Below are 134,018 nucleotides of genomic sequence, written 5' to 3' on the forward strand. Positions count from 1 at the left end.
TCTATCTATCTATCTATCTATCTACCTCTCTCTCTCTCTCTCTCTCTCTCTCTCTCTCTATATATATATATATATATACATATATATTTACCAGCAGTCCTGAGTCCTAAAAAAAAAAAAACACAAAAAAGACACAAGGGGGCAGGATAGATATACCCTGGCCCCAAAGGCCTGGTGGTGGGGTCAAAAATGTGTTTTTGAAAGTTTGCAGTAAATGCCATTGCAAATGTTTTTTTTTTTTTTTTAAACAAGAGCGGTCTTCGGCACTTTTGTTTAAAGCCACCTGGGTGGTATAAGTCCCTTGAGTAAAATATTTGTATTTTTGGGAGGAGGGCACGTGTGGGCCACCACAATGGGCAGATTTCATTCTCAGGGACCACATTCCCTGGTGCCTAGCCACATTTCTGAAGGTGGAGGAGGCAGGGCAGCCCCCCTCCTAAGGCCAATTTCAGCCCCCGGTACCCATCCCCCCAGGTCTTGCCCATGTATGCAAAGTAGAGGGGGGCCACGCAGCCCCCCTCTCCCTGAGCCATAAATGGCCCTGGGACCCAATCCCCCAGGGCCGACTCAGAATGTGTCCTGAGGTGCCCAATACCGGGACATTGCGGTTTCCTGTGTTTGCTCTCGGATGTTGGGGGCAATTACAAATCTCCCGGCAAGCGAGACCAAACACGAAGTCAGCTCCCAGCTGGCGGGAGCTTTAACAATATGCTCCTGCCAGCTGGGAGCAGACTTCAGATCTGTTTCCCTGCCACAGTGATGAGGACAGAGAAACAGATCTGAGTTTGCTTCCGCCCGCACATAATTTTGTCTTTAACTTTTTGTTTGAAAATTATTATTTGTAAATCAAGCCAAGATATTTAAATTATTGTAAAATTTAACAAAAATTTAAGTTGAGGATGTAATGCCTTATAATGTTTTATTTTATAAGTCCCAGGTGCATATTAATTATATTGAGTGATTTAGCATTTTATATTTTCCAGAGAAATGTTTAGAATACATTTTAAAAAGTAATAATCTTAATTAAATTTCCCTTTACTTTCCCATTAGGGAAAGCTTCATCCCAGTGGTAATAGTAACTTTATACTCATAAATTAAATTGCGGGCTGCTCCACCTCCTCGTTAGAGAGCATGGAGACATGTATCTCTGTCCCTAAGTGTAAATCTCCACCGAAAACTGGTGAGTAGTTGTAGGTATAGAGATACAATTAAGAATGTCTACATCTGTAACTTTTCCTTTGTAAACTGACCCTTAAGAATTAAAGTTTAAAATTTCCTATAGATGGATTTTTCCAGATTGCAAGAGGAAGCAATTTCCAGGCTATGGTATAATTTCTTGAGAAAGTTTTTTCACCATGCAAAGACTCAAAGACTTTACAAGCTGACTTGAACATTTGTCTTCTATTGGAAGTCAGTTTAGTGTGATCAGCATTGGGGTGGTAAGATCAGAAAATTGTGTGCCCGGATAGCAGGATGTTTAAGTGCAGCACCAAATATCGACCAAGAATGCGTTTACCAAAACTTGAGGGGGGCCAATCCAAAGTATATGAAGGGGCCACCTTAAGACTCACTTAGGAATTCTCAGGCCTGGGTACTGTGCTGAGGGGGCCCCTGTATCTCATGGCCTTCCACTCGAGGGCCAAGTGGATTCTAGGAATGCCTGATAGGAGCAAGTTCATGTAATCCACTGGAGAAGGAACTTTGGGCCATATGTATGAACACATTTTCCCATAGACACAGAATGGGCAAAACCCTTTGATACATCTGGCCCTTTGATCCCCCATAGTGGTCTTATTTGCTGTTGAGCTTCTTTTGCTAAAGCATTAATGTGAGTGTGCAGATTGGGGTTTCTATCAAGCATAAATTCAGAGAATTTGAATTTTCAGTGATGTAGGTCATGTAGCCCAGGAGGTGTGATTAATCGGGTAGAAAATCAGAAGGCATTCTACCTTCTGTGGGTTCAGTTTGAGATAATGTTGGATATTTCAAACTTGTAACTCTTCTAGGACTATAGAAAGATCCTCTGTACCTTCTGGCAATGCCACTTTCATATATAGCTGACTGTCAACAGTATAGAGATTAAAGGACATGTGAGACTGCCTCATGAAAGCACAGAGTGGTTTAATGTACAAACTGAAAATACTTTGGGAAAAGATTAACCTTGTTGGACACCTCACTAAAGAGAAAAGGTGTTGGGGACAGACTTTACCAATTTTGCCTGTTGAGCATCAACACCTTTGATCCCCAATCATTCTTCCAGTATCTTTAAGAGGGATGCATGAGTGACCGCATCAGATGCTATTGACAGATACGTAGAATGAGAAGCCAATGCTCTATTTTGTCTAGGAGAGAAGCACCTCATCAATTTTGTGTACCATTTCCCTCTGTGAGCTGCAGCTGAATCTATATCCGGTTGGAGATCATCAAGGAGATTGCTTGCTTTGTGCTCTTTTGTTGGGTGTTTTGCTACAAAGTTTTCCTGTACTTTGGCTCAGAGTGGAGTGTTTATAAAGGAAGGAAATTGGTTAGGTTTATTCGTAGCTTCTTAAAAAAGTGGTTAACACATCCGAGTTTTAGGCAGTTGGTGGAAACTCCTCCTTGTGATGGAGAAGCATTAATTGGGTTAGTCAAGAAAGGTAAGAAGGTTAATCTGATCTCTTACGCACACTAGTTTTTCAGAGAAGGGTCTGTAAACTGTGAGAAAGGCCTGCAATATCTTATTATGATGCTAATGTCAACCTTAAGTACTGCACAAAAACACAGTCATTACGTATTGTATTTTCTGGTGTCAGACTCAAGGGGATTGTCAGATACTGTATTAGAAAGAGATATTCTGTTTCGATCTTGTCATTAACGAAAATGGAGGATTTATCACAAATTTCTTTTGTGTTTGATATGACAAGAGCAAAGGGGAGATTTAGGAAACCTTTGATAATTTTTTACGGTCTCCTGGAAAATGTACTCTCCAAGTTGATTGGACTAGTAGACAAAGCTGCCTTGTCTTTGATTATATGATTTTTGTACCATTTTTGTTAATTTCTGAGAGATTCTAATTTCTGCTTGGGTGGATATTGGTGTCAAATGTGTTCCATCATCCTGAGAGTTTTGTGCTTTTCCTGTAGTTCTTTTAAGAACTGATGACTGAACTTTCTGCTGTTTCATCAGTTCAGTTTTAATGGGGTCAATTCTTTTGTGACATTGGTCCGTGCCACATCGTTGTAACAGACAGCTCAGTTTAATTCAGATTCAGTCAATGCGTTCTTTACTTTGGAAGAAATCTAGAATTTGAAGATATCAAAACTAATGCCGTTGAATCCTCGGACACACACTTTTAGTTATTTTGTTTGGCCCCATGACAATATTCTGATACCCAGCAGAGCGACAAGTATTAAGAAGTGAGGAGTCCAGTTAACTTGTAGGGAGTCTGGGTAGTCAGTACTGCCTTTTTTGGTAATCAGATAGACAAATATGTCTCCCTTTTCACAGGCAGATGATGAGCAGAGATGCTCAAGATTGTTACTGAATATAAATATAGACATTTGAGAGACAGCTGCCTTCTCTGTGTTTTCCCACTGCATGTTAGCGTACCCAAGAAAACTTTACTAGAGTCAGAAGTGAATTTAAATGCCATGGTTTCAATGAACACAATGATGAAAATCAGCCATTTTCAAGCCTTTGGATGTGGTGGTTGATTTGTGAATGATAACTACACACGTCCTTCTTTTTCTTCTTAATAGAATTGAATGATCTCAAATCCTGGAGGTAGGAGGAGGTCAAGCGTTGGCTGTGAGGAGTGAGTGAGTCAGATTTTAGTCTGGAGTAAAAAGTCTAGGTCATGTGCTTGGCTGCAGGACTACAGTTTCGGAACCAACAGTTAAAAGAGAAATTCCTCATTAATGTGTTCGGGATTGAAGTCTTCAGAACAATTTCATTCATACTGGTCACTTTAGCTTTATTGCTGCTTTTTGTATGATCATAGTGTTTGTCTTCTAATGTGCCTGCTGGTTGGAACCGAGGAGCACTCAGTTGAGGGATCAAATGATCAAGATGTGGTGTAAAATAAAATCTGGCCTATGATGTCACTGTCTGAAAGGTCTTTAGAGGATCTGTTGGGTCCCAGAGCTACATTCCCACAACAATATTTCTGAATTAAGATCCAGTAGATTTGGAAGAAGGGAAGCTTGAAGGTGAGCTTTTACTCTTTTTTGAAGATCTGCAATGAATTCATATGAGTGTAAATTAAGTAGTGAGTGATTGACCTCCAGGCAACAGAGAGTACATTATTTTGAAGAGGTTTAATGTCAACAGCATTTATTCACTTCCACGGGGATTTCCGAGTGCCACAGAATTTACTTGAATTGTTAAGCTTCTCTTGATGTGATCTGGAACTGCAACATAGGAGGGAACTCAAAGTTACCATGATTTGAGCTCAGATTCAAACACAAGTGATGTTTTGAGGGGGCCATGTATGCAAAGGTTTGATGATAATGAGCAACTTCCATCTGTAAGTATTGCGTAAGATGGGCACAACATTGATTCTTGATCAGGATCACTTGGCTACAATGTCATTATTAGGACTAGGTCTTTATGAAATCTGATTAAGGCAGTGGAGAGAGTGCCACTACAAATGGTTTCATCAGCTGATTTTGGGGGAATGGAGCGGAAACAAGGCTGCAGATGGATTTGGCAAGAAAGAGAGTAAGGAAGTGAGAGTGTAATATATAAAAATAGGTATAGTGGGATTAAAAGGAGACATGGGTAATTTAGATGGAGAAGTAATGTTGTGAGAAAGCTGTTTGCAGAAAAGAACGAATGGAAATACAGTCTGACATTTTAACTTGATGATTGATCAGGGGGATGCCGCTAACATACTTCCGTGTGGGATTGTCTTAAACTCAGCAATATTCAGCTCTCTCTTGAAAAAGTTAAGTCATGCGAATAGGTAATGGAAGAAGAGGGGAAAATCTGTGTTCAAGCAGACTCTGTGGCCACAGTGATATTGGTGAGCAGGAAGCATTTTAATGATCTTTCTCATAAATCTGTGCTTGTATGTCTTTGCTGCCATTTTCAAGTGATCTAGATGGAAAGTGATTTTGAATGAGCTGCAGCCAAATTTGGTCAGAAGTTTAAAGTGGGAAAAGCTGTCTGAGGCGTTAATCTTGTCCTTGTTGGCTATGTGTCAGTGGAGTGTTAAATATGTGTCAATTAAATCACCAGTCTACTATGAAAAAAGCAACCATAAGCGTATAATGACAATATAAAGAGCTCCAATTGTAACAAGCATTAAAAGCAATTATAGAGTAATCCAATAGGGACCGCTGCCAGGCTCTTTACTTTGCCAATTGTTTTCAATGCTATCATAAATCTATATTACAAATAGACGGAGAGGGTTGCTTAGAGTGAGATGGTTGCAAGGTTAGGATTGCAAAAATGGAGAGGGTTGCAAAGATAGAGAAGGTTGCAATAACAGGGAGTGTTGCAAAGACCCTAGAAAGATGGATAGGGTTGCAAAGATAGGTAGATGTACAGGGTTGCATAGACACTGCAGACAGTTCTCAACACGGACAACCATAAATTTGTAAATTGATTAGAAACGCTATATCAGTTTGCATCATCTAGTTAGTCTCTCTTACCTTAAAGCAGAGAATCAGCAAGCAAGATTAACCACTCAACCCCAATCCTGGACAACAGTATTATTCAACAAATATATCAGCAGTCTTCTGCAACAGGGATCACATGATCATCAGTCAATCAGCCATTATTATTGACAATATGATGAACCAGGGCAGGGAAAATGAGTGACGGCCCTGCCCTCAGTAGGACGGTATAACCATCACTGTGACCCAAAGGTCATTTTAGGGTTTCCTTGTGTAAAGGTTGTTCTTATATGCTTCAAAAGGGAGGTGTTGCAAATACGTTTTTCTGGCTTCATTGGGTTCTGACCATGGTGACTTTGAAAGTCGTGACTGTCCTGCGGCCCTTTTCAAAGTGTGTTTGGGAGTTCCATCCTGAATGTGGACACTTAATTAAGACCTGATTGCCCACATAGATGCTTAAGGAACTTCCTCTCTGGTTGTGGCTCACATAATGGTTGACCTTTTCCCACCTTACTTGACAGGCCTTGGCATCTGAGATGCTGTATGATTTGTGTCCTTGATGAGCTGGTCAAAGAGGAGAGTTACAAGCATGCAGTGGGTGGTGCAGCGAGGGGTGTTGTGACAGACTAGGGTATCGATGCTGATAAGGTCTCTTTCTAGGACTAAGACCTCTGGCAGATGATGTGCTGGGACTGAGCTGCTGGTGGACACCAAATAGATATTTTTCTCAATGGTTGTTTCTGCACTTGTTAAAGGGGTAAGACTTCCCACAATTCAACCATGTTTTTTCTTGTGCGGGACACTGCAGAGTTGGACAAAGCTGAGTTGGATGAGGTTTGGCACCACGATAACTGCACTAGGTTTAGTTCGGTTTGGCGTCACTGTTGCAAGCTCTGTAATTTTTTTCCCTCATCGGATGGCATCCACTATTTCTCTCTTCACTGGGTGTTGAGGCTGATGGTGAATTTGGTTAGCCATGATTCCATTTCTTCCACCTGGCTATTTAATATGTTATGGAACCTCCATTGTATGAAAATGGCATCTAACAACATCCCTGGCTCACAGAGTATCAGGTCTTAAGATCAAATCATCAGCATTTGTTGAATATTTGAGCTCTTACTGAGTGGTCATCTGTGGATTTTCTAGTCATTTTACAGATGAGTGCAGTCTGGATTGAGTTGTGGGTTGAAACGAGTATCCAAGGCCACTAATGCCCTCTCATACTCAAGTTTATTTGCCCATTATGGAGGTTCTGTGAAAGCTTGAAGACCTCCTCCCCTGCGACGTGCGGGGGTATTGACGATTCACAAGGCCTTTCTTTTCATGGATAGCATGAATGTAATTCTCCATCGTGGTACTGTGGATGTGTGGTCCATGAGTTCCCTGAAATGCAAGCGAGTTTTAACAGAGACTATGATAGCTAGAAACCTGCTCTTGGGACTTCCTCTTGTCTGCCTTGAGAGGGATGGGGGTAGCTCCGCCAGGGGCTTTGCCTGGGATACCAGTGATATTCTGAGGGTAATCAGCTATGCCTTGGTGCAGTGGTAGATCTTGGTTGCTAAGTAGGTGGCTCAGAGCCATGTTGGATTTCCCAGTTGCCTGTGCTTTTGACTAGGCACTTGGCCTCTTGGCCTTTTTCACTCTTTGTCACCATAGAGCAGGTGCCTTGCAGTCAGTCAATTAATTGGTGAGCTGGGTTCTCTGCTTACTTTCATGTCATTCACCACATTTCTGGCTGATTGTCCTGTTTTGTATGTTTTCTGCTTTCCCTGAGGGACATGGCAGGAGTCTTGCCCTTTTCTTCCTCACTGGTTTCAGTTTCTTTATGCAAGTGTTGCTTTACTAGCCATGTGCCGTGTGTTATGGCAGCTGTTTCACAGGCCTGTCAGTGTTTGCAGCCCAGGGTGCCAAGAGCCACCTTCTCGCGGTGTTTGAATGGTGCAAGTTGCTGCGGTGCACTGGTACCTGGGCTGTGCCCTGCAGTTAAGTGATGAGGTGGGCGCTCTTGAGTCAAGTCTTGGTGGCCTCACTGGACCTGCTCAGGAAGGATTAGCAGCCCGCTGTACTTCCGTCAGCGTTACAAAGTCCATATTTTCTCCCAACCCCACAAGGATAGGTGCACATGTGTGTAGTTGGGAGCCTTGTCGCTAGTAGAGGGTGGTGAGTGGAGCCTTCATGAGAGCGATAAGGCCTACATGCACATGATAATATTGGGTTCTGTGCTGAATCTGAACCTGAGTGGTCCTGCCACCCTTTATTTAACCCCACTGGTGTTGGCTCCTCTGGTACTAAACCGAGCTGCACAGATTACACTCATTCATACCATAACATTGTATTTAGGCACACTCTGCATTTTGATTTGTTCCCCTTCAATAAGAAACAGTTGTGTGTGACCGAATAAAGAATCCATGTGTGTTAACGGCATAGGGAGTAAGTCAGACAGCCCCAGAAGGTCGGCACCAGACTGCTTCATGGAAGTGTAATCTTGCAATTCCATCGCAAGTCTGCAAGAAGATGCCATCACGACAGTTTGAGGAGGTACAACTGCATGCTCAGGACAGGAGATCACACTGAGGAGTGATCTGGTCAGGCCGAATCCAAGTGAAGTAACTGGAGAAATAGCTGAATTGCATCTGGCCTTTGTTTAGTGTATAAACTTTCTCCAGAGATCCATCTGGCACCATAGTAGGGGAGTCCAGGTACCAGTTTTGACAGTTTTGACAATCCTGCTCTCTCTGAGCAGTGCCCTTTGACAGCAGTGTCCTCTCAGAGCCCTGCCTTCTGATAAAGCCCTTCTGAGAGATCTGTGCCCTCTCAAAGCCTTTTGATCTCAGAGAAATGCGCTCTCATTGCTGACCCATCGCTGAGCCGTTCCGTCTCACTCCTTCCCCTAGGAGAACTATGTCCTGTGAGAGCCCTGCCCTCTCAGAACTGGTGCTTCTCAGAGTCCTGCCGTCTCTGTTCTCTGGCCCTCTACTCCCTAATCTGGCTACACAGTAGCCACAGACTAGTGATTAGAGTGCTAGCTGGTCACTGGCCAGGCCCTGCCCTCTTGGGTGTCGCTCACTGTCTCGCCCACCATGTCACTCACTTGCAAATTGTTGAACAGCGATGGCAATGGAGGAGATCCAAGACACCTCACTGGAGAGTTTGTGAAATGAGTGGACAAACTCCACATAAAAGACTCCCATGGAGCGGATAACACCATAGCAGAGTGCAGTCATCATGAACCCCGCCAGCACGATCATCCACCCCCAGCCCCCATCTTGAGGGGTGTAGCGGTTCGGGGACTCCATCAGACCTCTGGATTTCACCTGCATTAAAGAAAGACAAGATATCAGTCAGGTCACATCTGCACCATGTTATTAGCCCTGCACCCTAAATCAGGGGCATCATTAACACTCCATTTTGGCATTTTGAGGAGAGGGGGTGTAAAACATTTAAATTATTGTTTGCTGTACTTTTCACTTTAATTGGAGAAAAGAGCTTCCAAATAGAAGCCCATAAATGCTGCTGAAAGAGAAATAATATGTTTGTTCTAAGGGACACTGGTTGGGGGAACTAATGAAACAAGAGAGAATAAAAGGAGGGGAGGGGATGTGGAAGGGTTAGATGGAGAGAAGAGTGGAGAGAAGGATGGACAAAGAGAAGGGGTGGGAGAGAAGAAGGGGTGGAGAGATGGATGAACGGATAGATGGCAATTAGAGTTAAGGAAGTGTTGGGTTGAGAAAAAGATGGGCGGATGGATGGAGAAATAAGTGGGCAGGTAGAGAGAAGGATGGCTGGATGAAAGGAGGGAAGTGTAGCTTGGAAATGGAGAGCAGTATGGATAGAATGATGAGTGAATGATGAAAAAATGACAGGTATGGAGAAGACGAGACAGAAGAAATGATGCCAGGATGAATGTAGGAAAGAAAGGAAGGAAGTATGATGCTTGAATGGATGGAGGGGTGGTAGAAAGGAGGGTGAGAATTTGTAAAAACAAGTGGATTGAGAGAAAAGAAGGATAGATGGAAAAAGAAAAAGAAAGATGGAATAAAGAAAGAATAGCTGTATAAATGGGAAAAAAGTGAAAGAAGACTCAAGAGATTGAAGAAAGGAAAATAGAAATATGGCAACTCCATTATCAGGTGTATGTTCCCCAAAATATCAGCCCCCCCAATTTCCAAATATAGCTTTGTGCACCAATTATAGACTCTGAGCCCAAGTAAATGTGCTCTACACCTTGATACATTTGTCTTTCATTTATATGTATTTATTTAAATAGAGTTTTACCACAGTGACTCCCAACAGGTATATCTGTGCTAGAGGTAAGTTTCATGGGAGAAGCTGCTGGGAAGAAGGGATGGGCCTGGGTGAAGTTATACCCCTGTGTCTGCTGGGCAAGACACAAGCCAGGTCTTAATAATTTTTTCCAATATTTTTTGTGATTGGCTATTTGATAATAAAAATGGCAGCTAGTTGCACCCCTTTGCTGCACGGTAACAAACAACCCCAGTGCTTAATTTGTAAAAGAATAAGTGTTGGATCCGAAAATTGTTGTGAAGCCTATGGTTGATGCCACCGAATGTTGAAGGTACTGAATACCAAGGCTGCATAGTCTTGATTCTGCCTCCTGCCTCTTTCACCCACCACCGATCATTGCCTGCCCCTTTATCTCACTTAAGTTATTTTTCATCTCTGCTCTCCCTGTCATTGGTAGTCCTTCTTTCGCTTCCTCCTTCTGCTTTTGTGTTTTCTCTCTCAAAGTAGGATGATGAAAAATAAGGGCCGGTCCCCAAAAATAGGTGTCGGCGTACCCCACTTGCGGCCAGTGGCTCAGAGTAGGCAATGAATAGCTCTACCTCCAGCTCCTACTCTCCAGATTTAAAGGGCTTGCATCTTGTGTGCATTTGAGAAGAAACCTGTTTGAACATAAGCATAGAACCATCCCAGGAGAAATGCACATGTCCTTTAGATTCAATTGCTCTTCGACAAACACAATGTATATGTCTAAGCCCAATGGACAGAATTAGTCAAATATCTATTGATCTCAGCAGCTGGTCAACTGACCAGGATGCCCTTGCCACCATAACCTCAGTTTGGCTGCTGTTTATTTGGAGATGAGAGTTGTTCTGTATGTATACTGAACCATCTATAGGCTGTTCTTCATGGTCCATATCTTTAAGGCTTGATCTTTGAGAGCCACATGAACCTGCTTGGGATCTTCCTTCTAAAAAAGGAGGAAAACGACAGCAGCACCTTGCCTCTCAGCCCCTCCTCCACCAATCGTTGGATGAGCATGGAGTGAGAAACAGTATCAAAGGTGGCCGAAAGATCCAAACGGACCATTACCACGGCACGACCTACGTCAGTGGACGTTCATAAGTCTTCTAGAGCTGCTGTCAGGAGTGACTCAATAACATGACTGAGCCTAAACCTTTCTTGAAATGGATCCAGTAATAAATTGGCCTCAAGATGTTCTTAGAGCTGAAGATTAACTATGTTCTCTAACATTATTTTCACACCAGGAGCAATGAAATGTGTTAATGGTTAGCCAGTAACTTTAAGGCCGCATCTGAAGTTTTTGAGCAATGGAATAACAATGGCTTCCTTCCACTTATTTAGAATTTTGACTGCCTCCAATGACTGATTGCATAATTGGGTCGAGTGGAGTGGAATTATATCCTAGTTTAGTGTTTCCATTTTACAAGGGTTTACAAGAGAACCTCATTATGGCCCTCATTACAACTTTAGTGGTCTTGTGAAAAGACTGCCGAGGCCGCGGGCGCCAAAAGAGTGACTTGGAAGTGCACAAGGTCCCCTTTCATTTCAATCCTGCCTGCCAGGGTCCCAGTAGGGGGTGTGGCAGTCCTTTGTGTGAGAGCAGGCTACTGTCCTTTGACATGTAAGTGTCAGGCCCTCCACCCTCCCAGGCCAGGAAGACCCATTCAAAGTGCAGATGTATGCAAGTGAGGCTGAATATCCTGTATTTGGGGTGTGTCGGAGTGAATGCACAAGGGAGCGGTCAACTAAACCCAACCAGATGTGGATTGTAAGGCACAGAAGGATTTAAGTGCAGAGAAATGCTCACTTTCTAAAAGTGGCATTTCTAAAATAGTAATATTAAATCGAACTTCACCAGTCAGCAGGATTTTGTAATACCATTCTGGCCATACTAAATATGACCTTCCTACTCTTTTTAGATCAGCAGCTACCACTCAAACAATATAGGAGGACAGCCCCAATGTTAGCCTATGAAGGGAGCAGGCCTCAGAGCAGTGTAAAATCGATTATAGGCGTTTTACACTACCAGGACATGTAAACTACACAGGTACATGTCCTGCCATTTGCCTACACAGCAGCCTGCCCTATGGGTTACCCACGGCATAACTTAGGGGTGACTTATATGTAGAAAAACGGGAGTTTTAGGCTTGGCAAGCACTTTTAAATGTCAAGTCGAATTGGCAGTGAAACTGCACACACAGGCCTTGCAATGGCAGGCCTGAGAAAAGGTTAAGGAGCTACTTACGTGGGTGGTACAATCAGTGCTGCTGGCCCGCTAGTAGCATTTAATCTACAGGCCCTGGGCACATATAGTGCACTCTACTAGGGACTTATAAGTAAATTAAATAGTCCAATTGGGCATGATACAATTTTACCATGTTTAAAGGGAGAGACCATGTGCACTTTAGCACTGGTTAGCAGTGGTAAAGTGCGCAGAGTTTTAAAACAAGCAAAAATGAGGTCAGAAAAAGAGAAGGAGAAAGGGAAAAAGTTTGGGGGTGACCCTGCAGAAAGGCCATTTCCAACATATCCCACTTCCAGCCTAAAGCCAGGGTAGACTAATCAACACTGATGGACTTCCCTGCTTAAGGCAATAGAACATGGACAATGGCCCACTACTATAGGGGCACTTGCCAGTTCTACGCCTTTCTGACTCAGTGAGGCTCCTTTGTCTATACTTTCTGGGGCCACTGAACTGACCCATGGGGAACCCTTCTCATCACCTGAGGACCCCATCTGTGAAGCTCCTAAATTTAATTGGCCCACAGATGCATCCCAGTATGCAGACAGTACCACCATGGCCAACAAAATGATTTGGCCTGTTCCATTCCTTGGGTCTTACTTCTGTCCCCAACCCAGGAAAAACTATGTCCACAAGGACAGAAACAAACAGATGCCACTGACAGCTGTCAGTGTCAAGAGCCAGGCCCCAGACCATCCACTGCTAAGTGGAGACCCTGAGTGGGGCTTTTAAGGGAGCCCCCAAGGGGCTCCTGAAGCATCTCAGAATGTGGGGCAGTAGCCCCAGGGGTCTTGTACCCCTTCTCTATTCTTACCAGTTCAGGTGTGGGTCCCTGATACTGGTCTCTCAGCCTAGGGGCTGTACCCTGGGGCTGAACAGAGGACAACAGTGAGTCATTCCTCACCTTGCCTCCACATCTGGGCTCACATACTCTCCTCTGGGGAGTGGTACTGGCAGACAGCTGAACTGCCAGGGCGCCCTTAGGGGTCAATCCTCTCAGTTCTCCTGACACTAGGGGTAACTCATTCCCCAGAATGCAGTCACTGGGCAGCTGGGGACTAACTATGACCCGCCTCTGGGTCACCTCCCCACCCGACTCTAGGGACACCAGGGCCATGGGGCGGAAGAAATCCTCCCCAATGGCTGGAGTCACTCTACACGCCTGGCCGGTGTACTGCTCTGGGGACACTAGTCTTTCCACCGTCATGGTAAGGCTATCCCCTGTGTCCCTCAGAGCGGTGACTGGGACCCCATTCACTCCCACCTGGTGGAAATGACGACTCCCCCCCCCTCAGGGATCACCAGCTTAGCCTCTGAGTCCACCTCCCAACTAAAGGAGATGAAGGCATAGTATACGACCTGCCCCTGGGACTAATTTCCCCTAAGGCAACATTGGCCACCCCTGTAGAGGTCCCACCAGGGGGTGATTTCTTTGGACAGACAGAGTCCCCTTTCCTGTGTCCTAGCTGGGAACACTCAAAGCACTGGGGTTGGGAATGGGATGCTTGGGGCCACTGCCCACCAGAACCACCACGTTGTTTCTCAGATGGGGCATGGGAACCCTTTCCTCCCCTCTTACTCTGGGACTTGTCTGGGTCATCTCCAACCTTCCCTTCACTCTGTTGGGGGGAACCGGAACCACCCTTCTTTGGGTCACTCCAAGACACCTTTTTGGACACTCTGGTACTAGTCCAGAGGTCCGCCTTCTCAGCAAGCTTCCTGGGATCAGTCAGCTTACTGTCAACTAAGTGCTGGCGCAACTTTGTAGAACAAAGACTGAGCATATGCTCTCAGAATTAAATTAAAAAACCCTGTGTAATCATCTACTTTGCAGCCCCGCACCCATCCATTAAGTGCCTTACTAGAGAAATCAAAACAGTCTACCCAAGTTTGTGTGGAGAGTTTGGTGCTGTCTTTGAACCTCTGACGGTATTTCTCAGGAGTCAGCCCAAACTTGGCCAGTAAAGCAGCTTTCATTGGTGCATAGGCATTCTGATCATGCGGATCTAGTGTAAGGAGTGTGTCCCTCCCCACTACTGGTACATAAAACCACAAAACCACCCGCCATTGCCCCTCAGAGGTCCCATGAGTCCTTAGTGCAACTTCATAGGCAGCCAACCCCTTGTCAATGTCATCTCCCACCACATAACTTGGCACCACAATCTTGGGTATACAAACCTTCCTCTCCCAAACAGATCCTGCATGTATGCTGCCACCATCAATGCTGGACTCAGACTTTCTTGCCTTAATATCCAGCTCCTTGAGACTCAGTTCATGAGCCAACAAATGTTTATTTTCAGCTAAGGCTCTCTCAGTCTCAGCCTCAGCTCTTCTCTCCTCTGCTGCTCTTTGAGCTTTCCTTACCTGTGCTTCAATGTTGTTAGCTCCTATTGCAAGCCCTCTTTCTTTAGGCCTATACCATTGCTGCTTCAATTGAGGCCACCCACAGTCTGCAGTAGATTCCGGTTGTTGTGCTGTGTTGCTCCCAGAAATCAAGGTAATGACACCAACTTAATGTTTAGTTTTTCAGCTTCAAATTTCTACCAGTTTACAGAACGTTTTCAAACTTTCAAATTATATATATATATATATATATATATATATATATAAATATATATATATATATATATCACTAATCAGCTATTATTATTTAATTTTATGATCAGCTGTGGACCCCATAAATAGGTGTTGGGGGCCTTCAGTGATCCTCGGGCCACAGTGTAAGAACAATTGCTCTACGCAATGGTATTCACAACTCTGTGACTTGTCTACACGTCTGGAAGACTCAGCACCCCCATACATTGGGGAAAAGTTAACATGCTACCAGTCTGCTTGAAATATTGGCCTGATCAGAAAATGGTCTTGGCATGAGTAGAAGTGGCAGGGTCATCTTGATTGCTGCTCACGTTCAGGGATTTCTTTTTTTCATCTGCAAGGCTCTTAGCCTCACGTCACTCTGAAAACACTGAAAATGCACCTTTTCTGAGTCAGTCACCTGCCTAAACACAAAAACTCTGCCATCTTAACCATCCTTGCCACATTACTAGCCCTGCTTCTCTAGAAACAACAGAAATGTGACTACAGATACTGAATGCAAGCCTTACAATGTCTATAAAGTCTTTGCATTCCCTGGACAATCAAGTGATAGCGCCCCCATGTAAGTCTTATTTTGATATAAATCTCTATAGATAAATATCTCTTCAGCTTTGACTGCTGTCTTTCGCCTTGTATTACAGGCCCTTGATTGGTTGACTCAAACGCCTATCAAACACAGAGTTTATATTCTACAATCCCAAAGTGCTGTTTGGGTTAGCACACAAACTAGGAGCCAAAGGGGCTTCATTAGCCTGAATACTAGACTCAGAGAGCCATCTTCTGAAACCCAGAGAAAGAGTGAGTGAGTGATGGTGTGCTTATTTGAGTGTTAACAAAAAGAGAAATGTGGCATCACACACACCTTAGCATTTAGAAATGTATCACAAAAACACATGCTCATTCTCTCCTGCTCCATGTTGCTCTTTTTCTAACACTTTCTTTCTGTTGCACTGTATCTCTCTTCACTCTCCCTGCACTCTGCCTCATCACTCTCCCTCTCTCTGTTGCTCTGTATCCCTCTTCACTCTCCCTGCACTCTGTCTCATCTCTCTCACTGCACTCTGTCTCATCTCTCTCCCTGCTCTCTGTCTCATCACTGTCCCTGCTCTCTGTCTCATCTCTCTCTCTATCTCTGTTGCTCTGTATCCCTCTTCACTCTCCCTGCACTCTGTCTCATCACTCTCCCTGCACTCTGTCTCATCACTGTCCCTGCACTCTGTATCTCTCTTCACTCTCCCTGCACTCTGTCTCATCACTGTCCCTGCTCTCTGTCTCATCTCTCTCTCTCTCTCTGTTGCTCTGTATCCCTCTTCACTCTCCCTGCACTCTGTCTCATCTCTCTCCCTGCACTCTGTCTCATCACTGTCCCTGCTCTCTGTCTCATCTCTCTCTCTATCTCTGTTGCTCTGTATCCCTCTTCACTCTCCCTGCACTCTGTCTCATCACTCTCCCTGCACTCTGTCTCATCACTCTCCCTGCACTCCGTCTCATCACTGTCCCTGCTCTCTGTCTCATCTCTCTCTCTCTCTGTTGCTCTGTATCCCTCTTCACTCTCCCTGCACTCTCTCATCTCTCTGCCTGCATTCTGTCTCCTCTCTCTCTTTGTTGCTCTGTATCTCTCTTCACTCTCCCTGCACTCTGTCTCATCTCTCTCTCTGTTACTCAGTTTCACTGTCTTCTCTTTGTCGTCCTCTCTCAAAGTCTCTCTCTGTTGTACCTTCTGTTTTCTCCTAGTTCTCTTTCTCTGTCTCTCTTACACACCCTTTACTCTCCCTCTCTCTCAGTGATTCTCTTTCTTTCTCTCTCTTTCACTCATTCGCGGTTTGTCAACAAGGTGCATGACAATCTCGGGTTGTATCATACTTTATTGGTTACTTCTTTGCTTTATACCACCGGCTTTGGATCTGAATAACCTTGTAACAATGCAACGATTGTTCTGCCTCTTTCATTCTCCTCTAAGCGCTTCCTAGTCAGGCATGTGCTCTAATCTGGACCTGTGGCATTATACCATTCTGCAGCGGTGGCCCTTTCCGCATAAATATGCCTGCTGCATAATTTGCAGGTTTCATCACCAAACTTTGTTTGCTCAAACGTATCAAATGTTAATAAAAAACAGAGTGAAAGGATTTCGTGTAATGGCAGACCGTCAAAAGGTTAAAGGTTAATTTATGACTTTTCAATTATTGATTGCTGTAATCAGGTGTTGTTAAAACGTCGCTAATGAGATGCAACTTTGCCCACGCGATATTAATAGATGCCAAAATAAAAAGAACATTTTAAAAAACTGTTCCAGAATTATGCCGCATAATTTACCTTTTTCTTGTGGTTTAATTTTGTCAACCCTGTTGCATAATTCCACCGGCCATTCCAGTTATCTTATTTCCTATTTTGTTCTGTGGCCTCTTCGGATTTTTTCCCAAAACTTCTGAGTGTTCCTCTGACACTTCACAAAGTGCATTATATCCCTTCAGCCTCTCAATCTCACAAAATGAATGACGTACAGTCACCGGTTATAACCGCTCTAAAAAAATTCTTCCAAAATTGTGGCATCCTAAATCAATATCCTGCTAACCACCATTATTTAACAGCAGCCACTTAATTATAAATCAACTGCCTTATCAAAACGTTCAAGGTAAGTTACAAATGCAATTAGAAATACTCACTGTAATGTAAATCAAATGTAATTTTATCAATATTTTCACTATATATGTACTTAATTTACAAGCGGTAGATTTGAATTGCTACATTTAGAAATAAGTACATAGAATAGTAAAAAACAGAATGAAAAGAGAAGCTTAGATACAAGCGCTGATGGGTTCAGTGTCACGATATGTGCAAGTATTTGGGCAATAACCATTAAATAAGAATGAGGTTATAAACAGTCACTTGAAATGAAATAGATTTGAAAATGTTAACTCCAGTGCAATGTCAGATATGACGTACCCCGTATTTAAAACCGAAGCAAAGCTCTTCTGGAGGAGATGGCTGGTGCAGGTTCCTCTCTGTATGGAGGGTCAGCTGGACACTGATGTGAAGAAACGCTCCTCAGATCTGCCACCAGCCGTGGCGAGCTCTGGTCATATGATGTCTACTGGTTAGCTATTTATGGAAGGAAGATATAAGATTAACTGGCACCATAACCTTAAGGCACCTCACTTACCTTGCCTTGTGGGTCAGGTGGCGTGCACTGTCCTCGTCTAGGTCTTCATGTGGTCTCTGCAGATTAAAATACCCACTTGGTAGCCTCTTCCGGGATCTCAACACATTGCAGAATGGCGGGTTTCTCAAATCAACGTCCAGCCTTTTGGCGCTACTCAAAGAAAGAGGTAGAGTGCTCTGTACTTCATATCAGTGGAGAAAGCCACATTAGTGCTGCATAATATCTGGATCCAGCAAGGGCAGAAAATAAATTATTTTATTTTTGTTGTTTTTTTAGTACGCGCGCAACAAGGTTTCTTGACACTTGTATAACCTCAGTCTTACATAGACAAGTACCTACTTAGAGAACTAGGGAGTTTTAATCTCTTAATAAACTGTATAAGTGAGGGCTATGAGTGAAAAGACATAGGTGGAAAAATCTATGTTTTTCTGTAGCGGCCAAAAAGGCATCAATGGAGGTAATGCCCTAATCCATGGCCTTCCAGACTCCACGCTGACACCCTATGGGGGAGCCAGCATTCATGCTGCAGCACATCTCATAAAGAACCTAAAGAGATATGATCTCATCACCGCCATCTTGATGGAAGTCCATAGACTCCTATTGCTGGACTGTACCATCGTCAAAACCTGGCGCATCCTTCACAAAGCCATCACGGCCAGCACCCCGCTTACCCTGCAGACAACCTCATTATCGCTGATGGATCTCGGCACACCTGCAGCGAGACGGTGGACAACAAAATGTAAAAAGAAAAAACAAGGCAGCAGCCCTTTTCATCTGTTCACCCAGGATATTGAACAACTTATCCATATCCATCAGGTTTCCCCCAATCCTGCTCCAATGTAGGAAAAAGTTCAAGATTCAGCTCTTTAAGGATCACTGGATCAATCAACCCAGCTTCCCCTCCTCTTACCTTTAAGCTTGCCTTGGACCATGGACAGCGCTCTGCTGCCGTTTGGCTAGGTTTGTGCTATAGAAATACCATATACATCCATCTAGACATACATACATACATACATGTATATGCTAAATGCAGAAGTTCTTGTTTTGAGAACCCTCAAGAGGAATAGATCCTTAGACCTCAGGTGACAAGTGGACTTAAACTAATCACATTTGGCATCTATGAAATCAGGACATTGTTTAAAAACAGTCAGATAAATAATAACCATTATTTTAGAAGCTATCCTTAGATGCACTGGAAGCCAGTGTGATTGGTTGAAAACGGAGAAACATGTTGCTAATTAAGTATTCCACAAACCGAGTGAGCAGCTGTCTTTTGAATCAGTTGCAATAGTTTCAAAGACTTCAAAGGTGCTGACAAGGGTATGCAATTTCAATGAATCAATGCAGGATTCAATACAATTATTAAGAAATGTAATGTGCTGTCTGCTCCCAAGGAACTTAAGAATGTTACAAATTGTTTTAAGATGGAAGAAGCAAGTGCTTGAAATGTTTGTTACTTGAGGGACAAACGAAAGATTGGCATCCAGATAGATACCTATATTATGTACAGCGGTAGAAAGAGGCGGACAAGTGTCTGCGACATGGATAAGGGTCCATGAATGTCCACCAACATACACCTATGACATTACACATGCAGACGCAAACAGTAGGATGTCCTACTCCAAAATGTATGTTCATAATGTTACAATGCAAAGAGCGCTCCATGCAAACATTGGGATTGTGTGTAATAATGCACCTGCAACACAAACATTTATTACTGAGTTGTGTAATTGTACATGGCACAGTACTATGAATAAGGAATAAAGAAATACACCTAATCACATGAACCAGAAGAGAGTCAAACACCCAAACACATAAATGGTTGGTTGTATCAAAGACTCATTATCCACTTCCTCTCCAGAGGCACATTAACTATTGAGTCTGATACAGCAAGAGCCTCAGAAATGTAACTTAGGGATGATGCAGACACAAGCCTCCTCCAGGGCTGATCTCAGTGGGATCCCTATAGTTTTCCTCTACTCTCCTTTGGTGGAGCCGACAAGCAGACCTTGTGGCAGGAGCAGGGCCGGCTTTAGAGCTGGTGGCACTCAATGGGAACCTCTTTTTGTGATGCCCCCCATGACTTCCTCCATGGATTCTCTCATAACCACCCTCCAATAGTGCCCCTCATCTCCCCACAACCCTTCTCTCACATGCACTTCATATGTTTTATAGCATTACTCCCACCAGTGTAGGGTGTCAGAGCACTTGACATCGCACACACATTAAACAGAGAATTAATCATATGTGCGTAAACCAGTCTATGGGAATTGTTACGTAAAACCATGAGGATTACAAGATGTAGGAATCACATTGTACCCACATTGGTAGGAAGTATATTTTAGAGTTGTTTAGTCTGGAGAAACACAAACACATGTTTTAAAAAGTACCACACTGGTTGGGGTTGTCTGTAATAATAAGAATGTATTTCTACTCTTTTAGCAACTTTAGGAAAATGAAAGACAGGGGAAAAACATAACGTTCTTACCTATACCATGGAGTTTGAAAACAGCTTTTTGACGACCAATTCATAGGTCACTGTGCTATATTAGGTTCCCTGTGACACCCACTAAGCAGTAACCCACTGACCTATCCACATAAAATACAGGCCTGTGAGCTGCATGGTACACGTTCTTTGTGTCGGGTATATTAACCCTTTGCACTACTTTATGATGAGTCAAAACTGCCATTAGACAACTCTCCAATCTCTCTCCAGCTGGAACATTAATCACCAGAGTTATCATGACATTTTTATTGTTGCCTCCAAAACTGGTGGACACAAAGCAACTCTGCAGCAGTTGCTTTTAAACCCACAAATTATTTCAAAACACAGCATGCCAACAAAGTTCAGCCCCAGGTGTGGCTGCACCAGTCGCACTGCCCTAAAGCCCTCCCTGAAAGGAGTTCTCTGACACGGTGAATGTCATGGTGATGAAGAGACGCTCCAGGGGGACATCATGCAAAAGTGACAAGAAGAGAAGAAGTTTGTGAAGGAGGAGCACAGCAAGGTAAACATGGGAGATGCTGTGCCTGGTGCAAACCTGAGTCACATCCCTGCCTGATTCCCACACAGCACTGTATCATCAGCATCATACACCCCTAAATGCAGTACAGACTGTGTCTTCCAGAGACCACTGACATGCCAGGCAAGGACCATCATAACATGCCAGTTTTTATTCATATATTTGTGTTAAACAATATCTAGTTATCCCAGCGCCATGCTTTGTAATCAGCCTCGCAGGGCTAAGTGGCATTCACATATGGAATGGGGATCTGAATGCTGATGTTTGGCCAATACTCTGGGCAGAATAGCTTGGACTTTGACAGGGAAGTGGGCAAATTACCTGTTTATGTATAAATACATGGTATATAATGCCACATTTATGAAATGCAATTTAGACAGCAGCTGATAAACACTTAAAGCCTGTTTGAGGTGGGCAACCTATTGTCAAGTTGTGATTATAAAGTGAGGGAAGCTTTCTGATAAATCAGTGAACACCCAAGGTTTCAACCTGTGTTAAATGGGAGTTGATTTCCAAACATTGCGTGTGTGGAGGTCGCTACAGAGTATAGGAGTTCCTTGTATAGGAACTCTTACTGCACCTGGTGCTTGCGAACGTGAGCTCCATGCATTGACATTTTAGTTGTATCAAGGCCAATTTGCAGCTAGATGATGGTCTGCCTCAGGCCTCCCAGCTGCAGACATCTACAGATTTTAAAGTGAGGGTAACATACAGGCCAGTCTTGGTGTCTGAGCTGGACAGAGATATGTTAATGGCAAGAGTAACACTCTTGAGATTATGCTGAAAATATAAATAGTGTTGCCATCATTCTCAGCTGTGAAAAGGACTCTCAACTGATACTTGATAGAACATAGGGCCTTATTTAGAGTTCAGCTGTCAGGATACTCAATCACAAATGTGGCAGATGTCCCTTAATATTACAAGTGTATTATATAGCCTATGGCCTGTCCCGTCGGTCTGACTCCAGATACGGCTCATAATCTTGTTAGATGGACATAACACACTGTCCGCTGCTGTGTTCCCCATTGATAGCACTGGTGTGTTATCAACAACTCAGCGATCAGCTCTGATGTTTTCATTGTGGCAGCTACACCTGTGATTGCTTCGACTCACCGAATAGCAGTTGTGACAGGGCTGTACTTTGTTGGACCCTGTGATGCTTTGGCAGCACTTCTTAGGAATTAGTCTCACTCTAATTAGGGATTGCACTTTTTATATTTTTTCTTCTCAAGATATTTCAACATAAACACCTGATGAAGATTAATGCTTGTTCTTTTTCTTCTTTCTACTAGATTCCAAGGAGGAGGCCCATCCGCCGTTCCCTCGAGAGAAGCACAGTAAGTATTAATGAGTGGTTGAATTTCCTCCTTAGTTTGATATTTTCACCGTAAACACCATGAATGAGCACTGCAACTCAAAGGAGTGGAATGAGGAAAAGAAAGGTTTCTTTCCTTTTGGGTATGGGAGGAAAAGAAGAGTCTAAAGAAACGTATATGTTGCCCCCATAGGGTAGCAAGGCTTATACTCAGCCCTTCCACAACATGCAAGACATAGCCTCCCCTTCCACTTTGTGATTTCTCTTTGTTAGAACTACTGGGGAAGTGGGATAGCCGCAAGCATCTTTTCCAGTCCCCGCACCTGCCCACACACCTGACGGAGCCACACTCCTCCTGAAGTGTGGCAGGAAGATGCAGTTCCACGGCAAACGGCCTCCTGGGTCGTCTCCTGGTCTGCTTTGAGTTGCTTCCCTTCGGTCGTCTCCTGCTGCAGGTCACAGTAAAAGGGGCGGTTCCCGTTGTCTTCTTCAACTCCAGTCGACCCTCAAAGAATTTTGCGCGTCTGTTCTTCTTCCGGTCACTTGGCCCTGTCGTCTCCTGGCTCCGGCTCCAGTTGCCACCGTGAAAACACTGCCTCCAAGTCTGGCACCTGTTTTCTTCGTGACGCCAGGGTCAGTACCCGGAAGTTATCTTCTCGACGCTCCTCCTCTTCAGAATGCAAACTTCCCCTAAAGGGAAGGATACACGTCCTACAGGGGAGAAGAAGGACGTATTGAGATCGCGTTCTCCCGGCAATTGGGCTGTGGCTGACAGAGCCACAATTGGATAGGCCCTGTAAGTGGTGTATCCTCCTCATCTAGACGAGTGGATACAGCTCCAACCATTGAGGATCAGCTCTTGCACACTGGCTTAAAAGAATGTAATGGACATGTCCAAGATCACACAGATATTCAAAGCAAGTCGATTAAGTATAAATAAAGATACAATCCACATGTTGTTTTTTACATACAGAGGAAACAATACTGATAAAGAAAGATGATTTACCAGGGCTAAGAATATTTATTTAGTATACTTTGTTGTATATGTCAAAGAAAATGAAGGGGCAGTGAGCGAGCTCAATGGATGTTTTATGGTAGGAAAGGAGTGCATCATTGGAGACCTTCAAAGGTGTAATTACTAAGATATGTGTGCAGGTCCATATTTTAGTACCTAGGTATACCCCTGTACTGTTCAGTGGGGTGCAGTGTATCAGGCAGCCATTACTGCATTGAGGGCAGCTGTATATTGGAGTCCAGTGTGGTTAGTTGGTACTGAGCACACATTTTCATCAGAAGCACATGAGAAGTATTTCTTCTGGGTACTATTCAACTCTGTACAACTGGAATATTTCTCTACATTCACATATGTTTTTTAAAAATTATTTGTGAAATTTGTTCTTTAAAGTGGGGCACTTGGTCTCACTATCTCCGTGGCTGGAGTGGATCCTTTTGCCAGGGCTGCTTCTGGGTTCCAGGCCGCTGGATGGAACACAACACATCACTAACCAGATGCACGCCCACGTCTTGATGGCGGATGGGATGCAAAATAAAATGTCACACTTAAAAAAGAACCCTAATACAGGAAGTGCATGTAAAATATTTCTTAATGTTTTTAGCTAAATGTGTAGATGTTGCAAGTCCAAGAATAAGCACGGGATGGCACCATTGTAACATAAATGAAAGAATACGTCACTAAAACAAATAGTAAATGTGGGACAGTGGACCCGAAATAGCCACTGGATGGCAGCATTGTAACATAAATCAAAGAATACGTTACTAAAATAAATAATAAGTATGGGAAAGTGAACCAGGAATGGCCACGGGATGGCAGCATTGTAACATAAATGAAAGAATACTTCACTAAAACAACTAGTAAGTATGGGAAAGTTGGGAAAGTGGATCAAGTTTGCCACCTTTTGGCAATTATAGGAAATACAAGTGTACGATTTGCAGTCACTGCTGGTTCTTCTCCAGACGTGTACGTGTCCTTCGTCTGTTTCTGAAACATAAAAATAACTAAACTCTACCTCCGCACCCCGCCTACGGATAATCATTTGTTGCTACTTTCTTACGTCGTTTCCTTTTTCTTTTACGTGAGGGCTACTGTAAATTACGGTTTGTACAAACGAAATTATCCAGAAATACTTTATTTGGTTCAACTCGATCTCCGCGGGGCGTGGATGAATGCATCTGGGTTTTGTGATTTTGCGCAGGGTGCGTAACTTCCTTCGCGAGGGTGGAGGGCAGCAGGCGCGTGCACTGACATCCCTACGCAGGTATTTTTTTATTTTTTGGTCGGCGTGCACCTGTTATAGCATCAAAAAGCGAGAGGGAGCCGGGTTGGAAAGTTCCGCGGAACCAAGGCGACTCTACCCGCGGTCCGGGAGTGACGGAACGGCGGTGTGGCTGCTGTGGGCAGAAGAGACAGATATTTTCTTTCTGTTGTTAAGCGCGTGTGTATTTTTTTATGGGGTTTCGAGTTTATCGAGTTATTTGTGGCCAAATGGTTAAAGTCAGAGGCCTCGATTCCCAGCTGGCAGTATAATAATAATAATGTTGGTGCAGGGGTCGGAATTCAGAGCTGTGTGATAACCACCACACTTTGTTAATTACTGAGTGCATTAAATTACTCTCTCGTCCCCTTCCTGGACACAGACCTTACTTGTAGCTGCCAAGTTTCCCAGGTCCATGCGTGATTTGCAGCTCCATGCCAGTTTTTTTCCCTTTGAATTCTGGAACTTGTAGTCCTGCTTAAAATAAACCAGTACAGATTTCCCAGGCTTCAAGAACAGAACTGGTCTTGACCATCACACATGGACCAGGGAAACTTGGCAGGGATGCTTACATAAGGAGTGAATGTGCCAATTAACTACAGACTACTCTTTACGTCCTCTTTCTGTTCTCTATTTCTATTCCCATGCAGACAGGTGCCCACCTTCCCCCCTCACAGCACTTCCTGCTTCTTTTTTGTGTGCCATTTTTACTTCCTATGGGCTGTTTGGGAGTGTGCTCAGGGGAATTGGAACAAGAAATCATTGGTAAGACAGGAACTTACATTTTATACATCTGCCTTGTTAGAAGATGCTCTATTACGCCGTGGATTGCGCGCACTATGTATTTCATCCTTCCCCTTTAGCAGGCAGCAAGCAGCAGCTGCCTTGGTGTTTTGGTTTAAATGGGCAAGTACTGTCCAGTACCGAGTACCTGCACTTCTTCAGTTTGAAATGGAGAGTACCTGCACTTCTCCGCACTCCTACAATACATTTAACAGGAGAGTACAGGCACTTCTCAGGAGAAGACAGGACTTGTACTTCTACATTTCCATTTTAAGCACTGTATTATAGCCAGGGCCACTGGAATTATGCAGTTGTGTGGCCGTGGCAATTTTCACATATTTACAGATTTGCCACATAATCCATCATCTACTGCATTATCTGCTGATTCACAAAAAACATTGTATCTAGTTCAATTGGTTCAAACAGTGCAATGACACGTTTTGCCCCACAGTGAGAGGCCCTTTGCAAAACTGCACTGGTTACTTTTTTGTTGCTTATTGCTATGTTTGACAATTAAAGTGATACTAACAAGGTGCAACCGATGCCCAGACAGTGTTATAAAGTTTAAAAATGTTGAAATAATGAAGTAATATTATTGCAAAATGTGTCACATTGTGGCACATGATTTGCACTTTCCTGCCGCATATTTGACTAAACCCTGCCCCATATTTTGACCCCCTCATACCGCATTATTTCAGTGGCCCTTATCATAGCCGATATTTGAGTGGCTCTGAGCCACATGTACGTTTGTGTGGTTTGTTTTGCATGTTGTATTTAGTTGTGCTGCCACAATGCCCTCTAATTAATACAGGACATATCGCTGTTTGCCTTCTGCCATGCTTTTTCTTAGTAAGGTGTTTGCAGATGACACAGCTTGCTAATAATATTTATTCATTTACATTAAAATGTTAAAATTTACATGTGGCAGAGAACACAGACTCTTAAATTAAAGGTTAAAACGTTGAGTCTTCCTATCTCCATCGTCATGTCTTTGCTGGTATGCCTATATATTACAAAGAGATGCAATTAAAGAAATAGAAAAACAATGAGGAATTAGAAGGACTAGGTATAGTAGTTACAGAAGCACCACACGTATTCTTTTTTTAGCTCTTGAAATGTGTTAGACCTAGTCTCTGTAGAAAAAGAACTTGCAGTTTTTCTCCTTGTCTAGAAGGTATCCTTGTGTGACCCCGAAGGGTGCTTTGAGAGTTTCTGGACTTGTGTGTGTCACTCCTGTATTGCAACTGTTTGTTGTGAACCTGGGGAAACACACTGACAACACGTGACATTCTTCTACGTGTTGAGTTACTTCCATGGAGTCAGATTCAGAACCAATGGTGCTAAATGACCTCCTTTCTCTGATAGGGGTCTACAGCAGATGGTGAGATCGTCATCTGAAGCGTATAACTGGGAGGGCAGGTTGGGTTCTCCCGCATGTCTTGATGACATCATCCAACAACTCTGGCTTCCCTGTATCTTCTTCCTTCTTGAATTTGGTGAGGAAGAGAGTGACTTTTCCTGACAATCATTCCGTCCTGAGAGGAAAATATATGGTGATGGAAGATCTTAAGCCTTGTAGTGACGTGCCTCTCTTCTGATCTGCAGTTCTCTATGCAGGAAGATCAGTGCAGTATGAGCAGAGACCGGTATAGGACATTCCAAATGTCCATCTGTTCCTAAAGGTCCAGTGATCCCGTCTGGGGGTCATGTATGCTCAGCGAGGTCATTGTATGTGATGAGGCATAATTATGAGGCCCTTGCACTGCTGTTACATCATTTTTCATGATGCAACGGCAACGCAGACCACTAACTCATATTTATGAGGCCACTCAAACCAGTAAGGCAAGGCACCACAAATTGCTGCATTGCCTTATTCTGCATTAGGGAGGTGCTCCATGCGAACTGCAGTGGGTTTCCCACCCAACAACCATGGATTTTGACGCATCCCCAGATTTACAAGACCTTACACCTCTCAGGTGAGGTGCAGTAAGGAGAAATATCACTATTTCTCCTATTTTCCTCCTTCTATGTGTGCTGCAGAATAGAAAGAGGAACAACACTCCTAGGACTGTTTTGTGTGGGAAGATGCATCTTTGTTTATAGCCCTGTATGTGTTAGGGAGATCTTTATGCAGTTGATACTCCTACAAGTGTGGGGAGGCTTCTGCATTCACTGAGGGATTGCTGCATGTTCTGAATTCCTTAGTTACGCTTTGGAACCCTGTATGTACTGGCGAGTATTTCTTGTATATATACTGTAGGGCACAGTAAGGTCTGAGGGGGTCTATGTGTGCAAGAGACCAGTAAGCACCGAGGACCTCTTCTATGTGCTGATGGGAGCAGAGTGTGCTAAGTGACCTCTTTTGTCCCTTCACTCCCTTTATGTGCTGAGTGCCTGTATGCACTTCGGCTTTCTTTGTTTAGACGGGTCCATGATAATGCTGATGAGGCCGAAATGTCCTAAGTGGGTCCTTATGTGCTGGCAGCTTTCAGAAGCACCCATACAATATGATGAGCCCTCCATAAACCAGGGGCCCTTGTATTTACAGAGGGTCTCCAGGATGTAGGTAGGTAACACTGAAAGCTCAGGTAAGATGTACTTGTGCATGCTTGGAATACCTCCATGTACTGTGTAGCCATGTATGTGTTGTTGCCATTGTACGCTCTTCGGGGCCAATGTATGTGTTGAAGGCCCATGCAAATGTCTGGAGGCCCTTATATTCTTTTGGACGTCGGAGGATGCTGGTTTATTATGCTCTAACATCAGTAGAGTCTGCTTATAGGCCCTGCAGGACCCATGGGGTCTCAATGTGTGCTGAGGGTCCCCTGTACATGCTTGGGAACACTGTAACTGATGGGCCCTGTGCAGTCTGATGAGGCTGCATATCCTTAGGGGCTCTGCTTGTGCTGAGGAACCCTATATGTAATGGGGCACCTAGTATGTGCTTTGTGGCCCTTATGTGCCGAGGACCTACTGTAAATGTTGAAGGTCCCCTTTCTCTGCTGAGTAGCCCTGCGGGTGCTGGGGGGCATATATGAAACCGGGGATGTTTCTTCTGTTTGTTCCTATGGGTCCTGAAGGCGCCAGGGTCCCCATAGTGTTCCTCATATATTCATGGCAGTCCTGTATTTGCTGGGAGGCTTGTGTAATCTGTTATATCTATGGACGCTGTATGGTCAGTGGTGCCCTACATATGATTTGCACCTTGCATGAGCTAAAATCCTCTTAAGGACCAATGGACCTCATAGGTTGGGGAAAGACACTTTTGTACTTGGATGTCCTTTCTGGGATCCTTATGTGCTGAAGTGGGAGTTTTATATGTGCTGGACGGGCTGTCTGTTCCCCGGAGGGTTTTAATCGGGGGAAGAGGTGAGTTCTGTATGTGCTGCGTGTGTGTGTTGTGTGTAGAGCCTTTATGCGCTGGGACAAAACTGCATGTGCTGGAGGCCTGTATGTTCTGTGAGAGCCCTTTAGACCCTGGGTGATTACTATGTTCTGTGGAGTGCTGGTGGTATGTTTTTTGCGTGAAGGGCCTTTATGTGCTGGGAGAGTTCTGTATGTGCTGGTGGCATTTGCATTGTGTAAAGGACCTTTTCACGTGGGGCTCTTAGTGCTCAGGGATTGGATGTGGAAATGTTGGCAAGTTAGTCCTTGATATGAGCTTCTAAAGAATACAAGAACCATTATTTTTCCTATTGGAATGATTTAGAGGACTTTAATGAACCCACAACCCCCTACCCTTAGTGGCAGAAATCTCTTGTAACTTATTTTGACATCTGTGACCCCTGTGTGGGAGTACCTCAGCTCTAAGATTAGCACCACCAGACAGGACACAACTGGTGACTTCTCACAACCACTTGACTTGCTGCTTATTTCTGCTGATGACATGTCTCAGCCTTTGCTTAACCAGCTTTGCGCTACTGTCGGCGACTATAATTGCCGAATATATATCGGTCTACAAGAGTCCTTGTTGTACCTAATTGTACCCGATGAAAGTATGCTTGGACCCACCCTTTGCCACTGCTAAAATAAACTCTGGTGTATGACAATGTGTCTACACTGCTGAATAACCCATTTCTGGATTTTTTGGATCTTGCGGTTTCTAGTTTCTCTCCTATACTGACAAAAGTAGTGGGCAGTTTGACTCAACAGCTACAGCCACGGGCGGGCTTTAAGGGCAGTGCAGCTGGTGCAGCAGCACTGGGCGCCAACCTGGAAGGAAGGCAAAGACCTCAGGGGTAAGGGGGAGGGGCACTGTGTTTAGTAATGACTTAGGATTTAAAAGCACATGCTGCAGAGTTCCTTGTGCATCCAGATTTCAGGCAGCAATACAAATGTCAAATTAACTGTTGTGATTCAATGTTCTTTCTAGAGACAGAGAGTCGGAGCTGTGTCCAGTGACAGTTTTGACTTACAGTAGCACAAAGGGTTAATATGCCTGCTGCAAAGAACAGATCTGTATTTTATGTGGATAGTTGAGAGGAATAGCAAAGTCAGCCTTTACCAGTGCTTTAAAACAAAATATATATATGTGAGAGAGGGCCTATGGAGAGATGAGGGGCACTTTTGCTGAGTGGTAGTGATAAAATCTGAGGAGGATGTTGCAGGGGCATCAAAAAAGATTGACGCTCTTGGCACCACCACTAAACCCCGCCCCTAGCTACAGCATCCCCTCCTTCAGCCTTTTTGGGTGCGACCAAAACTATTTTGCATTTGGTTCGTCTCCGTCTTCAATGGCATGGAGAGGTTACAAATGATGGACTGGAAATTGGATGAAGATGATTATTAGTAAATTTAATTCATTAAGGAATTTGACGCATTGCTTTATGTAGTCAATTAGCCTTCCATTTACAGAAAATGTGGCCCAGTAACAAACACATCATTTAGGGGTCTCCAGAGGTCTCAGCTGCACCCCCTCACTTGCCCATTGCGACCCCTGGTACTGCCTTTGAGATCCTTGGCAACAGAAGTGGGACAATCAGTGCGGGGAACACCGGGCAGCTTGTCGTTATGGACGTTGGTTGGGGCTTCACTTTCCTTGCTTTTAGTAATTTTTTTAATTACACCAATAGTGAATACTATTATAATATTAGCATAATAAAAATGGGGTAGCTTTAGTGGGAATATGACCCTTCCTGAAAGCTGAGGTAAGTAAAAAAAAAAAGTGCTTTTATATGTATATTGTGTGCATGCTTGTGGGTGAGACTGTGTTTCTGTGAGAGACAGTATGTTGTGGGTTTCTGAGCATACCTGTGTGAGTGAAAGTAAAGGTCCAATGGCAAGTTATGTTTCTTTTGGTACAGCTTGGTCCAAACTGGGGTGGCATGGTGGGCAAAAAAATGATGGATTACGATGCGGCCCAAATGTTTTCCAGTGGCTGGGATTAATTCAATCATTCCATCCATCACCTTGCTGTTTATGCATTTACTTCCCTAAGTGCACCGGGTGTGCCCAGACACGGGTCCCGTGCTCACTGTGCCACTGGAACCAAGCTATACCTGGCTGAAGAGCCCTAACGAAGGTAAAACTGGTCTTGGGTTGCTTGTGTCCTGGTTCCGGGAGGAACTGACTTGGCAGGTCGAACTGGACTGTTCACATAGGGAGCTGGGTTAAGACTAATTTTTATAAGGCTGGGTCCAAACTGCTGTGGTATGGAGATAAAATTAATTATAGGTTGGGATGTGGCCCGAGTGATTGCCAGTGGCCAAAATTAATTCAAGCACTCCATCCATTGCTTTGTAGTATTTGTATCTGGTACCCCGGGCATTTTTGTGAATTGACATCCCCACCAAGTATTATGGGCTGCACTCTGCTTTTGAAGACAAATTTCAACACCGTAGCTCCCTCTCTATAATGTCACATATGAGTCGATCTATGAACTATTGCCTGGAACGCACTCCAGAGGGATTACTGCTGTGTGAATAATTCTGACATTTCATCCCTTACTCTTTGCTCTGTCCTGTTTTTACCTCTGTTTATGGTGTCAAATACTCTCTGGGTGCAGACACCACTCTCTTGTAACCATCTTGTAACCATTACATTGTGAAGGACAGCCGGTGTGCACCGTTGTCGATGTTGTTTTTGCCTGTTATTTGCTATTGATTCCTCCTGTGTGCATCATGCTCTCCCCCTCGAGGGTGCAGGAACGCCCCCCCTAGAAAAAGTTTGAGCAGATTGGAAAGATATATGAGTTGCTTTGATGATATAAGCCTGGGTTTCCAGTGTGTTTTATCCACAGAGTATCTGGGAACCATTGCTTGCACCCACTAACTACTTGTATTTTGTGGTTCTACCTCTCTGACTAGCAGAGTCGAGATATGTTCATTGGTTGGCATCAGAGTGTGGTGGTCTGTGAAGTGCGTGTCTTTAAAGTGCTGCCCTGTTCTTCACCAATGAAGTGTAGAACTCCAGGAGTGAAAACTCCTCGCAGGTAGAAAGAAAAAAGTTCTAACGACTAGTCATAAACTGAGGTCAAAGACTGGGGGCCAGACACCTGTCAGTAAACACACCTGGGCAGGCAGGACCAGCAAAGCCATAACTACAAAAGTACAGTCTTGGTTGCAAAAACTCAGGTTTGAGGAACAGACATGGGTTTCTTTGAGAGCTCCTTATCCCTGCAAAGGGTCATTTCCCCAAAGAGCGAAATTTGTGTTGGTTAAATTAAATTAAAAAACAACCCACCTAATTAGATTATATTAGGATTTAATTACAGAGGTATAATAATGATATCTAAGAAACACTGGAAACACAGTAATTACACTATTACAGTAACACCCTTGATGCTGCCATTACTGTTATTATAATTATATAGTGTTTATAGAGTGCACTGTGACCAGACTGGCACCCGGGCGCTATCGCACGGCAGTTTCAGTGCAGAGAGAGTAACCCGTAAACAACCAGAGGCTCATTATTTTGGTAACAGCCAAGTTTTCAGGACTTTCTTGAATTTCAGCAAATCTAAATTCGTTCTCATGGTGCCTGGGAGCTTTTAGTCCGTACCTGAGCAGCAGCAGTGGAAACAAGCATTTACAATGCAGCGGGTCTCCCGTTTACTCATGTTAGAGCTGATCGCGTTGTAAACTCCTAACCCGACTTTTCACCTATCGGGCAAAAGTGCATTTATGTACACAACCCGAAAAAGTGAAATTAACTATGTAAAGCACTTGACTTCTGCTAAGCGAGATCGCGCTCGTAAATTAGAGAAAAAGAAGTCCACGAGCCCGATGGAAAACAGCGAGCCTCGCATTTTTCTGTACTTGGTCGCTGCGCTCGAGGAGGGCTAGCCACCGGAAAAGTCATGACGTATGCTTGCCTTCGACTAATGAAAGCAAGCAGATTTTATTAGGCAAGCCCACGAACCAATAAAAAACACTGACGTGAAGTTGACAGGGCTCCGAGCCCTTTTCTAAATACAAAAGCGTCTCGCTGCGATATGCATGCGCGAGCGCATGCAATGCAGGCTCGACCCTAAAAAGCTTGGCCACCTTGCTGTATTTTACAAAACCTGGGTACCTGCACAAGATTTGCCATAGCAGACCGCAGGCGTCTCCTGGGGGCCATATTGTTTCAGTCTACGTTGCAGCCGTACAGGGACCATCCCCTGCAAGGCTCTTAGCACAATGCACAGAGACTTACAAAGAATCCCCTGTTCCACGGGAAGCCAATGAAGGTGGCATTGCAGTAATTGAGCTGGCTGAATATAACACCCGTGGAGTTAGTGACTTGGCTTGCAGCACTAGGAAAAGATGTCTAAGGCTGCAGAGGTAATGCAAAACAAACACCCGCCACTGTATTGATGTGTTTCTCAAGAGAGAGCTGTACATCAAAAGTGGCACCCAAGCTACGCACGACCTCCGAGGGGCACATCACCGCTTGAGTCGGAAAACGCCAAAGGGTTTGAGGTAGTGGCAGCTGAATCTTATTAAATAAACAACAGGGAAACTCAGTTTATCCCCATTTAATTTAAGGGAGTTAGAGTTCATCCATGTTATAATGTTGGTCATGCATCCCTGGAAGGAGGTTACCGCATCCTGCTGATTTTTTTATTAAAAGACAGATTCAGTTGCATACTGTCAGCACAATTGATCACCGGGATGTTCTACTCTTTTATCAGAGAAAACAAAGGTTGCCGATAGATACTGAATAAAACCGACTTAAGCGCAGACCCTTGAGCTGCTCCATGTTGGATGTGTTTAAAGTTCAAGCAATAAGGAGTGAAGGCCACCGCCTGGCTTTGATCATGCAAATATTTTCTATCCATTTTAACACAGGACCACCTACACCCAAAGATCCTGGTCTAGCACGTAGGGTGCTGTGGTTACCGTGTCAGACGCCGCCGACAGATCCAGCAGTGTTACCACTACAGACTGGTCCTTAACTACCAGTCGGCGCATCGCATCTGCCTCGCTCAGGAGGGCTGTGCCGTGGCCAGGCCTGAAGCCAAATTGTTCTTCCTCAAGTAAGGAGTGCACTTCCAAGTATTGGGATACCATCCTGCTAACATTACATTCCAGTATCTTCTCAGGGAACGGGAGAAGAGAAATAGACCCATAATTACCCAGCGCTGCCGAGGTTTTTTTTTGCAGGGGCGTAACTATGGCCTTCTTCCAAGTGCATGCACCTGCCCAGAACTCTAAGCTTGCTTACAGAGGAACCTCACAGGTGGCAAAGGCTCACCTGCCCATGTTTTTCCCTGGCTAGCCGGGGGATCTGTCGGTGAGCCCGACATGGTGGAGAGTGCAGCACTCAGTCATAGGGTTTTAAAACTAACCTTAATCATATTTCTGTCTCAGCACACACAACTCTTTCTGCATTACAAGTAAACAACGTTAACTTTTGGTGTCCAATCTCTAGGACCTGTTCATTGACAACCTTGAGGTGAGGGCGTCAGCCAAACTTTTAAACATGAATCATGTAAAAATCTAAGATCTTGCTCGCCAGGACCAGCCTTGTGCCACCTCCTTACCCTTACAAATATTTCCAGTGGTTAATGTATTCCCTTTATTCGGGGTTTGTTCGGTCTGTACAGCTCCACATTACCTTCCAGGTGATTGTTTGTACTCCACAGAAACAGTAAAATAAAATAACATAACATTAAATTTGCACAGAGGTGTCCTTGTACGTTCACAAGTATCTCTGTTTGGGGCCACACGTGCGCCAGGAAGCGCTTAGATGCTCTACGGTCCCTTATATGAGCTGATGCCCCCTTCATGGACCGAGGGCTCTCTGTATGTGCCTGGGGGCCCTCGCTGTGCACTCTGGGGGTGCTGAGGGGCCTCCTTGTGCTGAAGGTCTCATGTGGATGCCGATAGTACTGTGAGTTCTGGGGTACACTGGTTTACGCTGCACCGCATGCATTGAGGACCCCCCACACACTCCTTTATGCGCAGAGGGGCCGCTGCATGTGCTGGGGGGTGTATATTCACTGAAGAACCCTGTGTGTGCTTGTCGGTAAACTATGGTGTGTGCTTCTGGGTACATGTGTTTCATTTCAGACCGCAGTATGTGCCAGTATGAGTTGCATATGTTAACGTGTCCCTGTTTATGACGAGAGCCAGGTTCAGGCCCCCTATATATGCTGCAGGGACACTACATGTGCTGAACGTGGGTTCTGTGTACATGGCCTTCGTGTGTGAGCTCTGAGCACCCCGACCCCCCACCCCCGTGGTAAACAGTCACAGAAAGCGCTCAGAGGTTCCTGCCCTCTATGTCCTGAAGACAAGCTACATATCACTGTATGTGCAGGGGGGCTACGTGTGTGCAGAGTGCCATGTGCTGCGACTTAGCAGGCCCTGTCTCAGGCCCTGTCTCAGGCGGGTGCTGAGAGCTACACCACGTGGGGTCAGGCATCCCGTGTATGAGGGCCAGTGCCCTGTATGTGCAGATATGCCTCTGTGTCTGCTATATGCCTCTGTATGTGCTGCGGTGCACAGAGGACCCCCTCCCATCTCCCTGTGTTTATCACAGTGGCCGTATGCACACCCCAAGGGGAAGCTGTATGAGTTGAAGAGCCACTGTGTGAGGGCGCCAGTATGAGATGAAAACTCTTTGCAGGTGACAGGGGCTCTGTGCATGTGTTGTAGGGGAGCCTGTACGGGTTGAAGGACCCTGCATGGAATGAAGTGCCCTGAAAGTGCTAAGGGGTTCCTGCAGTTGTAAACATACCAGTGCGTCGTGGCGCTTGCCTGTGCTGAGGGTTCGCCTGTGTGTGCTGCGGTCAGTGTTTGTGCTAAGGGTCCCCTGGGGGTTCAGAGGCTCCCCATGTATGTACCCTGGGAACCCTTGTGTGTGAAGTGCACAACCCCTGCACATGCCTTGTGGCACTCCTATGTGTTCTTTACCAGTCACCTTTATGTGTGCATAGGAGACTCTGCTGTGTTCAATGATGTACCTGTGTGTTATGGATTATATGTGTGATACAGCTCACCAGTCCGTGTGGTAGATCACGCCTGTGTGCACTTTAGAGGGCCTTTGTAAGTGCCTTGTATTTGGGGTCCCTGTATGTGCCTTAAGTAACCCATGTGTGCGACAACACACCTGCGTTTTGAACCCCCTACGTTTAGGATATGGAGCATACCTAGCTGCATTATGGAGCCACTCTGTGTGTATTATGGACACCCTGTAAGTGAGCCCTGTGTCTGCCTTGTGGACTGCATGTAAGCGGAACTTCGATTGGGCAATGTACAATGTTGGAGGTCTCCTGGGTGCTTGTTATGGAGCCCCGTATGTCCTTTATCTGCCCCCTATGTGTGTGTCAACAAGCTCAGGTATCGGCGTTTTGAAGCCCCTGCATGTGCATTAAGGGTCGCGGCAGTGCTTATTTTGAACCGGTGGTTTCCGGTGCGAGGCACCGGTACATATTTTTGAGGGCTGGCGCTTATTTTTCTGCCTCAGGCATTTAGTGCAAGCAAAAGTCACATCTGGGAAGGACGGAGGAAGAGACAAATAAAAAAGCGTCACAATGGGATAAAGCAGAAAGCTGCAAGAGTGAGCTGGAGGGGCAGGGAGTGGCTGTAAATGGATTAAAGAGGCTCGAGATGGCTTCAGGATTGCGCTGCCTCAGTATTCAGTGTTCGCACATTCAAATACAGCAGCTGCGTGTTTAAGAGAAGGTCTGTGAGCACCAGCACCTTTTTATTTACAAATTGAGCACTGGGGCCCAGTGTGTACATGAAGAATGCCCTGTATGTGTGTTACGTAGCCCCCGTATATGTATTAACGAGCACCTGTATGTGCGCTAAGGAGACCCTGCATGTGACTTGTGAAGCCATTACTTGGTATTAGGGCCCTGGCGCGCTCCATGGAGCCCAGTTTGTGTGACATGGATCCTTTGCAAGTGCTCAGTTGAACACCTGTGATGGTCCCCCCCAACCTATGTTGCACCTGGAGCCTGACAAACAAGTGTAAATGCTGCACGTGCAGCTTTAAAAAATAAAAAGTCAGTTGTACTTGGAAAACGTGTGTTACAGGCTGCACAAAGGTCAGATCTCCCATATGTGCTTAGGAAGTGGGCTGCGACCACATAGTCTCCAGAAAAATATAACTTGGCCAACGGTGTGCGTGGTCGCCTGAACATTAGGCCTCTGTTTAAAAGAAAACAAAAGCACGTTTGCCTTTAAAAAGCCACATATAACATTTCCGTAGGTTTGCTCTGGTCGTTTTGCACAGCTCAGAATTCGAATATAAGTTGTAGAAACCTTTACCGCGTGCAACGTTTTGTGTGCATTACTAACGTTTCCTACTTTTTACTAGGAAAAAGCTACAAGCAACTTTCAGAAGATGTAGGTAAACACATGTCAGAAAATAGGTGGAAACATAGGATTTTGTTTAGTTCTCAGTATTCATCATTATTTATAGGACTAATGTCTGTTGTCACATTACCTTTCTAGACTTTGTCTAATGTTAAGCACAAGGCCTAATCGTTCCCCTCTGCCAGAGCTCCATCTTGGATGTGTTTTTTTATATTTCACAATCCCTGCATCCGAGGTCCTTCATATTGTGCCAGCTTTATCATTAAATTGTATTCCTTTCTGCTGAGGTGGTTTGCATTTTAAACTTATTTATTGTAAGCATGGGCACCTGTAGAGCCCAAACCTAGCAAAGGAGTGCCGGAGCTCTGTCAATGGCTGGGAACACAAACATATGAGTCAGGGTCATTTACAATAAGCAGGGGTTTCATTGGTAATGGACTCTGAAATTGTTCTTTGGTACAGATGTCTCATATACTACTGTCTCAAAGAAAGGCCAGGCTGCTTGTCCCAAGACAGCAGAAATGACCCAGGAATTCCTCATTGAAACCTCTTTACGTGACATGAAATGCACAGTTTGAACTTTGTGGGAGCTCAGCCACAGCTCACATCCAGCTCTCTTTCATAGTTCAACAATCCGGTTTCCTATACCCTGTGTCCACAGTACAGGGCACCCCCGTGTGTGCGTTGTGGAGCCACTGCACGTGCACTGCCAAACCCTGTTTGTGTGTTATGAAACCGTGTTTGTGCGTTACGAAACCCTGTGTGTGCGCTACGGAACCCTGTCTGCGCACTGTGAAACCCTGTTTGGGCGCTATGGAACACAGTTTGTGCGCTATGAAGCCCTGCTTGTGCGCTATGAAGCCCTATTTGGGCGCTATGATGCTCTGTTTGGGCTCTATGAAAAACTGTATGTCCACTATGAACCCCGTTTTGTCCACTATGAAATCCTGTTTCTGCTAAATGAAGCCCTGTTTGTGCACTGTGGAACCCTGTTTGTGCACTATGGGACCCTGTTTGTGCACTATGGGACCCTGTTTGTACACTATGAAGCTCTGTTTGCGCACTGTGATGCCCTGTTTGTGCGCTACGAAGCCCTGTTTGTGCGCTACGAAGCCTTGTTTGTGCGATACGAAGCCCTGTTTGTGCACTATGGGACCCTGTTTTTGAACTAAGAATCCCTGATATGTGTATTATGGAGCCTCTGTGAATACAATATAGAGGCCCTGTAGGTGTAATAACGAGCGCCTACATATGCCCCTTGGCACCCATGTATGTACATTATGGAACCCATGTTATGAAGACCCTAAATGTGCAGCAACTTTTATATCCAATAGTGAGCTCCGTAACTTGTGCTGTTGAGCTCATTTATTTTGCGTGATTGTGGTGTTGAGCCTCTGCATCTGCCGCGTGGATCTCCTGTGTTTTCCCTGGGGTGTCCGTGCACCGACACAAACACCACATGTTCTCGGTAGGCCTCCCGCACGGTCTGATCTCATCCTTTCGGCCTATCATGTACACTTGACATGTTTTCAGTGCTTTACAATACACTGCAGACAGACATTTCTTCTTCATTATACACCCCAACTCTGCACCACCACCGGCATATATTCTGCGTAAGGCAGAACTGGACCTTGTGCAACGCCCTTCTCAGAAAAGGCAGGGTCAGTCATCTTGGTGGTCCTTTGAGAAGAGGCGCAGAGTTGGAGCCCAAGACGCGTGTTTTAGTGCAAAATTACTGAGAAGGACAAATGGTTGAGTTGGCAGTGGGCGCAGGTGGGCGCTCAAGGTCTAGGTCTTGCAGAAGGTGCTCTGTTGTGGGAATCGGGATCCAGTACGTCAGCAGGAAGATGGACTTCTGACAGTGTCATCTCTTAATGACGAGTCCCTGGACATTTGCTCTTTCATCATAACCAGGACACGACTCTCCTGGCCAAAGGTGCTTGTTGACAGTAGTGAAGATGTCTCAGGCTGTGTGTTCTGGCCATCAGGCAAGTTATGTTAGAAACAGTTACACATTTGTTTGTCCTACATTTTGCAGTCACTAAAGAGAGAGGATGAGGGAAAAATTTGCTACATTGAGACCTTTCACCCACCCTCATCCCAAAAAGATTAAAAGTGGAAAGGAGAGAGACCGTCCCTGAGGATGCACACCACCATCGGACCATCCCTGCTGACTGCTGTTTAGGCTGACAGTGCAGTAGGGCTGCCTTGTGTGCAGTCACAAAGGGGTTAGCACTCGCTGGACACGGTGGACAGCTTTGTGGTCTGGGAGGTGTCCAGCGACTGGTCCGTAAAGGATGGAGTGATCAGAGCGCTGAACACCGCTGCCTCGTCTTCTTTAGGTGGTAGCCCGCTGCTCTTCTTCTTCTGGCAGGGCAAGGAGGCCCGGGAGAAGAACGAGGGGATGCACATCAGAATGCCGCTTCCAGCCAGAATGAATCCCCCACACACGAGGAAAGAGACCCGAAAGTCCCCTGTAAGGTCCCTGAGGTATCCTGTAATCAACGAAGAGTGAGACAAATATGGAGTTGATTTTTAGACATGAGGACTGCAGACAAAGATCAACCTAGACAAACTCCATCTCAATATCCTATCAACTACCTTAACTGTTCCTCTCAAGCCCTCCTAACCCTTTGCAAGCATCGTCTAATCTTCCCAGTCCTTAGTATTTCTTCGTCAACACTCCAAATTCTTCCCATCAGTGTCACAACTGTCTGTGTCTAAGCCACTTCACATCCCCTTCAATCTCCTTCCAGTTCTCTCCCATCTTCCCAGCAACTTTTAATGTCCTTACATCTCCTTTCCAACTCCTACTAGTGCCCTCTCATCTCTTCCCCACTTCTTTTATCCCCTTCCTGCTGTCTTGCAGTTCACTCTAATCTCCAACTATTCTCAATTCCACCCCACCACATTACAGAGACTTCCTGTCTCCTTTCTATCTTCTTCCAGCTCCATAACATGTCAGAGGAGGGTGAGATGAGCCTGCTGGTTTAACAGGGGGTGTCCTCAAGAATGCCTGTAGGGTCTCAGTTCGGTGAAAAAAAGTCTTTCAACTCCCTACTCTTGCTGTAGGATTCTGGGGCCATGTTTGTTCTGCTCAGTAGTCTTCCACATTGATCCTGGTGACTACTTGTTTCTCCAGATGGCCATTTCAATTGTGCCCTACAGAGGTTGTTTGGACTTAGGGTCTGATGTATAGTTTGGTTGTAAAAGGAATCCTCATTTGGGGACATCCATCAGAAGGATTACCTCTGCTATACTCTCCCTATTCGACTGTTTGATTCTCGAAATGGGGCAAAGAATCACTTCCTTCATAAATCAAAGGATTTTACATTACAACTGATCACTAAATAAGTCCTTAGTTTCCCTCTTGGGTGTCTGTTGTTCACCAGGACAGCAACTCCCACCAGCACATTTGATCCCTATGTTTGCTTACTTGTCCATTTCACCTTTCTGGGATCTCAGCCAAGGACCCTGGGGTCCCAGAGATTCATGTTGCACATTTTGAGATTGTCATGGCTATTTGTCAGGAAACCACACTACCACAGCAAGGCATCAGGTAAATAAACGGGATGCAGGGCAATATATGCATGGATTAAACTGCACACTTCCTTTTCAGCAATAGCATGTTGCTTGTGTAGGCGTCTCAGTGCCTTGGCTAGCGCTTGCATTCCCATCCTAATGACAAGCAGTGGGTGCTTTTCAATGGTGGACCCCGTCCCCGGCGTAGTTTCTGTATAGAATATCGAGGGAGAATGTCATGACATCTTAATAGTATAGCCAAACAATCAAGGCAAAGATATCGAAAGGCAAGTGCGTATGGTATAGATTTACTATTCTTAACCCAACATATGTGCAGATTGACGATATATGTATATCTTCAAGATAAGTAGGTGTGGAGTTAGTAATAAAAGATTTATACTTCTGTATACCCACTACCTTTCAATATTTTTCTACTCAATAATTTGGCTATGATATTAAGGTGTCACAATATTCCCTACCCAGTATTCCAGACCCATACCCCAGGAATGAGAGATATAAGTGAAACTGCCATCCTTAAACTTTACAAAAATTTTAAGTCTGCTAAAAGTGATCCGAAATCTGCTCAGCCCCTCTGCTGCGGATTCTTTCCCAAATGTGTGGTGAATTATCTCTTTCTTTTGAATTATCTCTTTCTTGTTCTGGAGGCTAGTGGCTTTGCACATCATTTAGCTTGCAATGATGTATTGTCCTGAGGCTATCAGTCCCTAGCACTTGTCTTGACTATACCTTGGTGCCTTACATCGGCCAGGGCTACCACTGGCCACGTAACATTTCTGGGAACGATTTACTATGAACCTCATTGAACAGTCCATTTTCTTTAACGGAGAGTTCAGAGACAATTTTTGTGAAAGGGCTTTGTTGTTTATTAGTGCTTACAAGGTTAAAATCCCACACTGAGACACCTTCATGTCCTAGTTGCCAGTCCGTACATACGCTGCATGCAGTTGTCTCCAATCAAGTTTTCTTTGACTTCTTCCAAACTCGTTACTCGTGAAGGATTTGATGAAACCACAAATTGGACATGAAATCTAGCCCTGACATCCTCTTGCTCTTTGTGAATGTATAAGTTGGATATACCAGGAGAGGCAGGGATTTAGATTACCTGACCCAAATCAATAGACCACTCCAAAGTCCTGGGCCTGGACCTGGAGCATTCATTTCCCTATCCCAAGGTTCTCTAGTTCCCCTGTTCCACGCATGAGTAGCTTATTCAGTACAGGGTTTTTGTATTTTATAATGGGACTTGTCGTCTTGATTTTATAGTGGGATAAACAGGAGTACGACTTCTATAAAGGAATTAAAAACCGGGAATGGATGAGCTACTCATGCATGGACCTGGAAAACTTGAGCGCTCTGCACTCCTGGCAGGTGGATGTGGTGTTGACTTTCTAAAAATTAGGAGGAAGAGCTTATATTTAGTTAGGAGTGTGAATGAATAGCTGCCATTTTCATTTGGCCATACTGGGTTTCAGAGCCTGCACTTCTCCTAGTTCATGTGGGCTTGAGTCGACCACCAACTCATTTTGTAGTCTGATCAAAGTTAGCTTTTTTGTTATGTCTGGTGTGAAGACATTCTTCATGCCTGTGAAGGTTTTTTAGCTTGTGTGCCCTAGTACCATGTCAGCAGGCTTTTAGTAATTATCACAGGGGTTGTATGAGCATTAAGTACAGTATGAACCATCTGCAGAAGTGTACCATACCCGCAAAACTCTAAAGTCCTTGCAGTGTGGCTGGGGCCCTATGTTTCTTTTATGTTGCAACCTCATTGGAGGGCCCTAGCATGACCTCTTGGCAAAACACATTGCCAAATATTGGCTTCATGTATTCCCACTTTGTTTGTTCACCGTGAGGCCATGGGCTCTGAATCTTTAAAATACCGCACACAGACATCCATGGTGCTCCTAGGAAAAGGTTACATATGTCATGTGTTTACTCAAGCTGATTACTGCTGGCATGAGTCAACTTATGCAGCGGAGGAGTTCCCAGCAGGTAACAACTACTTTCAGATCCAGTTTTGTGAAGAGATAGGAATCTGACAACCATGAGGATGGGGTGTCTTGTTCTTTCATTGGCTTTCTTGGGCTGATGCATGTTAATACATATGCATATTTCTTCATGTTGCTTGGCTTTCTTCATCAACAGTTTGGGTGACATCCAGTGAGGTGATGCGAGAAACTTTCTGAAATTCGCTCTCCACCTGTAAAATGGGCTGCAGCAGTGTTGCAGAACAAATGGTGTGAACTGGCATCATATTTATCTTACTTCTGCCTGTGCTGTTCCCTTTGAGGCAATTCCTTTGATAAGATTTACATTTTGAGGATTACTTTTAGGCTACCATTGGCATGATGGCTTTGTTGTTTGAAGTAGAAATATTACATGAATTTGTCAGCAGTACAAGTGATATGCGTCTGGATCAGGTGTGATGGGACATTAGGCTTCTATGTATGAGTCACCATGGTAAACCGTGAATTTTAAAACATCCACAGGATAATGGGTTTAGCTCCCCTTGAACCAAAGATCTTGACGGTTGAGTTAGCCAGTTTTGTCAGATTTAAGCCAGTCATGCTGCAACCTATCCGTGAGACATATGGAGGCACAGATGGCAAAAAAGCACTGTGTGGCACACACACATGTCGGAAGTCAGCAACACCATTTTTACACAACTTACCTATGTTTTTATAAGCTCTCTTTGGTGTTAGCTTAACATTTCTGTCGCTTACTGCCAGCTATTGAAGACATACATCTAGCCTAACACAAAAAAGTGTCAATAGGCTCATAAGACCCTTGCCTGGATATCTGCTAGCCAGATCTCTCAAAATCAACATTAGTCTGGAATACACTGCAGCACAGTCCAGTGCATTTATTGTAACAAAGTAGCACTCTAGCTAGAGTTGAAAGCATGGTCCTTGAGATGAGGGCCCTCATAAAACACGGTGACGTTGGGAGCAGTGTTGTGACAGCATTATGAGCCTTTAGAGGAGGGGGACCTCTAAGGGGGTCCTTACATGCCTGCAAAATCTGCCATGTCAGTCATCATCCACTAATGAGACGTGGGGTCCACGTAACCGAGGCGGCTTCTGCATCACCATTTGTAATGTTTTTTTGAAGTCATTTGTCCAATACTGGGCACGCAGTTAAGAACAAATAGACATAAAGAGGCCTCCTCAAACTACCTGTCTGCACCTGAGTGAGACATGAATACTATTGTGCAGTAAATGCATGGGTGCAGATGTGCAGTCCTTCAAGAAAATGGATGGTATCATGGCAGGAGTCAGCTGCAAAGCTGCACTTGCCAACTCCTTTCCTGTCCATTACAAATTCAGTTCCCAGCCAAACATTCCCAACCATAACCAGGCCATTATTTATCCCATCTCCTCTACCTTCTGTTCCTATCTCTCTCCCATCTGCTTCCCATGGCATCTCTCCTGCCCCTTCCAATCTTTTCTGCTCTTCCCCAATCCCTTTTACCTGAAAGTGGGGGCCCAAGCAGTCCCCCGACGCTCATGACCATCAGCACTAGCCCCACCGCACTGGTCACCCTCTCAATGGCCATCAGATCAGGTAGCACGGCGAAGATGATCGGGGCAAAGGCTCCGGCGCTCAGACCGTACAAGAGCCCCAGGGCCATGATGCCAGGGAAGGATTTGCCGAGGGGTAGGAGGAGCAGACTGAGCCCAGTTGCCGAGTTCCACAGCACCAGGAGGTGCAGTGTTGTAAACAGCTTGAGATCTGCACAGCATCCCGAGAGGAGCCTTGCCCCTGCATCCGCTAATGCAGTCACTGACACGAGAAATGCTGCCTCGTAGTTGCTGAGGCCGAGGTCCTTTCCATGTGGCACCAGGTGGACGTAAGGCACAAAGTAGCCAGTACCAATAAGCAGCATGCCAACTGAGTACACCAAAAAACCACGGTTCCTAAACAGACTGAGGTCCAGGACGGAGGCCATCTTGCGCAGGAACAAGGTACACTTGGATGGCTTTCCTGATTCTTCTGGGCATTGTCTGGAGTCTTCTGGGACTGGAAGTGGCCGAAGTAGAGCACCACAAATACACAGGTTCAACATTATAGCAGAAAGGATAATGAGGGCTCCACGCCAGCTGTAAGCATCAATGAGAGCCTGGAAGAGTGGCGAGAAGATGAAGGAGGAGAGGCCGTTGCCAGTGAGTGCCAAGCCCAGTGCTAGGACCCTTCGGCGGAGGAAGTACTTTGGGATGGCGCCCATCGTTGGTGCAAATACCAGTGCCCAACCGAAGCCTGGACGGGAGGAAAAACAAAAACATATTCATGATTGACTTCAACCATGACACGTTTACCCCACTGTGCAATGTTACTTCACACTAAGATGCGAAAACAGGAGTTTGGGGAATGGTGAAGGACATGGGGCCTGATTACGACCTTGGCGGAGGCGATTACTCCGTCCTAAATGTGAAGGTTATCCCGTCCGCCATGTTACAAGTTCCATAAGATATAATGGAACTTGTAGTACGGCGTGCAGGACATCCATCACATTTGGGACAGAGTAATCCCCTCCGCCAAGGTCCTAATCAGGGCCATTATCTCCACCACCTTGACGGACTAGCATCTGCTGAATTTAGAAATCATCACTGGCTCAGCAGTGATCTCTGTATCTTAACAGGAACTGTGCCATGATGATTCATGCCAGGGTATAAAAGGTTTGGTATGTAGAAGTCATATGTTTTGATAGTAGTCTACCAAACTTTTACAAACTGTTTTTTTTTTTCATTTCTGAAAATCACAAAAAAACAAGCCCCCACACCTAGAAAGCTTTTTATTTGTGTTTGGGTCCTTATTCTTTTCTGTTCGTCACTGCTAGGTTTTTCCAGGTGGTGAGGGACAAAAATAAGGACTTGGCATCACACACCATAAATAGGGTAAGGTAATGAAATGCTCTTTTTACGATATCTCTACTCTTTCGAGCCATCGAAGGAAGCTTTATGTGGACAGAGCTAACTAGGCACTCTGTCAACAGAAAACTGATGGTCCTCCCGGTCGTAAATAGGACTGGGGGGAAGTCATTTGCATGAAAACAGTACTCCATCGTATTTACGACAGAGTATCCCATCCGCCAAACTCTAAATCACCCCATAAGTGCATCCCCGCTATAGTCCGAACAAATCTTCCTATTAATTAAGTGCCCAGGAAAATCGGTTTCTGTGCTGATTCTGACTTGGCTCCAGCACAGACAGACACACACACACCAGCCACAGCCACACCAGCACACACTTGAAAGGTAACCTGTTGACTGATCTACCGTTAGTTATGCACCGGACTTACTCACAAACAGTGGTATCAATCAATCAGTGATTTTTAAAGTGTGGCTAATCATCTGTAGGGCCTCAATGTGCCGTTTCTGGGCATGCTGCTCAATCGAAGAGCCAGGTCTTGAGGTCCTTTCTGAACTGCTCCAGTGTTGCAGTCTTCCTGAGCTTGAGAGGTAGCGCGTTCCATGTCCGGGCTGCGAGGTAGGAGAAGGATATTCCTCCTGCTGTGCTTTTCCGGATCTTGGGAACGGCTGCAAGGAGCCAGCTGGAAAGAACGGAGATGTCTGTTGGGTACATAGAAGGGGGAGCAGTGGTTAAGGTATGCCAGTCCTATGTTGTGTAGTGCCTTGTATGTGTGGATCAGGAGTTTGTATGTGATGCTCTTGTTGACTGGGAGCCAGCATAGGTCACTGAGGTGGGAGGAGATGTGGCTATGTAGGGGGATGTCCAGGATGAGTCTGGCTGCTGCATTCTGAATTCTATGTAGTCTTGATTGTAGTTTCTTGGTGATGGCAGCATAGAGGGCGTTGCCATAATCCAGTTTGCTAGTGACAAGTTCGTGGGTGTCTGTCTTCCTCGTGTCGGAAGGCATCCAATTGAAAATCTTGTGCAGGAGTCAGTGGGTGTTGAAACATGACGATGAGACGGCGTTGACTTGGCGGGTCATGGATAGAGAGAGGTCCAGGATGATGCCCAGATTGCGTGCATGGTCCGTGGGAGCAGGGGCATTTCCCAGTGCAGTGTGCCACCAGGAGTCGTTCCAGGCGGAAGAAGTGGAGCCAATAACAAGGATATCTGTCTTGTCCAGGTTGAGTTTGAGGCAGCTGGCTTCCATCCAGGTGGCGACTGCTCTGATCCTGTGGTGGAAATTTCTCTTGGCCTTTGCAGAGTCATCGGACTGGGTGTCATCGGCATAGGATTATATGTTTAGCCTGTGTTGTTTTGATTATCTTTGTTAGCGGGGCCATGTAGATATTGAAAAGCATCGGGCTGAGCGATGATCCTTGGGGCATTCCGCAGCATGTGTCTTTGGGTTCAGACGTGAACGGCAGTAATCTGACACTCTGGGGGTCATTATGACCCCGGCGGTCGGTGATAATGCGGCGGTAGTACCGCCAACAGGCTGGCGGTACATACCACCACATTATGGCATTGGTGGGTTGGCTGCAGCCAACCCACCAATTTGCCATTCCGACCGCTATGGCTGTAGCAGCCGTTGGCCGGAGATAGGAATCTCCAGCCCGGCGGACGCTATTGTCCCGCCGGCGGCATCATGACCCTGCCTACTGCCACGGCTTTCGTGCAGTAGGCCCTACCAGTGACAGGGAATTCCTACCCTGTCACTGGTAGTAGGCTCAACCACCCCCCAAACACTCCCCAGATGCCCCTCACACCCTGCTTCATACAGGCTCCCTCCTTCCAATTCCCCACCCCCCCCATTCACGCACACTCACAGACACGCACCACGCATACACACACAGGCATACACGCATTCATTCACTCATGCATCCATTCATTCTCGCACACATCCGTACACACATTCACACCGACACGCAGACACCGATTCACATTTCCATTCATACATGTCTTCACACACATGCATACACACTCGCAAACAACACTACACACACATTCGCATTAACGCACACACTCACGCATTCATACACACAACCCCACACACACACACAACACCCCCCACCCTTCTCCCCTGTCAGAAACCCAACTTACCTGCATCCTGGGGTTCTTCCGACAGGGAAGGAATGGGGCGCTGCTACCCCCAGCAGCGCCCCCCAGCAGAACACCGCCAGGCCGTATTATTTGTCATAATACGTCTGGCTGCGATTTACTGCCGTGGCGCTGCTGGTGGCAGCAGTGCCACCTTAACACCATCCGCCATTATGGCAACAGCCGGATTTCCGCCCTTCTTGTGGCGGAAATCCGGCTGTGGTCATTATTTGGCAGACAGCTGTTAGCCGCGGTGACGTTTTTTTGGCGGCCATCGCCGTGACGGTAGGTGGCATTTACCGCTAATCTTAAAATGAGGGCCTCTGTGTTCTTCCAGTGAGAAAGGGCCTGATCCAATCCAATGTTTTATCTCTGATGCCGGCGTCGTGTAGTCTGTCACAGAGGGTGGACTGGGAGACAGTGTCAAATGAAGCGGAGAGGTCAAGGAGAATGAGTGCGGCCGTGCCTCCATGGTCTAGTATGAAGCGTTTGTCATTGGTGGCTGCTAGGAGTGCTGTTTCGATGCTGTAGTTACTTCTGAATCTGGATTGGGATGGGTCCAGGATTTGGTGTGTCTCGAGCAATTCCTTGAGTTGCTGGTTGAAGGCCTTTTCCATTACTTTGGCTGGGAAAGGGAGCAGAGAGATGGGTCTGTAGTTTTCCCGCTGCTTGGGTCGGTGGTGAGTTTCTTGAGCAGCGGGTTGATCTCGACGTGCTTCCAGTCTGATGGGAAGTTGGTGCTCTCGAAGGATCGGTTGATAGTTCTGTAGAGCTCAGGTGCTATGGTGGCGCTAACCAGGTTGAAGATATGATGAGGGCACGGATCAGAGGGTGCTCCTGAGTGGACAGAGAATTTGAGTCTTTGGATGTCCTCTTTGGTGATTGGGGTCCAGGAGTTCAGGATCTGGTGTGGTGCTGGGTCCGTGGTGGTGTTAGTGGGTGGTGCAGGCGTGTTTTGGTTCCTGAAGCCTTCGGTGAAAAAAGGTGGTGAGGTCATTGCAGAGGTCTTGGGAAGGAGGGATGGATGAGGTGTCTGTCCCTGGGTTTGTGAAGTCTTTGACGACAACGAAGAGCTCTTTGCTGTTGTGAGCACTGGTGCTGAGGCGTTCTTGAATGACTACTTTTTTGGTGGCCCTGATGGTCTGGAGGTGCGTGGCATTCATGCAGGCTGTGCTGTCCTCAGTTGATTTTGCTGTTCCTCCATTTCCGTTCCAGTCGTCTGCAGGAGCTTTTGGATTCTTGTAGACCTGCCGTAAACCACTTAGGTATTTAGCTATGTTGGTTTCCTGGAGGTTTCCTTAGGTGGGCTACATTATTGCCGCATTCCGATGGCCAGTGGTGTAGACTGTGTGCGGCTTCATTAGCATAGCATCTGCTATCCCTGGCAAGCCCTTTGGTATTGTTAGTCTCAGGTATCACAGAGACAGTCGCATGGAACAAAAAGTAAACAAGGCTTTTAAAGCCCTGTTTCCTTTCAGTAGCTTCCACTCCTTCTCTCTCCCTAGCATTTCAGGTGCATGTGGAGGGTGTTTGGGTGCAAAGGGCAAGACAAGCGGTCACCACTGCACTGTAGTTAGTGGTCAGTGGTTATGTGAGGTCATTTCCGCTACCCCAGGCATTTCAGTAAATCCACTTCCATGGAACTTTCCTTCATTTCTGTAGTAGGACTTATTGTGATGAAAAGATATTTGTTTTGGATATACACTCAATATTGTTTGTCAAGTTGGACCTCTACATTTTTAAAGCAGCCAAAAAAACAAATGGGTCTATTCCCATTTGTGCATTCTCCTGACATTCCCTTTTAGTGAGTCTCTTCCACCTACCAAATAGACTTCAAAGGGTGCAGAGACAGCACCCTGGGAGGAAAGCAAAGGGGAACCAATGACCAAAGCACACCCCCTCTCGTCCCCTCCATTCTCACTTCCTCAATCCATTATCTTCAGCAGCTCATTCACTTGTTAGGTACCACAGCCCTTCCAACTGCAGGCCACCTTATCCTAGCCTTTCACTGTTTCCCACAGACCAGCTCTCCCCAGAGCCTTCATCTTCTTTCTCGCAGCCCAGATCTTCCCACACCCTTTAATCTTTGCATCGGCTTCCTCCCACAGCCTATCTGCTCCCAACCCATATATTCGATCTGCTGAAGCTCCCTCACTCCCACAGCTTCACTCATACAGCATCCTCTCCCACAGTTCCACCGCCCGCACCCCATTCTCAGAGTGGGCCACCTCACCTGTCACGCCTCCCAGGGTGAGGTAGAGGTACAGCAGGGAGTTTCCAAATGCGGACAGCAGAATTCCCAGGAAGGCGAAGAACCCTCCAATCATTACCACCGCTCTTGCCCCATACTCCATGCTGAGGGCACTGCCAACTGGACCTGAAACCACATGCAAGATATAACTTGAGGTGATTAAGAGTCAAGGTTGAAGAGGTGGACTGATTAGATGGAAAGGGTTGATAAAAAAAGACTAACCATGGTCTATACTTGAGCCATCACCAACTGACCCAGGACAATCTTCCTATATCCTTTACTCAGATTTCTGACATGAAACATCTTGTCAGAGCTGTACCCACTCAGCCGCAAAATCACAGATGCTTACCCTCGCCCATCTTGTCTGAGCCCTGTGCACAGAGCGCTGCCTTCTCAGAACCTGCCCTCAAAAAGTCTCCTCTTTCTACTTATCCTTGTCCTTATCAATTTCTACCTTCTCTGAGTCCAAATCTGTCAGGGACTTGCCCTCTCAGAGTGATGCTTTAACAGCAGTGAACTCTCTAAAAGCCAGGCCCTTTCCACCCTGTTCTGTCTGAGCTCAGCCTTCTCACAGCTCTGCCCTCTCTGAGCACTGCCCTCAAGTCCTGCCCTTTCAGAGTCTACCTCAGATGCCTTTCCTCTGATACCAGCCTCCTCCCTGTGGTGTCCCGAGGGTGAGTTCTCAAGTGGGACATTCCATTTTGTGTCCTCCCCCGCTCACCTCAATGTTAATAGTGTGATCTATGAGGTAATGTGAAAAGCCAATAAGAAGGACCTGCCAGTGCTACAGGTAGACCATGTTATCTAGTCAGTATTCATGTCTTTTTGCCTCATCGGCTCCCCCGCACGTGCTCCTCAAGTCAAGACTGAGGATGGGACTGACACCTCACCCGGTAGCACCAAATTTCTATTATGACGCCATCCTTGGCCATGTGATTTCGAACCGTTTAACTGAAGAAGTTGCCAGCCTGGCCATCTCTAGAGGAACTGAAACAGAACGCGTGCCACCATGCCTGGCAGGTAGCATGCAAGGTCACAGACGTCCACTCACAGAAGCCTAATGTTCCTGGAGCAGCTGTGCTATAGGTCACACGCGTGATTGGCAGGCATGGATTGTTAGTAACACCTTCCTGCAGAAGAAGAATCCCTCGAAGCGTTTTCCTCTTTCTGTGTGTGCTGCAGCATCCTGACCTCTTAAGAGCAATGGCCTCTCATGAATACCTTTCCTAGTCCAGCCCTCTCAGAGCCCTGTCCTTTCATAGATGTGCCCTGTCAGAGATAAGTATTCCCATTCATGCCTCTTCTGAGCCCTGGCCCCTCAGAGCCCTGCCTTCTCATATCAAGACCTCGTAAGAGCCATGGCCTCTTCCCCCCCTACTGTCTCCTAGCCCAGCCCTCTCTGAAACCTGGCCTCCCAGATCTTGACCTTTTAGGAGCCCTGACCTCTAACCCCTACCTTATTCTAGCCCAGTCCTTTCTGGACCCTGTCCTCTCAGATCCTGACCTTTTATGAGCTGTGACGTCATACTCCTACCATCTCCTAGCCCGGCCCTCTCAGATCTCAGCCAGGTCAGAGGTGGTCATTTTACAAGCTTCCCTTGCCTGTCCACACAGTAACCAGGGCTTAGACTTTTGATCTCATTCACTGGCAATGCTCTGCCCTCTCAGAGGTCACTCAATCCCCCACAATCTGGTCCGCTGCCACTTACTTGCAAGTTGTTGCACAGCGATGGAGATGGACGTGATCCAGGACACCTCACTGGACAGTTTGTGGAACGAGTGGACAAACTCCACGAAGAAAACCCCCAAGGAGCGGATAACGCCATAGGACAGCGCATTCATCATGAACCCCGACAGGACGATCATCCATCCCCATCCCCCATCCGGGGGGGCGTAGGGACCTGCGGTGGGGGCTGCCATCGGACCTTTGGATTCCACCTTCAACAAAGAAAAAAAATGTCAGCCAGATCACCTCTGAGATCGAGGGGGAAAGACTTGCGTCTACGTACAGGTTCCTGCACCATGATATGAGCTATACCTTCTAAATATTGGTCATAAAGTGGGAAATAATAGTCTTGGATTACCCAAAAAACAGTTCTGTACCTCAAAATATAGGCCTTGCTCGCCAAAATACTGGCTTTAAACAGCAAAAAAATTTCTTGAACCCCTATTATAGTACCTGAACACCAGTTTATGTGGCCCATCAGGCTCGGATTGGCAAGGCGGCCAATCGGACATGGACCGATGGGCCTGTGACCGAGCCCATTTGGTGGCCTGTTTTTTTCGGATAAGCAGTTCAAACAGCCAGAGCCGTCCCTGTTTCCACTGCATGTGCACAAAGTGAGAAGCTGTGGTTACAGCCTTTGCATACATATACTGAGCCTGACCCACTTCAGGCCGGGTAATTACCAGAGGCAGAGTGACAATGGGCTACTCCTTCTGTCACAGCAGGAGGTATGACTGCATTCTGGCTCCTTGCAAGTGTGACGGACGCCTCAAGGAGCTGCTGAGTGGAAGTCATCAGCACTCACTCTGAGGAGGACTGGGGTAGGAAGACTGGAGAATTAGGGAACAAGGGGGGTATAAATGAGTCTCTGTTGTTCCTTTTTCCTGTCAGATATGAATTGTTGCATTCAGCTGGGAGGTCATGTACCCTTAACTAACATTGAAATTGGGAAACCGGGTTCGAGTCCCGGTCTTGGCTCAACATCCTGTGACTGTGGGCAAATCACTTAGGGCCTGGTTTAGATTTCAGTGGATGAGTTACTCTGTCACAACAGTGGCAGATAGCCCGCCCGCTGAAATATAAATCCCATTATATCCTGTGGGAGTTCCATAACCTTATAACTCCTCAGTGTCTTGCAATATCCTTATAATATATGACAAGGGGGTACTTTGTCATATATATATATATATATATATATATATATATATATATATATATATATATATATATATATGTGTGTGTGTGTGTGTTATCCTGTTTCTCACATTTCATTGATGATAGCATTTAAAATATAATCACTAGTGTGATTTGAGGTCAGGGCAAGATGTTAGCGTGAGTCAATGTTTGCCCAATTTGGTATAACTGGGCAATTTCTGTGTTTTTTCCATTTTGCACTGTAAATGTAACGACAACTTATCTTTAAATTTATAGTTGAAATTTCAGAGGATGTTTATAAACTAATAATAATTTAATATGAGCAAAGGTAATTCTAAATTAGCTTTAAGAAAGTTTTTTTGAGTAACTATACACACACACAGATATATATATTTATATTTATAGTCACTGAAAAACCCAAAAGTTAAAGTGATTCTATAGTTAGGTCTGGTAATAATATCTTACTTTACATTTTAAAAAAATCTTAGAAATTCACTGGAAAAGACAAAGCTGAAAATGACAGTATAGTTAGGCGAAAACGTCACTTAAAACATATTGTTTTAAACCCATAGGCCACTGAAAATCACCAGTAATAATTAATTGAGATAATTATAAATTGTGCCTGCCATGCATTGCTTATGACCTCCCATACGACAGAGAAGATGGGATCCCTGGGGCCAAAAGTCAGCTCAGACAGGAGCCCACACACATGTACCCCTGTGCCCGAAAAGTGCTGTAATGGCTGTTGCAACATTTATTTTCATGTTGGGGCCAGCCATACAGAGCACTTGCGCTGAAAAAATAAACCCTGAGCCCATCAGAAGGCTTGAATTTTTGCCCAGCAGTCTAGATATCTATAAATTATGAAGCTTAAATTCCCAAAACGTACCCAATGGAATTACACCAAATTGCAAAGAGCACTCTTTCTGGTTGGAGATCTAGCTTTCTACCAAATTTGGAAATTGCTAGAGGAAATTAATTTTGGGCTTGACCCCCTTTGCTCAGCCCCTCAGTGACGTCTCAGTGATGGATCACCCCAAAACTTTCAAGGAAAGAGTGGAGGAGGATGAACTTTTTTTTTGAAAGTTTTGTGAAGATTCGTCAAATAGCTCCAAAGTTGTTGGGAAAATAAAAAAAACAGTTTCCTGTGGCTGCCACTGTGTAAAATATCTATATACTGCAGTGAAAATAGGTGTGGCCCATAACATATGCTATTGTGACCCACACATGTACTACTATAATGTAAAGGTAAACTTTCATGTAATTTCCAGTTGTTTCCTGAAGGTGCTACGCAGGGCACAGGGCAATGATGCAGCACTGCACAGACCTATCAGGATCGTCCCTGAAGGAGTGGTAAATTTAGAGTAAAGGACCTGCTGTGCCCACCTCATCAGTGGCAGGCTGTCAGGAATGAGGCACAGAGTCACATTCCTGGATCACACGTAGAAGCTCAGTAGGCATGGTAAGTGTCAGACACATAATACATTCATTTAAAAAAGGCTGATTGGGCTGGTACAGACTCCCCCAAATATCAAGCCCTGTAAGGGAATGATTAGTAGTGTTAATCATTCTAGTTAGATGTCATGTCAGGTTCATATCTGAAACACCTGCTGGATTGGGGAAAAATCAGTTACATCCAAAGCATCCCGCCCCTACAACATTACAGTATGTGATATATATATATAAACCTGAAATACAGGACAGAGGAAAGAGAGAGAGGGGGAGAAAGGATATGGGAGAAGAGAGTGATGTCACGGGTGGTACAATGTCAGTTGTCGAGGAGGGTTATATTAGAGGACGTGTCTAGGTGTGGTGTCAGGTAGTTTGTGGCTTGTATTGAATTAAGCGGTGGTCTAATCCCTCTCTTGGGATGTTGGGATGGGAGCAGGGAGATATAAGAATCAAACTTAAGGAGGCTTGATTGTTTAATGTATCCGTCTAGTTCATTCCAAAGCCTCTGTGACATCACAGACACACAAGGTGTACATTTTACAGCTGCTGTATATAATCTACCATCACCATTGTTGAAGGAGGGGGTAAAAATCCGATTGCCTTTCATAAATCGTGAGCCCCCAGTACACAAACACACACACACACATTTATGTCGTGCAGGTGAAAATAAATGTGGCTCAACTAAATCTTACATTACTTGAAGTGTGTGTACTAATAAACACACATTCACAGATTTATTACGAAAGTGCAAAGGTCAACGTCAATGCTATTCCCAAAGTAGCATTCAACTGACATAAGAAAGCATCACTGTCTCACACAATGCATTTGACAGTGACTTGACAGAGGAACAGCTCTCCGAAGAGTCACGAGGACTGTTGAGTGTGATCTTCTCTCAGTGCATGGATCTAACCCCTTCTATTCCGGCTAAATACTTTTGTTTATACCAACAACCCACCATCATGGCATAAACCATTTATGCAATGCATAGAGAGAGAAATATGCTATTAGGATTGTGAGCTGCTGGGGTATAGCATGTCCCGCTCATGACCCTCCTACATATATAAATTACTTACACACACTTGTGTAGATGTGTGTGTTTGTGTGTGTGTGATTTCTGGACAAATGAAACGAGGGTTGGGTGGGAGAGGAGACGGATGCACGTCTTTCACACACCTGGAGAACCAAAGAGCGTTTTTTTTGTTTGTTTTACTCTCTCTCTCCCTCACTCCCTCTGCCATTCTTTGAGAATCCATGTGGACTTAGCAGGTAAAATTAAAACAGTGTGGACAGACAAGTCATTTTGGACAACCTAGCTACTGAAATATTCTACAAACCGTAAAAAGATGGAGACTTCCTCGCAGATTTCGCACCTCTCACTCTTGACTCTTCCTGTGAAAGTAGCGCTGCAGCAATGAAATAAGCAGCCTCGAGGAGCTGGAGTGAGAATGGATCTCTTGAGGCGCGCGCAGCAGGTTTTGTTTTCAGGATTAACACAAATTCGTTTTGGAGGAGCGCCGGAGACAGCTGTATCGTTTACCCTGTTTACAAATCTGAGACTTTTGTTTCCCAGCTAATCTCAGGTGGAATTTTACATTTAAACTCCACACCCTTGGTGGCGAACAGTTGGGAAATCGAGAAATCTGATACACGTTTTCCCAATCTGCTGGCCCAGACATGAAAACCAAGCAGTGTGATGGAAAAGAATATGTGAGGGACCCTCGATGCTCTGGACGGCTGCAGCACTCGTTGTGTTGTGTTGCTTTAATTTCTAAAGTGGGGAAGTACTGCCACCTAGTGACGTTATCAGATAATGTGTCTAAACCGCTTGTAAGACGTATGCGCATTCATTGACTGGGCCCTGGTACAGCCCCCACATGAAATGCATTTGTCACCTCTCTGTTCCTGAACTTTGGACAGTTTTAACCATGCTAGGTCTGTGCGGGGAAGAAACAGGCGGAATTATTTCTACCCCATATTCGCGGATACATGTCCCTCTACATAAGTTATCCTGGAATTCTTCATGGGATATTCTTATTTTGGCACTCTGTTTAGGGACTGGGCACTATTTTTGGAAATAGTTAATTCAAAACTCAGTCTGATATGTGTTTTACTCAGGAACCAAGTCTTAAACAAACTTTGTGTCTTCAATTTAAGAAAAAGACAGGTGCCCACAGATTATATCGTAAGAGAAAATGTATTGCTAACATGGCCACCATAGCACGATTCCAAATACTGAATGTAGTTAAGAGTGTTCACATATATCGATCAAGAGAGCCAAAACACTAATCAGTTCAATGCTTTACAGCAAACTGCAGTGCTGTAACAGCCTTCCAGTAGATCTCCCCAACTACTCCTTTGCACCAGTAGATAAGAGTGTGAATCTTGCTACCCAAACTCTATACAGTTTATGTACATAGTCTCCTATCTCAGCACACCTCCATGATAAGACCTGTGCTGGATAAAAGTTGCTGATTTTTGTTTTGACAGCAGTAAGTGGTGTAAATGGGCCAGTTCCTCTCTAACATCCTATCACAAGACACACCACTCAAAACCTACAACCAATCAACCTGACCTTCCGAGTTATCCCTAAAGCACCCCCTCAAAGTTCTGGTCCATCCCCCTTCTGGGTCCTTTGTGTTGGAACTCACTGCCACCAGCCACCCAAGCTACCCCCATCCCCCAACAAGTTTCAAATTAGGGTTCAAGATACATATTCTGAGCCTCTACCAAAAAAGGACAATAACTACTTATTTAGGAACTATTAAATATGTCATAATATTAGTTTTATGAGTCTTCCCCGTTTACAATCTCAAAATGCTGCCCAGTTGAGTACCACAAGGCTGTCTTTATCGTGTGATGTCCGGAGTTTTCAGAAGGGGGGGCTACAGCAGTGTGAACACTTGAGAGAGTGACTGTCTGGAAAGAGTGGTAAAGGATTATTCTCGACTGAATACCACCTGCCACAAATATCACTAAATATTACCGGCAAAAATGCCGCCTCCTTGGAGAGAATAATAGAAAATCTACACCCAGGATATTTTTGTAGATTATATTTAGAACATACAATGACCCCCAATATTATTATGAAAAATTCTAGCATATAACTTTTGGGGGTTTATTAGTCAGAAAGGACTGCAATCACTTCACTACCGGGCCCTGACACTGGCCCCTCTCGTACAGCCCTTAGAGTGGAAGGGTTGGAAGTTGTCAAAGGCTGCTGTTAGGTCTAAAAGAACTTTATACCTTTTATTTGAGATGGTCGCTCATGGATGGGGCCATAAACCCAATGTTTTTGCCTAGTCTGAAGCGTGCGTGAAATGGGTCGAGCAGGACATGCTTTTCTGCAAAATCGTGAATCTGCAGTATGAATAAAAGAGACACTTGGGTATCCAATCGTTCCAATTTCCATTTCTGTCTGTCTCTTAGCTTTAGCAGGCAATTAACTTTCTCTGTGCTACAAATGGGCCAACGTACGTATATTTTTACTGTGTCTGCTGCAGACCATAGTGGGGGTCCCAATCATGTCTGAGAGAATAAGGAATCCCTTGAGTATCCATATTTATCAATTTCCTTGCCTGTGTGTCCTAGATATCACCCAGATGATCCCTGCACACTGCAGCTGTGTGGCTTTCCCTTTCCTAAAATCCGATGCCCATATCCCGAATATTGTAAGTAAGCTTCAAAGTCTAGGCTGTTACCTGCTCAGAGGAGATGCACACGCAATATGTCCAATTTACTTTAGGTGGACAGTGGAATCAGCATTGTAACACCTAGGGTAGATGCTAACATGTTTTAATGTTATATTTTTAATATGCGTAGTTTAGCACATGCCTGGTTAAGGCACTGAAAAAGCCAGGTGTTGTTCCGGCAAGTGTGGTTATGCTTGCGTGGGAAACATCTGTATTGTTTACAACACGTGATTAAGGACATTTCCAGATGCAAAAGGATAAACATTGTACCTGTCGCAACAGCACCCATCACAGAAAGCCTCAACTAGAAGTTCAACTCCTTCTCCAAAGCTGCAGCCCTTTTTACAGTATTTGCACAATAAATCCTTGACGTAACTACGTGTACGTATAACTCAGTATTTAAAGAAGAAAGGCGCCCACTGCAACCCCAGGGCATCATGAATTATACGCAAGCCTATGTAATTCCATAAACCACAGCTGTCTTAATTATCTTAACACCTGCAGTGTATCACTCTCCTACGTAAAGTAGGTCGTCAGTGTATAATGATATTGTTTGTTGGCACTAGCTCTTGTGACCCCCTTCTTCTAAAACTAGCTGCAGAGATTTGGTGTAAAGAAGGACTGTCATGTGTCGCACATTGGGAGTTTCCCCATTGCAAATTTGACTACTCAATTTCCAGGGCCGGCTTTAGGGCGGTGCAGCCAGTGCGGTTGCACTGGGTGTTGACCTGGAGGGTGGGGCACTGAGCTCAGGGGTGCGCTGTGTGTTGCAATAGCTTAAGATTTAAAAGCATCCCCTGCAGAGTTCCTTGTGCATCCATCTTTAAGGCAGCAATCAAAATTTTAAGACAACTCTTGTGATTAATGTTCCTACTAGGGAGAGTGATGGAGTTTTGTCTAGTGGCAGTTTTGACTCACAATAAAGTGGTGCAGAGGGTTAATAAACCTGCTGCAAAGAACAGATCTGTATTTTATGTGGATAGGTGAGGGGATTAGTAAAGCCAGCCTTTACCAGTAGCTTTAAAACAAATGAAATGGATGTAAGAGAAGGGCTATGGCGAGATGAGGGGCACTTTTCCTGGGTGGTAGTGTGGGAATCTGAGTAAGAGGTCATGGGGTAAAGGGGGGTGATCACTAAAAAATAATGTCGCACAGGGCGCCACCCGTGCTGAAGCCGGCCCTGATTATATCATTGCGGAGAAGGGAATGGGTTACTTACTGAAATTGTTTTTTTTTCAGCAGAGTGCATGTTCCATGTTCTGCCATTAAACACCTGAGCTCAAGAAAAAGGGGATTCTCATATGTATCAGTCTTTAAAAAGATGATTAATCATGGGTCTTCATTAAGATCCCCTGTCCTCCCCTACATACTGTGTAAATACCATAATTACTCACATTACAGACAAATAATAAACAGTTGGGGTTGTGAGTGTAGGTAGATGGGGATGGGGTCGATCGAGTAGTAGTTGGAAGTGGTGGCGTCCAGGCGATTCACGACATTTGGGAGGCAGGGCGCAATGCAGTATACCTAGAATGCGTCATCCTTCCCAACTCAAAATGTCAGCTGCTGCCTATCTATGTCATTGAAATTAACTGTTCCATGATGGCGGCTGCCACGAGTTCACTTCCTCTTCAGGTTGAAAGTGGTGGAGATGCTTTAAAGGCAGCTGGGGCGTCATTTACTTATGCTTCCACTGAATGCGTTGGTTGTTTTCTTCAATATCGCTCGTAGTTCCCACCCTGCTCTCCCCAGGAGTGCATCTTTTTTGTTTTTGCCATTTCATCGGGGTTCCCTTCTTATGCCCTTAGACTAGTTGAACGTATCTTTGATGAACCTTCCTATTACTATGGAAACACTGATCAAGTCTCAACCTTGAGTCTGCATCTTCTGAAATACTCTTCCTAGGCCTTTGCGCTCCCCCACTTCTGGGACGTTGAGTGACACGTGTACATGTGCTAAGTTTGTTCTGATACATTGTGGTGATATATGTTATTTAAATGCCTAGACGGAGAATAGTCCAGTATTTCCCCCCTTAACTGCCCTCCAATCCCTGTTTTTCTGAAGGCACTGATTTTTCATCAGCCTTGAGGTTTATTTGGTTATTTTAAGACAGAGCGGCTCTCTGCTAGCATTCCCCGCGTAGTTGTAAGACATTTGAGGTAAGAGAAGGCCTCTGTTCCTTGAGCCTTGACATAGAGTCAGTTTCACCAGCCTAACCACAAGGTCACACTTGTATTATACAAGTCCTCCCAGCCTAGTTAGACCATCCTTGCAAGGGATCTGACACAGACGAGGCATTCTATCGCTCCAGCCCGACACCCCTTGCAAGGTGTACTTCAACAGTGGCCAAGGCAGCCCACCATACTAGTTTGGGGCCCCTCAGAAGATTTGTGTCACTCCAGCTGAACAAAGGAAATACACCTCCCTATCTTGAGACCCTTTGCACAGTATCAGTGACGAAGTTATCCACCACAAAGCATGGGTATCATTCCAAACTATCTGTTTCTCCAACACTGGCCAAGGCAGTCTACCACCATGGCCAGTTCATGCTTGCAAGGTATCAATCGTTCGAGCAGTAACCAAGACAGATCACCTTGCTACCCTGCGATCTTCCAAGGTATCCCTCTCTCCAGAATGGCCCCAGGTGGTCTACCAACCTGGCCTATTCATGCTTGAAAGGAATCAATCATTCCAGCAGTACCCAATGCAGTCTACCTCCCTAGCATGTGATGCTTCCAAGGCATCTGTCACTCAAGCACTAGCTTGAAATCACTTGAAGGTTTTTGATCACTCCAACAGCAACCAAGCCCATCTACTGTCCTGGCATGAGACCCCTTCCAAGGTATCCGCAACTCCAACAGTGACCAAGCCAATCCTCCATCCTAGCTTGAGACCCCTTCCAGGGTATCCATCACTCCAGCAACCAAACCCATCTATCGCTCAAGCTTGAAACCGCTCGAAAGGTATCCGTCAGTCCAACAGTGACCAAGCCTGTCTACCACCCTAGCTTGAGACCTTTGTTCCTGTTCTCTTGTGGCAGCAGTTGTGTGCCAGATTATTTATGATTATGCAAACGAGCATAATGGTGTAATTTTGCATCAAAAAAGTAACAGAAAATTACTCCAAATACTCAAGCGTAAATACATTTTGCCCAGGCCTAATCTTAGTATTTATTGTTGGAGCTCTGTACCCGCGTATGAAGCATGCGTGGGCTAATGTGCTACATGGGACAGTTTTTTGGTGCTGCTGCCCGCCAGTTGACACTTCTCAAATTAGACTTCTTTTTGCATGGCTGTCTCTGGCTCAAAAATAGTTGTTGTTATTGTTTATGGGTCCCTTAACCCAACTAAACAGAATGAGTTTGCTCACAGCTCACAAGACCGTGGCTCTTCTTTCCTTCAGCTGTAAGGGAACCTCTTGACAGTGCCACATGTGGAATTCTTACTCAACTGTGGGAACCCCTTTAAAAGAGTGACAATGATGCCTTAGTTAGTTGTTCAGAATTATTAATGCAGTATGATAAATGTTTTGATAAAGTGAGCACAATTATTTAATACACAGTGGAGTGGAAAGTTATTTGTAATAAATGGAATCATGTAAATACATTAATTTAATTCTTTAAAAACACTTGCAGATTTAATTAAATACATTGCCTAGTACTGTTTAGTAAGATATGAAGACTCAATTAAACATTTGTGAAATGTATACTGACAGTTTGCAGATTTCTTCAAAAGATTGTACCAAACTCAATATACACTTCTTTATTAAAGTGCACAGATTTCCTTAGAAGTGGGTATTTGGGTATATAGGCAGTACATGCACAAAATTCCTTAACTCTTTTCAGATTTCTTCAATACATTGGGCAAAATCTTTTGATTAAGTGTACAAAATGTGTTTGATAAAGTGAGGAGAATTATTCATAAAGTGAGTGGAATAGTCTCATAAATTGTCTGGATTCTTTAACAAAGTGTTTAGTATTGTTAACCAAGGTGGATGGAATTGAGTTAAAAAGGTGAAGAATTATTATAAAAAGTGTTTTGAAAGCATTAATACATTCTGCAGAGCTCTTTAATAAACGTCTGCAGAATGTCTTAGTCAAAGATTAAAATGTTCTAATGAGGTGAGAAGCACTATGTTGTGGTGTGCACAGTTGTTTTAAAAAGGATTCTGAATTGTGATGTTAGGTAGAATTTGTTGAGCGCATGTTCACCAATTGGTTTCTTGGCGCTATAGGAGAATAATCGGAGGATTGTGCTGTACACTGACCGCAGTAGTTTATACAATTAGTGAACTTGTCAAAAGAGCCAGATATTTAGGCTCTCCCTGAAAGTTACAAGGTCCGTGTGAAGCCTAGCAACTTTTGTGTGTTGTGAGGTTCCCTCTCGGCAAAATTCTTCGAACTCTGCTTTGCTCCCTCACATGTAATTTGTTGCCCCCACTCCTCCCTCTTGTAAGTTTATTGAAGATTTGTGCTTTATTTCCTTTTGCACTATGGTGTGGTACAGTCCTTGACTTTCTGCATTCTGTGGCCCACTTGTAACTAGTTCATAGGGTGGCCATTGCAGGTGGACCTGACTCCTTTCGGAGTTCCAACCTGCTCCATCTTGAGACCCAACCCGTCTGTAAAAAAACAGAACACTTACTCACTCTTTTCCATGAATGATACTCAGGGCATGGAAGTCTATGATTCCTCCATCATGCCCCGCACCCAATCACACTGAGCCCCTCTCACAGACCCTTCAAAAAGGAGGTGACATGAGGGGAGTCCCACGATACTGCCACCTCCAGCCATCCACCTGACTCTCTGCAATGCCTGAGGATGTCACACCGTATCCCTAATAAATCACTGAAATTGTGCATCTATAAAAAAGTATTTTTTCTGTATTACCGTAATCATTTCAAACCCATGTGGTTTTATGTGCTGCTGAATTTCAATTTTTTTACTGCTAATTTTTGCTTGTTATGTCACCTACACCAGCTTACCCCTGTAAAACGCTGGAACCCAACACGAAGCCATGTAACTAAGAAACCCCAAACAAATAAATGCATAAAACAGTCATTTAGCGTCTTAACAAAGACCGGAATTATCATTATTATAAAAAACAGCACACTATTCAGCAAAAACTATGCATCAATTTTTAAATTAAAGTTTTAGATATTCTTCAACCTAGTTGGTAGCATTCCTTAACATGACAGTTAAAATTCTTTAGAGAAGTGTCCCGAATTATTTGAGTATTTATCCTGAACGTTTTTAAAATGTAGATAAATTATTCAATAAAGTGCGTGGAATTCCTGAATAAGATGTGAGATTCTTTAAGAAACAGCAGTGAATTGTTTAATAATGTGAGCCGAGTTGTTTAAAAATATGTTATTAACTTTCTGGCAACTTGATAAAGTAGCCTGTATTTGTTTGAAAAGATTTCTAAAACATTTAGAATATTTCAGAATTATTTATTAAAGACAACAGAATTTGGCAATACAGTGTACAATGTTCCCACATTATTAAACTTTTTCTAACCGGTGTTTTACCTCTCTGAAGTCTGCAGGTGGCCTTCTTGGCACACGTCTAGATGACCTCTGGGAATCACAGCCTTACGTTCCCGTCCAGATTTACGCCCACCTCTGGCTGAGCCTTCTGTGGTGGGTCCTTCCTGGAGTAAGCTCTTCCACTCTGCCCTTCACCGCTGCAGAGGCTCAAGAACCCACCAGGTGAGGAACGTGGGGGCAACAGGTGCTGATCGGGGGGACAGACTAGAGTTATTCCTTGGAGCTCTCAAGGTAGGAGAACCTTCCATCTCACGGTAGCAGCTGATGCAGGGCAATGTCAGAAATGTTGACTGATGGGTCATCACCTGGATGGTACCTGCAAAACCCAAAATGAGTCTCAGTAGGACACTGGGGGTGTGACAGAGCAGAACTGGAAAACATCAGCAGGCCTCGCAGGCAGCATTTAAACACAAGAGTGTACTTTTAAGATTTATAATCTTGAAAAATGAAAATTTTAGAAGAGAAACGTGATCTCTGAAGAGGACTGTGAATATTTTCTTAGAATTAGATGTCAAAAGACCATAACATTTCTGATTCATTTTAACACGAGGGACACAATCTACACACTAGAGTTATATTTGAAAAACCCGCACAACCCTTGAAAATATTTGTAATTGATACAAACATAAAAAAGACAAACGCTACATAAATATAACTTGTTTTCTCAAAGATTAATATGATCTGTGTAATCTTTTTTTGAAGATATAGAATAAACCACATTTAAGGTGTAATTAATTAGATTTACTGCAACCATTGCTTTTTGTTTAGAAGTAGATATATTTCACCCTGGTGGTCGGGACTTTTTGGTCAGCATCTTCTTTCAAATATCAAAGGGTGATTTACAAAACTAAAAATAATGAGGATTTTGGGATTCTCAGCGGTATGGTGCACTTGCACTATTAGGACAAGAGTCCAGTAATGCGAGATACTGTTTGCTTCTTTTTAATGTCATACACAGAACCTATATGAGACCAACGATGCAGCACAAAATCGACCTCACAAAATCCATGGCCTGATGAATTAAAGGGTTTTAATCATTCTGTGTCTATGGGAAAATGTGTTAGTACATAAGGGCATTGGTGTGGAGTTGTCCATGACAGACAAGTACTGGGAAGGATTTATAGATTGACAATTCCAATGTTACCGCAGACGTGTTTCTGGGCACGGATGCCTCAGTTCGAAACACAAGAGCTAAAAAAAGATTAATAGTTTACCTAATCTCTGGACAAAAGAGGGCTAACAATCACATGGTTGAGACAGACTCGTCAAGGATTTTTGAGGCCCTGGGCAAGGCATATTTTGGGGCCCCTTCATAATTTTATTACCTCTTTTCTGCTAACTGAAGCCCTTATAATGTCAAACATACTTTCAAAAATAGGGTTCACACTGAAACGGTTGAATTATATCATTCCGGGGACCCCCAAAATCCTTAAGTTTAACACTAATACATAATAGTTTAAAAGAGCTATAATTGATATGTTTCTCGCTGGTGTACACCTGCTTGTGTGTCCGGGGCCTGATGCAAGAAAGGAACCACACACCTACACACATGCCCAAGTGCCTGAATACCCTATTGGGTGATTGCGCTATACAAATCAACCCCCGACTGTGACTGCTGTTTGGACTTTGAAACATAATATTGATCAGGGTTGAGTGGGCCCCTCAGGCCTCTGGGCCCGGTGCACTGCACCTGCTTCACCAATGGAAGCTACGCCCCTGTTAGTAAAATCTGCTATACTAAAAACTGCGCATGTGCACATTATGTTTGCTTGATTGCTTGTTTTTTCTGTGCTGAATGAACAGGAAAAGTGAAAAACAGTTAAAATATATATTTTTAAAATAAGCTTGTACAGCAGAGCAAAGGATGGCTTCCAAGCAATCTAACAGTTTCAGAATTAGAAAATTGGTGTCAACGCCTTACCGGTATAGGAAAAACAGAAATTTTTTAATTTCATTACTCAAGAGGGTCTTTAGTTAAAATGGGAGACAAGTGAGTCCTGTTGCCTACCTCGACCATAAAGAACAGACATCTAACCCATTCAAGAAGATATACTGGGATTATAGCAATGATCAATGGCTTTGTTGAATTTGAGCTAGAGACCTCACCAATAGAATTCTGGTATATAAGGACAAAATATATTTTGAGAATTTTTTTAATTGAATTGAGCCTTCAGAGGCTAAATTGTTATAACTACGTTTTAGATACGCCATCTTATTACTTAATGTGTTTAGAAGTAAATGGGTGGCCCGCAATTGTCTATCGAGTCATCTCCTTTGCCCGTGTACTAGTGAAACACTGGTGCGTTTTTTGCCCTAGGAATAGTGCTGTTAGGAAGGTTTGGTTAATCCCTGTACACCATACCTTGTCATTGAGAGATTTGAAGGATGCTCTTAGAATTTTCATGAGCTATACTATGCCTAGGTTAGTGTTTGCTATATCTAGCTATTTGCTGTATGCATGGTGGTTAAGGCATAAAAATTTATATTAATGATGAGGACGAATTAGAACCTCATTGTACTGGCCTAGAATACTATTCTTACATATTTATATTTAGAACGGATTCCTGTTAGCACTTTATGGATTTATTTTGAGTACCAAGAGGTGCTTTTGTGTTGTCGTTTTATGTGTACGAGAATTGGGTTGTGCCACACGCCCTGAATAGATCTGGGAAATTTTTGAGTATTTATTTGATATCATGTTTTTAAATTCTCTGCGGTTTCCTTGCTGGTTATTCGGTGATCACATGTTATGAACTCAGCACCTAAGTGCGTCCGCGACTATTGCTTGTGTCCATAGAATGTATTTTTTACTACGTAATTGAAATTTAATGAATGTAAGTTTGCTTAACTTTTTTTGTTTTTTTATTATTGTCCTTTTTTGGATGTACTTATATGGTTTTCTTTGTAAAACCGAATAAAGAACCACTACTACTACTAGTTTCAGCCAGGTGGAAGATCTGATCACTTGGCCTTCATCAGGGCATCAGCAGTTTGGAACTGTTGTAAATACACCACAAGCACAAAATGGCTAATTTATTACATTTTTTTCCAATCTATGCCAGCACGGATTCAACAGAAAGAAAATTTGAACATATGCTGTACTAATTGTCCGGAACAATTTGTGCATGCACACAATGTGCTCTGTGTTTACAAACCGCCTCGTGCGTATGCATCTCCCCTGATGTAAGATCTGCCCTTGAGGCATGTCAGGAGGTGTTACAGGTGCTGATCTCAGCATATTCAGCCTTCGGAGAGTGATTGATTCACTGAGGTACCTGAGACACCACCCTTCGCCTATGGGCATCGTGAGCTAGGACAGGGTTGCCAACCCGGAAGATGTCATGCTCAGTTAGGGTGACCAGATGTGGAAAACCAAAAACAGAGACATTTATCAAACATTGAAAAAGGACTACACTTTTACATGAGCCAAGGGGCACAAACTGACTTGAAAGTCAGCACGCATCGACCCAGAAACACAAACAATGTACCATTAAGGAGCTAAGTTAAAAGCAACTTTTAAACCCAGCAGCATGGACGTTATTTAAATTGTACTCAGAGAAGACCTACAAACTAGGGTTGGGTGAAGAATTCCACTCTACGGGCAGAGTTCACAGAGTTTTGCCCACTCCGACCAGAATGTGGAGTTCCAAAAACCTCCACGAAGTGAAGCGGGCTGAGTTTTTTCTCTCATACAGAAGGGGCACACGAATTAGGCATCACAAGAAAAAATGTGAGAGGCAACAATTCTCAAACTTGTAAAAACTGAAGAAAAATGCACAGCTCACACCCTATCCGATAAAAAGGGTATATCAATTACACAAACGAGTGCACAATTGAGGATTTCAACAATGCCCTCGCCACCCCCAGAAAAACAGTGACATTAACAAAGCTGTACAAAGACCTAAAACCAAAAGGCCAAACAAGGACGTGCATCAGACAAAATAGTTAATAAAATGCTGAACAGCAGTCGCGTCCTACTATTAGTAGTGGTAACATTTAACCCTCAGCATTAGATAACTTTCCAAGACAAAGCCTGGATTCATCTGAATTGAAATGAGAGTAAAGAGACAAGAACTGGAGGAGAGAGTAAGATAAGTGGGAGTGACACTGAGGGAGGAGCAGAGAGATAATGTAGGAATCGAGAAAAAGATAGAGGGAAAGCAAGAGACAGAGGAGAACTAGAGAGGGATGCAGAACACTGAGTGGAGGAAAGAGCTTTAAACCGAGGGCAAGAGAACAGGCAGAGAGAGAAAAAAATAAAAGCAAAAACTAGAGACAACTATACATAATAAAGTGGGCAAAGGAGAGAGGGGGTGCGACAGGAAGAGAGAAAAAGAGGGGGAGAGATAGGACGATAGAGAAATGGAAGGGTAGAGTAAGGACATGTGAGACAGAAGGGCTGGAGTGTGAAAAAACTAGGAGGGACAGACTGTGGCAGACAAGACATGAGCAGACTAAGAGAGAAAGAAAGAGACTGAAAGAGAGAGAGTGAGAGCAGATGAGACGGAACGACGGGGAAAAAGATGTAAATACAAAGATTGAGAGAAAAAAAAGATGTAAACATTTCTGGGACCAGAGAGAGAAAGAAAGAAATATAGGGAGGTGGACAGAGAAAGAGTGGGAGGAGAGGGTTGGAGAACAAAGAGGGAGTGGGGAAGAAAGAGGTTAAGGGTGATGAAGGGAAAAATTACCAAAGAACAGAGAGTTTGAGACGGAGAAAGAAAGAGTGGAGTTAGAGGGAAACAATGAGGAGCGAAATAGTGAAAGACAAAGAGAGGGGAGAGAAAAAGATAAAGAGAGAAGAGGGACTGATGGAGAGTGACGTAGAGAGGCGAGTGAGACAGATATGCAGTAGGTGAGAGAGAAAATGAAAAAGATGGGAGAGAAACAAAAGGGGCAAAAGAAACGAAAGAATGAAAAGGAACTGGTGGAGAAAGGTAAGAGAAACATTAAGGATGTGGAGAGCAAGCAAGATGCTGGGAAGGAAAGCTGCATGGGGCGAAGAAGATATATGGGCAAAAGAAAGAAGGGAATAGAGATAAGGACAGACATAAAATAGAGGCAAAGAGACAAACTAGAGAGTGAAAGTGGAAAAAGAGAGAGGGAGAAGCAATGGAAAATGGAGGAGTAGAGAGACAGCGGGACAGAGACAGAATGTGTGTGTACAAGATACATTACCCTTGGTGTGATTTAAATAACATATAGTGGTTAATTTGTGCTGGTGCTTGCAGGTGCTCAACAGTGACACTTATTTACAAACACTGGCACTTATTATGACAGTTTTCCACATGGTGGCGCTTCCTGGCTTTTTAAAGACTTAGCAAAGTGTTTCCTCAGTTCCATAAACTTAAAACAACATAAAGAACTAGCATGTCTAGTCCATTCTTACAACTCAAGATGGCTCGGAAAAGTGCACAATGTCACAGTGGTATCCGTGTGATGGTAAGAAGTAAGCACTGGAGCTGGTATTTTGGAGACTTAGCAGGGGCAGTGGGTGATGTGAGGCCCGGTGGCGCCCTGGGAAATAAGTTTGCTCCTGGAACTGTGGGAAATATTTAAGAGAGAGGTTTGGGTCCCGTTTGCACCAGGCAATGTGCTACATGTGGGACGCAAACCCCAAATGCCATTTATGAAGCCACGCAAGGCCACTGTGCGTGGCTCTGAGTGGCTTCATAAATCTGGAGTAAAGCAACGCAGCACAAATCGCTGCATTGCCTTACTCTGCCCTGTAAAGGTGTTCCATGGATGTTGCTTGGATGTCCCCATGAAACTCGCATGAATTTTGACGCATTCCCAGATTTGCCACAGCTGGTAAACCTGGGAATGCACCAAAATACTGCGCCTTCCCAGGGGAGGTGTAACAAGGAGAAATCTATTTCCCCTTGTTACTTCCCCTCCCTATGAGTGCTGCAAAAGGAATTGTTTTGGTGCAGGAAGGTGCCCTTTCCTGCACAAAAACAATTGTGCATACAATGCAGGCACCCGTGCACCATGGTGCAAGGGCGCATGCATTGGTGGTAGGCAGTTAAAAAGGGAATCAACGCAGGAGAATATGTCGTATTGGCTTAAATATGGCGCAGTCTTGCCCATTCCCTGTCATGCAATACTGCGCGACACTGCCTGTCTTTTCCATAGATATGCCCCCTACAATTTAAACGTTATCCACTGAATATATAGAATGACTTTGAGGCTTCACACGGTCGTGCCAGCCTCCTGCACTGCATACTTGATTACTCTTTTTTTCAGTAAAGCTCCATCTACAGGACTCAATTCTTAACAAGCAACACAAGGCCGTGGACTGCTGAGTACAACACATCTTCACGGAAGACACTGACAACAGAAAGAGGAGAAACAAAGTGGGTCTGGAGGGGTAGCCCGAGGACGTAAATGTTGATTTTAAGAATCCAGGGCAATAGAAGGACAAGTGGCTGACTGTGTGGGGGAGCTCGGCCGCCCATCCCCTCCCTTCCACATTCAGGCTCTTGTACTCACCGAAGCCCAGAGGCGATCAGTGTCTGGAAAGAGGTGAAGGCAGGGCAGTGATTGGGTTTTTAAAGGCGAAGGAGTCTGGAGTTTTAAAGAGCGGTCCAACCAGTTAGGGGACATTTTCTGACTGAAAAGAAGGATTGAGGATCTGATTACTTTGCAGAAGTGTACAAATGGATCAAAACATAACTTAGCAGTCAGCTTGTCAGACTACTCAGAACAAAAGTGAGAAGGTGTGGCACCCACTGGCCTAGGAGGAAGACAGTCCCAGCACTGTCTTAGCAAAACAGTAAGAACAGTTTTACTAATAACTGAACTAGGGTCATTTCAGAGGTGGGCTGTCCTTTTAAGGGCTAGTTAGACTGTCCTCATGAATCTACGTCAAAATATTGTGTATTTAAAATGGGCTTTGAAATATATTGTATACTATACACGAAATAGACAACCCACACAAGGATCTGTTAATTACATAGTTATAGATTTACTATTTTTATCCCCATTACTACTTACCACAACACTTTGTTGGTCATCAATGCCGTGGATGCGACATCTTTAAAAGTATAATATAGTGTGTAACAGTTTTCTCATCTCATTAATATACCCTTCCATAATGGGTCCTAGATAGTACACTAAATAACTGGATATAACTTGGTCGATGGAAGCATGCACTAAATGGAGCACAAGTGTTCACCCACCCAAGGGTGGCATGCTTCACCATTGGGCCGTGCTCCTCGTTTGGCCGGCGCTGCAAAGCCCGACGGGCCCCACAGAGGGGATGTTTGACGCTTATCTTTTTGTCACCAAACAAGTTTGCAAGTATGCAACTCAAATGCCTCCAATGCTGAAAAACACTGAATATTCTCTGGGAAGATTTGTGAAAATAAAATAAAAATAACTATAGAAACCTAATGCTTTAATTTATTTTATTCTAGAGTATTTGTTAAAGTTAAAGACAGATCAGAGAATGCACGAGAAAATGCTGTTCCTAGTATTCTCCTAAGTGCTCATTATTTAGTAGTTAGTCAGAGGAATTTTAATCAAAGAGTTAGGGCCTCATTTATAGTTTGCCGGACGGGATACTCCATCACGAATGTGACAGATATCCCACCCACCGCATTACGATTCCCATAGGCTATAATCGAATCATAATAGAGCGGACGGGATATCTGTCATGTTTGTGATAGAGTAACCCCATCCACTAAACTCTAAACCAGGCCCTTGGTCGACATGTTTCTGCCTTTAACTTCCCTACGGATCTATGGCGATTCATCAGGACCTAAAAAGAATTACCTAACCTTCTCTAGTAGTAGAGTTGCTACATTAATCAAAAAGGCTTGTGAACCTCCACTTCTGTGGGGAAAAAACAACAATAGAAGTTGTTCTCAAAAACCTACACTCTGTATCAGGAAGGTATTCGATTCACTAATGACCCTAATTTGACTGAGTTTCGGGGAGGTGGGAGCCGGATAGGCACAAAAGCCGGGGTTTGATCGCGGGGAAATGAGTGAGGATCTGTCCTTTTTGCACTGACTCAGGGGGCCCTATTTTAAAAAAATTATGGTCATTAGCAAAGTTATTCAAGTTCGTAGATATACTATCTCGGAACCCTTATTGCTTGATATACTTCATTATTTCTTTAAAAAACGTTTTGCTTTTTTTCCTTTCCTTCTGAGACAAGATCTGCCCATTGCTACCCACCTTTTAAGAAAGCATTTTAAACCAGACTTTTCAGGCAAGCTTACAACAGCTAAAACACTGCCCTTTCCGTTTTACCTCTTTGTTTCTGTAGCGCCATGAAACCGTTTGGTGTACAAGCGCTCTATAACACAACATAGCTTTTCTCAGCCAGGCCCAGCCCTCCTGGGCTCTTTGTGATGGTTGGAGTGTGTACACACACTAGTGAGGTGCTGTCAGCTTGTGGTATCTGAAGACCGGCAGGAATGTTGCTGATTCCTCTCTGTTTTTAACCTTCCTAAGGCCCAAACCCAAACATGTGCCCCGGCCTCGAACATGCAGTTACAAGTTGAACTTGCCCTGCCCTGCCCTGCAGCTACCCCTGACACCACCAGCTCATGTAACTCAAAGAATCTAGAGCAAAGGGCGAGTGCTGGCGGCCAGCAACGGCATAACAAAGGCCCCCGCAGCCCCTGCTGTGCGGGTGGGGCCTCGAGCTCCAGGGGGCCCCCTCAGGACAGTACACTGTGCACTGGTGGCAGGCCACTCACTAGGTTCAGGAGGAAGGGGGGGTCCCTACAGGTACTTTGCAGGTGGGCCTCCTTAAGTTTTGTTACGCCGGTGGCGGCCATGTTTAATGATGAAAACAAGCCTCAGCCAGAACAGGTGTAAGTTACACTCTTCCTGTGAGAGATTCATTTGTTGCGGTTAAACCTTCCAGCTGGGGAACGTGATTTACCTCATTTAAAGAAACGTGTGCAGTTGCAAAGCAATCACAAGAACAGCTCCCTACTCTCTTAGGAGCATATTTTAAACCCACTTTGGCCACCAGTGCATTAAAGTGTCAATCCGCGGTGCACAGTGCAGAGCCGTATCTGCTTTAGGGAGGCGTTCCATAGGCGTTGCGATGGGAGTTCCCAGCCAGCACTCATTAGTTTTGATACATTTCCAGATTTTCAAGGATCTGCAAACTTGGGAATGCTGCAAAACTACACGCCTCCCCAGGGCAGGTGCAAGGAGGAGAAATATCTTTATTTCACCACGTTTTTTCTTCTTTCTTTGTCTGCTGCATTCTGCAGAACACATCTGAAGAGGAAAACACCTCTCAGGATTGTTTTTTTGCAGGAAGGTACCCATTCCTGCTCAAAAACAATCCTGCCACCAAAACAGACACCCTTGCACCATGGTGCAAGGGTGCTCACATTGGCGCTAAGCAGCAATTTGTGCGCCAGCACAGGGGGAAAGGACAGAAATGCACTGCATCTTGTAAATATGGTCTATTTATGCCCTTTCGAAGTGGCGTAGGGCAGAGCAGCTAAAGTACTTGCAGCACTGTTCTACGCCAATTCCTTGAAAATCTGCTTCTCATTTCCTAATTTTACTCATCAGATATAGGGTTAAGAAGTTGATAGAGCTGGCTAGGCTAGGTATTCTAGTGTCTTAGACCCCTGTGAAGCTGGGTACCAGGCACTCCCTGCAAGCCTCCGTGCTTGACCCCATGATCACAACTTCCTGTTGTAGTGGGTCCACTCAATACCTCATCCTCCTGATGTCGATAGAAAAAGTATCACTGAGTTCGGTAACAATAAACATATGTTATCTAGGACTCAACCCCCCCATCCCCCCGTTTGGAGATAACAATACTTCACAAAAGGCAGTGTTTGAGGTGACTGCCTCACTTTTCCGCATTTACTCCTTCTCTCTGAGGCATAAAGCATGGATCTCACTGAGTTACAACTGAGGGGGAACTTGTCTTATTTGCACGGGACTCACGGCAATGTTCATCCCACATACAACTGGGAAAGCAGGCTAGTGTATCTTAATTGTAAAACTATGACTGCGTAATCTATGAGTGCATTGTTTGGTTCAGGCTTTGGAAATTGGCTGCGAATTATTCGTTGCATACATTGACTTTTTCCGGAGTAAATCACATTCACATTTTTTTTTAAAAAAATTCTGAAGAGTGCAGGTCCCTGGCTTTTTTTTTTCCTTTACTCCTACAAGTATTACCTTTTAGCCTTACCGTATTACTAGGCGGTGGCGTCCTGCAGGCCGACAAAAACATGAAACACAGAGTGATGTAAAATACATAACAGTCTTGATCTCCGATATATACATCTATATCTAGATAGATAGATAGATAGATAGATAGATAGATTTATTTTTTTGGTGCTGTCAGTATGTCAACTTTCATGCATACCTCCTTCACAAACTCTCACATAAAAAGTTTGTCTCAATTGGCACATATTTGACCATGGCTCTATGCACTCTGCAGAGAGGCCAAAGACTGGATGAGCATATATTCTGAACCACGTTATGACCCCCAGTATAAGAACCTCCACTGCCCTAAACCTCAACTCCAGCGGCCGTAATGGTGCGTGTCACGGAATCCCACTGACATCCTGAACTGACCCACACACCAGGCGGTGGATCTGTTGAGAGTCTGCACTATACTGAGATACCACGTTACACCAAAAAACTACAGCCACAAAACACCTGGAAAGAATAAACCCCTTTAGGGGATGCGATATTAAATATAACGTGAAAAGTAACAGGGGCTGCAGAATTGACCTGGACTACGATAAATTATTTAGAAATCGATCGGCGGTGTCCCTGTAATTTGGAATACTGGGCTCGATGGGGACCCGTTTCAGTCAGTGTGTAATCACCGCCCGGTCTGGTGTCAATCAGTTGTGAAGGGAAAGCCCAGAACTGGAACCAGTCAGCAGGGAGTGACTGGGCTCGCCTCTCAGGAGGTGTGTGGTAGAATGCCACACTCCCTGGGTCTCTCACCCTACATGAGGGCACCCCCGGAAGAAGCTCCCAGGGGCGCTCATAGAAACATTAGCGAGATTCGTGGGGTCTGGCCCCCCTGTGACCCCAGTAATACTGCGGCTGGTAATTTCGCCCCATGGGCTGTAGTATTTTGGGGGGTATTCTAAATATCTGGTAGCGCTTTACTCAGCCTCCCGAACTTCCGGCAGCTGCTTTCACTTACCACCTGCCGTCCACGGTGGCTTTGCCCGGTTGGGCAGACCACTTTGCCCCGGGGGCGGGCGATGCTACGGGTCTGCCCCGGTATCTGGACAGGGCAGAGTCCCAGAGCGGTGCTTAGTTAAAGATGCCGGTGTGTGCAGCCTCGCCGCAGCCGCGGATGTCACTGCCAAGCAGGTCCTTCGACATTTCAGCAAAACACAAAACAGCTTCAGGAAACAGACCAGATAAGGCGTCTGAGACTGTCTGAAGCGAGTACAGCAGAGACAGCCTGTCTCCGGAGATTACATCGAAGGACGGCCCTGGAAGAGGGATTCCCACTAGCGCACGACAGGCCGACTCTCAGTGCACACAACGTATGAAGTCTGCAAGGTCTGTGTGTGTACCAGGAGCCGTCTCCGAGTGCACACAACTTGTGCAGGCCGCAGGGCCCGTGTCTCTATCTCTGAGTGCACACAACTTGTGCAGCCCGCAGGGCCCGTGTCTCTATCTCTGAGTGCACACAACTTGTACAGGCCACAGGGCCTGTGTCTGTAAGACAGTCTGCCTCTGGGTGCACACAACTTGTGCAGGGTCAGTGTCTACTGACGTAAGAGGGGCCTATGTGCACTTGTTTCATGAGATATGTTTCAGTGTCTCAACTCCTTTACTATGGTCAGTGGTGCTTTTACTCTGCACTAGTTTGACTTTCTTTTTTTATTTTTTATTCTTTAAGGCAGAACATCTCCAAAGTTTTATAACAACTGAAATATAGTCCGCAGTGTCCGACTCTGTAGACCTAAAGTGCAGCAGGGAAATGTTTTGTTCCAAGAAAGAATCAGATGATGACCTCCCCTTCCCCCCGAACTCTTTCCTTCCATTGCCCCCCCGCCCCTCCCACCCCCTCCCACACACACCACTCTTAGTGCCTCAGCAAATGAAAAATGAATGAATGTTTACTCCTGGGACTTGACAAAATGTGCCTTCAAAATGTACCTCAAAGAATGTTTTGTGTAAAACAAATGTTTACATTATAAATCCTGAATGTGTGCTTCTCATGCCCCTGCACTCTTAACATACAATCTTTAGAAGTATGAATGATGTGTGTGACTCTAACACCTCATAACCCTCATCATCTGGTGTAACGCCCCTTTACATTGATTTACACACTTGTATAATTTATTATCTCTCTTTATGTGATGGAAAGAGCTCAGACACCCTGCAGTGGGCCGAGTAGCTCTATAAATGAGTTAAATAAAAAATGAATTAGTAAGTGACATTTAAAGTGTTACTTGTGTAATTCCTCATGAGCACTTATATATCTGGCATTCTTACAGTGAATGCACATCTCCTACATGAGGGTTAAATGAACTAAAAAAAAAGTGTCTCCAAATCATAGTTTTTCTTAAGGGCTTGTGAAGTGATGCTTTGGGCCTTTGTTTGCCTCCATTGCATTTGCTTCTAGACAATGTGCGTGCGCTGCTGAATTGTGACCACAGCTAATCCATCACATTCCATTGGGTCAGCTGGATCCCAGATCTGGCTCAGCAATACCTGATGAAACCAGGATCCAACAGGGTCCCCCTCATTTCCTGCACTTACTGCAGCCCCCATCTTGTGGCCCATCTTCAAGCCTGTGTACCTGCCGCCTCCTACCCTGCGACCCCTCTCTCGATCATCAGTCAATCAGTCGGTATCCATATAGTGTGGCTATTCACCCGTGAGCGTATCCAGGCACTGAGTTGGTTCCGTCGAAAAGTCAGGTCTTCAGTCTCTTCCTCAAGTCCACCAGAGAGGGTGATGTCCGCAGGTGGAGGCTGTTCCAAAACTTGGCTGCAAGGTAACAAAGTCCTATGCCCTCCTACATTATGACCGCTTTACCAAGTAGCTACACGCCCATCCTATCCTGTTACCCAACCCTAGCCTGTGCTCCAGCCATCACGTATCCTGTGACCCTCTCCCAGCCTGTGCTCCAGCCATCACGTATCCTGTGACCCTCCCCCAGCCTGTGCTCCAGCTGTCTCCTATCTTCTGACCCTTCCCCAGCCTGTGCTCCAGCTGTCTCCTATCTTCTGACCCTTCCCCAGCCTGTGCTCCAGCTGTCTCCTATCTTCTGACCCTTCCCCAGCCTGTGCTCCAGGCCCCTCCTGTCCCATGTCACTCTCCCAGCCTGTGCTCCAGCCCCCTTCTATCCTGAGACCCTCTCCCAACCTGTGCTCCAGTCCCCTCCTATCCTGTGACCCTCTCCAGCCCCCTCCTATCCTGTGTCACTCTCCCAGCCTGTGCTCCAGCCCCCTTCTATCCTGTGACCCTCTCCCAGCCTGTGCTCCAACCCCCTCCTATCCTGTGACCCTCTCCCAGCCTGTGCTCCAACCCCCTCCTATCCTGTGACCCTCTCCAGCCCCCTCCTATCTTGTGTCACTCTCCCAGCCTGTGCTCCAGCCCCCTTCTATCCTGAGACCCTCTCCCAACCTGTGCTCCAACCCCCTCCTATCCCGTGACCCTCTCCCAACCTGTGCTCCAACCCCCTTCTATCCCGTGACCCTCTCCCAGCCTGTGCTCCAGCCCCCTTCTATCCTGAGACCCTCTCCCAACCTGTGCTCCAGTCCCCTCCTATCCTGTGACCCTCTCCCAACCTGTGCTCCAACCCCCTCCTATCCTGTGACCCTCTCCCAGCCTGTGCTCCAACCCCCTCCTATCCTGTGACCCTCTCCCAGCCTGTGCTCCAGCCCCCTCCTATCCTGTGACCCTCTCCCAGCCTGTGCTCCAACCCCCTCCTATCCCGTGACCCTCTCCCAACCTGTGCTCCAACCCCCTTCTATCCCGTGACCCTCTCCCAGCCTGTGCTCCAGCCCCCTTCTATCCTGAGACCCTCTCCCAACCTGTGCTCCAGTCCCCTCCTATCCTGTGACCCTCTCCCAACCTGTGCTCCAACCCCCTCCTATCCTGTGACCCTCTCCCAGCCTGTGCTCCAACCCCCTCCTATCCTGTGACCCTCTCCCAGCCTGTGCTCCAGCCCCCTCCTATCCTGTGACCCTCTCCCAGCCTGTGCTCCAGCCCCCTCCTATCCTGTGTCCCTCTTCCATTCTGTGATCCAGCCCCCTCCTATCCTGTGACCCTCTCCCAGCCTGTGCTCCAGCCCCCTCCTATCCTGTGTCCCTCTTCCATCCTGTGCTCCAGCCCCCTTGTATCCTATGTCCCTCTTCCAGCATGCCCCCTGCATTCAGTGTCAACTATCCCACCCACCCCAATCCCTTCCAGCCTCCCTCCTCATATACTGGTACCACCCCGCACACCTGCACTCCAGCCTCCCCTTCTATGCCCTCCCCCCTAAGCTGGACTGCAGCCCTGTGCTATCCTGTGACCTCTTTCCATCATGCTCACAAGCCCCCTCCTAGCCTATGCCCCTCAAACTATGCTCCAGCCCCCTAACCCTGCGACCACTCTCCCAAGGTCCCCTGCTATCTGTGACCCCTTGCCTGCCTGATCTCCCCATCCTCCGCTCCCTCCCAAGTGATAATGTGGCTCCACTGGTCCAGGGTCGGTGGCAGTGGCCTTGAGTGGTTCTGCTGGCTCTCTCAGGATAGCCTACCCGGAAGTGCTCAGGAATTCGAGCCCGAGTCCCTCCTTCTAGGGCTCTGCCGAAGCAGCACATCCATGCCTCCTCCAGTGTCGTCCTGGATGCGGATCGAATCTCACATTTCTGGGCACCGGTGCGACTGCACCGGCTGCACTAATGACAGCTACGTTCCTGAATGAATTACTGATATACCACTTATGGTGTTTTGTTTCTATAGTAATGGTGTCTGTGTTTATTTGAAAAGCTCTTTAAATAGGCAAAAGGTCGCTTCAGTTAGCTGACAGGATTCACTGTAAATTTGGAAAGGGGTGGTGGGCAGGAGTGAAATTTTAGTGTAGAACTGGCAGGAAGGAAACAAGGCCCCTGCTGTGCACGGGAGCCCCCAGCCCTTCAGACGCTCCTCAACCCATCAGGGGGGCCGTTTAGCCCAGCAATGAATCTCAGTGAGATCTAGGATACTGAGGTGACCCACTTGAGATTTTGCAGGGGGATCCCCAGCGTTTTGCTTTCAGCCGCCAGAGTACCAGGTGCGCAGGAGCATAAGTGCACCCCATGAAGGCAGTCCTTAAGAGGGGAAAAAGGAGTCCCATGATCACCCCCAGACATCCCCTGCAGGCGGGTGCAGTCACTCACCGTCTGCTGCTTGTGTAGAAATACAGGGAGCGGCTTAGAAGCTGTCACTCTACTTCAGTAACTTGCCCTGAGGGTAGCAAATTCATCATAATAGGGTGCAACTCCCCCTGCTTGCACCCAGCGCACATGTGGAAAGGTACTCCGTGACACAAACAAGGGCAGTGCACCTCATCTCTAATAAGGGCCCAGGTGGCTGCATTTTGCTCCATAAGGGTGAAAGCAGGTAGTCCCAAGGTGGGACCCTCTTAAATCCGATGGATTAGGGCAGCCTCATGTGAAAAAGATACTGACCTCTATGCTTGGAAGAAACTAAAGTTATAGTCATACAGCTTCCGTGTAGAGGCTTGCCGAGACACCTGAACAGCTTGGGAGATCTCCCAGTGCTGCAGCCCAGCCTCTGACCCTTGATGCCAACAGATGGAGCCTTCTGGCATCCGAGGGACCGGCACTGCTGTCTAAGAGGACAGATATTAATAGGAATGACCAGCTTGCTACCAACAAGAGTTCTCTCTCTCTGAAGCTAGAAATCATGATTTTCCTCCCTCAGCCAGAAACCATCAGTGTCACCTGTGGGTGATTCCTCCAGATCTGAGCATCAAACTAGAAGTGAGGAGGAAAAGGGAAGAGACATAGAGAAGGAGCTGTGAACGTGCAAACAGAAAGGTCTCTGGCTAGTTGCCCCAGATGGTTCCTCCTGCAGACCTTAGCTTGAAGCACATTCTTCATGTTTGCAACCACTGCCATGACAGCTGAACCACCAGTAGTAGCTGGCAAGTGCTTCTGGGAAGATGAAAGGACATCTTCTAAGGTGTTGGCCACTCCTCTGAGCAAAAAAGACAACCCAGGTTCACCTCTGTCCACATGATTAGGTAGAACTCCACAATGAGAGTGCTTTGAGGTGTGTTTCCTGAGAGTTGAGATGTGTTGAGTGCTGAAACTCTCTGTCAGCACTTTGTAAGCAAGCCACCTGTCTTTTAACCTTTGCTATCCCTTTATCTAACTCGATTGAGTATTTTGGTGCTAACTTCTTATACGCAGAGGATTTCCAACTCATTGTCAGGCTTGAAGGTGGCCCTCACACTGCAGCAGTAACCTGCAGTTCCTGGATGAGCAGAAATTCTCTTGTACTCCATGGATACAAGACTGAGGGTCTTCATACCGGGCTTCGGCACTGGGTCCAGCTCCTGTCCCGGCGAGAGTGGTGGAAATCTGGGAGCAAAGCGCCAACTTTAACAGCTCAGGACAAAGAGGTGGAGAAGACTTGCCTTTTTCACCGCCATACCTTAAGTGTGCTTTACCTTTTCAGTCTTTTATGACCTCTAGTTTACATAACTGCAATGCCGAATATCTGGGGTTGCCTTCCTATGTGCAATGTTTGTAAGCTGCAGTTGTTTCAGACTTATACAGCCAGATTGGTTCCAGCTTCAGCCTTTGGGATCCTATCCTTCCGTCTTACCGTCTCCTCATTGGCTGCACTGAATATTTCATTCTTTGTAAGTAGTTCTGCCTGGTCATAACGTTTTTACTATCCTAATATTTCTCCTCTTTTTGAAGTTCAGAAAGATGTGGAAAACCTGCCTTTTCCCCCAAATGTAGCATCCCTCTGTGGTTCTGGTGTTTTATGAGCATCTTTCAGGAATCTCTGGTTTTAGCGCCATGATGCTCTAGCAAGGGTGACGGTGAGCTTTAAAACACAAATAAAAATACAAAGGTCTGCCTGGACCCTCAGTCTCTTGGCATATTATGTTTCGTGCCAAAGCAGATATGACTGGGGCTGGCGCAGTTCCTTCGCCTGCACCGCGGGCAAGAACCTTATCATTTCGTAACCCTCGGTGCTGTCAGTATGCTCAGCTGGTGGCCTTGGAATCGGGACTGGACATTACGGAGAGACACTCTAAAGAGGAGTTTTCCATTTTTAATAAATACAGCTAAAAAAACAAATATTTTTCTTTAACGATTATGTGTACAAGCTTGTCAAACTGGAACACTGTGAGCCTTTATTCCAATACATAACAATATTTCCAGATTTGTCCAGGGATAAAATAGACCAAAAAGTGATAATGGTACTATGAGGTTATGGAACAGAAAAAGCAGAGCAGTGACAGTGGGTATGGAGAGAGGGCGGAGGTCGCCTGGGTTTTAAAGTGAAGCTGTGTGGACGTTTTTCATAAAGGCTGGATGAGTGGGGGGGAATGCAGCATTCTAGTGTCACCACCTGAGATGCAGTGGATCTCAGCGGCCTTTATTATAATTAAATACCAGGAGATCCAGGAACAGATTCTCTGAGCTTCTGGGATAAAACCGACCACCTGAGATTTTCAGTTTTTGTGATGGAAAAATAGAACCCTAGTTCCCTAGTGCCACGCGCTCACTGTGGACAAGCTCACTTCAGAGCAATCAAGCCACTTCCAAAGAGATGCAAACGAGAGGAAACCGGTTGCTGGTCCTTGTGTCAGATCTGTGACCGCATCCTTGGCGACCAGCTTTCATCCATGGCGACCTAGCTTTCATCCATCACGACCTAGCTTTCATACATCGTGACCTAGCTTTCATAAATCGCGTCCTAGCTTTCATCCATGGCGACCTAGCTTTCATCCATGGCGACCTAGCTTTCATCCATTGTGACCTAGCTTTCATCCATTGTGACCTAGCTTTCATCCATGGCGACCTAGCTTTCATACATCGCGACCTAGCTTTCATCCATGGCGACCTAGCTTTCATCCATGGCGACCTAGCTTTCATCCATGGCGACCTAGCTTTCATCCATGGCGACCTAGCTTTCATCCATGGCGACCTAGCTTTCATCCATTGTGACCTAGCTTTCATCCATGGTGACCTAGCTTTCATCCATGGCGACCTAGCTTTCATACATCGCGACCTAGCTTTCATCCATTGTGACCTAGCTTTCATCCATGGTGACCTAGCTTTCATCCATGGCGACCTAGCTTTCATCCATGGCGACCTAGCTTTCATCCATGGTGACCTAGCTTTCATCCATGGCGACCTAGCTTTCATACATGGCGACCTAGCTTTCATCCATGGCGACCTAGCTTTCATCCATGGCGACCTAGCTTTCATTCATCGCGACCTAGCTTTCATCCATGGCGACCTAGCTTTCATCCATCGTGACCTAGCTTTCATCCATCGTGACCTAGCTTTCAGGAGAGAGCATCCAAACCTGAATTTTTTAAACAACGAAAGGAAATCGTTCTTAATATGATACCTGAAAACTGTTAGAGGAGAATAAATGGACTTCCTAAACGAGTCACTTCCTCAGTCCTTCTCTTACCAGACACCTCACTCCATCCACCAGGAACTCCCACCCAGCCGACCACATCCTACCTCCAACCACAGCCCCCTTTCAACCAAATCTGAACTTCCCATCCAACACTGACATCCATCAGAACGGTTTGAGGGTAAACGTAACCAAACTCCCCAACACCCCTTCACCCACCAGTTATTACCTGCACTCACACTTTGAGGTCTGATCACCTGAGCACAATCAGTACTAACGCCCTCACCCTGAGCCGGGGTCAATCAGAAACATTGATAAACACACAGGAGATATCAGTAGGTGACACACACAAGAGATGTGAAGGGCAGACACCGATAAAGCAGGACACAAAATCAAGGAAGGCAAGACAGAGAGTGGGGACAGTACAGAAAATGACAGAAGGACAAAAACACAAGAAAATACACATACAGGATAACTACCAGATTAGAAATGACAGGGATGCACCACACCGGACCATGTTAGACCACTACAATCGCATAAGAAGAGCAAAAAAACCCGCACCGACCACGTCAACCAAATAACCAGCCCCACATTGCATCACTACATAACACACCGTACCATACAAAACTACACACCGGCACGAGGCCACCCTAAATCACTGTGGATCAGAAAGAAACACATTAACCCTCAAAAGACTAAACATCAGTGCACTCTGTAAAACAACACACAACTCCTTTCCACACAATATTGCACCATCACTGTCATGCTTCCTCGCATGATGAAACAACACAGAAGGTTGCACTGTACAAAACTTCATCACATTCCAGTACATACGTCTTTGCAACACAGTTTCACAATGCACCAGCGAACACCCCAACTCAACACACAATGTCCACACAAAAATCACCTAGCACATTGCCAACACTACATCACACAATAAAATACCAACTTACTCAAAGCCAAGCACAAACCTTCAAAGAAGCAATCCACGTCTAACACCATCTATTATACTCCAATATGCACCACATTCATATCGGGCATACTAGTCATATTACCTTTAACTCATCTCATAACATAACACATCTCACAACACACAGTACTACAGGATATAGGAGCACAAAACATAGGAGCCACACACCAGGCCATATCACTCTAACTCTGCAGCATTACATTACACCCTTTTACACCCCCCAACATTACATGATCCATATTAACCAGCCAATAATACACCACCTTATATTCTCCCCCACTCCACCATCCCACATACATCACCACACTGTGTTGAATGACACCTCACATAAAACGAGATCTCAATACACCGTAATACATGGCACCACTTCAACACCTCACCACACTCCTGCACACCACACCATAATCCACCACACCAAGCTACACTACATCACACAAAGGCGTTGCAATGCCACACCACTGCCAGCTTGCTGTATGCAAGGGCTAGTGACTGACAGGTTGGCCCGTGCCATCTGATGATGGTGGTGCGGTTGCTTGGCATTCTATATCTGCCATAACATTCATGGTTTTTCACCATCTGTCCTTGCAAATATCAGTAAACTTAATACAAATACTGTTTTCCAGAGGGGGTCAACTGAACACAGAGGGAGTCAAGTTTTCATGTTTTCCAGTGTATAATTAATTTTCATTCCTCTAAAGAAAGCAACTTCACTAAGACTGATAAAACTATGTGTAAAAGTTGCATTTAATTCCACTTACTGCATCATTGTCTTTGTTGTCAGTTCGGTGAGGGCTGTCAATTAAGTCATTCTGTGGCCCTCTGCTGATCCAAAATTGTAGCCTTTTTTCTGTGTTTATGAAAGGATCCAGTTTATATTTATATTTTTTTAAACCTGGTCACCTTAGTGGATTGTAAGGAAAAGTTGCAAACATCACACAGAACAGCTACCTTTGTGGCATGACGCAAAACCAGGTGGGAAGCATTGCATGCTCACTTGGAGCACCTTTCATTGCCTCTCACCCAACCTCAGCACCACATACTTTGTGTGGAAGTGGTACTATGAAACCTGGAGACATTCACATGCACACCACACTCGTTTGTTTTTTCTGTCTGAGCTAGTGCTTTGGGACGGATCAAGCGTGTGCTGAGGCCACACTCTGCATGTAATGCAAAGATGTCCAGGACAGGGCTCAAAAGGCTTGCACCTTCCCACCTGAGAAGACGTGACTCCAGTGAATGGTCGAATTGGATGTTATCCAGGTGATATGGGGTTTCACCAGGGACTTAAGCTTAGCTTCACTGCTATTTGATATCCTCCCTTTAAAGAAGCCATTCAGTGGGTGACGTCACAGAAGAGCTTGAATTCCAACCAGAGCGAATCAAATAAAGGGACATCCTCAAATCCCCACTGTAGGCGATGCGTGCTTGGACAAGAGTTCTTTTCACTGGACGTCCCATTTAATTTTAAGCTCCTTTAAGACATCAAGGGGTAATTGCCTACTTATGCTAATGGTGCTAAGCTTGTACTGTGTCTGACAGGATCAGCTGGTGAAGATCTAAAACAAATGCCTGTTATATACACAACCTGCTCCAATTCTGAAGGTGTGGATGCGCCTACGCGGGCAGAAAACAGAGCGGTGGTTCATCTTAGCAGACGCTGCCCCTATGATGAAACAGTATTCATCCTTCAAGACCAATAGCCATGGCATTCCCCCGGTGTCCAATGCTAAATCACAGGGGATGGTGCGCAACGCGGCCGTCTCCTTGGAAGCCCGCGTAAACAGAACTGTCCCTCAGCACCACTTCCACCGAAGAACCCTCCGCGGGATCGGCCTCTTCCTGTCTGAGCAGGACACAGAGTCTGCTGCTAGATGCATCTCTACATCAGAGTATACTTCTGTAAACCTCAGGATGTGGGAACCACAAAACTGATGCAGCGTCCACAGGTCGTCTGTAGCGTGTGGTCCGCAGTACATCAGTGTCATGTGAACGTAGGTAGTAACTCCAACAGTCATCGATTCCATCAGAGCATACCATATTTTTCCTGCATAAAAGTGCAGTTCATGAATAGCTATCTTCTCTGTTTTCATTGAAAAGAGTTGGCATTGCTGTCATAGTAATGCAAGATGCTCTGCGGAATTTGACAGGTAGGTATTTCATTGGCATTTACTTGAAAACACTTCAGTATTATTTTTAGGTCGAGCATAGCAGCGCGCAATCGCTGCTTTTCTGACGTGTTGGTATGTATATGGGCTTTTAACTACACCCACCGCACGCCCATCACTATCACTGGTTCATACGTGTGCCTTTCAAAAATCCTTTGTTTTCGTTGGCAACTGCTTTACACTAGTCCCTCCTTGGGTCAGTTTTGTTTCAGCCTTGGCCATCGACCCTGTTACATGGATAATTGAACTTTTGTCAATAACTTTGCGAGCAAACTTCTTTTTCCTTTTGTCTCACTGTTTGTGCTCACCGCTGCGCTTTGAATGAGCTCACCTATGTCAACCGTTTTACTTTTTAATCTCAGTGTATGTGGCAAGAAAAGTCATGTTAGGTATTTGCAACGCTAAAAGCTCTACCTCGAGCAAACACGAGACCCGTTGCATTGCAAATGCTTGTTAGATCTTGCTGTTGATGGCCTCAGCTGTTTGCCAGAGCCCATGTCAACACACATTAAATGAACAGAGTGGACTTTGGGTCAGCCCCTGCAACCATTGGTTTGTTTGAATCTGCTCCTTTAGCCTTTGCATGTTTGACATCTTGGATCATCCTACAGAAGTATTGTGCATGGTTACATTTTAAAATAGTTTTGTCCCATCACCGCAGGGAAGCTTCACGTGGAGCCAGCACTCAAGAGACATCTCTTTGCATGCAGCTGATGGTCCATGCTGTGCTCGGATAGCTACGCTCAGCTTGAAGCGGCCACTCCCAGACCTGCCTCTTAGATAGCTCTCTGCACCAGGCCCGTCACCTCCAAGTCCTCGCCCCCCCATCACACTGTGAAAATATTTTGTAAGTTGGCAGCTATGCACTCCATACTGTGAATGCAGGGTCTCTGCTGAGTCCAGCGCCTTAATAAATTAAAACCTACCGGATGAACAGATACGGGTGTAACATGCGCAGAAATAGGGATTATTTATGTACCATGTTCTCCTAACACCTATAACCATTAGGGCGCCTTCACCTGCTTCTTCCACAAAAATACAGGCGGTGCACTCAGAGCCTGACCAATCAGCAATGAAGAGGCACTTTCAGCTATAAACGCATCGTCTTTGCCAATGCTCGGTTTATGTAGCAGTCAGTAAGAATTGGCAGCCATTTTTAGGCCTCACCTTACAGTGCACGCATTATATCTTCAAGACCTTTTGTTTTCTAACAGTGAGCTCATAGGTCGCCCTTTGACTACTATTGGTTGGCTTCATTTCCTTACTTCTTAGTGGTCAGCTGCTGTAGGCTTCCTTCCTCTTTGTGGGTTTGTTCCTCTCCTGGAGCCTGGACTCATCACTTGTGTCCTTCCACTATTCATATTTTTATGCACTAGTTTCTTCTTTTTCTTTAATCACTCTACAAGAGTGCCTTTTTTTAACTATCTCCTTTGTGTACCTACCCCTGTTGTGTTTCTCCCACCTGCCTACCCACAGCCATCCTTTTGTTTGCCCACAGCCCCTCCATCCTGCTGTTACCAGCTGCATTCCCCAACCCTTTCCTTCCACCTGCCTCATCAGCTTGCCCTCGTCCCTCCCTCCCGCCCTTCCTACCACTCTGTGTTGTCATTGTCATCACCTGACTCGCCCTCCCTCTGTGTAGTTTCCGGCCCCCACCCTCTCTGGCTTCTTCTGCCCTCTCTCCCTTTCACTGTGTTTCCTCCTGCCCTCCTCTGTGCTTTGCATCCTGCCTCCAACCCTGCAATAAACAAAAAAAGTTCTATGACACAGTTGGAGCACTTTAATTGTACACCCTCCCTTGTCTGTGATACCCCTTCCCCACGTGCACTATCTCCGTGTTGGCTAGATCAGCCCTAAAAAAGGGCTGTGGCGTGATCAGCATTGACTGAGTCAAAGAACCTTTTTTTTTTTTTACTTTCAGCCATGCTGCACAGCAGCTGCAGTGCTGTACAACGTGGCTATAAAACATTGACCAACATTGACCAAGCCAATAACTCTATCGCAGGCGAGGCCTGTTGGCTTTGCCAATGCTTGTTCATAGCTCAAGCTTATATGTGAATATCACCCAGCTGTGGGTTCCCACTTTTGCTCTCAAATCAGAAACTTTTAGGTTTTGTTTAATTTCACGAAAACTGTCCCTAAGTTTGTAAAACATCATAAATCTAGTGAGTGGTTGCAAACCAGGTGACCAATGACATTTGACCTCTGACATCCAGTGCCACTGAATTCAAGCTAGCCTGGCTGATGAAGGGCGATACCGGTCCCAGGATGCTTATTTCTGGTTCAGGGATGACCTGGCCTTGCAGTTCGGGTCAAGACTGATTTGCATGACTGAGGGTGAATGTTTGATTTCTTCCTCATCCCGTCCAACATCTGTTCTTTATGCTCTGACATTTATCCAGCACGATCCAGCACTAGTTTGTTAGCGGATGGTTACTTGGCATGGAAGCAGCCGTGGACTACAATGGTGGTCTGGGCGAACTAAAATGCAGCTGAAGTAAATCTCACGTGACAGCAACAGAAATTGCTACAAAAGTGGTCCCCATTTTAACCTGTGTAAATACTTTTTCAGTAGGTTCAATTTTATATCAGTGTGTGTTCTTTTCAGGTTATCCCCAAACAGAATATATTTGCCTTTGCCCCAGCAGCAGAGAGTCCATGCTTGTGCCTTGCACAGGTCCAGTCTACGGGCTTAAGTCAGGAGAAGATGCGAGTGAGCAAAGCTTCTCACAAGGTAGGGCAGTATCTGTCTGACAAGAGTCAGGCTGGGACAGAACATAGGCCCGGGCACCAAAATAGAAGTGGCCTATTGTAGCGAATCAGATGGCTAAGAGAAAGTGGCCGAAATCTGCAAATAACACAGCTTTGAACTAGTAAAGACAGACTACATAGATCACCATCATCAGAGTACTTTATTCGGTTCCGATGAGCCATAAAAATTCAAACAGAGTAAAATACATGATTATACACAAATAAAAAAAAGTCCTAAAAAAATAGTAGTACCTGTCATTATTACACTTTCCATTTTTTTTTTTAACTGAGAGTGGTTCTTAACCACAGTTTGACAGAACAAAAAATACAGATTGCTAAAACAAATTCCTCAGGATCAGCTGCAAATTTGCAATGCACTTACGATAACATTAAAAACTGCATGAATATTTGTGCTTCCCAAGCATTGTAGGCAAGCAAAGGGCGACTCAAGGGACCTAATCTCAGATGCTGTTAAAATCACGTGTGAGGAAGTGTCTCCTCTGTAGTGTAAAAAGGGAACCAAATTAAATAAAGTGCGTTGCATAGATGTTTTGCAAGGCACAGGAGACTGCATGCACTTCATGTTTGTGGTAATATCAGGGAAATCAACAATAAAAACCGGCCCACAAACAGGCCAACAATCCCCAAAAAAACAGCATACGTACTCACCTATCAGACCAGCTCCTCGGACACTAGCTGATTGTCCTATAGGCCAGTCCAACCCTGAGCACAGACCTCAGATTCTACCAGGTTTTACAAAAAGGTACATTCCATCTTTTTTTATATTTACTTATATATTTTTGGAGTATTTTATTATCCCATGTGGATAACGACACTTAATGTTCTCATCTCTTGTATTTCTTTCCTATGCATTCATACAGTGGTGCATTTCAGTAAATGTGACAGTGCCACAAAAAGGAGCCCTGAAGGTAGGAGCAGTGGCTGATGGTCAGAAATTACTGCTGCTCTTAGATACTAATTTTAAAGACTGCTCGTTCTTCTTAACAGTGGTCAGTGTGGTTGACCAGAATGTCTACCAGGCTTAGTAAGCAACCCTTGACATGTCGGACATCCTGAGGTCAAGAGACTGGGGCCTCACCAGCGGCCATCTTGGGTTTGGCAGTTTAGCGTTTCCAAGGAGCCCCATCTTACGATTGGCCAAACATGATGCTACCCCCTGGCTGTTTAGTCTGGCATCCACTACTGGGAAGCTAGGAAGCTACGTACACTACTGTGGCGATGTCACTGGCGAGGCTTACACTGACCTTGACTGGTACAAGTTACACTATGTCCATTGGCATCCTACTCACAGTGTACGTCCTTGTGACGCACACCATATGTTTGTGTGACTGTCACTGCATGTTCAACACACTGGCACTACTCAGAACATATGTCACTCACAGCATTCCCACTATGTCCATACGATATATACTACTCACAGGGTTGTCAATATGTGTCAATTTACTTACTCTGTCCGTGTGACTCATGGTACTCATGCTACAGTCATTTGACTTGTGTGCCTCACACAGCCCTCACGTGACGTGTGCAGCACACACTATATGTCCATGTGTCTCAAGCTATGTGCTCTAGCTGCCATCTCACTCATGCGACGCGCACTCTTTGTACATGTCACAGTCTTGATTTCTGTACCATACTTTCTGACCCCCTACTTGGCCCAGTTTACACTTGTTGTGTTGTGTAGTTTGTTTTTCTGGCTTTGTTTTAATAGCAATTGCCAAACCGTTGGCATTTCAACACTTTTGTGGCCTTAAGCAGAGTGCAGTCCAGGTTTTGTTGGTTTTCCCAGTAAGAGTGTGTGAGGCCATCGTACAGGTAACAGGTCAGTGTCCTGGGAGCACCTTTGCTGCCTTTATTGATGGTCACTGCATAGTCCGGCTGAGCGGGCAGTAGCCACTCTGACTCAGAAGTGGAGTACAGGTTTTGTGTCCCGTCATCAGAGCACATAGTGGGAGCCAGTGCCTTCCTGTTCCAGGGCACTCCAAGGGCTGAGAGTTTTAGAAAATATATATACTTGTCCAAGGGTAAGATGAAGCGTACATTCACTTCTCAGAGTATAAAAAGATTCACTTGTCCCATAAGTGTCATGTAATAAGGTCATAAAGTATGTCACGTTCTCATTAAATCAGAAGTGTGGTAAGAGATTCCCTAATTGTGCCAGAGCTCTTATTAAACGGGGGTTTGGATTCCAGCCAGGCTCAGATTATGCAACCTTTGTTATTGCACTCGACTGGGAGCATTCCAGCTCTCTGTTTGTGTCAGTTCTTTGTTTAGTCACTGAAACTGCACAAGCAGAAGACCTGTTGATGGTGGGAATCGGTTAAATTAAACCCTCTGATCACCAAAAGGCTTTAAATGTTCCTGTTTTTCATTGGGCCACAATTCCCTTAATATCAGAGGTCAGGGTATATGTTTTTTTCTAATTGTATAATTGTTTTTTCTTATGTTAGTCTCTGAGGAAATGCCTTGGGAATTGCTTTAACAAATTTATTTTCAAGGCTGTATTTTATTTCACAAACTTGTACTGTAAAATAAAACTCCAGATTCCGCACCTCGATTTCCAAACACGGATCCAAAAGAAACTTTACAGTCTGACCATCTCCACTCGATCACATTGGGTAAATCACTTCACCGCAATGTGCCTCAGCCCCTGTGGTACCTGCGAGCATAGACTTGGCGCTATATCAGCGGCTAAAAATTTGCATTTTACTGATAGATGAGCTCTGTAAGGGCAGGGTCAGAATGCCGTGGTTTGTATTCGTTAGCTACTAGGTGTGTAAGTTTGGCATACACATTAAAGCCTTGGTTTTGCATTCATTGTGGGATTTTCAAAGCATGGAGATTTTTGTGTAGCAAATCTACTCAGGGGGACTGGGGCCAGGCACAATGTGGTAATTTTAGGAATGAAATGCTCTGTGAGTTTGTACACACTCACAAACTTAGCGGATGCTCACCAGTCCATTTCCAGCCTCTATTCTCCCCGGACATGGGAAGACTAAACCTTTTCCCAGTGTGGGACAGGATACTGCCTTCCTGAAAAAGGTGTGTAGTGTAGTGCAAGGGGTTTCTCAATGGAGGGAAATATGTTCCTCCTGGAGAGAAAGTGCTAACAATTGATGTGAATTTGTACTTACTGTGTAGATTTTCACATGAGCAAATTTACGTTTGCATAGTTGCAAGCACGTAAATGGAATTCACAAATGTTTGCTAGGAGTATACCTGGAAACCTGGATCTATCGAAGGTTTCCACTCTTACTTCTGTAAACTCTTGGACATTTCTACAAGATGTAAAGTTGTCAATGGCTCTATGTTTCAGGGTGGCTGTCATCAGCAGTCTACTCCATGCAGTGGGGAGCATTGGGGTGCCATCCTAGCCAAAGGCTCCATGTTCATGGGTGGAGATGCATCTCTTTTCGGGTTACATCACTCCCCTTATGGCTGAATTAAAAATACATTTTACAGTAAAGGCGAATGAACCAACAAATTAACAGAGAGATCCTAGCTAGAACCGGGCCACGGGTATGGCTTGACTGTTCAAACCCCTGCATGAACTGAGCCTTGAAAATATTTGGTATGTAAATCAAGCGTTAGACATCTTAACAATATTGTAAAGTCACTTCAAAATTCGAAAAAGTGTATTTCTTTAGCATGCCGAAGTGGTTTATCTTAGTACATCAGGGCATTCGCAGCCCCCGCGGTGTGACAAACAGACCAAGCTATGCCCTTGAGCAAACTAATATGTGAGTCAAACATTATGTATACACTTAATGTGGCTTAGATACAAATATACATAGAACAGCATTGTGGTTTCTTAAATCAAACACAACAGGTATTTCTAAGGCGCACCTCCTGGCCTCACGTCTTGAAAGTGTTCATCATATGTGAGAATCATGAAAAAGGAGGCTGGTGGAAATAAAATATTTGCCTAGGATCACACAGTTTAGTTGAGGGAGGAAGCCAGAATTGATCCCAGGTTTCCTGGTTTCACATTGTGCAGTTCGGCCACTAGATGGGTAACTCTTTCTCACCCATGGCCTAAGGCAAGGGCCCAGCATTCTGTTGTGCGTAGCTCCTCTTGGTGGTGGGGTGGAGGCAGTTGGTATTAGACCAGTGCGGCTTGCCTCCCTGATTGCTCATTAAAGCCTTGGAAAGCCTTAGAAATCCTCTGCAGATGGGCCTCGGAGTGGTCTGAAGTGTACTGGGACTCCCTAAGGAGTAGAAGATCTTAATAGTATTTCTATCAATAGCCCCTGAAAGCTCACCTAAGATTTAATCAGCGAAATAGATTAGAAACTTAGAGGGTTGGGTGTGTCTACTGCAGGGGCGACGTCCTAGGAGTGAGACATTCGATATTCATATACATTACCTTGATCATATTATTCAGAAACAGCATAGTTTTCAGGATGCCGGTGAGCAAGGTGCGATGACGTGGTGGTGCGAAAAAGGGGCCAAAAATGGGCCCTAAGGCAAAGGAATCTCTGGGGGAGCGTCAGTCTTTAAGGCTGTCGGTTGAAACCCAAGAAGAAGGAGGTGATAGAGGGAAAGTACCTCAGCCCTCGGGACAGGAGGACACTTTGAGAGTCACTGGAGACATCGGAGTCAATAAGGACAATTGCAAGAGACCTTCAGGGACCCCACTTGGAGCATCAACTAGAGAATTTGTGGGGAAATATTTCAAGAAAACCCACCACATGTCACAGATGCAAGAGGGGAACAATATGTTTGACTCTAACCAGAGCGGAACTGATCGTTCTACAAGGACTGTGTCCCTGGTTTCAGACTCACTACAGTTGAAAGACTTGCTCCTGGGAGGGGGCTCTGAGGGGGTTTCTGGGTGTAAGGGTCTGCTGGAGCCTAGATAATCTTCATCCCCTTGCCCCCGCCTCAAAAATGGGATAGTATAAGATATGAGGAAAGAAGCCTGTCAGTTTCGGAAAGGAGGGGTTTTGTTGAGGGCTGGAAGGGAGTGTCGCAGAGGGTGCAGATCCGGACACACTCCTGCCATCCTTCCTTTTGGATAGAAAAGTTGCATTTGTCTAGGATGTACCTGCTGAGTCACTTCTAGATGTAATGTTTTTAATGAAAAAAACTCTGCAGGCAATTTTAGAAGTGCTGACAGCAAATAATAGTTTAGGGAAGGAACATAAAAACCAATTACAAGGGATAACAGAGGAGCTGAAATATATTAATTGTAGTATGCCAGCGCTAGTACGACCTGTACCGGAAAAAAAGGATCAAGAAACAGATACCCTTGAACAAAATAGAGGAGGTGGGGAAACGGCCTTAATAAAGACAACAAGGCAACCTTCAGTATATGTTTCCAAACAACCAATGCTGGTGATAAAGAGGAATTACAGATGGGGGAGAAGGGGATATGGATTCCATAGACCCCACAACAAATTCCAAAGTAGGAAGCGAAGTAAGTTAGGAAACGCTGGGAGCAGAACATCAGTAGTGAGTGAAGGAGGGATAGCGCAGGCAGCCCAGGCCAACAACGTAAGGGCTGGCCAAGGCCATGGGGGAGAAGTAGTAGCCCCAGAGCGAGGCGCCATGTCACAAAAAATTCCTAGCATATCCTATGGAGAAGAGAGTCAGCAAGGAGAAAGAAGGGCAGCCAAGGAGTGGTAACGGGAAAAAGAGACGATAGAAGGGAAGTAGTGGGCTATAAGGAGAGAACAACACTACGAGATCAGCCAGAAGTAGGGGAAGTAGAGAATTAAATAAACCAGTTTGCACAGTGAAGAGCGAGATTTAGTCTTCACCTAACGGCCCAGGGAAAAGAGGGAGTGGGATACTCCCAGTGGAAGTAAATGTAGGTAGATCTATTTGGAGCCCGGGAGAAGTGAGATTGGTAGGAAAAGGCACAGGAAGTTAAAACCCTTGAATTGTACACGCCTTTTGGAAGTTATGGCTTTGTGTCCAGGTTTGTGCGAGATTGAGTCAGAAGATTTAAAGCAAATAGGATTCATACAAAACGAGGAGGGGGAAGAGGTGACCAAAATACTCTTCTATTCTGAATGTATCAGACGATTGGTACTGCAAGCAGAGACCGAGTTAATAAAGGAGGGAATAAGTTTAGTGCAACAAAGTGAGTTAGAGGATGAGGAACAAAACAGTAGAGCCCTCAGGTGCCATGCAGGCCTGCGCCCAAATCAAGTGCAGTGTAACTTGTTACATAATAAAAATCAAAGAAAGTGTCTGGATGGAAAAAATGGCAGTTTAAGCGTAACTGTAGTTACTGAGTGTAATGAACCACAGTGGGGGAATTGTTCTGAGCCCCTTGATAATTACAGTGGGAGGGAATTGAACGATGTGGACTAGGAATTAAGCCCTGCGCACAGCCGTTTGATTTTTTCCTGGAATTTGAGAGGTTATAAAAACATTTAAAACATGACCTATTTAAAGGAGAGTTAGAAAAGTATGATATATTGTGTCTCCAGGTAACTTGGCTGTGCAAGGAACCAGAACCAGTAAACGGTTTTATTAGGCTTTTTAGGGGAGCTACACAGCAAGGGTTAGGCCGCCCGTCGGGGCCTAATAACCTTAGCCTCAACCAGAATAGCGAACAACCTCACAGTAATTAAAACCAAATGCCACGGGTTACTGGCAGGCCATGTAGATCTTTACAATACATTAGGAGGTTCCAAACAGCTTATGATAATTAATGTGTATATACAGCCAGGGTATATGCATGGTTATGAGATCCAGCGGGGGCTGTTTGAGGAAGATTTGGAATTACTATGTATTGGCAAAGCAGGATATATGACTCTGATGCTGGGAGATTTTAATCACAAACTTGACCCAAAAAGTAGTGATAAGCTGTACAAGGAGCTACTGGTAGCTGCACAAATCCCAAATATCATTTTTCCTAATGTAGAATGTTCTGCCCGCGATTTGTCCTTAGTAAGAATTTTAGGTTCACTAGGTATGTTCTGTCTAAACGGACGTATGAATGCGGATTGTCCGGCAAAACAGACCTTTCGTAAAGGCAATCAGGCATGCCCTATTGACTATGCTTTCATAAATACCTGGTTTTTCAGAGAAGTGTTGGATTTCGGAGTTGAGTATATAGAGGGTAGCGACCATTGGTCACTCTGCTTAACAATTCGATCAGCCGATAAAAAACAAAAAGAAAGAGAAAAGGCGTTGATAGTGCAGGTTGAGTACCCTCACAGGATAACGACCCGACTTCTAGAAAGTAATTTGAAAGCGCTTAATGAACTGATAGTAAACTATCCAAATTTTAGGATGGAAGAAGATTCAAAAGATATATTTAAAGGCTACAATAGGTGTATTGCGCCAATGGTTGACTGCTTGAAAACTAAATTAAAAATGTCGCAAGATAGACAGACGAAGGAAGAAGTATATAAGATTAATAACAGCAATAGATGGTTCAACAGGGAGTGCAGGTGCAAAAAGCAAAAGATGTGAAGATTAAGAAGGGAATACAAGAAAAGACCTTCTGTGGCTTTAGAAGAAAAGCTTTGCCAGGCAAAACAAAGTTATAAACTAATCATAAGACAGAGGAAACGGGCATATATTAAGAAGAATTGGGATACAATGATTGAGGTGATAAGGACACGGGATATCAGGGGCTTCTGGGGGTTAGTAAGGGAGGGGAAAAGGTTAGGAACTATGCGGTGTCTGATTGGAGAAGAGGATTGGTATAAATATTTGTCTACCGTATATAAAGGTTCAGACGCTGAGGAAGATTACGGAGCTACTAGGAAGATTGATGAGGACATGGAATTAGCTTTTATCCCACAAAAAATAAAAGAAACTATTGTAGCACTTAAATTAACTAAAGCGGCTGGCCCGGATAATCTCCCAGCAATAATAATTAAAAAAAACATGGATTGGTGGGTCAAATTTTTTCATACTACATTTTGTACATTTTTGATTACGGGTGTGTAATGGGTTCTTTATCCCTGAAGCACATAAAAGGGATATTGGAATAAGATAACAGGCGCAGAAGGTAGGTTTTAGTTATTTTATTCGTGTTTTGGTTTTAAGGATGGCTTTTTATCCCTTGTTTTGTTCACACGGATAACGCACTTGCAATCCAGAAATAATTAACAAAAAAGTTCCCCCTTGTTTTTCTCTTTCAGGGTTTTGGTGGTAGTCCGTGAGTAACGCGGTCCAGCCTTGGGAAGGTCTCCGGTCCTCCTCTTCGTCAGGGGCCCGGCTCTCCAAAGAAATAGAAAGGAGGATAACAAAACAGGTAAGTGGGATATATATATAAGGTAAGTATATAGGGTTAGTAGGGCGGTGAGGGGGGGGTAGGTATAAGTGAAGGGAAGTGAGGGTTTAACTGCCCGTTGGTTTGTGGTTCCCCCCTATGGGTGTTCTCAGACCTTCTCCTCCTTGTAGAAATCCTCTGGTGGTTGGTTTTTGTGAGGTTAGGTTTTATTTTAGGGGTCTTTGTTATATGGCCTCCCCTTCCCGGCAGGACCTCCCTTCCTTTCCCTTGGCTCCCCTTTTCCCTAACAACCACCCTCTAGCAAACCCCCAGCTGCGGTACGAACGTACCTGAGGTGACCACGCCCCTCCTGGGACGTGGCCGGCACTTTGGCAGCCTCCCGGCTTCTCTCCGACGGGGGCGGGAGAGCCCCGGGGCTTTCCTCTCTCTCTCGGGGTCTCGGTTCCTTCGGCGGGTTCCTTCTTCTCTGTTGTCGGCGTCCCGGTCTCCTTCTCCTCCGGCCGCGCACGTCGAGATACCACTTCCGTCTCCTCTCTCTCTTCGTCCTCTTTTGGTCCGTCTTTTCTTTCGGTTGTCGTCCAGACGCCGAAGGCGTCTGACGTCACAGGCTCGCGTCCGTTCCACACAATGTCCTGGAAACCGGCGTCCGGAGACGTCCGGTTACACATCCCCTCCCTTGAATGGGGCTGTTCGAGCCCCAAAGGTCCCGGGAACCGGGATAAATAGTCAGCCTGTCCCATAAGATCACCAGGGAGATGGCAAACCTGGAAGGAGAAAGGTTGTAGCTCCATAAACCATCTCAATATGCGACTGTTAGTATCTTTATACCTCGATAGCCAGGTGAGGGGAGCGTGGTCCGTATATAATAGAAAGGATCTTCCCAGGAGGTAATATTGGAGGCTCTCAAGTGCCCACTTGATGGCGAGACATTCTCGCTCAATAATGGGATAGTTTCGCTCCCTGGGAAACAGTTTACGGCTAATAAAGACCACGGGGTGACTAATACCTTTCCCATCTTTCTGAAAAAGCACGGCCCCCAGACCCACGTCTGAGGCATCCGTTTGGAGGTGAAAGGGGACAGTGAAGTCAGGACATTTTAAAATCGGTTGGGTAGTGAGGTATCTTTGGAGGGTACGGTAACTATGGGATTGTACGGGGTTTAAATTCGTGATATTTTTTTTCTGTCCTTTCCTCAGGAGATCGGTTAGGGGAGCGGCCACGGTGGAATAATGGGGTATAAATCTTCGGTAGTAGCCTACTAAGCCTAAGAATGAGCGGACCTCCTTTTTCGTTGTGGGTGCCTCTATCCGTAGGATGGCTTCAACTTTACTCATTTGTGGTCTAAGTATACCTTTCCCTATATGATATCCTAGATAAGAGATCTCATTGAACGCCAACCGGCTTTTGGAGGCATTGGCTGTTAACCCAGCCCCTCGTAACGCTGTAAAGATTTTGGTTAAATGTGTCAAGTGGTCCTCCCAAGTCTCGCTGTGGATAACGATATCATCCAGATACGCGGCAGCGTATCTGGTATGAGGTCGTAGAATGGTGTCGATGAGACGTTGGAAGGTGGCGGGTGCCCCATGTAACCCAAAAGGGAGAACCTTAAAATGGTATAACCCAGAGGGGGTAGAGAAGGCCGTTTTCTCTTTATCTTCTGGCGTCAAAGGAATCTGCCAATAGCCTTTGGTCAAGTCGAGTGTAGACATGTACCTAGCTTTTCCCAACTTCTCTAAGAGTTCGTCTACCCTTGGAAGGGGATAGGTATCAAACTGGGATATAGAATTGACTTGTCTAAAGTCAATACAGAAACGTATGGACCCATCTGGCTTTGGCACTAATACCACCGGGGAACACCAGGGACTCTGGGAAGGCTCTATAACGCCTAGGTCTAACATCTTTTCTATTTCGTTTTCTACCAGGATCTTTCTAGCTTCTGGGATACGATATGGCCGTAAGCGTATGACCTTGCCAGGTGGGGTTATGATTTGATGATGCACCAGCTTGGTCTTGCCTGGTATCGAGGAGAACACATGGGCATGAACATGGAGGAGCTGATTTAATTGCTCACTCTGTTGGATCGAGATTTTGCTATTTATGGGAGGCACCTCGTTTCCGCTAGGATGCTCAGTGGGACACCACCCTATCTCCAACTCCTTAACGGTGTTAACTAGGCATCCCCTGGTTGGTTCTCCCTGTGGCTCTTCCCACTTTTTCAATAGATTGACATGAAAGATCTGGGACCGGTTGGAACTATCTGTGAGCTGGATCTTATAGGTCACGGGGGTTATTACCCCTATCACTTTATAAGGTCCCTGCCACTTTGCCAGCAACTTGTTGTCTGAGCTAGGGAGAAGCACTAACACCTTATCACCTATGGTAAAGGTCCTTAATTGGGTATTCCTGTCGTAATATCTTTTCTGCTTTTCTTGAGCCTTTTCCATATGCTCCCTTACATTTTCCCACACATTTTGGATGTTGGTTTTTAACTCCTGGGTATATTCTAAGAGGGATTTTTCTCCGTCCTTCTCCTCCCATAACTCGGCAGCCATATCTAACAAGGTCCTGGGCTGTCGTCCGAACAATAATTCAAATGGACTATGGCCCGTGGAAGCTTGTTCATGGGTCCTGATAGCGTATAACACTAAGGGGAGTTTTCTATCCCAGTCCTTACCTGTCTCTGAAATAGATTTCTTTAGTAGAGTTTTCAGAGTGCGGTTATACCTTTCTACCAAACCATCCGTTTGAGGACGATAAACCGCTGTCCGTAACTGTTTGATCCCCAGAAGTTGACATATTTGTGACATCAAGTTGGACATGAACTGGGTACCTTGGTCTGTTAAAATTTCTCGGGGAAAGCCTATTCGGGAGAAGAACCCTATCATTGCATGAGCTACGCTCTTGGAGTTAATACTGCTGAGTGGGATGGCTTCTGGGTATCTGGTGGCATAATCCACTAATACCAGTATATAACGGTATCCTCTAGAAGAAGGTAGGAGAGGACCTACAATGTCCATTCCTATTCTTGAAAAAGGGATGTCTATAATGGGCAACGGTTGTAAGGGGGCTCTTCTTTTGGGACCAGGATCAATCATTTGGCATTTGGGACATTGCTGACAAAACCTCCTAATCTGTGAAAAGACCCCCGGCCAGTAAAACTTCCTCAACAGATATTCTTCCGTTTTTTCCCTGCCATAGTGACCCCCCCCGGCTGGCTATGGGCTAGGTGTAGGACTTGTGGTCTATAAGGTTCGGGGACTAATAGCTGCTTCTTTTCTTCTCGGTTATTACCAGTGACACGGTACAACAGGTTTCTGATTATGGTAAAAGAGGGGCTTTTGTCTTGGGGTTCCCGGGGTCGGGCATTTTTCCAGGCATGGATCAAACTCGGATCTTCCCTTTGACAACTACGGAATGGGGGAAGGTCAGTAAGAGTAAGGACCTTTGTAATTACCCTATCTGGACTCATGTTTCCTTGGGCAAAGACTCTTCGGGTTTCTCTCTTTTCTTTTCGGGAGGGTCGGTATTTAAGCACCGGTGGTGTTATTGGTGTACTAGAAAAAGGAGCTCTTTTCCACCATGTGCTCATGTTTTCAGAGTCTTTTGTACTGTCAAGAAGTTCCGAAAAGTCAGGGAAGTCGGTTCCTATGATAGCTTCTTCGACTAATCGTTCCACCACCCCCATCCTTATGGGGACTTCTTTTCCATCCCAGGACAAAGTTGTCCAGATTAGGGGGTATTCTCTTGTATCTCCATGAATACAACATATGGATACTGTGAGCCCTGAAGCAAAAAGGGGTTTTTCCAATAAATCAGCACGAATTACAGATTGGCTGCACCCTGAGTCGATGAGCGCTACTGTGGTTCTTCCATTGATAACAAGTCTCTTCTTGTATCGGGTTTCCTTTCCCCCTGTATAGAAGACTCTCCCCCTGGTGACTCCTATTTCCATCGGCTCTGACTTTTCTGACTTCAGTGGGCAAACCCGGGCGATATGTCCCCACTCTCCACAGCTAAAACACTGTGGTTGTTGCATATAGGGTCTTTCTGGACCTCGTAATTTTCCCGGATCCTCGGTTGGTTTTCGCCCTAGGGATGGGGAGGGTCCGAGGTTCTGTCGGAGGGGGTTAAGTGTTGGCCGTACGGGAGGGATTTTGAACTCGAGGGAGCGGTGAAAGGCACAGGCTAATTCAATAGTGGTGTTAGTATCTGGACTTGGGTGTTGCTTGATCCAATTACGGGTATTGGTAGGTAGAGCATCTAGATATTGTTCTAGGAGAACAACCTCAATGATATCCTCCCTATTGGTCCCAATGGGACCTAGCCATTTGAGTCCTAAGTCCTTAATTCGAAAATATAGGGCCCGGGGATTCTCGGAGGGTCCCCACTTGGCTTTCCTAAACCGGACCCTATAATGTTCTGTATCAAACCCCACCCGCTCCAGGATACTCTTCTTAATATCCTGATAGGGTGTCGTTCCGCCGGGGTTTACCGCTTGATAAGCCGCTTGGAGAGTTCCTGTCAATAACGGGGCGATGTATTGGCCCCACCTATCCGGGGGCCAGGTGGCGGAAGTAGCAACCCGCTCGAAATTCGTGAAAAAGGCATCCGGGTCTTCGCCTTCCTGATATCGCTGCAGGACCGAACTGGGTACGTTCGGATGTACCCGGGTAGCGGCAATAGTGTCCGTGAGGTTTTTGATTGCAGTCTCATGGACCAACTGATTGTTGGCCATGATAGTGGCCTGACTTTTCAGAGCGCTTTGTAGGGCCTCCCTTTCCACTTTAGCCTCCTTCTGTTGCTCTTCCCATACTACTTGCAGATGCCTCTGCCCTGCGGCTAGCTGCTGCATCATCTCCGATAGGCTGGGTGTGCCCTCCATCGTCTTTGGTTACCTGTAGTTATTCCAATATCCCACTTCTGACACCACTGTAATGGGTTCTTTATCCCTGAAGCACATAAAAGGGATATTGGAATAAGATAACAGGCGCAGAAGGTAGGTTTTAGTTATTTTATTCGTGTTTTGGTTTTAAGGATGGCTTTTTATCCCTTGTTTTGTTCACACGGATAACGCACTTGCAATCCAGAAATAATTAACAAAAAAGTTCCCCCTTGTTTTTCTCTTTCAGGGTTTTGGTGGTAGTCCGTGAGTAACGCGGTCCAGCCTTGGGAAGGTCTCCGGTCCTCCTCTTCGTCAGGGGCCCGGCTCTCCAAAGAAATAGAAAGGAGGATAACAAAACAGGTAAGTGGGATATATATATAAGGTAAGTATATAGGGTTAGTAGGGCGGTGAGGGGGGGGGGGTAGGTATAAGTGAAGGGAAGTGAGGGTTTAACTGCCCGTTGGTTTGTGGTTCCCCCCTATGGGTGTTCTCAGACCTTCTCCTCCTTGTAGAAATCCTCTGGTGGTTGGTTTTTGTGAGGTTAGGTTTTATTTTAGGGGTCTTTGTTATATGGCCTCCCCTTCCCGGCAGGACCTCCCTTCCTTTCCCTTGGCTCCCCTGTTCCCTAACAACCACCCTCTAGCAAACCCCCAGCTGCGGTACGAACGTACCTGAGGTGACCACGCCTCTCCTGGGACGTGGCCGGCACTTTGGCAGCCTCCCGGCTTCTCTCCGACGGGGGCGGGAGAGCCCCGGGGCTTTCCTCTCTCTCTCGGGGTCTCGGTTCCTTCGGCGGGTTCCTTCTTCTCTGTCGTCGGCGTCCCGGTCTCCTTCTCCTCCGGCCGCGCACGTCGAGATACCACTTCCGTCTCCTCTCTCTCTTCGTCCTCTTTTGGTCCGTCTTTTCTTTCGGTTGTCGTCCAGACGCCGAAGGCGTCTGACGTCACAGGCTCGCGTCCGTTCCGCACAATGTCCTGGAAACCGGCGTCCGGAGACGTCCGGTTACAGGGTGTTTCCCAGAGAATTGGAAGGGGGCTATGATAAGACCAATTCACAAAAAGGAGGACCCTACACAACCAAAAAAATTACTGTCTGATAAGTTTATTAGATGTAGGAGAAAAGGTATTTACAAAGATACTGCTGGGATTGATTAAGGAATGGGCAGAGGAAAATGATTTTATACCAGTAGAACAAGGGGGGGTTTAAAGAAGGGCACTCAACAATTGACCACTGCTTTAGTCTGTGGTCATTAACAAAACAATCAATTGAAATGCGAGGAAGCATTTTTTTGCTGTTTTGTTGATTTTCATGCCGCATGTGATTTGGTAGACGGGAAACTATTGTGGTATATGCTAAAACAGTTAGAGATCAGTTTGGACGTATTATTTCTCCTGCAGGGTCTGCATTCTCAAAACTGGGCCCAAGTGATTTTAGATACAAGTGGTTCACTCTCAAAAAAGATCCCTATAAAAATTGGACTTCTCCAAGGTTGTGTGTTGGCCCCAATACTTTTTACATTATTTCTGTCAGACTTGCCGGAGCTGCTGAAGGAGGATAAAGGTCTGTGCCCAAAAATGTATGGAATGCATGTTTCCTGTTTATTATATGCTGACGATTCAGTGATAACGGATATGGCGCAGTTAGGGCTACAAAGGAAACCGGAGGTGTTTTATTCCTATTGCCAAAGGAAAAAAATGGTAGTAAATATGGATAAAACGAAAATAATGTCAATAGGGAAAGAAAAGAGAGCCTTTACTTACTTTCTAGGAGGAGAAAAATAGAGAAGGTTAAAAAATATAAATATTTAGGCGTGTGGTTCAACTCAGATTTGAGATGGAATGATCGTATTGAAGCCCTGAAAAATAAAGCACTATCATCGGTTTGGGGATGGAAACAATTTAGTAGTAAATATGGGGGTTATCTCTGCTTTTAATGCTATGGTACGCCCCCAGTTTCAATATAGGGTAGAAGTTTTAACATTCTTGGGGAAATTAAATTGGGAAACAGAAGAAGGAATCTGCGTGAAGCGATTGTTATCGCTGCCTCCTTCAAGTATGTTACAAGCTATAAGAGCAGAATGTCAAATGACGTCATGGACTTATCGGGGACTGCAAGCGGCGCTCAAGTTTTGGTTAAGCATAGGAGATGAGGGGATCTGTAAGATTGCGAGATTGTGTAAAAAATAAATAATAACAAGCGAGTTATACTGGGCGATACAAAGTGAGAGGACGGTTAGAAAAGATCTGCGCCCTCTTAGGCTTACCCAGCAACCAGTGGTGTGGAGAAACAGAACCTATGATTTAATGGTGAAGGAAAGGGCAAGAGAAATAGATCTGAAGTACCTGGAATGTAAAATTTCAACCCAGGTTATGGTGGGTGGAAGGAGGAATCCAGAAAATGTCCCCATTATAGAGGCTCTACCTGACCCAAGATTAAGGGATGCAGTGTTAGACCTCAGAATTGGGCTACACCCAAGTCATAGGGATTCCAAAGTAAAAGTATTTCTCAAGAACGCCCAGGGCCTTTGTACGTGTGGTTTACCGCAGAAATGTAGCACGCAACATCTACTTTTAGATTCTTATTGGCTTTTAGAAGTGTGTAAGAAGTTTTTAAGACCAATTTTTAAGGAGTATAGTATTATTAATCGGGATCAAGCGCCCAAACCACTAGTTGACATGAGGTTTCTGAATGTAACTTGCACACTAGGTCGATTTTTAATTGGATTAAGAGGGATTTTAATGGGTCTTATAGGTCCTTGTGTAATGTAGACAGGAATCACCGCGAAACATCAGAAACGTCTTCAGCGAATACACAACGCCTCCGCACGCCTCATCCTCGACGTACCCCGCTACAGCCACATCTCCGCCCACCTAAGACACCTGCACTGGCTACCCGTCAACAAAAGGATCACCTTCAGGCTCCTCACCCACGTACACAAAGCCCTCCACAACAAGGGACCCGAATACCTCAACCGTCGCCTCAGTTTCTACACGCCCACCTGTCAACTTCATTCCACCAGCCTCGCACTCGCCGCCGTCCCTCGCATCCGCCGAACCACTGCAGGTGGGAAATCCTTCTCCTACCTGGCAGCCAAGATGTGGAATTCCCTCCCCACCACCCTCAAGACCACCCAGGACCACCTCGCATTCCGGAGGCAGCTCAAGACCTGGCTCTTTGAGCAGCAGTGACCCCCATCCCCTAGCGCCTTGAGACCCTCACTGGTGAGTAGCGCACTGTATAAATATGATTGATTGAATGGTGGATGAAGAGATTAAATGGCTTTAAATTGATTATTTAAAATGTTATTGGTTGCTGATAACAGAGAAAATTTGCTAAGTTATAGCAAGGTGAAAAGTAAAATGCAGAGCACTTTATATTGAAAAAGCACTTTTTGAAACTGTAAGGATTTAAGCCTTATTAGAATCACAAGTGGGATAGTTTGGTGGACATGTTGTACCTTGGAGGATTAGTTGGAAAATTAAATTTATTCAAGGGTGAACAACTTAATGAATGCAATAAGAAACTTTTAATGAATTTTGTATAATTCATTGTTTATGGGATAGGTCTTTTTTTACAATGAATTTCGTATAACCTGTTGTTCTTATACTTTTAAGGTTTATGCCGAATAAAATAATTTATGATTCATTCATTCAACATGGAAATGTCCCTTCCTGTGTCCTTCCGACCCTCTTTGGAAACCTGGACGTGGTCTTCTAGCCCCACACTTGATGTGTGTGTTGTTCTCGTCTAGTGAGTCTCTGTGATGCTAGAGTTCACTACTCTGGAGGTAAGGTGGGCGACCCACTATTTGTGTATATTAGTGTGTAGTTCATGAGGGTGCAAGACACGCTGGCTTCCCGGCTCCGGTGCAAGGCTTCTCGGAGCGAAAGGCAAAATTATATGTTGCTGTTTGGGTGGTCCCACTCCTAGAGAAACAAGGACATTTATAGGTTTTATTTTTTTATTTGCAGTTAAATGCTCTCCTATAGCTGCACTGTCATGCAGCGACCTCTAGTAGCCTTTATGCTGCAGGCAACATGCGCATCCCCACTTGTTAGCAGTACATGTAGAGAGCATTTTATGTAGCACTGATACATCATCCTGACGAGCGCCTACCTTCCGTGTAGTTACTGGTCACAGCCCTTGCCCTTCCTGGAGGCCATTCCACTGGAATATAGAGGCTTTCAAGCAGTGATACTCAGCACTATCCCCTCGGTCTGACTTGGGATGTGTGCATTGCTTACTCAGCCCTTACATCTCTCCCCTGCAGGTAGCATCTCCGCAGCACGTGCTTATCTCACTGAGCCATCCTGGGGCACACTGACAGTGTGCTTCTTTGGTCTCCGTTCCGCAGTGCGGTGCAGGGCTGGAAATGGGACACTTTCACTCTGGGAACACATAAATTATGGAGGTAGAAAGGGGCGGAGTCGTGATGGGCGGAGTCATTAGGAACTGAGCCAATGACTGACAGACTATCCACTGTAAGTGAGAACCTGGGAGCAAGGCATAAGATGCCAGTAAAGCTGGCCTGGCTTCCTCATTGAGTCACATGGAGACTACATGTAGTTATTGGGGTGCCAAGCAGTGCTTGAAGTGGAGCGAGAAAAGTGCGGGAGATCTCGAAAGGTCAGAGGCCAAAGAAGAGGGATCGATAATTGTTCCTAAGAGTCGGGGCTGCTGTAACTGAGGGCGTATCCTAAACAGGTAGCCTTGAATCACAATGTCATATCAAAAACAAGAGATCACTGTGGTAATAGTTTGAAAAAACAGTTTAACAAGTACTTCCAAACTGTTCACAGATAACACAAGTTCCGCTTGCATTCAACGTAAAGTTCTGTTCAACGACACATACAGGTGCAGGGTCATTGCATCACAGGCGTCACATTTAATTAAACCACTTTGTGCTATGTGGCCTCGTTCACAGGTGATGGAAGCGAGACAGCTCTTAGATGCACATGTGTGTAGTTAAACTACAACACAAACACAACAGAACTGTGGCAGTCGAGGATGCTCAAACAAGTCTAATCGAGGCACATGAGTTCTGCTCTAACTGTTGATGGGTCGGCACCGCTGCGGGTTTAGGGTCTTCATCAGGGAAAAGGAAGGAGTTTTTGAGCACAACGAACTATATGATTGCCAAGAGAAGATGTCCTAGAGAGAAACTTACCAGGCAGTGGCATGTCGGGGCAGCAGATGCCCAGGTATGGGGGTCCACTAGTTCCAACTGTTTTCAAAAAAGGAAAGAATCCAAGAGAGGGGGCAGTAGAAGTTGTAAAGTTGTGGGCAGGTGGTGAATAAAGTGTTCATCACAACAGCATCTCCAGGTGGTTTACAATCAATGTGAATGAATCAAAGAAAGACATCCCACTGGCCTCTTCCTCCTTCCTAGTCCTTGTGCTCCTCCTTCTCTGTTTCCTCCTATCCCTGGCCTTCCTTCTCCTCCTCCTAGCTTTCCTTCCACGGCTCCTCCTGGTCCTGCCCCTTCATGCTCCCAATCCTACGCTGGGTCCTCCTGGTCCTTCTGTTCTTCTTGGTCCTTGTCCTCCTGATTCTCCCATTTATGGCCCTCCTCCTCCTGGTCCAAGTCCTCCTCCTCATCCCTCTGGTCTTCCTCCTGGTCCTTGTAGCCCACCCCCGTTCCTAGTCCCCCTGGCCCTGGACCTCCTGATTCTCCCCCTGTTCCTGGTTTTCCTGGTCTTGTTCCCTTGGCTGTGGTACTCCTCCAGGTGCAGCTTCTTCTCCCAGCCCTTCTGGCCTTGGTAGAGATGCTGCACTCCTAGGCCTGGTTCTAGTGCTCTTACTAACCCCTTCTGAATTCAGTCCTACTGGTGCTGCTTCTCCTGTTCATGGTTCTACTCCTCCCCTGGTCCTCTAGACCTTGATGCATCTTGTATTTTTCATCCTGGCCCTTCTGGGCACTTGCCCTTCTGGTTTTCTCAACCATGGTTCTTCTAGCCATTCCTTCTTCGTGGTCCTTTGTCTGTTTGTGACCCCCCTCTGGTCCTGGTTCCGTTGGGCCTTGTCTCCCTGGTATACCCGCTCCTTGTCTTCCTGGTCCTTCTCACACGTCCTCCTGCCTCTCTGTCTCTCATGACCTGTAAGGCCAGGCCCTGGTCCTCCTGGCTCTGGTTCGCCCAGTCTTCCTTGCCCTGATTTCCCTGGTTCTTCTCATCGTCGTTCTGATCCTTCTGGCCCGCACCCCGTGTCCTCATCCTCCTGGGCCTGGCCCCTTTACTCTCCTTGCTTTTGGCTGCCCTGGCTCCAGTCCTGTTGATCGTGGTGCTGTTCGTCCTAGTCCACCTGGTCGCCCCCGTCCTGCTGGGGCACAGTTCCTGCTTGTTATCGTGGTCCTCCTGCCAGTCTGACCACTATCCCTCCTCCTCATCATGGTCTTCCTCCTCCCCTCCACATGGGTAGCCAGGGTCCGCCCCCAAGCCGGTCACTCAAGCTTGTTTTTCTGTTCTTTGGCAGTGAATTGTTATGGCAAGGTGGGGGCGGGGGGGATGTGGAGGACAAAAAAAAAAGTCCACTACAGACCCTTGGCCAGGGGCTGAACACAGACAGGACCCGTCCATTCAAAAGGTGGGGTTAGGGCTGAAGAGACCAATGTGTATCTAGCAAGTTTCTGGATAGAATAACGAGAAGTTAACTCTGGTGGTTAATGCACTTGCTGCAGAGGTGTGTGCCACCTCTGGTCACCCCACAAAATAGCACGCAGGGTTAATGTGTCTGCTTCAGAGCTTAGTGACTAATGTGTAGGTCACAGATTTGTGTTTTATGTACGATAGCTCAGTGAGTTAACGATATTGTAACAAAGATTCTTGTGTTACCTACAGGCCACAAGTTACAACCCTGGTAATGTAGCTGGCTAGGCAACGCGGACACTTCATATAATTCATGCATGCTGCAGATTTGAAACATGGCAGGTGTTAACTCCATCTTCCATTATTCAAGGGTTGATAAAATGGAAAACACCAAACAGTTATTATTGTAAAATCTCCGCAGGTGCTGTGTGGTATATAAATGGTTCTTATGAGTGTACTTAATGGCCTAGCTTTAGATTACATTGTCACAGAGCAGGGGTAGACCTATGTATCTTATATACACAGTGCGCTGGAGATTGTCAAAAACAACTTCATATGATGAGAGCTAACTGCTCCCTGCCTGGGCAGTGATGGGTCAATCCCCTGGGGTCACCTGGGAGCCCAGATCTTGCTTAAGAACAGCTGCTGGGTCCGGAATCTGCCTGGACCCCTGCTCTATTGCAGCGCTGCCCCTCACCCCAAAGTCCTGTACCCTGCACAGCACAGTTCAGCAGGGTCTCAGCAGCCGGTTATGAGCGCCTCGAAGGAGTGTAGCGCTACGACACCGCAGATCCTTATATTGTAATTTGCCATTCTATAAAAACATCCCTTGAAGGTGGGGACGTATCGTTCTGTTTCAGATAAGACCCAGCGTGAATGGGCCTTACGGGGCTCCTCCCCCAGACACCTTATTAACAAACCTGTGCATGCTGATCAAACCAAACAAGGTACCAGCAAGAAATGAGGGGTGGAGCCCCCCCCACCCCAACAAGCACACGAGCAGCAGTTCTGGTTCCACGTGCCTTTACTCACAAGGGTCCCCGGATGTAAGGCCACGAGGCACTCCAGGCAGACATCAAGGTTGCAAAGGCACCTCTGAGGTCACCGTGGGCTCCAAGTGTGAATGAACTCCGGATTTACACAATGACAGATTATGTTCCATGAACTCAGTCATGCGGCCCAGTAATGGTGAAACATGTTCAGTGGTAGTCAACAAACGCACCTGCCAGTCAGCAAACAGAAGCAGCACGAGCCATGACCGATGACCCTTCACTGTGAGATGTGCTGGACTCAGACCAGAGATCCTCCTGCACCCATCAGTGTGTCCTTAATAGACCAGAGAGCCCGCTGCCAGGTCTGTGCATCCATCAATGTGTCCTTACTAGACCAGAGAGCCCACTGCCAGGTCTGTGCACCCATCCATGTGTCCTTACTAGACCAGAGAGCCCGCTGCCAGGTCTGTGCACCCACCAATTTGTCCTTACTAGACCAGAGAGTCCACTGCCAGGTCTGTGCACCCATGAACGTACCCCTACCAAAACAGAGGTCCCGCTTGCCGATCTGTGCATCCATCAGTGTGTCCCTGCCAGACCAGAGATCCTGCTGCCAGGTCTGCACACCCATCAATGTGTCCTTACCAGACCAGAGAGCCAGCTGCCAGTTCTGTGCCACATCAATGTGTCCCTGCCGGACCAAAGATCCCGCTTCCAGGTCTGTGCACAAACCAATGTGTCCATATCGGCCAGAGATCCCGCTGCCATGTGTGTGCACCCATCAATGTGTCCTTACCAGACCAGAGAGTCCACTGCCAGGTCTGTGCACCCATGAACGTGCCCCTACCAAACCAGAGATCCCCCTTCCAGGTCTGTGAATCCATCACTGTGTCCTTACTAGACCAGAGAGCCCGCTGCCAGGTCTGTGCACCCATCAATGTGTCCTTACTAGACCAGAGATCCCGCTGTCAGGTCTGTGCACCCATCACTGTGTCCCTGCCAGACCAGAGATCCCACTGCCAGGTCTGTGCACCCATCAATGTATCCTTACTAGACCAGAGAGCCCGCAGCCAGGTCTGTGTGTCCATCAATGTGTCCTTACTAGACCAGAGATCCCGGTGCCAGGTCTGTGCACCCATCAATGTGTCCTTACTAGACTAGAGAGCCTGGTGCCAGGTCTGTGCACCCATCAATGTGTCCATACCAGACCAGAGATCCCGTTGCCAGGTCTGTGCACCCATCAATGTGTCCTTACTAGACCAGAGAGCCCGCTACCAGGTTTGTGCACCCATCAATGTGCCCTTACTAGACCAAAGAGTCCGCTGCCAGGTCTGTGCACCGATGAACGTACCCCTACCAAATCAGTGATCCCGCTTGCCGATCTGTGCATCCATCAGTGTGTCCCTGCCAGACCAGAGATCCTGCTGCCAGGTCTGCGCACCCATCAATGTGTCCTTACCAGGCCAGAGAGCCAGCTGCCAGGTCTGTGCCACATCAATGTGTCCCTGCCGGACCAAAGATCCCGCTGCCAGGTCTGTGCACAAACCAATGTGTCCATATCGGCCAGAGATCCCGCTGCCAGGTATGTGCACCCATCAATGTGTCCTTACCAGACCAGAGAGTCCGCTGCCAGGTCTGTGCACCCATGAACGTGCCCCTACCAAACCAGAGATCCCGCTTCCATGTCTGTGCATCCACCACTGTGTCCTTACTAGACCAGAGAGCCCGCTGCCAGGTCTGTGCACCCATCAATGTGTCCTTACTAGACCAGAGATCCCGCTGTCAGGTCCGTGCATCTATCAATGTGTCCGTGTCAGACCAGAGATCCCGCTGTCAGGTCTGTGCACCCATCACTGTGTCCCTGCCAGACCAGAGATCCCGCTACCAGGTCTGTGCATCCATCAATGTGTTGTTACTAGACCAGAGAGTTCGCTGCCAGGTCTGTGCACCCATCAGTGTGTCCTTAGTAGACCAGAGAGCCCGCTGTCAGGTATGTGCACCCATCACCGTGTCCCTGCCAGACCAGAGATCCCACTGCCAGGTCTGTGCACCCATCAATGTGTCCTTACTAGACCAGAGATTCCGCTGCCAGGTCTGTGCACCCATCAATGTATTCCTGTCAGATCAGAAATCCTCCCACCAGGTCTGTGCACCCATGGATGTGCCCCTACCACACCAGAGATCCCGCTTCTAGGTATGTGCACCCATCACTGCGTCCCTTCCAGACCAGAGATCCCGTTGTCATGTCTGTGCACCCATCACCGTGTCCCTGCCAGACCAGAGATCCAGCTGCTAGGTCTGTGCACTCACTCTCTCCTGATTTTCAACCAATCAATCAATCAGTCAGGAATTTGTAAAGCGCACTACTCACCTGTGAGGGTTTCAAGGCGCTGAGAGGGTGCTGCTACTCTTGAGATGTCTCCTGAATGTAAGGAGGTCCTTGGTCTGACGCAGGTGGGTGGGAAGAGTGTTCCACGTCTTGGCGGCAAGGTGCAAGAATGATCTGCCGCTGGTGGTTGTTCTGTGGATGTGTGTGACGGTGGCGATGGCAAAGTTGGTGGAGCGAAGCTGTCGGGCCGGGGTGTAGAAGGAGAGCCATCTGTTGAGGTATTCTGGTCCGGTGTTGTGCAGTGCCTTGTGAGCATTGGTGAGGAGTTTGAAGGTGATTCTCTTGTTGACGGGGAGCCAATGTAGGTCTCCCAGGTGGGCTGTGATGTGGCGGGGATGTCCAGGATGAGGTGTGGGGAGGCGTTCTGGATGCGTTGCAGTCTTTTCTGGAGTTTGGCCATGGTTCCCGCATAGAGGGCATTGCTGTAGTCCAGTTTGTTGCTTACAAGGGCTTAGGTGACTGATCTGGTTTCAGTGGGGATCCTTATGTAGATCTTCCGAAGCATGCGGAGTATGTTGAAGCAGGAGGAGGAGATGGCGTTGACTTGCTGAGTTTGCAGGTTTTGTGTGTTATTGGTGGGAGTTGGTGCGGTTCCCAGTGTGGCAGGACACCAGAAACTGTATTTCATGTAGCTAGCTCATTGGGGTAGTTGTGAGAGCGAGTATTGGAAATGCTCCATTATTCAGAGCTAAGCCCTAAACCCTTTGCCCTCTTCCTCCTATTTATCTCACCCTCTTTTTGTTGCCTTTATAACACTGGGCTGCTTTCCACTGCTAACCTGTGCTAAAGAGCACGAGCTCTCTCCCCTAAACATGGTATGTTGGGTTACACCTGTTTGGCATATTTAATTTACTTGTAAGTCCCTTGTAAAGTGGCATACTATATACCCAAGGCCTGTAAATGAAATGTTTCTAGTGGGCCTGCAGCGCTGATTGCACCACCCATAGAAGGAGCCTTTCAAACCTGTCTCAGGCCTGGCACTGCAGTGGTTTACTGTCACAGTGGCTTGGCATTTCAAACTACCTACCAAGGCCTAAACTCCTCTTCTACTGCACCTTAGTCACACCTAAGGTAGGCTCTAGGTAGCCCTATGAGCAGGGTGCTATGTAGGCAAAAGGTATGACATGTATTATTTTGCTTTGCTTGTCTTAATAGTGAGAAACAGCCTATTTTGCTTTTCACTACTGGGAGAGCCACTTCTCTCATAGGTTACCATTAAGAATTATCATATATATTTTTAAGTGGTAATTTCTGATCTCAAAGAAGTAACGTGGGCATGTTTGGTATATTTGGAATGGTAGGAAGAAATCTTGCTTACTGGTGTAGTTGGATTTTACATTACTATTTTAGAAATGCCACTTTTAGAAAGTAGGCATTTCTCTATGCTCATAACTCTAGTGTTTTGCAGCTTCACTCCAATCCATGTGTAGGGCAGAGTGACAGTTAGACTTTGTGCATATTTTCCAGACAGCCACAACAGAGGAAGGGATGGTTGTGACAAGAGAGGCATCTGCATTCATCTGCTTACTGGTAGTCATCCTGGGCTGGGAGAGGAAGAGGTTCTTCACACCCTACATGCCATTAGGCAGTGTCCTGCCCTCACACAAATTAGTGATTTACCTCCTACTGATGTCTGGAGCCAAGGCTGGGTTAAAAGGAGTTGTGTTACACATTAAAAGGTTCCTTTACAGTTACCTCTTGCTCAGAGACATTTCTGAGTATAAGTACAGGGGTTCTAGCCCCATGTTTTTTAGAACACTTTTGGAACTGGGACTCAGGCTCAAATCCTTATACTCAGCACTTAAGTATCACTTTAGTAGATACTGTAACTCTGGCATCTCTCACCAGTAGCTTATAGGCTACCAGTAGCTCCCTACCTACTTGGAAGTGGCTCTCCTATGTGCAGATTAGCCTACTAAAGTAGACGGTTTGCTTGTTTGAATTAGTATAAATAGCAACATTTAAAAGTGGGCATTCAAGACAAAAATGTGTGTATTTTCAGAGCTCATAACCTGATGTTTGGATAAAAATGTCTTAATTTCCAAAACATGTTTAAACCTGTTATTTGAGTGATAGTCATGTGGCATTGGGGAGAATTATTACTAATATTATTAACTCAGTGATGGGGCAATGCAGCTATTGCTGTTATGTATTACAGCACCGGTACATTCCCAGGAGTGGCCATGAGCTGTGTAAATGTCTTCATTCATTCATTCATGTATAATCTATGTGGAGGTATTCCACATTGATAAAACATTGTTTACATTACTACTGGCAACCATGCTTGATGGACGGAGGAGACTACTGCTAGAAATCTAGAATTTGGTTGCCACCAATGTAATCTTGTCCGATGTGGCCACTATTACAACACTAATATTATTAGCAGCTTGTGATGGTTCTCATTGAACATAAGTTGCTCTTATTCCTGAAAAAGTTGGAAACCCTTGACCTAACTGCATTATTGCATCTTTGAAAACCTCCATATTTTGGTGAGAATAGATCGTCCAACCGAACCCCTGGGCATATTTCCTACTCCATGCAGTGTTCTTAGTGGACCTACTTTTGTGAAGAGGTGGTGCTATTTTATTAATGTTACGTGTATTTTGTACATTTTTACCATCCTACAGTCGTGACTTCTTCTGAGCTCATCAATGTTGGTGGGTGTTTCCTTTCTCACTCCTCTCTTGTTGTTTTGCTTCCTACTCTGATGGTTGTCTCTATAGTACATCTAGGGTTTCTGGCATCCAGCACAGGGCACATAGGATGCCGGAGAGCACCAGATAGCGTAGTGAGGCATCGTTCACTAGGCACGTAGATAGTGGTAAGTGTCAATTTTCCACCTTGTTCTTTTAATTATGTTTATAATTTTGTTAGCTGTTCTCATCAAGCGACTTACTTCTCCGTATGTCTCCAGCATGCTCATGGTGATCCGGTGGTGCTGAATATGGAGAGACTGTAGATCTTTTTGAAATTCAAATCTCTAGACTAAGGGGTGGATTACTTTTTTTCCTAGACCCGAAACAACCCGTTTGGTGACATCTTCTCCATTTTTGACTCAATGTACTTGAAAGCATGGAATTCTACCACTTCTGTCATGGAGTACTTTGGGCTTGCATCCCTTAGGTAGGACCAGCAGTCGCTGAGCATCTGGCAGGATGCACAGATCATCAATTCCCCTGAATGATCATGATGATGACGATGATGATGATGACGATGATGATGATAGGAGCTGGGTGTGTGGTACTATCTATGGCACAAGTTGCAGCATGCTATGAGGTGTCCCACTGTGGAACCCATGTGCGGGAACCATATTTGTTCTCCAAATATAGATTTTGTCTTGGCCATTCCCTCAGGGTCCTGATGTGACAGTTCAGTGACTGACCCCGGGGAGACTTTGGGATTACTAGTCTAATGTCTTGAGGATGACTGTTTCCTCAGCAATGTTCAATTTGTGGCATACTTTTCATAGTTGGTGGAAGGTTCGCTTGGTGTTGTTGTCGCTGCATTATTGCTCTGCAAGAAACAACTTTTGCTGTCCGTTCTCAGTGGTCTCACAGACAAGCAGTAAGCAATTGCCATTTCTAGAGGCTTGTGTTATTTCAGTGATAGGCATTGCCTGTAGACATCTTGGATGCGAAGCAGACAACAGACCTACCAACTCACACAGTACCACTGTGTCACACGATTTCGGCTCCCTTTGCAGACTCACACAGTGAGAAGCCGAAATCACATGGTGGCGGGAAAAAAGCTGAAAACCACTGTAACCAGTAGGGTTCCATCTTCTTTTCAGAGGAAGTAAGCATCTGATGTCCATTAAAAGGTGTGAAAACACCCCCAAAACATTGTGGACAGGCGTGATGACCATCTCTGTTTATTTGGGGGGGTAGCTGCTTGGTGAGGGGCCGAGTGCCTCTGCAAGAGACCCTACACCCTCCAAGGCCCTGGCCCCTCCTCACACCATGCAATGAATTTGTAAGTTGACAGGTTTGAGACAAATTCCTCTGTGAAAGCTGCCTGGTGATCACAGAAATTGTGTCTTGCAGGATGATCCGACAGATATTCCACAAGATTACTGAACCCCAAACTGCACAGTAACTGCAAACTGATACTTTTAGAGCTTGAGAGCCCATTGCTCAATCCATGGCAGTGGGAGCTGTGAAGTGTCTTTGAACACATCACTGCGTTATATTGTAAATACCTTATTTCTTTGTGAGTGCGTTCTCTGACGGAGGCGATCAGATTCCAGCAGACTCTTTGGTGCTCTTGAAGTTGGATGGCACTAAGTCCAACCAGACTGGCATCTTCTTTAAGTTTCGTGTTGGACTTTGGTTCAATCAATCATTCAATCAAGGTTTCACCTATGAGGGTCTCAAGGCTCTGGAGTTGCTAACTGCTTCGTGGGGATGTGTTAATTTGAACAGCCAGGTCTTGAGTCCTGTCCTCAATCGTTGGAGTAATGAGGCGGTCCTGAGGTGCTGGGTAAAGTTTTTCCAAGCTTTGGCTGCCAGGTGTGAGAAGGAGGGTCCTCCACTGCTGCCTCAGCGGATCAGGGGAGTGCCTGCAAGCAAGAGGGAGGTGAATCGGTTGAAGTAGTGCATGGCTGTGTCCTTCAGCATTGTCATCTTTATCTTCAACAATGTGTTGCATGTACTAGTACCACTCCCACCACGACAATGCTATTGTTAAGTTTCAGTGGAGCCGGGTCGTTGTTGCCAGAAAAAGGATGACTCATGTTTTCTACTTAGTGCTTTGCAGATTTTGTGTTCCAGAAACCAAATGAAACAAGCAATTGGAATGCAATGGGTCTTGCATTTGCTCCAGTAAGAGCTATTAGCATTGTAAATTTCCTAACTGGACTTTTCTTGTCACATAAATTGAAAATGAAAAGTCAAAAAGCTGACATAAGTGAGCCAATTCAAAGTGCCGTGAGCGTGAAGGAGATACACAAAAGGAAAAAGAAGTTCCCTCCAAGTCAAACTTATCAGCAAAACTACAATTATCCATGTAACAGGGTCGATGGCTAAGGCAGTAACAAAAATGCCCCAAGGAGGGAGAAACGTGAAGTATTTACCAATGATAACAAAGGATTTTTGAAAGGCAAGTCTGCGAACGGGTGATAGTGCTGGGCGTGTGGTGGGCTTGGTTAAAAGCCCACAGATAGATTACAACACATCAGAGCGCTTGCTTGCTCAACCTAAAAAGTGGACTTTGTGGGAAAACTGCAATCAAGAAGTGCATTCGTGACCACAGGAAAACACTTTACTTGCTGTTGTATACAACGGGCGTGCTCATCTCACAATGGATAAAATACTGGAGTGTGGTGCAAAACCCAACAATACGTTGTACTGTCAAGGATATTTTCACCTGGCTACTAGCAAGTGCTGTGCCCTTTTCAGAAGTATCTGTATTAGTGAAGAACTGGATGCATGCTGCCTCTCTTCAAGTCAGTACTGTACATACCTGTGCTCTCTGGAGTACTTATGTATGCAAGGGTATTTGGAGAGCACAAACTGAGAAAGTGTGTACTGTTTTTTTCTCAGTAGAAAGCAGAATTGGATTAAAAGCTAAAACATCTCTACATGGCACAGCCATAGAAATTGACATATAAAAGAGGTCTGATCTCCCTAACAACTTTCAGTTGGAATTACATTTATATCTACTCTGGTTCATGAATTACAAGCAGACGCGGACAGTGATGTTTGCTTCACACTTGCACAGTGTGGCGACGCGCAGTGCAGCATAGAGTGGGCCTGGAATGTTGTCCCTCTACCTAGATATTGTGGGCATGAGACTTGGCATGAAGGGGTAGGTTTGTCCCTTAATGTACTGCAATACATACAGTGCGTTTCCTACTTCCACATCTGTCTACCACTGTGTATAATAAAATGGAAGCTAACTTGGCCTGCCCTTATTTCACAGTTGAGTACCACGGAGAACCACATAAAAGACCACAAAGTCATAAGCCATGCTTTTTTTTAGTAGTGAACAGTCTTACTAACATTGCAACCCACCCACAGGCTATGTTCAACAGCATGGAAATAGTTTATCAGAAGTAAACAGTCATTACAAACTCAGGTTACAGCAAACCATTCAGTTTAGGAAGTACAACATGAACACTGCAAACTGATCTGGCTGTTGGCAGCATCTGATAAACCATGCTCTAGGTGTGAACCCCCTCCCATGAGCTCCCATCCCTCAGCTCAGGATGTGCACACCTGCCAGAAGGTAAGGCAGAGACCTTCAGTGCAAGAGAAGAGCCTTACAACAGAGTCATCACTTTTCCAAATTAATTTTGATCAATATATGATGCCAAGCATTGACATTTAAAGAGCTCCAAGACAAACAAGCATGGGATACATCTGATATTAGTCTCCCAGCAACCACTACAACTTCAAAACTTGAAAAGGTTGTGTGGAATAAGCATAAGATTTATGCCACTTATATGCATGCCACATGCATAAACATTGGCATTCTTAAGCAGACGTATGTTATGAATACTGTGACATTTAAAGGAAGTCCTGATAAAAATGACTTCTCAGCCCTCTGGTTGGAGGTGAAAGACAGCCGCGATCAGAAGCAACCTACCTGCAGCCTCAGCCCTGCACCCCCAGTGCATCAGCCGGGGGTGTCGCTCAGAACTGAAGTCACCTCACCCAGACTGGAGAACCGCCTGTGGCCGGTGCTAAATATACAGCATGAATGGGTTAAAGCTGCATCAGCAAGGAAAATACACAGGTCGGAAAGACAGAGAAGATAAGCATTGGCAGAAACCACCTCATAGGGAGAAAGCAGGAACCTGCAAAGGAGCTAAAGGGGCAGGAAGGATATGGTATGGTATAGTATGGTATGGTATGGTATTGGATTTAAGACTACCAGCCTTAGTATTTGGTGCACCAACATTTAATCGCACTGGCCGCTGGCTTCTGAGCCGAGCTTTGGCCACCAGCACTCTTTCTTTCACAAATTAAGCACTGGTCATACCCTAAGCCGCAGGCAGCGGGATGGTGGTGGGACACACACTCAGCAAATCACCAGATTGTGGCAGCAGGCCACACGGGGATTGAATGTGGGGGGTTTTGAGCAGTTAAGTTGTTGGTGACTTGATTCTCAGAGTCCTGCAACACAATTTACATGGGGACATCACTTTGCGTAATGTCATTAGTGAAAGTGTCAGAACTCCTCAATTTTTCCTTTGGAGTGTACAATAAAAATCCTTGCTTTGTGCCTACTGGCAGTGCAGCTAGCATATCTATCTGCCTTTAGCATGTAACAGGGCTTTTTTGGAGAGGCCCCATTGAAAACAATAGAGGATATAGATTTTACAGAAGTGGATCGTCTTCAGGATGGATGATTCCATTCAAGTCAACAGGTAGCATTTGGTTTGAGGGTAAAGATAAATCCGAAGAGGGTGACATCGACCAAACGAATGCGACTTGAGAGTTGAGCAATGTGACAGTTGAAGCTGGTGACCTATGATCTGGGCTACTAGAATTATGCGATTGTGCGGCCGTGGCAATTGTCATATAACTATAGGTTTGCTGCATTTGCCACATAATCCATCATCTGTCACATAATCTGGAGATTTTAACAAAACCAAATTTTGTTTCTAGCGCCAATGGTTGAAAAGTTACAAAAATTGCAGCAACACATGTTAAACGGATAATAATAAGGTGGAAGCAATTCCCAGACAGTGTTACAAAGTTTAACAAGCATTTGCAATGCAACGGGTCTCGCGTTTGCCCGTGTTAGAGCTGATAGCGTTGTAAACTCCTAACCCGACTTTTCACTGGTAATGAAACCTATCAGCAAAAGTGCATTTATGTACGTAACTCGAAAAAGTGCAATTAACTGTGTAACAGGGCCGATATTATGGAAAGCGATCGACTTCTGCCAAGCGAGATCGCATTGGGAAAATAGAGAAAAAGTAGTCCAATAGCTGGACAGAAAACAGCGAGCCTCGCATGTTTTCTGTGCTTGGTGATGCGCTCGAGGAGGGCTATCCACCGGAAAAGGCATGACGTATGCGTGCCTTCCACTAATGAAATCAAGCAGATTCTAACAGGCAAGCCCACGAACCAATGAAAAACACTGACGTGACGTGGGCAGGGCTCAGAGCCCTTTTTAATTACTAAAGCGTCTCGCTTAGCGAAACGCATGCGCAAGCACATGTGACGCAGGCTCGACCCTAAAAATGACGAAATAATGAAGTAATCCGATTAAGAATGTATCGCATTATATTGCATAATTTGTGTTTTCTTGTTGCATAATTCAAGTGGCCCTGCCTACGATACACCCAGTCTGGCTCTGACCTAAATACCGTCAAACTGGTGTCAAACTGCCACCCAGAATGTTGTTATCTACATCCTAAACCCTGTCCGTGTGACCAGTGCTGATCCATTTTTTTCATAAAGTAATGTGGTGGATTGCGCTCCTGATGCAGAAACATTTGCAACATGCAGGTCACATTTACAAAAGCCAAAAAGGTGACTCCGTGTTTGATCCTTGTGAAGTTGATACCAGGTACTGACTGTATTGTAAATCCATTTACACAGCAATTAAATGTCTTCCTGCGAGTTTGTTTGTATTAACATCTGTCAAGACAGCCTTTGTGCAGTGGTGCCCCTCACAGCTGGGTAGCCTCTGGCCTGGAGCACCCAAAACAGAGGCTCAGGATGGTGTGAGGTTTCTGCACTTTATTGGTGTCCTTGAAACTGTAATCAAGGAAGACAGCCTCATCCGAAAGGTCCCATTCGACCTGCATAACAGAGCCTGCAGTCCAGTCCCATCCAGTCCCCCTGTTTTCTACCACAAGGCAGTGCTCCAGGAAGTCTAATCAGCAGCCACTTGCTAACAAAGCCTTTATTGAATTTCTATAGGGAGTCCTGTAACCACACCTCTCCTCTCAGTGTCTGGAACTCCCCCTCCAGCCACATGAGGGAAGCCAACACACTTCCACTGTCTGGGGAAGCTGTCCTCACCCTCCATCTTATGCAATGTCAAACTAGAGGCAGTCTAAATGTATCCCCCTTTGGTTTGTAATTGATACAGGGAGCAAACTTGAGGGGGAACATCTGAGGACAGTTTCCCCAGCATTTACAGAATTTCCTTATCAACGTTTGCATTATTAACCCATATAGTTACTCACATTGTTTTAATCTTGAGGTTACGCCTTCTTTTGAGCACAGTCTAATGCTCTCAGTATTTCTCTATATATGCGTCCAGCGCTACTTTACGCTTCCAACCCCTGAACTGAAGCAATGGCCTCGTGGTAGACTAACCATGTCCAGACTATTCATCCGATTCTAGCGCCTACCAAAGTACCTAATATAGCACTATCTTCACATCCGAGCAGTGCTTCTTTCCACAGTCCAGCGTCCTCAATACTGCAAGCTATCTCAAAAGAACATCCTCTGTATTTCAGAAATACTGCATGAAAAGTGGACTTAACTTTCAACTTATGGCTCGTGCCTCTTTCAGAAATAGTCCTCCCTTCCATCTTCTGCACGCCTCCCCTCCTTACCACGACCTTCTCTAAGCCACATGCATGTTTGCTTTAATCTCTATTAGTGCAATCCTGCAGCTAGTCCACACTCCCTCACACCCAGCACAGGTGCAGCATTGCAGCCTCCCTCACACCCAGCACAGGTGCAGCACAGGCAGCAGCGGTGCAGCCTCCCTCACACCCAGCACAGATACAGCACAGGCAGCAGCGGTGCAGCCTCCCTCACACCCAGCACAGATACAGCACAGGTGCAGCATTGCAGCCTCCCTCACACCCAACACAGGTGCAGCACAGGCAGCAGCGGTGCAGCCTCCCTCACACCCAGCACAGGTGCAGCACAGGCAGGAGCGGTGCAGCCTCCCTCACACCCAGCACAGATACAGCACAGACAGCAGCGGTGCAGCCTCCCTCACACCCAGCACAGATACAGCGCACGCAGCAGCGGTGCAGCCTCCCTCACACCCAGCACAGATACAGCACACGCAGCAGCGGTGCAGCCTCCCTCACACCCAGCACAGGTGCAGCACAGGCAGCAGCGGTGCAGCCTCCCTCACACCCAGCACAGATACAGCACAGGTGCAGCACAGCAGCCTCCCTCACACCCAGCGCAGATACAGCGCATGCAGCAGCGGTGCAGCCTCCCTCACACCCAGCACAGGTGCAGCACAGGCAGCAGCGGTGCAGCCTCCCTCACACCCAGCACAGGTGCAGCACAGGTGTAGCAGTGCAGCCTCCCTCACACCCAGCACAGTTGCAGCAGAGGTGCAGCAGGGGTGCAGCAGGGGTGCAGCAATGCTGAGTCCCTCACACCCAGCACAGTTGCAGCAGAGGTGCAGCAGGGGTGCAGCAGGGGTGCAGCAGGGGTGCAGCAATGCTGAGTCCCTCACACCCAGCAGGGGTGCAGCAGAGGTGCAGCAGGGGTGCAGCAGGGGTGCAGCAGAGGTGCAGCAGTGCCGTTTCCCTCGCAGACAGTGCTGTGTCTGTCTCTCGGTACCTGGTCTCCATGGCCCGCTCCGCCTCCTCGGTCTCCAGTTACAGGTGCAGCTGAAAGCGCCAGGCCGGTCCCTGGGTGATCACCGCTCTCCCTTCCTCCGCGGGATCCTGACAGCTCCCCAACACTGCCAGGAGCTAGCGCGGGACGCTTCTAAGCACTACAGATCCCTAGAGGCGGGCCCGTCTCTTACCTGTACCGGTGACCCTGGCCGGCGCTGCCCGGTGTGCCCGCTCCCCTCGGCGCCTCCCTGGCATCTGGGCAATCCGAGCTGCTGTTGTTGTGCCCGGTCAGGTGTGCAGGCGGGACACACCTGGTAACCGTAGTGATCGGGGGATTCCCCTGGCACCGGGAGAAGGCGCCGCGAAGACACCCAATCCCGAGCAGGAGACGGGCCTCGGGGAGAGGCAGATGGGCCTCTGGGTCGCGGGGGCCACTCAGGCTGGCATGTCGCGACTGTCGTAAACTTCCACTGACAGGCGGCACGTGGGGGAAGTGCCATTCACGTCCAGATGACCAGTTGCAAATGTTTACTACTGGTTCCAGTTAGATTTCTGAACTGTGATGAAAACACTTGATAATGGCTTCTTCCTAAAACTAGTTGTTAGTAACTTTGTTTTTTCAACCAGTGAAAGCCGGGACTGACACATGACTTCATGTCAACAGAAAGGCGCACAACCAGGCCCATGACTGCATGTAGGAGCCAAGTGCATTCTGGGAGTTGTAGTGCCGAAGTGCTGCATTTGAACCACATTCATTAACCGGCGCATCCGATCACAGTTTAAACAGATATGTCCAGGATGTTAACAAGTTGTCAAAAAGTTTGCAGCCCCCTTGGAGCGCCCCTTGCTTTTTTTAACTGGACCCAGATGTTGTGGGGTTCGAACACCCACATACTGCAATTAGGTACGAGAGAAACCATTTGCAAGTGGCGAGTTGCCATTCCCAAGAAAGTTGGCTTGTATAGCGCACAGTAACTTGAATGTGGACGCCTCCAAGCACCCTGCTAGTCTTACTCATGCAAACTGAGTGGGTAAAACATAGCGATTACCAGTGTACTGGTTGGAGTGTAAGCCGTGCGTGACACTTGGTGTGACTGAGACCCCATGAAAAAGCAGAGGGCGTAGAGGACATCAGGCGGGCACTAGACGAAGATGGGGGAGGGAGGGGTGCAGATTAAAAGAGCCACCGGTGCACGGTGGTTGGAGACTAATACATTATTATTTGAAGATATAATCAGCCTCACTATGGTGCCACACCCCCCAATTTAGAGTTCTGCAGTAAATGAAAATTCCAAGATTCCCGCTCGAAATGCTGAATTTTCTCCACATTACAATGTCAAGTGAGGTGGAAATTCCACCTTCGGATCCTCCTCTGGATTTAGCACGTCACCCTTAACTGGAGGGCAGGGGCGAAGCCTGGGCAGTAAGATTTGGGGTGCTGGCATATAATGTTAAAATACATTATATGACAAAGAGGGCGCAGGAGAGGGGCAGTGGAAAGGGAGAGGAATGCAGATTGGTAGGGGCATTGGGGCCAGATTTAAAAGGCCCTTGCACCCCATAGCGCCACATTTACAACATCATTTTTGCTGCAAATGTGACGCTAATGGGCCACTACCATAGCGCCATATTTACAAGGTGGGGCAAACTAGGTTTAAACCCAGATCTGTGACTGGGGGTGAGTGAGTGCATTGTTCAGCGCTCCGTCCATCATCCTTTTGTGTTGCTAAAATTGCCCTATGTGGGAAGGGTATGCCCAGACGTGGGTCCCTTGCTCACTGTGCCACTGGATTCAAGCTAGCCTGGCTGATGAATGGTGAAACCCTGAAACCGGTCCCAGGATGCTTGTTTGCGGTCCAGTGAGGACCTGGCTTGGCAGTTCGGGCTGGACTGCTGCCATGAGGCACAGGGTCAAGACTGATTTGCATACGGCTGGGTCCAAACTGGGGTGGCATGGTGAGCAGAAGAACAATGGATTAAACCCAGATCTGTGACTGGGGGTGAGTGTTTGCATTGTTCAGCACTCCGTCCATCATCCTTTTGTGTTGCTAAAGTTGCCCCAATTGGGAAGGGTATGCCCAGACGTGGGTCCCTTGCTCACTGTGCCACTGGATTCAAGCTAGCCTGGCTGATGAAGGGTGAAACCCTGAAACCGGTCCCAGGATGTTTGTTTCCGGTCCAGTGAGGACCTGGCTTGGCAGTTCAGGCTGGACTGTTGCCATGAGGCACAGGGTCAAGACTGATTTGCATATGGCTGGGTCCAAACTGGGGTGGCATGGTGAGCAGAAGAACAATGGATTAAACCCAGATCTGGGACTGGGGGTGAGTGTTTGCATTGTTCAGCATTCCGTCCATCATCCTTTTGTGTTTCTTTAGTCCGTCGGGCCCTTTGCTGTTTAGATGATGCTCTTGTACAGCCGGAAGTCTGATACCAGGTGACACACATGATTACTCCAAGCAGGTACCAATAGAGCTGCAGAATAAACACACCCACCACCTTCTGTCCTGTAAACACACCCACAGACATTCTGGGGCTGTGCTGTCAGGGAAGCCTTCAGCCACATCAATTGCCAAATAATACAGACAAACAAACCACAACAGTCTGTGCACTCTTAAAATGCAACACACCTTCCCACTTCCTAGAACCGTAAACCGAGAAAAACAAGACAAAAATTATTCCTTGGTATCTGAAGATATGCAAGTAAATGCCCAACACCACACTATCCCAGAGAAACAACAGCAATTCAGATACACAATTTAATACAATATAACATAACTTTACCTTTGTAAATACAGAAAAGTAGTAAAGTTAGACTTTTGGTCTAACTTTACCTTTGTTAATCAGGCCCTAGATTTGTAACCTGAGGTGGGAGCTGTAAGAGAAGGAGGGAATCAATGGTTGCTTCTTCCTAGGGCTTTTCACTGCCACTACAGTGATCTCAAGTTGACCTACATCTGCAGTGAGCACCTGACCCAAAATTGTTTTTTTTCATTTGCATTTTTGTACCTTTGTTTTTTCCAGGGAAAATGCACCAGTGCATGTACAAATAAAATAAACAATTGTGCCCCTCTGTCCTTGCTGGACACACTGCCCAGAGAAACTCTTTTTGTTGTCTCTCTTTTTCGGTTCACTTATTTATGTATTTGGTAATGTGAAAGACAGAAAGAGAGAGAATAAGGCAAACAGAGAAAAAAGAGTACTACAGGAGAAGTGAAACAAAGAAAGAGAAGAGGCAGGAGAGATGACGAGGGCTTGGGAATGACAAAGGTGCGGAGTAACATGGATGGGTGTACAGAAGTGTACATCAGCTGAAGGGACCAGCGCCAGGTGTGGAATAGGGTGGAAAGTTTGCAGAGATTATTGCCCGCCAATACAGCACCTGGGGGTGGTTGGACAAAGTAGGTTTGGGAGCAAGTGGGCACTGGGGCTATCATTTTTAAATAAAGAGCACATGCTAGGAGGAGAGCTAGGGGAACAATAATATAGATAGAAAGGCAGGGGAATTAGATCCTTCCATCACTACAACACGGAGACCCTTCACGCGCTGAACGCAGAACGATCCGCCACCTGCTATCACGCATCACCCAGAGACACCCATGGACCATTCTTCTCCCTCCACTGCCACCCCACCCTGCAACAAGCACCAAACCCTCCGGCCGCTAAGCCATCGAACACCAACCTGGAGCATCTCAGCTGCATCTTCCTCTACGTTTGTTCCCTCCACAAACACGCTATAGAACTCTGGGACCTACTGGACTCCACCGCCCCAGACATAGCCTTCCTCACTGAAACTTTCACAAACCCAGAATCTGCACTGGACATCACTATCACCATCCCCCAGCTGCTACAAACTGCTCTGCAAAGACTTTCCCTTCTCGCCCAGGCGGCGGCCTGGCCATCGTATACAGATCCTCCCTCCATTTGACAACCAGAGCAGAATAACACTTCCCCCTCAGGGAGCACCTCCACTTCCAGACACACAGCACACCCAAGTCAACCTTCTGCGGCACCCTTGTCTACAGGCAACCCAGCCACCATCGAGCCTTCAGCGACTCTATCGTCGACATCATTGCCCCATATGACCACACTAATACATATGGATCACTCAGGGTTTATACCGCGACACATTATCCTACATAACTTATGTTGTCTAACACATGTATATCACGCATCAAAACTTCAGAACGATGACTATGCGCTGGCGCTATAGGACATAGCTCAAGCATTTGACTCTCAAAATTGGACATACCTCTGGTATGTGCTGAAGATGGTGGGGCTGGGCCCGGGTTTTATCGACTGGATTCGTCTTATGTACACAAATCTATATGCTCATGTGTGGTCCGGATGGGTGGTATCGGACCCTGTGTGACTAGAGAGGGGCACACAGCAGGCAGAGATGACCCCTGCTGCTTCTTTTTGCCATTGCCATAGAGCCTTTGGCCAAGCTATTGTGTCTGGTGATGTGGCCAGGGGGGATAGTGTTGAGGGAGACCAACCATGTGGTCTCCCTGTACAATGATGATGCACTGATCTATCTGCATCAAACAGTCCGTTTGGTGCCTATCCTCCTCAATCTTCTCCAGGTATTTGGACAGGTCTCAGGGCTGCATGTTAATCCAGATAAATCTAAGGTCTTCCTCCTAGGCAGATGGCGGATGAATCAGAGGAGGATTTGCCCCAGGTAGGGGGTCCCTTGGACACTGGCGGTAACCTGAATCCTAGGTATACAATTAATACACATGGCTCCGGCATACCATGAGCACAAACTGGGAAGGGTGGTGGAGGGGCTGCGGACCTCGACCCAGTTTTGGAGAAAGCTTCCGCTATCCCTTATGGGTAAAATTGCTCTGGTAAAAATCATAATAGTGCCCGAAGTTTATATACCCTACAGAACACTCTACATGCAATCGCTTACTCCTATTTTCGAACTCTGGATCGCCTGATAGTTGATCTGTTTTGGGGCTCTGGGTGCAGGCAGGTCAAGCTTACCACCCTGCAAAGGCCGTGGAATGGGGGGTCTGGAATTCCCATGTCTAGAGCGTTTTTATATGGCAGCCCAGCTGCAGCACTCAGTTCATTGGCTCGATGAAGCCGACATTTGGGAGAAGTTGCTCAGTGCTATGAATAGAGATGACAATCTCAGGCGCTCATGATGTCTGGTGGCCGAGTGCCTCGGGCGACACCCTATGTTATTTGACTGGTTGCACAGGTGTGGGAGGAGGTGGTCTGTCAGGTGAGTCGTCGAGCTCCATATGCCCCAGATATGCCTCTGTGGGTGGTGCAGCCTTCCTCCATATCTCCAACTTCCTTTCAGTGCAAAGGTGGAGGATGCGAGGTCATGGGAGATCTATACATAGAACAACACTTTATAACCAGGAGAGAGGCCATAGACACCTTCTCCCTGAGAGAGGGACAATACTTACAATATATGAACATTTCCAGTACAGCGCATGAAATCTGGCCCTCCTTTGTGAATGAACCAACTAAATCCACCACACTAACCACTATACTAGAGATGGTCCAGGGCTGTAGCCTGATTAATGACTTATATCGAGCCCTCAGGGAGGACCGTCCACAGACGACCCTGCCAATTCAGACTCTATAGGAAGGGAACCTAGAACGACCTCTAAAACCCAAAGATTGGGAAAAAATACCCAAAGGAATAAAGAAGGTCAGCTCCAACAAGCTCATTCAATATAATTTTATCAACCAGATATACCTGACACCAAAAACTCTGCACACAATCTATACAACTCGCTCAGAGAATTGTCCGCAGTGGAATTCTAACCTGGCAGTCTTTTTGCATATGGTCTGGGCATATCTATCTCTAACTCCCTTCTGGCAGATTGTCCTTGATAGTCTGAATAAAGCAACGGGATGGGATGTACAGCCAGAAACTCATAAGATAGTGCTCGGTCTGCTTCTCTACCCAGCCAGGAAACATCTAAGCCGCCGATTTCTCCTTTTAGGAGTGGTGCTGGCAAAGAGACGCATTGCTATAGGGTGGCTCCGATCAAACCCACCGGGTATTATGGCCTGGCTGCATTAAATCCTGGAGTGGGCGGGAGCAGAGGAGGTACGCATGTGGCATGTTCGTACAGATGAAAAATTAGAAGATGATCTGAGAGCGTGGGCGGCCATGATAACCGACCTACAAGAGGCAGTCAGTGGGACTGGGAGTGACACAGGGGCTGCAGATGACTCTGTCCACCCGGAGGGAAGGACGGAACATACTTGGCTCGGTCCCTGTTGACTTACGGGGGGATTCCAGGGCTTCCCCAAGTACACACATTCTCAGTTACTGTAATGACCACGACATCTAGACGAAGCAGACATAGGGTGGAGGGCTGGGATTTTATACAGTTTTATATGCTCACTCTGCATTTTTCCACCGGCTGTATTGAACAGGGCCCTACTCCCTGTCTGAGCGCCGAAGCAGGGCACTCAAACCAACCACAATGCTGCTGTCATGCTGTTGATAGCAGCGTTATGATTGGAGGGAAGTCTGGAAGCCTTGTGCTTCCGGGAGTCCGAGGAGGACGGAGGGGAAGACTGAACCGTCTCTCCCAACATAGAGGTAATTTTTTTTTTATATATATATTTTTTTTAATGAGCAGCGTCAGGATTGGCCGCAGGGCAGGCTGGAAGCCTGTGCCCGCAGCAACACTGGAAAGGAGAGCGCCACGGGTCGGCGGATCAGGTACGTTTTTAATTTTTTTAAATAATTAAATGTATCCCCCGCTTCGCCCACCTCCCCCCGCACCGCACCCACCCCTTTTTAGCACTGCGAGCTGCGACTGCTGTTACCCCATCTTGACCGCCATGTCGCTTCTGCTCCAAACTGCTCCAAAGTGGCTTCCTCTCCAGGAATCAGGCAGTATTGATAATAATTCATGGGGAAGGGGTTATGGAGAAAATGCCCTTCCAGTTTTGTTCAAACCGTAATAGTAAATACCCACGGTCCAATCAACATCGGGTCTGTACCCTCCGCCTGTCATGAGTGCACGAGGAGCCGGCCTGCTCGGCCAACAAGGCATATACAAACAAAAGGACTATACTATAAATCATGAACATCAATTCATCAAAAGGCCAGGGGTAGGGGAAGTGACATCACATGCCATTTGTCCTACACGTTCACTCATACACACATGCTTACCCAAGCATACACAATCACATAAAGACACTCTCACATAAACACACCTGCAACACAACATACATTTAAAAGCAGTTGATACCTTAGCTGCCAGGGGGCGTCACAGTCCAGGTAATTGGACTCCAATTTTTTATTTCACTAATCGTGAATATTATTATTCACGATTAGTGTTATAAAAACAAGGGGGAAAAAATAAGGATTTTGGCGCCCCAACCGATTGCCACCAGGACGAGCTGCCCCTGTGTTCCTGCCACTGATTTTTCCACCTGTGAAACCAGGGGTGTCAAATGCAGCGACAGGGGTCTTAAGGTGCAAGCCACAGGTCACAACTGCGACCCCTGGTGACTCGTAAATAACGTCCATGACTGTATCACCGAGAAATGGCTCATTATAAAATCATATAATGCAACATAGAGACCGATCAAACACACCATACCTTTTTGGCACCGAGGGCCTCGAGGGTGCAGAGCAGCTGCAGCTCCTCCGCTATGGCGGAGGAGCGTCGCCCCCGCCAGCTGCAGCTGCTGCAAATCCTTTAACAATGAAAGGATAATAAAGGATAATAAACAAAGTTTATTATCCTTTCGCTGTTAAGGGGGCAGGGCATTGGGGACTACGGGGACGAGGGGAGTGCACTGTGCCATCAGGAAGCATGTGTGTGTTGGGCCGGCCAAACCCACATGTGCACTGTGCTCTCCAGCCCGCCACTGTGTTGCCGGGTTGGAGAGAGCCTGCACAGGTTTCCAGCCTGCCTGGGAGCGCCCTGCCAATCCTAACGCTGCTCTGAGTGATACGCACATGCACAGGGAGAGCAAAGCCCTGAAGTCCTGTCGTCTGGCACATCGGAGGCTGAGGAGCAGGAACCCCCATCGCAGCAGAGCACAGGATCCAGGATAAACCCCACAACCACACCCACTGTTCCTTCACACTCACTTGTGTATCAAACCCCAGGGGGTTACTCGTTGTGCTCAGGTGGGTTTGTGGAGATCCAGCAATGTTGTTTTACAATCTTTGAGACTGGAAACTACCTGTTTTCCTTGAAGCTCTGTTTAGTGCTCCTGTCTTTTAAACTTTCATCGCTAGTCTCTGCCATGAGCATAAATTCTGCGTCCATCTTGCCTCCCTCTGTGGGTGGAGCACAAACACCCTTGCACCCTTCCCCGGCCCTTCTTACTAGTCCCAGGGTTCCCAGTCCGAGAAGCTGCTGATCGGCGACCATGATGTGCAGCGACCTGATCACCTCATCGGGTTCTGGTTGAAATTACAGTTTGCAAACACTCTGCACAGACCTTTCCCGCCAAGGGAACAAAGTGATTTGCTAAAAACAATGAAAGCAAAGTGGACCTTAGCTGTTTTGCACAACTAATGTTATTGGAGCACATATAAATATGTTTTTAATCCACTGTGCAATAAGCAAGTTTAAAAAAAAAAATGATCTGACCCATCTGCTTGTAAAGGGTGCCTGGTTTAAGTTACAACTGACAGCTCCTGTGACAAGGCCCATCTGTGTCCTGAGCATGCAAAAGGTGTCAGCCACACAACACTGCCCCAGAAACTCATGTTTCATGCTGCAGAGGAATCAACTGTTTAGAGAGATCAATGTCCCAGTTAGATATCAAGTCTTGCAATGCTGCTGACCAGAAAATATTGTGCGAGCCTGCCCTTGATGTTCCTCTGTAACATTAAATGGTCTTACATGTGACTGTGAGGCCACCTGGCTGTCCTGGAAATTCCTGAGTAGGGTGGGAATCATTATCCAGACTGTAATGTAATCGGATTATGTTTGGTAACCTGTGTCATATGTGTCTCTAAATGATTTCTCTCTCTATATATATATATATATATATATATATATATATATATATATATATATAGAGGCATAACAACTCTGTGAAGTGTCATTTCCTGTGACGTCACTTCCTCCAATGCCGCGGATTATGCAAATCATCAGCTATCTGCGGACCACCTCTCTAAGTCCTCCCCAGAAATGTAATGTCTCCTACCCCTGTGAGGATATAGCACGATTTGCTATATTTTTTATATGTGGATATGCTGTGCTATTTTTGATTATTTTTTATAGCGCTTATGCTACCCAATCGGTGTGTCAAAGCGCTGACAACCTGTGTAACAGCTCAGGTACCGCCTGTAAAGGTATACTGGACCGAAACGTGTGTATTATTTTGTTACCTTGAGTAAAAGCTGACTCGTAATTACTGCATCCCTGCTTGAACATATTTTGATGAAGTTGCATAACAGGATTAGGAAGTGGGAATTACTTATTTTCATAACATAGCAACACATGCAGACTCTCAACAACTTCAGGGTGGTGCCTTTGGAGCCAGTGAAGCTGGTTACTAATCACAGTTTCTATGATGATGTAAGTGTGATCTTGGCCAGAGCTTAACTTAACTTAACATATTTGAATCTGATTTTCACTACGAAGAAAAACTGACTGAAGAAACAAACAATACAAAGTTCTAAAAGGTGAATTTCAACAGACACCATAATGGGTGGAATAAAAGTGCCTGCTTTCCAAATAAAAACTGTGATGGTAGTGACCTTGTTTAGTGTGTACACCACCTGGCTCACCACAGAAAGAGAGATAGAGGATGGAGAAAGTAAAAGAAGTTGGAAAGAGAGAGACATGAGGGTGAGAACGAGTTGAGGAGAGACATAGATGGAGAGTGAGACAGCAAGATAAATAAACAAAAGAAGCGAGCAAGGGAGAATGGAAGAGGGTGGTATGGTTCGAGAGAGAGAGTGTCACGGTTTTCAATGGTCTTACCGTCGAAGCTGAGAGGCGTAGGGGAACGATCCTTGTTCCGGTAGGTTCTGCTCTGGCCGAGGTAGGGGCGACCCCTTCCAGTAGCCACGGTGCTGTTTGGTATGAGCAAACCACTACAGTCCGTGCCCTCCAGAAGGAGTCCCAGAGGAAAAACCCCAGTAGGGTAAAAAACCTCCACAGGAACTCCCTGAAATGAAAGGAGGACACCAGGGCGTTAAGATCGAGGATCAGGAAGACTGGAAAACAAGGCAGGACAGGAACAGACAGGATTCGCAGGAGGAGATCAATCGGAGCGTGACTACCACCAAGGAGTGTTGCAACGCAATGGACAAGTAGTTGAGATCCCTTTATATACCCTTAGACAGGAAGTAGAAAACAGGAAGTAGAAATACCACCATCTTGGATTGGGGAAAAGAAAACAATGGTGAATCAGTTATGTGCGTCTAACAATGCATGCTGGGCAGAGAGGAAGTGGTCAGCATGCTGGGAAGAAAAGGGGCAAGTATACAGTGCACCATGTGTAAGGGTTCGGTTTCGTTCTCAGGATATCGGTAAGTGGTAGGCAGGTGATGTATAGGCAAGCAAGAAACAGTAAAGCGCATCATGCGCTGTAAGCGGCCATGCCGCGTCTGCCTTTATGGTACAATTTATAATAAGGGAGGCGGCGTGTGCCGCGACCCTTAAACCGGCTCCTTGGAGCCTCCCTGGTTCTCGCCTGAGCCGCGGCATCCCCCGCGACCCAAGCGTCAACCGCGGTGTTTACCGCAACTCGAGCGCTGGCCGCGGTGCTCCCTGCGACCCGGGCGTCGGCCGCGGCGAGATTGACGTGCTGCGCCGCAGCAACCTGAGCCCGCGGCCGCGGCGAGCGCCGCGGTGCGCGCCGCGGCATAACAGAGAGAGGAAGAGAGAGTGGGGAGAATACAGAAAAAGTGGGGAAGTAGAAAGAGAGAGAGACATGGGTGGACAAAGAGGTCGAGAGACAGAAAGACAAGAAGAGGGACATAGTGGTAAAGGGGAGGAGGGAGGGAGAAAACAGAGGGAGAGGAACTAGGAGAAGGGAATAGATAGATTGAGGGTGGGCTAATGATAGCTGAAGACAGAGATACAGAAGAGCGAGAGAAGAAAGAGTACAGAAGAGAGAGACAGAAGGAGATATAGTGAAGAAGAAAAAGAGCAGAAGAGAAAGAAGGAAGGTGAGGCAGAGAGATACAGAGAGAGGGGCAAAAATAAGGGATACTTTGGGGTGTACAGAAAGAGGAGAATGGTAAAGTGGAGAAATGGGGGGAGAAATACAGAGAAAGGAACAAAAAGAGAATGGTAAATTAGAGAAAGAAGGAGAGGGAGGGACAAGGAGACATTACATTATTTACATATGTATATATTCACTGAAAAAGCAAAGGTTAGATTGAAGTTAAGGTTAGCTTTGGTTATAACACAATGCATGTAAAAAAAAAAAAAACTTTAATTTTACAGAAAAAAAATAAAGAAGAGTTGTTGTTGCAAATTAAAAACAAAAAAACACTGAAATTCGCCGGTTCTGGGTAGGACTGTAATCCACAATTCCCACAACTGACATCCAGACCGTGGCCGCACATCAGATGCCAAGCTCTTGAGCTCACCTTTGATGTGACTGATGCAAAGACAAATGTTGTACATTGTCTTACAGGTGAAATTATATGTCTGACTCCCTTTAACACTACCATCAACTACGAATGTTGCAGAATGAATTATTTGTTGGCTTGCATATGTATTGTTGCACAATAGCATTGTGTTTGTAAGTCTTCTTCCCATTAGGACAGTAAGAAATTGGGGTATTAGTTGAGGAGGGGAAACCAACCAAATAATATTCACAGTCCTTGTCAGGTGAACCATTAAAGTCACTAAATAAACCGCAGCTCAAATTCCTGGTAGCTATGGCAGGTTGATTTTGCAGTTACAACCTGCAGAGCCAGGCTAATTCTCTCAGGCCAGCTATCATGTTGACATTGGTACTGGTATAGATGGCACAATTGGTGCTGTAGTCCATTTGTGGCATTTAAGTTGCAGACCCTGAGTACACCTTGGTACCATGTACTAGGGACCGAGAGGTACGTTAAATAAGGCAAACAAGAATATACCAATTTTAGCACGTCTAAAGGGGAGCCCAGGCACTTCACCACTGATTAGCAAGAGTAAAGTGCACAGAGTTCTAGAGCCAGAAAAAAGACTTAAGGCAAATATCTGGGGGAATCCCACACTAAGGATGGTCCAACAGGGTTAAATATTGTGAGGTTATAAGCATGGTATTTACCTTGCGAGTCATTGTTTACATGTCTGTATTGAAAGTTATGGATTGGGATCATATCTATAACTTGCAAATTTCAGGAGTTTTCAGTTTTAATCTGCAAGCGTGACTCCACCTTAACTATGCTTCGGGGTCCCATTCACATCCCGCTTCAGGTGGACAGACCTCCTGGTGGCTGTTCAAGCACATCTGTAGTGCACAAAATAAATGTTCTCACAAATCCTGGAGCCCCAGGTGGGACAGCAGGGCCAAGGAACGGTGCAGAATGTGCATGTCCGACGTGGGATTTACATTCCCACTACAGAAATATTTATTTTTAATATTTATTTAATTGCCCTCATTTGTTGTTTTCATTCTAATTATCTCATCACAGCGTGTGGGTACCCCGTCTTGA

General features: G+C 45.9%; 2 protein-coding genes across 3 annotated transcripts in view; both read right to left on the reverse strand.

The window, feature by feature from the left end:
• The window catches only part of LOC138267804 (monocarboxylate transporter 13-like), a 17,562-nt gene extending 8,657 nt beyond the window's left edge, over window positions 1–8,905 (reverse strand). The window contains exon 1 of the mRNA XM_069217013.1: window positions 8,689–8,905. Coding sequence (XP_069073114.1) covers window positions 8,689–8,893 — 205 coding nt within the window. The 5' untranslated portion in view covers window positions 8,894–8,905. The remainder of the gene's footprint in view (window positions 1–8,688) is intronic.
• A 23,078-nt stretch (window positions 8,906–31,983) lies between these two features.
• On the reverse strand, window positions 31,984–121,674 carry LOC138266824 (monocarboxylate transporter 13-like). Of its 2 annotated transcripts, none has more exons than XM_069215499.1 (6): window positions 121,593–121,674; window positions 63,357–63,690; window positions 51,515–51,743; window positions 49,788–49,931; window positions 44,016–44,801; window positions 31,984–39,499 (listed from the first exon to the last, which is right to left on the reverse strand). In XM_069215499.1, the coding sequence occupies exons 3-6, from the start codon at window positions 51,723–51,725 to the stop codon at window positions 39,234–39,236; spliced, it is 1,407 nt and encodes a 468-aa protein (XP_069071600.1). In that variant the 5' UTR covers window positions 51,726–51,743; window positions 63,357–63,690; window positions 121,593–121,674; the 3' UTR covers window positions 31,984–39,233. The 2 variants fall into 2 exon arrangements, with proteins under 2 accessions (XP_069071600.1, XP_069071601.1); XM_069215500.1 differs by lacking the exon at window positions 121,593–121,674 and adding an exon at window positions 74,533–74,658.
• Window positions 121,675–134,018: the final 12,344 nt, after the last annotated feature.

Source organism: Pleurodeles waltl, chromosome 12 (assembly GCF_031143425.1).
Source record: "Pleurodeles waltl isolate 20211129_DDA chromosome 12, aPleWal1.hap1.20221129, whole genome shotgun sequence".
In the NCBI taxonomy this organism is placed as follows: domain Eukaryota; kingdom Metazoa; phylum Chordata; class Amphibia; order Caudata; family Salamandridae; genus Pleurodeles; species Pleurodeles waltl.

Coding starts and splice junctions, on each gene's coding strand:
- LOC138266824 (XM_069215499.1), bottom strand. CDS start 51,725: ATGGCAGCCCCCACCGCAGGTCCCTACGCCCCCCCGGATGGGGGATGG. Junction 49,932..51,514: donor CGCTGTGCAACAACTTGCAA/GTAAGTGGCAGC, acceptor ATGTGGTTTCAG/GTCCAGTTGGCAGTGCCCTC. Junction 39,500..44,015: donor GCTTGGGCCCCCACTTTCAG/GTAAAAGGGATT, acceptor CGTTGATTACAG/GATACCTCAGGGACCTTACA.